We start from the raw sequence: 142,053 nt of genomic DNA on the forward strand, positions 1-142,053 counted from the left end.
CCACATGAGCTTCCCAAACAGTGGGGCTAGATACTGACAATGAGTATCCACTTCCACTTTTTCCTTATCTTCCCAGTGTCAAGACTTTTTCTGGGCACTGTGGCCTTAACCTTAGACATGAGACATGAGATCAGAAGTGACAATGTCTCCAAAGAACAAGCAAGCAAACAAACAAAAAGCTAAACAGGGCCAGGATGTGAGATGTTCTTGTAAACCTCAGTCAGAGCCATGCCTTCTCCTGTCTTAGTGGCCCTGTGGAGCTGACTGTGGGGGACAGTGAAGGAGGGGAGCCCCACTCACCAGCTCTGCAGCTCTAGGAACTGAGACAGTCCCAGCCTTGGAGGAGCATACAGCTAGCTGCACACGCTAAGGGAACAAGTGGCTGGCTTGTCTGGGTTGGCATTTATTCCAAGGAACATGTTGTTATCCTTAGTTTTTAGCTGGAACCTTGAAAGTTAAAATTGATTAGATAGAAAGAAAAATCCCCTTTGCATAACTGTAAAATTTTCTCTTTATTTAAAAACAGCCAGGTGTAAACATACAATTCAAAGCCAAGCACAAACTTTAGCACAAGCATCGGGTAAACAGGGTAAAACCACTAAGCACAACAGACATTTGTTTAAACAAGTGTGATGCTCACATCCATGTCATGTCAAATACAAATGTGAAACAAAGCTTTGGAAAAAACACAATTCATGGGATACTTGTGTTTGATTTTATATTAGTACCATACAGAGACAGTGAGAACAGGAGCACTCACTTTACCACGTTAGCCAAATGCAGACCTGGGCTGAAAACATCACAACACCGTCAATACCACTTCTTATGCTGTACAACTTAACCAGTTTTGGTTTTCTGAGGCAGGTTCTCTCCATACAGCTAAGACTAACCTTCAACCTGACCCTCCTGCCTCAGCTTCCTGAGCATGTGCCACCATCCCTTACCCAATTTATTGTATCTTTCTTTATGAAAACAGAACTTAGGCACTGTTGGTGTACCACACCATCGAGCTCTAAATAAACTCATGACTAGAATCCTGACTGCATCAGTCTCTCTTCTCTATATAAGCATGGCCTTGAATTATAAAATCCACGAACACTGCCTTCTGCCTGCTACTCGGGCAAAGCTGCCATGTCTGTAGGCAGCTAGAAGCAATTTTACCTATTGTGCACTGAGCTAGACACAAAGCAGATTTAACTTCAAGAATGTCTCAGCTTCAAGAAAGAGCAGTTTAGGGTCTCATAACATGAGAGTCTGAGGCACAGTCTAAAGTGTATGAGGGGCACTGATGCTTCCCAGGAACTAAAGCCAGACAATTCACTTCATGAGACCCTGCAGGGTTGACATTCTAACCCAATACCTCAAGGGGAAGGTAAGGTTGCTTTGACTCTCTACCAGGACATACCATGAGAGGCTGCCAAACCTGGCTGTGACTCCTGAAGTCCAAGGTGTGCTATGGTGAAAGAGCTTTGAGTATCTGACTGACTGTTGGGGGTCAATGCTGACTTGGAATGCACTCATTCAGCTCAACATGAACAGGAACACCGTGGTGGAAAGGAGCCCCAAGTCAGCCCTTTAAGCACATATGCCCATTGTTTCTTCTAGGAAGACCTACAATATGGCTTAGTCTTTAGAAACTTTATCACTATACATCTTTCTGGCCTGAAGTGCATCCTAATGCTGAGAGCTGCCTCTTGGGGAAGGTAAAGCAAGAAGGGGATGACCAGAACCCAAATCTGGTCCATTTCAGGAACTACAGCCACTCAACAATCCAGGCCACTTAGCTGCCGCCAGAGGTGCAGGGCTCCCTGCGCAGGGTCATGTTCTAACATCTGCATCTTATCTGATACTAAAATAGCCAAGCAAATGATTAAACTTTCCAAATATAGGAGCCAGAGGCAGGCAGATCTGTGAGTTCAAGATCTACAAAGGGAATTCCAGGATAGCTAGGGCTATAGCATAGTGAAACCATGTCTCAAAAAACAGAACAAAACAAACAGAACATAAGACTTTCCCAATCCAATTAACTTGCTAAGTTTGTTGCTAGGTCTAGCCTACATACTTCTACATAGATGTTCTTAAAAACTCGCTAGATCCTAGAAGGGACAAGCAGGAAAATGTTACATCTGACCACAGACTACGCTGGTGCTCACAATAGCTTTGGCAGATCTTGTGGTGGGTAAAGACAGCTCCAAGTCCAGGGATGAATATACCAAGACTTCAGCATGAATACCAACCAGAACAAGTTACCCATTTCCTACCTAGAATAATAGAAACCAATAACCCCAGGCAGAGAAGATCAGATACATAGCAGTGTTGTAGCTTGTGGGGTCTCTGTAGTGTGCTTCAGCATTCTAAATACAGGGCAGCCATTCAATGGCTGCTCTTCCTCCCATGCTAAAACAGCTACAACAGCTGCAATCGAAACTGCCTCAAGTCTTCCATAAAGCAGCACAAGCATGTTCAAGCTGGAAGAGGCACAAGACTAATGTCACTACCATTTTTCCAAGGTCCCTCCAATCAACCCTCCAGGGTTCTATACAGTAACCCTTAGAGAAGAATTCAGAAGTGCCCTATGCAGGAGGCTGCCATCAATCCTAAATTCTCTCGTTCACCCAACTCTGAAGATTAACATCGGTGTGTGGTGGGAGTGGGGGGGGTGGGTGTTAGAGAGGAGGGAGGCATCCCTACTAGCTGTGGAGACAATTGGCTGTGGCTGGATTTCAGAGTCCTAAGAATGCCCCTTATTGAGAACTTGTGTTCCAGTTGCCATGTTTCTTCCTGTACATAAGTACAGATCCTAGAAATTCTTCCATGACTCCTAATTGTTAAAAATTGTCAAAAACTGAGCAACTGCTTAAAGCAATCAGTTAGGTTCAGACGGGGCTCTTTGCTGCCCCTCAGGTCTGCATAGATACTGTTCTTGAAACAACCCCAAGTCAGGACATTAAAAACTCCAGCAAACAATTCATTAAACAGACGGCACAGGGCAACAATCTTAACAGAACATTTTAGAGTATCTTCTGGCAGTGCTTCTTCCTTAGGGTCTGTCACCAGTGTGGAGCTATTTTTCAAGACAGAAAGTGTGGCAGGATGGCATGTGGTCTGTCTCTCACTGTGGCACCCAAGTACCAAGACAATATTTCTGAAGGGAGGACAGAATGTCTTTCACCATGGATGTAAAATCAAAGCAGGAGAGAATGTTAAAATAAAAGTATAAAGGATGATAAAGGAGCAAAGCATTTCATGTTCTGTGCTTTCTACCCCACTTTCCAAAACGTACAATTTCCAAACGTGTGCACCAAAGTCCAGTTCATTAGCACCAATCCTAGGAAACTTACTTTAAAAACACAAGACTGTGATTCCAGAATGCTTCAGGTCTGGTTAAGAGCTAGCCGTCAACCAATAGTGTATGTCTCCTCTTTAAGCCCACAGAAAAATACCTGTATTCCAATTATTAAGGACCTTTGGCAGGAGAAGAAATTCACATGTTTGTCCACTTGAGCTGCACATACTTGCAGTACAGAGCTCAAGGACCTCCAACTCCATGCTGCCATCTCTCTCCAAAAGTCCCTACACCAACTTTCCCCCCAGATACTCAGTGAAAGGTCTGGATAAGTCAATGTTAAAAATACTGAAGCTTCAATTTAATACTAAAAGAAGAAATACTTCCCCTTTATGTACCAGTATCTTGGCCACACAGTTGGATATGAAGTGGGGCTGTGATGAGGGAAGGGGTACTCACTCTCTTCTGACATACTAAGGAGCTGAGTCACAGGAGATAAAAATAAATGAAAATTATTAACTTCTAATAGTCACCTGATCATTTGATACATCAAGATTGATTTTATTCTTGGCTTCAAAAATATAGTTTTAGGAAAATGTCTTCCATATTCATGGAAACAAGTCAATGGGCAAATGAGTCTGCTGAGCAAACACCAGCCACACACAGCTTTAGAGACTTTAAGATGTATTGGCACAGGGGGTGTCATGTACCAACCAACTTGAGTCCTCTGGAGCCACAGGCAGTTCCAGACCAAAGCAAAGATGAAAACCAAACTCACAGTGAGATCCTCAGGTTCTCTAGAAGAGCCCAATATGTCTCAAGGGGCAGAAGCTTCCGCTCAAACTGCTTTAGGCAAGATGCTTGAAAAGTAAGTGGTTCTCATTGGGTGAGGAGCTGGGGGTGGCTAATGTTCACCTCAAAATGACTCAAACTCTTTGCATTTAGTCATTGAAAAGATATCCTTCAATTCCTGAAGATAGCGAGTGTGCTGGCGAAATGAGCTCAGGGATGACCTTCCTCCTTCCAGTCAGAAGAGTCTCTCCACTGTCCCACACCAGGCTTCCTCCAGTACACCTGCTCTTCAGGCTCCAGGGCACTTTCTACAGCCGAGTCCATGTTCCTCCATCCTCCTCACTGACACTCAGAAGACAGGAGAATCACAGAAAGGGCAAGGGCTCTGCAGCAACCTCTTAATCCAGTCGGGATCTGCAAAAGACAGTGGGACCAAGGGTCAGCCTCAGAAAAGGTGACAGGACAGGATGAGCACAGCACTGTAGTGCAGGGGCATGAGGCTCAAGGGCCCAAGCAGTCCAGTCTTTCTGGTCTCAGTTTCCAACATTCTAATGAGGCTGAGCTGAAGTGAATGAGTGGTTCCCAAAGCTTGGCCTGTGATGAGATGAAGGCCATGGCAATGAGTGAGTGCTTCAGAAAGCCACCTGTGCTGGGCATGGTGCACTCAGGAGGCAGAGAGGACCATCTCTGTGAGTTTGAGGTCCAGTCCGGTTTACACAACAATTTCCAGGACAGCCAGGAGTACATACAGAGAGACCATGTCTCAAGAAACCAACCAATCAAACCCTTAAACAAACAAAAGAGCCACAAGTGTTCAAGTTAAACAAGAACTGTATTCATATGTTATTTTTGTTTTTGAAAAGGGTCTCACTATGTAGTACAGGCTGGCCTTGAACACCACTCCATCCTCCTGCCCTAGTCTCCCTGGTGCTGGCATTACAGCTAAGTATTACTATGTCCAATTTATATATTGTGAATAGTATTCTTTCATAAAGTAACAGTAATAGCAACTTTTCAGAAATGCTATCACAGCAGAAAAGTAAACATGTGGTGACAACAGAGAACCCTCCCTCCTGCTTCTGGCCTGTGAAATCTCTGCTCTATTCCAGTTTGTTCAGATCCATTCTCAGAGCAAGTGTAGGGGGTCTTGTTTTTAAACTCCTACCATGCCTAAACATCAAGTCTCAACTGTAGTATCTGCTTAAATTCTCTCCAAATGTTTTAAAGTAGGATGGAGGTACAGCCTCAGATGGAGAATTGAGGTCAACTAAAAGCAGATATAGAACCCAAGCTGCCAATATGCAACCTTGAAAGAATTAATGAACAAAAATCAGTATGGACTGAGTTTTAGGTACTCTTGTTTTTTATTTACCAAAGCATGTCTTTACAAGCCTGTCTTGCTGGCCTGTTCAGCTGGAGTGTAGGGTTAGTGAAGCTAACATCAACAACTGACATTCTGTAACTACTGGACACCTGATCTTTTGCTTTTGGATTTTTGAGACTGGTTTCTTTGAGTAGCCTGGCTACACTGGAACTCACTCTGTAGGCCAGGCTGGCCTGGAACTCTTAAGAGATCTGCTTGCCTCTGCCTCCCAAGTGCTGAGATTAAAGGTACATGCCACCAAAGCATTTTCTAGCTAGCACTATCAGAAACAGAAATGTTTGAAAAAACACACACACCAATCAGGAAGTAGCCCTCAATGGCTTCTAGAAGAGCAATACCCATACCAGGTTCAGCAACAACAATGTTTCTATATATAGCATACTCTGCAGAACTGTCACCCAAATATAGCCCCTACATACTCCCTTGAGTTAGGCCCTTACACTGGTCCTGGGACCATTTGTTAACTGGTTCCAGCTTCACAGTTACTGCAGAGAGCAGAAATGACTCTGCTCTAAACCAAGAACAAGACATTTATATGGTATGGAACCTGACCCCATCCCACCCCAAGGCTAAGCCTGAACCACCTTCTGGAGCAGGGTGCCGAGCAATGCTGTCGTGGAGCAAACACCGTCGGTATATCAAGCTCTGGCAGGACTGGTAGGTTAGAAAGCACCTGAAAGAAAACAGAGTTCAATCAGAGGAGGCTCCTTGGGCCCACCAGCACTGGAAAGCAGTTGGTGCTGAGGGAAACTCCCATAGTTATCAGGGCAATGCATTCTTAATTCTTAGTATGTAAACACTCACATGTCATGTGCAAAACCACTCATTAGTTTTTAAGATATATGAACTGCCTCAACAAGATGAGGGGACAGGTTTAGTAGACTTCCTAGGGGAAGCCTTACCTTCTCCGAGGAGCAGATGGGAAGAAGGGGGGAGTGGGAACTTGGATTGGAATGTAAAAATAAATTAACAACAACAAAAACATATGGACTATCTGTAAGAGTCCTTAGGTCTGCCGGGCATTGGTGGCTCACACCTTTAATCCCAGCACTTGGGAGGCAGAGGCAGGTCTACAGAGCTAGTTCCAGGACAGGCTCCAAAGCAATACAGAGAAACAAAACAAAACAAATCAAAAACAAAAACAAAAAATGAGTGAATATGGTTATGAGGAGAAAAACAGAAAAGCAGAAGAATACACAGCACTAAGTGTGTATGTGAGAGAGAGAGCATTAAATATCTACTGTATCCCTGCAGAAGTCCTCAAGTGGGAGGGGTACCATATAGACCTGAGCAAGGTAGCCAGTTCTCCTGGATGGAGAAATCTGGGAGCTGAGTTCAGAGAAAGGATGAATGAGGGCTTGAAGAGGCAAGAACAGATTGTGAAAGGCTGCAAGTAACTAGAGAGTTTTAGCTTTTCAATTCAGAAATGGTCAGCTCCTAGAGAGCTTTTGTTAGTTTTTGCAGGATTGTGCTTTACAAATGCTAGAGGTAGCTCTACCAGGGACCCATATCCTCAGCCCTAGCGGAGAGTACTGACGTGACAAGAGCTGACAAAGACTGAATATCATGAGCACAACTGCAGAGAACAGACGGAAGGTTAAAGTATGGGAGCAGCAGGCCCAGATGGAAGATAGCCTACCATCATGTGCATGAACAATGGCAGTGTCTGGGCCAGGGCTATAGCAGCAGAAATGATGAGGGGGCTGGATTCTTTGAGAAGTGCTGAGGTAACACCTAAGTAAGGACACCAGGCAGGCAGGAAGTTAATTTACAAGTCTGAACTGAAGCAGACACAGACCAATAAGAGAATGCTTTAGGAATGGTGGATGACCAAAATGACAGGCCTAAGGATGGGCACTGAGGAGATGAGGAAGTCAGAGGTTGGAGGAAAACTAGAAAGTATAGTGTCTTGGGAGAAGGTAATAAAGTATCTCGTGGAGGAGGGGTGACTGGAAATGAGAACCCACCAAAGTCACTTCTTTGGCGTTGGCTAGGCTAAGGGGACAGGAAGAGGAAGGATTTTTTTTTCATTACAAAAGCTGTTTATTGCTTCTGCTGTCTGACAACTTCATACATGTATATAATATATTCTGATTATCCTCTCCAATGCCCTCTTATCTCCTTTCCCATGTCTGTTACACACCCCTCTCCCCATTATGAAACTTAACCAAAAGAGTACACAAAAACCATGACTTCTAGGCAAACAGCAACCCAAGTAAACAGACAGTTCTATTCGTCAAGCAGATGAGCTCTGTGCTACACAAAACTAAGACAGGAACAGCTTTGGGGGCTTACCGGAGCCAAATGTGCCCATTGGAACAAACTGCCTGCTTGCGATCCGTGAATGGCAAGATCTCCTTACACAGACTGCAGTGCTCAGGGAAGGTCTGCTTATTCATCTTCTTGGAAATATGTCCAATCAGGACCTGGTGAGACACCATGGGTGGCAGAATGAGGGGTGGATGGGTTTCTGGGAGCAAAGGGTACTCACAGCCAATACAGGATTGTGTCAGGGACAGGAGAGGTGTATATCTACAGGCTAAACTGCTATCCAAAGAGCTCAAAACCTGTACCTTCAACCAGTGTCAACAGCAAAGTAAAATAAATAGATACAGTGACCCTGACCTGTAGGGTGAACTCTAACCTTAAGGGAGAAATCTCTGAAATCCAAGCTCTGTTTTGTTTCAGTCGCTTTACAAGTAGTTATAGTTTTTACTTAAAGTGCTTTAAGAAGGAAAGTCATTAATTTCCCTGTGAAAAAATGTGGACTATTGTGACCGTTGTAGAAATAAATAACTACACTGTCTTAAAAAAAAAGGATTCCTTGAAGCTGGAGCTACAGTGGCTGTGAATTGCCATGTGGGTGCTGGAAACAACCTGGGTCCTCTAGAAGAGCAGTAGGGGTTTTCCCAGGCCACAAATGTTTAGTCTTTTAACACAGATTTATAAAATAAAAAGATAATCAGGGTTTAAAAAAAAAATAACTTCCCCTTCTGATGGCCCAAAGGGGACTGATCTAGTAGCTCCTGCATCTGAGATAACCTGAGGGACCCAGCATGGGAGAAGGTATTTTCCTTGGCCCTACTGAGAGTAGCTTTGTTTTGGTGGTGTTGGTGGTCTTGGGATTGAATGTGGGGCCTTGCACATTCTAGATAGACACTACCACCAAGTTCCAAACCTGTCTCTTTCAATTTTTCATTCTTTGACAGGGTCTCAGTAAGCTGTCCAGACAGTCTTGAACTTGCTATATATACTCCTGCCTCAGCCTCTGGAGTAGCTGCATTATATTACAGACCTGTGCTTCTATACCTGGTTTAAATTTTTTACTGAAAAACATACATCTATTTTATTATTTTGTTGGAAAACACCCACACACCCACACCCTTCACGGCCTCAGAGGCATGGGATATACCAAACTTAAGCCTCTTACTAATAACTCCTACCCTCCCCAGATCTGAATGTATTTATGCTTTATCTCTTCTGGTAGTCTACAAGATTTTGTACTCTGGGTTAATTAGGTCAACCAGATTTCAAAGGGTATCTTAATTACTGATTTGAGCTAGCCATTTCAACTCTTGAAATTTTACAAATTTTTGTGGGTTTTTTTTTTTTTGCTTTTTTAAAATTTGTTTGGTTGATTTTTTTTTTTTTGAGACAGGATCTCCCTATGTAGTTCTGGCTGTCCTTGAACTCACTATGTAGACCAAGTTAGCCTCCAACTCACAGAGAACCTCTGCCCCCCTTGTACTGGGATAGATGCACGTACACCAGGCTTAATTTACAAATTTAAGTTATTTTGGTCTTGTTTTTTGGTCTTCAAAATCCTAATTTACAGTCCTTCACATTAGGACAGACACCCTCACTCCTTCCAGGTAAGCTTAACATCCCAGCAGTGGTGTAGTTGTAAAGATGGCCCAGTGTTCTACTGCAGAGCTAGGCCTAAGCTCTGCTTCTATTTACTCTTTGTGGCCTCAATCACAGAGGCCAACTGTGCATTCTCTATAAAAATCCTTCTCAAGAAATTCTGGTTCCTGGAGAAAAAAAAAAAAAATCCTAATCCTTTTAATGTAGCACAGGTAGACTTTTTGAGTCAAAAACAAATACACAATAAGTCTGTGGTATTAACTATTAAGAAATCCCGAGCAGGAGCTAGAAGAGGTGAAAGTGGGGCACTTGGGAATGAAAAGCAGGTTGAGAAATGTATGTCCAATAGTCACAGAACATTTAAAACTACAGTAAAATCAACACTATAGGCTGAAAGGTCTTTGTATGAAGCAGGTCTAGATTCTTAGAACACAGAAGTCATTCTTTAATCAGAACTCAGATGCTACAGCAAAGCAGGGTACAGTCTTCCCAACGGCTTAGCCAGAACCACATAACCATGTTAGACATGGGTCTGCAAGCACAGCATCTAATCAACAATCCTAAAGGAAAGAATGAAACCTATTACTTTCCACAAATGCTTTTGCTAGCATTCACAGATTTATAAAAATTCTAACCAGTCCCATGATAGTGAAAAACAGAATATTCTTCCAGACAGTTTAAACGACAGAAAACAGGGTTTAAATGTTGACGTTTTAAAGAAAAGTCACGAACATGACCAGTACCTTTTACTGTGTTTTAAAACCACTGCAATTGTCCTGTGGGTAGCAGTTTCAGGGGCAGACAAATGCACTGTGAATTGAGTTGGGAAGGACAGCTATCTGGACCTCTCAATCTCATTGAGACTTAAGGTAGTGTCCATATCCAGAGTGTACAGCCTGTTCCTTAGTGGTGTACTCTTTAGGATTCCACAACTCTAATGGTGTCCCCCGCCCCCATCCCCAACTAAGCCTGGGAAGCTGGGTAATAGTTTTTTTTCTGCAAGAACCTTCAGAATCCACAGGATGATAACCTGCACCAGGAACCTTACTTGAGAAGCACATCCTACCATATTCCATAAGCTCGAAGCCATCCCATTCCTGGGGGAAACTTGAAGTCTGTGGAATACACTGTAGACAAGACTACTACATTGTTCCAATACCCAAATAAACAAAACAGCCCAGTTTTAAAAAAAAAATAAATTGGAGTTAACAATTGTTTTCTTTACAATACCCAACCTCAAGCCTTTCAAATAGAAAACATACACCCACAATGAACCTTTTTAAAACACGATGGAAGAGAGAACAGGTGGGCATCTCCACTGCTGTGACTGACTATCTGTCATATACCACTTGCCACCGCAGCCTCCTTGTCTCATCCACAGCCTGGAAATGTCATCTGGAAAACCCTGCACATCAGTCAAAGGCACATAAAAGGAAGAAAGTGTATCCTTAGCTTCAATCCATATTTCCCATTTCATCTATTTCTCTGTACCTCATGGCAATCAGTTACCTCAATAATGTCAATGCAAAAGCCAACCCATGACCCTTTTACCTAGTGAGAAGAGCAGATGGTTCACAGGGCTAGTAGTTTCGATAGACACCTACCCGAGCTGTTCTGTCATCATACTCCTCATCAGACATCAAAAAGTTACAGAGTCCCCTGGTAGGTATGCTGGTGTTCTCTGTGATCCAGGTGTGCAGGTACACTTCTCCTAGGACCCGCTTCATGTGCTCCCTGGTCAGGTGCATCTCCACAGCCTCAATCTTCCCTTGGATCTCAAGGAGCTTCTCCTCTATGGGTTCACGGCCTCCGGTGTCTCCCATGGCAGTGAGTGAGTCTTCGGGGGGCTCCTCTGTGTCACCCTCTTTGCTCTTCTCCTGCAGGCCAGCCTTAGTCCCCTGCTTGGAAGTGCCTTCTTCTTGCTGTTCATCCTCACCATCACCCATTCCAGGTGAGTCAACTAGTAAGATCTTTGAGTCCTCGTGGGTAGGTTTCCATAAGGCCTCTGAAGGAGATTTTTGCATTGACTGGTACAAAATCCTTAGGAGAAAAAGCTTAAAACGCCAAAAATAGGTGACCCCACTGCTTTCAATCTTTTTTTCCAAAGCTTCATGTAAAAACTGAGGGATATGTTTATCTTTTAAAATTTTCCAGCGGACTAGGTCAATCAAGTCCACCTGCTTAAAGAGATTTTGAACTGAGGACTCCAAGAGCTGAGCAGCTGCCTCTTCAAAAGTCTTGAGAGTAACAAACTGGACCTGGTAGTTCTTGTTCACAGGATGGAGGCCATTGATCATGCCCTCAGTGGTGATGATGGCCAGATAAGCACCACAGGGGCTCACTGCAATGCCATGAGTCCTCACTGAGCCAAATACATCTGAGAGTTTAATCAGCTGGTGTTCGAACTTCAATGCAACATCTGTGAAAATGGGAATCAACTGCCTCACCTTCCCATCACTAGAACAGGTATACACTGTTCCATTCTGCTTGTCTGCAGTCATAGAGACGATGGGCAGTGAGTGAAGGCCTGTGACATGGGAATTGTGAACATTCAGACCTGCCTTTGAGATTAGAAGAAGACACCAGAACACATAGGAGCCTCTTGCAGCTACCACTAAACTACAGCTACACTTCTGGTAAGGATGATAAAGTGGTACACATTTGATGCTATGTACAGGCAATTGGTCCATTTCCTTCCACAAGACAACAGGCTGTCTTAAAGTGAAGTAGCCTTTGACTGCTTTGAGATTGACAGGGAGAATTTTTACAGGTCCAAAAGCACTGCCCACAATGAGGCCACTCATTTTCCGATTATTGTGCTCATATTCCCACCAAAACAAAACACTGGGGGAGCTGATTCCTGACTCAATGGTGTTGCATGAAGAGATGGACTCCTTCCCCACAAATGGCAGCTGAAATTGCCACACAGCTATATTCCCATTCTCAAAGAGGACAGCCAGGAGCACACTGCCCACATCTCGGCACTCATTGTTGTGCTTAACTTGCTGAGTAGTACAGATGCCTGACCATTCCATTCTGACTGGGGTCTGCATGCTGTGTCTCCTCTGAAACTCGGCAAAATCCCCCAGGTTTCCCCCAGGACCCTCATTTTTTGAGAGCCTATAACTGGTCTCATAAAGACGTTCTCCATAAATCTCAGTCAGATCAACCAGCTGAACCCACTGGAGTCTGTTGAGGTTCACTTGCACAGTCAAGCGATTGTCCATGGTCAGTGCTGCCAAAAGGCACCTGCCATTTGCATCACAACCCATGGGAGACCAGCTAGTATATTTGAAGCCCCGCATTGGGGGCAATGCCTTCCCCTCAGGGTTGAACATCCTGTCCAACATGAAAGTCTGGCTGATGGTGGGGTCTTTAGAGGAAGCAAACTTCTCCTTGCACTCAGCAACTTCTGTTTTTGAGCCAACCTGAAAATAAGAAATACAGAAGCTGTCAGATATTTACCCATGTAACTCATTTCCATTAAGATACAGAACAATTTTGTATTAATTCTGCTAATTTTGACATTATATGCATTTAAAAGATCAAACAGCCAGGTGTGGTTATGCACACTTGTTAATACAAGCACACTGGAAGCTGAGGCAGGAAGATCATCGCATGTTCAGCCAGCCAAAGTTGAGGTAGAACAATTCTATCTCAAAACAAAACAAACAAAAATAACAACAAAAAAATGGATTATGTAAAGGTTTTTACATAATTTATTCAAGGAAATGTCCTTTTTTGTTTTTTTAAAGACTCAATAAATGTGACTGACTTCATTGCTGGGTTTTCAGATTCTTCTTAGAATTGGCCTATGGAATAGTGTTGAGCCACAAGAGCAAAGGGAACACTTAGCTCTGAGCCAGTCACAAAACAACAGCAGTTTTAAAAGTTAAGGAAGTATGTACATATATTCGTTTTTGCTATATTACATAGCTAGATTTTCATAATAGCTTTGTGACACAGGCTAAAGATCAAACCAAAGGCCTCATGCATGCTAAATAAATGATCTACCACTGAGTTACATTTCCAGCCCAACCTCAACCTTTTTATTTTTATTCTCCTTTTTCTCACTCCACCTTCTAGAGGCAAGGTCTCTTGTTTCTGCTGTGCTTGTGTTCTCTAGGTTAGCTAGCTGGTCAGCTTCCCCATGATGCTTCCATCTCTGCCTTCCATCTCACTATAGGAATGTTGGGATTTACAGAGGCAAGCCATCATGTAAGCACATTGGACTTTTTCCAGGGATTGAACTAAAGTCAACAGGTTTGTGCCTTCTGCCCACTAAACTTCTTCATTAACCAACTCCAGGCCCTTTAATCTGCAGTTTCTTTAGCAAATCACACACATTTAACACCAATTGCCCTGTTTACTCTTGCTACAAGCTGGCTCCTATAAGACTTCTTTATTCCACCTACTCCTTTTCCTGGCTTCCGTGCCTAACTTGCTCCTTCCCATCTATCCTACCAGGGCTAGTCCTATGCGGCCTCAGATCATTCTAGCTTTGCTTCATCACTCCCTTGTCTAGGTCTGTAAGATGTATCAAGTGCTCAACCAAATGATGAAAATTCTGTAAGATTTTAAAGGGACAGTAAAGATAGAGGAAGTTAAAAATGACTAAAATTATAGCCAAGAAGGCTAAAGCCAAAACAAAACAACAAAGGTTGATCTTAAAGATATCCTCAATATACTCAAAGGTGGAAGAACTCCATCTATTGTTTTCAGAAAAAATGGATAAAAGGCATGGTAGTACACATCTGTAATCACAGCAGTTGGGACACAGAGCCAGGAATATCACCCTAGCAAGTTCCAGGCCAGTCAGGGATTATGTAGCCAGACTTATTTTAAAAAGCCAAAGGGCTGGGCAGTGGTGGCGCACGCCTTTAGCTCTATCTCTCTGGAGGTAGAGGCAGGCCCATCTTTGTGAGTTCGAAGCCAGCCTGTTCTACAAAGCAAGTTCCAGGTGTTAAAGAAACCCTGACTCAAGCAAACAAACAAAACTAAACAAACCAGAATCTTCTATCCTCAATCTTTCTTCACAGATTTAAAAACAAAAGCAAAACCAAACAAACAAAAAAGCCAAAGAAACAAAGGAGAAAAAAAAAAAAAAAAAAGCAAAACAAAAAAACTTTCCATTTTGATTTTAGTGCCAATCTTTTTAAGAAATTTAATCTGGAAATGGAAAAGATAGGACATGATTAGAAGGGAGTTCAAGTCCTTTTAATATATGAATTTACTAAGCGATTTGATATAAGTTCCCAAGCACTGAAGTTAAACTCTAGAACACAAACCTTGGAAAATATTCACTAAGGACCAGTTTAAGTACTGTCTTAAAAAGCTCTTTCAAATGTTAAGCATACATAAGCTGTTAAGCCTAATTAATAACAAAATTCTTCAACATAACAGCAGTGAACACTACAGTGTGCAATAACAACAGAGCTGTGGTCATCGCTCAGTCAGCTCACTTGCCCTGCAAGCGAAGTAACGGAATTTAAACCCAGAACTCGTGTAAAAATCTAGGTACAGTACAAGCCTGTAAACTTGGTGAGGCAGAGATAGCAGATTCCTAGATCTCACTTAGCCAACTTTTCCTAAAATGCTCCTAGAAAAGATGTCTATGGACAGATAAGGAAATGCTCAATATTACCCTCCATCCCTCCTAGAAGTAATGGGGAGCATATAAAATGCATTGGCCAGGGAACCACTGTAGAAACACATTTAATCAGAACTGGGCAAACTTTTAATTTAAAAGTAGATCCTTCCAGGTTTTGAAACAGAACTGTAGCCAAAATATCTCAATTTTACAGCATCTAGAGATGAGGGACAGCACTGATCTTGACCAGCAAGATAATTTCTAACACATAATTAAATTTGAATTTCTTTAGTTGATTACATTTCCCTTCCCAACTTTTTCCATCACAAAACCAGTTAGCAAATGTAAACAAGCACTCAGATGTCCAAGGACCTAACCACTTGAAAGTTGAGTTTCCAGAACCTGCCAGAGCCCATGACTCAATCATTTACTGGTCAGTGGTCAGTTTCAAGCTAACCACTACTAATATAAAAGGAAGCCCCATCTGAAACGTCAAGTAGCAAGGAGCTACTTGAAGACAAAGGATGTGTGATTCCCAAACACAGACAATAGTTCGTTTCACGTAGTAGGCATGGATATTTTTTCTATAAGCAACTGATACACAATAAAACTAGGTCATAAATAACATTAGGATTTGGAAATGTACCAGTAGTCTAATGGGAGAAAACAGACTTATTCTTTTTTTTTTAATGTGCACGAGTGTTTGCCTACATGTATGTATTTGTCCTATATGTGCATGCCTGGTGCTCACAGGCCAGAAGATGGTGTAAAATACTCTAGAACTGGAATTACAGTTGTAAGCTGTCCAATGTGGACTGGGAACTGAGCCCAGGTCCTTAGCAAAAGCAGCAAAATGCTTTTAACTGCTGAGCCATCTTAAGTCACTATTTTCTTGTTTTTAATTACTTTTATCATTCAACTTCCTATCATATAATTTCAGTACCAAGACAGAAACTTACAAATAACTGAAATGTCTGAGCTGTGATCTAACAGAATCATAGAGCAATAGCTTCAAAAAAGGGTTAGTAGTGCTTTAGCTGTGCTGCATTCTAAAATCACCCCCTAGGTTAAAAATTACCTGTTATTTGAGTTGAAACAGAAGCTAGCTGGACAACATTGAATAGATTTAAACACTGACTAGAGACCATATCTATGTAGGGCAGAGAAGAACCGACAGATTTCTTTATATTCATATTGTAACAACAAAGGCCTCTTCATGTACACTCTATCATTTAGAGGGCTATATAAAGATTTTCTGCTACTATTTAAACAGTGTGACAAAAGTAGCAATAAGTTGGTCAATTTATCAGAATGTTAGTATTAGCTTCAACCCACACTACATTAACACAGCTTTTTCCTTCATTTTTGTTTTGGGCACTAACATGTACTCAGTGCCAGATATTACGTGACAATGCTGTTAAATTTAATTCACCATAAAGCCTAGACAAGGTAAATTGTACTATTTCTGTCTTATAGATAGGTCTATCTTATGCCAAAGCCCAATCAGCGCCTCTCTCTCTCTTCTGTGTAGGCTTGGATCTCACTTTGTAGATCAGGCTGGCCTTGAACTCACAGAGATCAGCCTGTCTTTGCCTTCTGAGTGCTGGGATTAAAGGTGTGTGCCACTACTGCCAGGATAAAGCCCAGTCTCTTACCCTCTTCTTTTAATCAGCCTAGCAATCACTTGCTTACTTCTAGCTCAGGCAGTCTCACACTCCTAAAGTATACCTAAACTATACTCCTAAACTATATCCTCATAAAATTGAAACAGCACTCAAGAAACTTCCTGTTTCCTAAACTGTCATTTTCTCTGACTCTAGAAGAAATACTTCAGCTCCAGGTGATCCATCAATACTCAAACAACAGTTATACTCATGACTTAAAGATCTATGTGCATGAGCTAGATGTCAAGTGGATGGACTTTCTGAGCTTCTTTAAGATCTTACATGGCTCAGACAGTCAAGTTGACCCCTAATTCAATCTGTAAACCTGTAATCCCAGGCAGGATTATCAAACTCACAATACTATTTAAGAAGAAAACAAGATGTATTATCCAATTCAACATTGTGTTTGAAATTTGAATTAAGTGTGCTAAAAAGAGCTCATGAGGGCTACTCAAACTGTATCCGTGACTAATGGCCCAGATTTGGAATGGCTGTCTAGAAGAATGTGGAAAAACTTTGCTTTCAAATAAACATACTGCTATATGGGTATGTAGCTTTATAGCAAGCACTCTTTGCTTTTTAGACTACATTGTGTGTTCATGATCTGTCAAAGAATGTAAGTTCCTTTGAGGATTGTTCTCTACCCTGATTTATCCCAGAACCTCGGTAGGCACGCACTCATTCACTTTGACAGACTACATACTGTAACTACATACAGAGCTATACGGGAAATAAGTAAGCTTTTATATTTCTAGGCTACAAAAAAGGAACAAACATCATTGCTCACTATTTAAAATACACCGTGTTTGAAAATGGTGACATTAACACAATAAAACTTTAGAACTCTAAAGTTTAGGGGCAAACTTGGGTTATGTGGAGTTGTTGAAGGCACTGAATTTACAGAGACTTTGGACTTGGAAGTCTAAGCACTGGATGCTCCCCGAGGTTTTATTTTTTTTGTTCCACTTGAAAAGATTTTAAGAGTATAAACCACAACGAAATAGACCAGTTTCTCTTCTCAAAGCAAAAGTGGTGCAGAGGGTGCAATACAGTATAAAAAAAAAAAAAAAAACAAAACAATGCCAGCCTAGGGCCTCTTGGAGTTGACCTAGACAATAAAGGCAGGTCTGGGGCTGGGTCAAGCACTGGTGGGGGCGGTGGGGGAGTGGAGTCTCAGAAAGCACCTGAGCAATGGTAATCAGTGCTCAATGCCCATCACAAAAAGAGAAACGGATATTGGAACCTGGAAGGGGGACAGGGGTTGGGGGGGACCACCGTGTATTGGTAGAGGGGTGTCTGGTAACAGCATAACAGCTTTCAAGGCTTTTTAGAAGCTGTGGCGATATTTGCCCCTTGAGATTCTTAAGAGTTGGATGAGCAGGGATGTTGGGGGCCTATAAAGATGGCTCTGATTCATCTTGCCTCAAGGTCAGAGAGTTCAAAACTGTCCTTAATAAGTCAAGAGACCTAAAGGTCTAAGGCTTGGCTACTGCAGGATGTTTTGGTCTTGGTGGCGGATGTCTTATCTAAATAACAACACTTGGGCTGAGCTGTGACCCTCAAGGTAGGATAACAGGTGTGGTTACCAAACACTGGAGGATTAAGGGAAGACTGTTCCTTATACATGATAAAAAAAAAAAAAAAAAAAAAAAAAAAAGTCTTCTGCTATGTCCCCCTTTTGGTTGGGGTACTTAAGAACGTTGAAGATTAAACTTGGGGTGTTCAGTATTCACTGGGTTGCCCTTCTGACTCCATCCTGTGTCTCTTTCTTAGCGTCTTTACCGGCCGTTTCTCTATCCACACTCCCCCTGTCAGGTACAAACCGGGCGAGGCGGCTGGATCCGACTGAAGCCCCACAAAGACGAGTTACTGTCGCAACGTGGAGCTACTACAGGCGCTCACAACACAGAACCCTAGATCCAGGTGCATGCCTGACTTCCCTTGGGTTCGGTGACGCGTCCGTGGGAGAACCACAGGCGGTGAACCCGAGGTTGAGCCACGGAGGTGACTTACTTTGAGGAGGCAGCTGTTGAGAGGTGCGGGCACCGAGGTGCGGTGGATCACCAGGTCCTGGCCTGGGTTGTGCACATCGCAGATAAGCTCCAGGACGGCGATGCTGCGGGCCGTGGACACTGACACGCGGTGGTCCTCAGACCAGGCCAGTGGCTCCAAGCCGCTCACCGCGTACTGCAGCTTCACGGCCGGCTCCCGCCGAGTAACCATGAGGCGGAACGCGGCGCTGGGCCCGGGGGCCGCTTCGGTCGCGGGCTCCTTCCCGCCCCCTTCGCCCTCCTCCTCTGGGGAGGGGGAGGGCTCTTCAGCCGTGGGCCCCACCCGAGCCTGGTCCGCCTCGCTCATCTTTCTTGGGGTGCAGAGGTCGGGTTCCAGGGCACACAGAGCCCTTGCCACTGTTCCCCGGCAGCCCCCTGCACCTCGGCGCCGCCCCCAGCACCCTTCGCGGCCGTTTGCTCCCCTCAGGCCCGGAGCGCCACCGAGCCAGAAAGGACCCCGCCGTTGCTAGGCAACACCACCCTGCTAGGTGGCCGCGGAGCTGCCTGTCTGGAAAGTGCGCTCCAGGCGGGCTGACCCGTGGCGCGCCTGTGACTGAGAGTAGAAGGTGGGAAGTCGCTTTGCTAGATACTGGGTGCTAGAACTGACGAAGAACCCACGGAAGAGTGAGTCTCGTGTGGGTGTTAGAGATGCTAAGAAGACCAGCGTGGCGGCTGACGGAGACCCCGCCAGGTGGGCGGCGCGCGGCCTCTTCCGGTTTCTGAGGCATTCGGGTCCTCTTGGCTTCGGCCGGTGCGCGCCCTACCGCGACTCCCGGACCCGGAAGGGGCGGCGGCGCCCCGGCAATAGCTGCCAAGTTCTTCATCCACGTGCCGCTCGGACTTCTGGCTAGCTCCGCAGCCACGCGTCCGGGCCATGGCTACCGCCTGCAGCTCGCTCCCGGGCCGACCTTCCAGGACATACTTCGGACTCCCCCAGGCCCAGACGAGGCGGGTGAGTTTCAACCCCGGTCCGGGAGCGGCGGCGCTCATCAGATCGGGTTGAGTTCTTCAGGCTGACTAGAGGAACCGGCGGGAGGCGCTCAAAAACACGCGTCAGCCGGGAACCTCGCCTTGGGGACGAGAGCTGGACGGGCTCCTAAAAGTAGTAGAAGAACTAGTTAGATAGGGTTAGGATTGAAGGCTGTAGGAACCGGTCAAGTTCCTGAGACTAGTCTCATAGGGTCAGGATTGGAGGCTGGAATGTATCCAAGCTGGAAAACAGCCCCCAAGACATGACCGCCGTGCAGATCTTGATTCCTGAGCTGGTCCTTCTCCTGTAAGGAAGGTTAAGTTCTGTTAGGAATGGGGATTGGACTAATTTCTTTGAAGAGCTTTTAAAGCGGAGGTTTTCATCCAAGTAGCCGGGAAAGAATATACAGTCATTATTATCTGTTGCCTAGAGTGGAAAAAGATGGCTTAAAACGAACCATACAGGAGCAAATAGATCATTTTAGGGCTGTTGGTTTATCTTCTAGAAAGTCTCCTGTCTAGTAGTCTGTTGGAAAATCAAATGTGATTGAAGGTTTCACCCCCACACACACATACACACATACACACCCAAAAGATAATGCATAATTCCATGGAAATTGAAAAACAATTTTCGAGTGAGTTCAGAACAACCAATGTTTTGAAGATAAACTTTGATTATCTAACTCTCACTGCCTAGTTTCACTTTGGTAGAAGGAAGGAGGGACCTTAATCTTAGGTGCTTAGGAGTAAGGAGTCTATAGCAAGCCATTGGTATAGCTGAAACTATGTTTGAGGAGAAATACACAGATAAGCCTTGAGGGTAGTGGAAGAGGGGGCATAGGATTTACAGTACGATATAGACCTGGGCTCTTAGATGCCAGCTTTGTAACACACTAGCCTATGATAGTTTCTCCTATCCATAAATAGGAACATTTATTTGTGTCTTGGATTGTTGTGAGGTTCCAATGGGATAATCCTTGGGATGACTTTGTATTGTCTGGCCCTTAGAGGCAGTTGCTGAGTGCCAATAATAAAAAAACAAAAACAATGTTTGCATTTGGGGTAGTAGATGGCTGCATTAGGTCATCAGCATTGGATCAGAGTGGTGCTTGTGTCATGTGAAGAGCCCAGGAGAAGGATGTGCCTTGCTCACCTAGTATATGGAGGCTTTTGAATTCCATCCTCAACTATACAAAAAGAAAGAAAATTCCAAAATTTTATTGAGTGAACAGAGTAAATAAGCAGATTATCTAGTTTTTGATTACTTCAACTGGTGTTTCTAAAGTGGTTGATCAAGAGGTAACTCGGGCTGGGTGTGGTGCACACACCTTTGATCCCAGCACTCAGGGAGGCCGAGGCCATTGGATCTCAGAGTTTGAAACCATTCTGGTCAACATAATGAGTTTCAGGACAGCTAGGGCTACATAGTGAGAGACCTCCCCCCCCAGAAAAGGAAAGGTAATACAGGCTAGTGAGATGTCTTGGTAGGTAAAGGTGCTTGCTGCCAAGCCTGATCACCCGAGTTTAATCTCCAGGACTCTGGTAAAGATGGGAGGAGAGAAAGAACTCTTCATAGTTGTCCTGTGACTTCTACATGCTGCTCATGACTTATGTTTATACACACAAAACCAAGAAAAAAGATGCTGCAGGTATCCATGGAGGGCTAACTACATCTCTGATTTGGTTTATGTATCCAAATGGGAGTGGAAGATGTGTAGATTTGCTCATAGTGGAAGTTCAGGGTGGGTAGCTAATACATGGAGTTTGGAAGGACCTACACAGCTTAAATTGGGCTGCTCTGTCTTCATACTATGCAAAATACTTTATTTTTTTCTTAAGGATGTTTTCTGATTATTAAAATAATACATAATGCAAACCCACCTATAGTTGTCATACCCAGAAATAATTTTTAATATTTTAATGTATAGCCTTCAAAAAACCATAACTATGATATTTTCTAATCAAATAGGATATAGTTAATCAGGCATCTCAGCATTATCTTCAAGGAAGAACATGGTATATTCTGGAAATTTAAGAAAGATTGGTGAAGCTGAGGATATGGGTAGAGGTTGTATTCTGAAGCTTCCTAGATCTCGTTGCAGATATTTCAGGGTTAGCCTAACAGCACTGGAGAACCTGCTTCAATCCACTCCAAGCACTTGTTTTGTTTGTTTGTGACAGGCTCTTACTCTGTAGCCTGGTGGCCTGGAACTCACTTTGTAGCCCAGGCTGGTCTAAAACCAGCAGTCCTCCTGCCTAAGTCATGACTGCTGGACTTGTCATGCTACCATGCTAGCTTCTGGGTGCTTGCTTTTAGAGAGACCTTGACATATCTGTAAAGGGTGAGTAGGATGCTGTGGTGTCTAAAATCTGTGTACTACCTGCTATGTTTAGTCCAAAAGGAAAGGTGTACAAAGGAGGCTGTAAGCTCACTCTTTTTTTTTTTTTTTTTTTTTTTTTTTGCAACAGCATTCTTCAGACTGGTACCTGGTGCTCAAGGAGTCAGGTCTTGTCTTGATTGGTAGAAAAGCTTCCTGAACCTGAGATTGGCCTGTAGCAGAATAGGTTGTATCCTGAAGTGGTGGAGGTATATGGGCAGAGGCCCAGGAAACCTGTAGTGGCTGGCCTTCAGACCTTTGTGACTATCAGTGAGGCTTTCGAATTGCATGCTCTCTGGCAAATGATCCAGCAGATCTGAGAGCTGACTTCATTTTTTATTTAACTGGAAAATTTATAAACTTGGAACTTTGCAAAAACAAATTTTAAGGTGAAATAGGCTAGTGCTCATTCTATTGATAATCAGTACTTGAAATTGTGTTTATTGAATTCCTTAAAGGAATTCTTAAGATTGCCAGGAAAAGAGACTTGTCCTTTTTCATTGGTAGGTTGATCTGAAACTGGTAAAAGTCAGTGTGTAAACCCAAGTTTATGTTTCAAGTGAAGAGGAAAACAATGCATTCTAAAACTCAGAATTAAAAGCACTGGCTATCATATGTCCTTGTGTAGCTTGGAAGAAAAGGCCAAAAAAAAAAAAAAAAAAAAAAAAAATAGAAGAATCTGATGCTTCTTACAGGGCAGTGTTTTCTCAACCTTCCTAATGTTGTGGTCCTTTAATACAGTTCCTCATATCGTGGTGACCCCCAACCATAAAGTTACTTTTGCTGCTATTTCATAACCATAATTTTGCTACTGTTATGAATCTTAATGTAATATCCAATATACAGGATATCTGATATGTGACCCCTGTGAAAAGGTTGTTTGTCCCCAGGGTTGCTACCCAGAGGTTGAGAACCGCTGTTCTTGGGAAAGTTTGGGCACCATGCATTTAATTACATTCCTGTCATGAGAATAAGCAACAGGCAAGAAGTGCCTAATGTTGTATGTCTATGATCAGCAATCAGGCAGTGACTTTGAAGGTGAGAAAGGTTGGAAACAATATGATGGAAGTGATGAATGGAGTGGCACTCTCATTTGGAGTGGGGACTGCAAGTAGGAACTGACTCCAGACCATCTGAATCTGAGCAGCTTTAGGGGAGAGGATGACAGATCCAAACCCTAGGGAAGGACAGTAATGATAGTTTCCGCTTCCTGGGCATGAGCTAGGATTCAACACCCATTCACCCCTTCAGTCTCTTCTGAACATGCTTTATTAGTAAAAAAGAACAGATTTCATTCCCCTCTATTCTCACATAAAATGTATTCCTAGGAGTGTGGTTTAACTTAGTAAACATTTATGCTTCACAAGGTAGGTTCTTGCTTCCTTAGAACAGACTGAATTGGTTAATGTCAGCTGGCAGGACACTTCTTTCTGTCTTCATGATCCCCACTCTCATCTTTGGTGACTTATAAGTTTAGATGGATGGAGGTCTTATAGATGAATGGACTGAGATTGTGCGTCTCTCCCCTCCTCCACTTCATTTCAGATGAAGCCAAAGAATCTGGTTGTAAACCCTAAACTGATGGTTGGCATATGGGGCATAATGATCTCTGCAGGAAGAGATACATTTTGTGGGCAGTCAGGCTTCACTCTGAGGATTGTCTTCATGGACTAATGCACCTCTTCTTGATCTTTCCTTTTGGGAACAACGCAGCAAGCAGAGGCTACCAAGAGAAAGCACCAAGTGTCCAGTGGTGCTCCACCAGCAAAACGGAGGAATGAAATATCCTCTCTTTTGGCCAAGAAAACCAATGATAAAGAAACTCCAAGGACATTTAAGGGGAGTGCACACAAAACGCTTCCTCCAAAGAAGTACTTGGATAGTACAGGCAGTGGAAGACAAGAGAAGCCATGCATTAAGACTTCGTCACTGTTTAAAAACAATCCTGAGATCCCAGAACTCCACAGGTGCGTTCTGCTGTGCAGGTGTGCCTTGGGTGTGAGCAGTCACGGATGCCGCCTTTTCCTTTGCCACCTTGGCACTCATGCACACTTTGTCTTTACTCTGCAGAGCTGTAGTAAAGCAAGCTCGAGAGCAAGTGTTCTCTCCAGAGGCTTTCCAGGAGCTGGACCTCCACCCACACCTAGTAAGTGTCCCACCCTGCTCTGCAGGTGCTGTGGTCTGTGTTCTTGTTCAGTCTGTTTCTGCTCTTGGCTACCCAAGTGAACTTAGGTGATGGGGCATTCCCTTAGGGCATCCTGGATAGTTGTTCTTGCTGTCCTATCCAGTGATTTTTTTTTTTTTTTTAAGAAGTGCTGACTTTCCCCACTCAATTTAGTTTCTGTTCTGGACTTCATTTATTGGGCTTAAAGCAGCTTTCTAATTACTGGTGGATGTGGTGAAACTGGTGGTAGATGTCTCTGTGGCCTTGGGAAGGGAGCTAAGCTGGCTTCTCACTGCCAAGAGACATGCACTTTTTTTGGAGAGTGATGGCAGAAGAGGCTGTTTAAAGTGTGTTTTCTACCAGCAAATGGATACTTTCTTTCCCCTTTTATTTAATACCATGAGTGAGTTTTCTAGTTACTGTGAAAAAGGAGAGAAAAACACATACCCTTTGAAGCCTAGATTCTCTTTTTGGTAGGCTGTGAAGGATTGCTTCTCAGCCTGTGTGTTAGATGGTTAGGTGATGAGTTGTGAGGGTTGCCTTGTACATTGTCAGTTTGTAATAGCATCATAATTCTACAAACTAGGAACCCACCTATAAAAACCAAAAGTCCTCCAGGTTCTATAGGGTTGAGGGCAGAACCCCACAACCCCCCTCCCATTGCAAATACTGGAATTTAATATCATAAATATCAAGTGCTGTTGTCACCCCACTGTTTTTGTTTTTATGTTATTTAATACATTTGCATTAAATCGATATACTTATTTTTCTGTTCTCTTTTAGATTTCCACAATAAATACAGTCTTAAAAATGACGAGTATGACCAGGTAAGAGGCAGAGGCTATTCTAGTTTTTACTTAGGATTTCATGAATACAACCAGATAAAATTCCAGTTGTTCATGGAGGGCAGAACACATTTGTGTCTTGGTGCTGGGAATAACACAGGCTGCTAAAGGACATGACATGACACTTAGTCTATGGGGCTTCCCACCTGCTTGCAGGCAGACCAGGTTTCTTTCCATTTCTGCATTCAGCTCCCTACTGCAAGAGAGCTGGGACATCTGACATTAGGGCTTCTCTGAAAATGATTTGGGCCAAAATACAGCATTTGATCATGTTATTTCTTAGCAGTAAAAATGAGGTCAGTCAAGAAATGGGGGTAAATATTTGCTCGGATGCAGTGGGATACTGAAAAGGTATTCTAAATGCCTGCTGCTCAGAGACACTTATAAGAGAGAAATTCAGAGTTAAAGTATAAAGAGTAAAGTGAGTTGTAGAGTCATAGTTCACTTTGCATAAGTAAAAAGCACTAAAGAACCACCAGCTTTTTCCATTTTGCTTTGCCTTTGTTTTTGAGATAGTCTCATAGCCTAGCCCAGCTCAGTTGGCCTCAAACTTCTTTTCCTCTTACCTCAGCTTCCCAAATGTTAGAATTAAAGGCACATGCACCTTGCCTGGCTTGGTTTGTTTGTTGGTTGAACCAAATTTAAATGAATTCTCTATCCATTTTGGTCTTGGGAGTCAATGTACATATTGATAGTGTTCTCAGTATGTGTGGCCATTTTACGGAGGGAGCTGCTGCTGCTGCTACTTGGATGGCCTGCAAGCTTTCTTTTGTTTTTCTGTGTGGAAGTCTTAATCTGTGTTACATGTTCCCAATCCCATGTTGAACAGCGGGCAGGAGGGTGTATAGTATACTCTGATTTGTTATGCCTATCCTATTTCTTTTTTTGCAAAAAGATAGCTTTTCTCTGTGTAGCCCTGGCTGTCCTGGAACTCAACTTTGTAGATCAGGCTGGCCTCAAACTCACAGTAGTGAATCTACTGCTTCTGGTGGGATTAAAGGCATGCACCACCATGCCCCACCAGTTTTTTTGTTTTGTTTTAATTTTTAATATTTCAGCCTACAGTCTCTAGCTTACTTCCCCTCTTTCAGCCAAGTTCCAGAAGTTTAAGTTCATTCTGGTCACTGGAATGTTCTCAGCACTTTCTCTCAATGAAATAACTTTGGGCAGTAAGTAGACAGAGCCAAACACCAGGTATTTGCAAGTCGAGTAACATGTGTATCTGCCTGCATGCGTGACTGAGCCATGTGGTAAAGAAGAGGTTTGTTCTCTCTTTTGGGTGCCCCAGTGTTCAGAAGCAGAGTATCCCAGTGCTGCTGGAAGGCAGAGATGCCCTTGTGCGGTCCCAGACAGGCTCAGGTCAGTTGCTTTTTACTCTGCCCCTTATCCCAAGGCACCTAGCCCATGATTATGTGCTAGGCTCTTTAGGAAGGTGTCTGTGGTCACATAGTCTGTTTTGTCTTTTCTGGGGAGGGTGGCCTTTCTTGCTTTTGATAGAAGGCCCAAAGTTGTAACTGAAGGTTACTCCCTCATTAATAGTGATGAGGGAGTATTCATAGTTGAGCTCTGCTGTTTCTGTGTGCCTACTGCCATCCACAGTGGCCAGGTTGGTTTTCACTATGGATAGAGTGACTATTTATGGCTTGAAAGCAGTCTGGCCTGAGCACAGTCGATGTCAGGGATAGACAGACCGCTTTCTGCCTGTTCTGTCATTCTGATCCATTTTTACTTTCTTGCCAGCTCAGCCATGTTGAAGAGAAGCCCACAGCTTCCTTTAATCTTTCTGTCTTCAGAGGCTGGCTTGGGTTCATACTTGGCACACCAGCACTACCACAGAAACTGTTTAACAGAGGAAGAACCTAGCTTCCATGGACGACTGTGAGGTTGAGCTTTTGTCTAATTTGAAAAACATCATTACACCTCCCTTGTAGATAACCTAAGGAGATGAAGCTTCAGGGTGTTACAAAACAAAGTTAGGTGTCTTGGCAGACAGGTGAAGTGCCTCTTAGATGTAGAACACACAGTTTACCTTCTCCCAGATTTAGCATTATTTATAGAAAGCAGAGACTATTTGCATCCCCACTGATGCCACTTTTTTTTTTTTTAAAGGTAAAACTCTTGCCTATTGCATCCCTGTGGTCCAGTCTCTTCAAGCACTGACATCAAAAATACAGGTGAGCAGAAAATGTGTTTCTCTGCTGTGGTCTGTTGTGCTCATGCTGCTGCCCAGTTAGACCCTAGAGTTGTAGGGTCTGTCTGTACTTACCATTGTTTTCTCTCTTCCTATCAAACTAAGTGTGAGTGTGCCAAGAGTGGAGTATAATAAAGATATCACAATCACCACTGTCTATGTATAGAGCATGTGGGTAGAATGCTTCTAGTGTGCCAGATGTGCCAAGTGCTGTCTGCATATCATTTGCTTGACTCCCATCTTCTACCCATCAAATTGTGGTGGTTACTATGACCCTAGTGGTGTAGGCAAGTAAAATAACTAAGGCCACATAGAAGAACCAGTGGGCTTAGATCCACATCTCATTTCTGTGTGACTCCAGAGAGCAAGCTCTGTCATCTGGGCCATGATTTGTGGTGAAGCTTTGTTGATAGCTCCTGCCTTGTTAGGGGGCCTTGACTTTTTCTTGTACAGTACATGGCATTGGTCCTCCTGCAGAATTACTGCAGAGGCCCCATCCATATAGTCTCATATCTTGGGTATCTGTTGTACATCATGTGGAGTTAAATGACAGCCATACAGACTCCAGTCTGTTTCCTTTTGAGTGAGGATAGCTGTGCTTTGTATTTAACATGGTGGTTTATCAGTACTGAGTGGAACTGAATGCCTATTAGTGGGTTTATCAGTCGGGATGCTATATAGTCAACATTATCTAAAATTTGTTCTTAATTGTGAAACACGGGTAATGCCTGGACCAGACTAGCTATAGTTGGATTAAGAAGCCCAGTTGGCTAATGTAAGCACAGACTTCATCTTAAATCCCAAACTTTCTCACAGGTGCAATGCCATTACTCACAGGTGCAATGATGAGATCAGAGATAGGATGTTGGGTGAGTGCATACTGACAGAGGACTCACTTCAGACATGTAGATGTGGACGTGCCTCAGATTTAAATGATCAGAATGTAGTAGTGTGCTGTTGCATTGTAGAGCACATTCTTGGATCAATAGAAGAGAAGATAAATAAGGAGCTGAAATAGCCAGCGCTTGGTTAGCTGTTTTTGGCATGGATCATCAGGGACTGATGTGAGTAATTGACAGTGAGATGAGAAATGGTATCTCCGTGGCCTTCAAGTGGCCATCCTTGGGTTTCTGAACAGATGGCAAAGATGGTAACTGTAACAGGAAGCACCGGCTGCCACTCCTTAGCCAGTCTTAAGAAGGACATGTTACTTGCATAGTTTGTTTTTGTTGTTGTTGCTGTTTGCCTAAAACTAGTTTAATCTCGAGGGAACAAGAGACAAATTCTTGGCCCGAAGTCTTTGAGAGTGTTAAGGACATAAAAGAAAAATACTGAATAATTGTCACAGAGCATGACAGGAAGCATGGCAGTGACACTCATGGGGCCTGGGGGATACAGACACCTAGAAGTCAGTTGATGAGATTGAATGAGGTCTGTAGTGCTCATTTTCTGGTTTTGGTAATTACTGTAGTTAAATGATAACAAATAGAAGTTGAGAATATCAGAGTTAGTTGTATAACTTGTCCATTTTTACTTTTTTTTTTTTTTTGTAAAAACCTGAGCTTTTAAAATGAATAGGTTAAAATGTGTCTAAAAGGGGAGTTTCTTTATAACTTTGTAGACTTTAACAAGTGTTCCTGCTTTGTTAGCTGAAGAAATGCAGGCCACAGAGCTGCATACTGTGACTGTGGTTTCGCAAATGATAGTTTGTCTTGTGACTCATAGCAAACTAGAATGACACTAGTAAATTGTGGGCTTTTTCTTTTTTTGTCATTTGAGAAAGGGTCTTATGTAGCTAAGCTTGAGCTCTTGATCTTCTTGCCTCTGCCTTCCAAGTACTACGATTGTGGATATGTGCCACCATGTCTTTCTCAGGAATTTTTAAAATTAAATATTTTATCTAATATATCATATATGCATATAATATGTTTGGCTCTGGTTCCTCCTCTGTGCCCCCTACTTTTTCCTTCCAACCCCTGCTCCCCTCAAATCTAATGTCCATTTAGTGCTTTGTGTGTGCACGTACGTATGCTCACTTGTGTCAACTTGACACAAACTTAGACATACTGGGAAAGAAGGAATCTCAGAGGAATTGCCTCCATCAGATTAGCCTGTAGCCAAGTCTGTGGGGGCGTTGTGTCGATTAATAATTGACATGGGTTGACCCAACCCACTGAGAGTGGTGTCAATCCTAGGCAGGTATGCTGAGCAAACCACGAGGACCAACCCAGTGAGCAATATTTTTCTGTGGCCTCTGCATCAACTCCTGCTTCCAGGTTGATCCCTTGACTTCATTTCATGATGGATTATAAACTAAGCCAACTTGTTTTTGGTCGGTATTTTATCATAGCAGTAGAAAGGAGACTAAGACAGTATATGATTGTAGGTCAGTAAATTGTTAAACCACCCCCCTCCCACCCCCCTATCTCCCCCCCCCCCCAGCCCTCTGGTAAGAAAGAAGTGAGGAATTCTATTTTCCAAGGGTAAATGACTTTCCTCCATTAAGAACTTTATGGAGAGCTGATTCATGTACAGTGCATATAGCCTTGTCCCTAGCATACAGTCAGAGAAGAATGAATGTAACTTCCTAATGTTTGTGGCCAAATCTCACCCTTAAGATTCTTGGATAACTTTCTAGTAAAAGATATTTGTTTGCTTGTTTGTTGTTTTCTTTTTCTTTCTTTCTTTCCTTCCTTCCTTCCTTCCTTCTTTCTTTTTTTATTTTACATGTCGATCCCAGTTCCCCTTCCCTCCCTCCTTTCCTCTCTCCCTCTTAACCTCTCTGCCCCCTCACGTGCACCCTGACCACCCCTCCCTCCTGTCTCCCCACCCCAATTCCACATGTAGGGCAATGCCATCCAGGTGGGGTCATGTAAATCTGTCAAGTCATTTGGAGTAGGGACTAGGACTTCTCTCCTGTCTCTAGGTTAAGGCAATATCCCTCCGTGGGGGATGTGTCCACAAGGTCTTTTTGTGCACCAGGAATACATCCTGGTTCCACTGTCTGAGGTCCCTTAGACTGCTCAGGTCTTCTGGCTGAGACCCATATTCAGGGGGGCCTGAGTCAGTCCCATGCTGGATTCCCAGCTATCAGTCTGGGGGCCCATTGGCTCCTCCTTGTTCAGGTCAGCTGTCTCTATGTGTTTCTGCAGCCTGGTCTTGTCCTCTCCCTCTGCATCTGGATTCTAGTTTGACTCAGTGTTTAGGTATGGGTGTTTGCTTCTGTTTCCAACAGGTACTAGATGAGGGCTCCATGATGGTGGATAAGTTAATTGTTGATCTCACTATCTGGGAAGGGCATTTATGGTAGTCTTTCCACGGTTGCTCACATTGTTAGTTGGCGGCAGTCTTGTAGGTCTCTAGACCTTTTTTTAGGTTCAGTTTTCTCTTCAAACCAATAATGGCTCCCTCTTTTATGGTCTCTCTCTCTCTCTCTCTCTCTCTCTTCTGTCTTCTATTCCTACCCTGACTCAAACTTCCTAGTCGCACGTGCTTTCCTCTCCTCCCTTTCTCTTTCTCCTACTTCTCTCTCCAGTCATTGCCCCCCCCACACACTTCCCATGTGCTCTGGGGGACTTGTCCCTTTCCCCTTCTGTGAGGGACTTTATATGAATCTCTTAAAATATACCTTGTATCCTAGTTCCTCTGGTGATCCTTTGCTCTAGGTCTAAAATCCATACATAAGTGAGTACATACCATGTTCCTCTTTTTGTGACTGGGTTACCTCATTCAGGATGATTTCTTCAAGTGCCATCCACTTGTCTGCGAATTTCAAGATTCCATTTTTTTTTTTTTTCTGCAGAGTAGTATTCCATTGTGTAAATGTGCCACATCTTCTTTATCCATTCTTCAGTTAAGCGGCATCTAGGTTGCTTCCAGGTTCTTGCTATAAAAATAATGCTGCTATGAACATAGTTGAGCACATGTCTTTGTTGCATGGATGTGGATCATTTGGGTATATGTCTAAGGGGAATTGCTGGGTCCTGTGGTAAACTAATTCCCATTTTCCTGAGGAACTGCCATACTGATCTCCAAAATGGCTGTACGAGTTTGCACTCCCACTAACAGTGGAGGAGTGTTCGTCTTTCTCCACATCCTTTCCAGCATAAGTTGTCATTGGTGTTTCTAATTTTAGCCATTCTGGCAGGTATCTCAGAGTTTGATTTGCATTTCCCTGATAGCTAAGGATGTTGAGCACTTTCTTAAGTGTCTTTCAGCCTTTTTGATTTCCTCTATTGAGAATTCTTTCTTCAGTCTTGTACCCCATTTTTAATAGGGTTATTTGGTGTTTTGTTGACTAGTTTCTTGAGTTCTTTGTATATTTTGGAGATCAGCCCTTTGTCGGATGTAGGATTGGTGAAAATCTTTTCCCAGTCTGTGGGCTGCCGTTTGGTCTTGTCCACTGTGTCCTTTGCCTTACAGAAGCTTCTAAGTTTGAGGAGTTCCCATTTATTAGTTGTTGATCTCAGTGTCTGTGCTGCTGGAGTTATGTTCAGGAGGTGATCTCCTATACCAATTTGTTCAAGGGTACCTCCTACTTTCTCTTTTAAGAGGTTCAGTGTGGCTGGATTGATGTTGAGGTCTTTGATCCATTTAGACTTGAGTTTTATGCATGGCGACAGACATGAGTCTATCTGCAGTCTTCTACACACTATCATCCAATTGTGCCAGCACCATTTGTTGAAGATGCTTTCCTCTCCCCATTGTATAATTTTAGTTGTTTTGTCGGAAATCAGGTATTCATAGGTGTGTGGGTTTATATCAGGATTTTCAATTCAATTCCATTGGTGTACCTGTCTATTTTTGTGCCAGTACCAGGCTGTTTTCAGAACTATAGCTCTGAGATTAGATGACATACACATCTGACAGGTGGGAGGTTCTGCTCACACCCTAGCCTAAGCGGTGGTTTTATTTTTATTTCAAATGCTGAGACTGAGCCGAGGGCCTGTGCGCATTCAATTAATTCTCTGTCATGACATTCTCTCCTGCCCCAAATATAACTGGGCAGATACTTGTATGCTTTGTTTCCAGGGTTATGACAAGACAGAGTGAGCTGCTCATGTGAAGTGTTGAGATCTAGCATCTGGATTTGGTCCCTAGATATTACCTGTCATCAACACTGTCATGTGACTATTTCAAACAACAGTGATTGGATCTGCTATATTCATAGGTATTAATAGGCCGTGTGGTTGTATATTTGCTCAAGATTACTAAGACCAAAGATCAAAATGTTCTGTAAAAATTATTTTCTGATCTGGGCACAGTAGTGAACTCCTTTAATCCCGTGCTTCTGGAGGTAATAGTAATAGCAGGCTAGCCTGGTCTACAGAGTGAATTTCAGGATAGCTAGGACTACTACACAGAGGACCCTTGTCCCAAAAAACCAACTGAACAAACAAACCACAAACAAAAAATGATTTTCCAAACTAAACATGGTGACACATTGGAAGGATGGTGGTTTAAAAAACAGCTTGACCTATACAATCAAGACCCTGTCTTAAAAAAAAGCATAAATGTTTTTATAAGTTCCAATTTGAATATTTATGTTTTATTGTATATGTATGGGTGTTTTGTCTGTATGTATGTTCAAAATGCCTGGTTCCTGTGGAGGTCAGAAGAAGGTATCAGATTCCTAGAACTAGAAATACAGTGAGCCACCGTGTGTGTGTGTGTGTGTGTGTGTGTGTGTGTGTGTGTGTGTGTGAATGAAAGAGCAACAAGCCTCTTATGTGCAGAGCCATCTATCCCCTGTAAACCTCAGCTTATTTCACTTTTTCTAGTTGTATTTAGTAAAGTCCCTTGTAATTCATCATAAAATGCTGTGACCTGGAAGCCGTAAGCAGCTAGTCCTAGACCCTGGCCTGAGCCCTGCCAAGGGACTGGCATGGTGTAGACATCTTCAGTGTCTGCTTTCTCCCAGTTTTTTTTTGGCTTTGGCCCTGATTTTTTAACATCACATCCATTCTGTTTCCATGTACTCGTTCCCTGTAAGGAATTGATGTTTCTATCTTCTTGTTTGTGTAGTAACACCTTTTGAAATGTCAGAATCTCCTATCATCACATGGTGACACATTAATCCTGTTGTACTAGCATGTTTACTGTTCCTTGCTGGGGCTCCAGTGCAGTCTCACAAAGTTGGTATTGAGTATAGACTACTCAGGTTTGAATTCTAAATCCTCCTCTCCTGAGTAAATGTTTCCAATGCAGAACATGAAAGCCAAACTCTAATTGGATTTGCTGCTGAGCCCATCCTTCATTCTCACAAGTTGATCATGCTCTCTGAGCCCTTGATGAGAAAGGCACCAATGGCATAGTACCTTCTTTACATTGCTTTGGATTTTTATTATTGTTGTTTAGATACACCATGTCCAAAAAGTTAAAATGCTCAAAGAATTCCAAGGATCTATATGGTGGAAACAGAGGCTCAGTATGCCTCCTATGCAGGGTGTCTCTTCCTAGGGACAGCCTGTCACATCCATCAAATGTGACTGACAGCACACTTCCTCTTTGCCTTTTTATGTGGAGTCATTTGATTCTGGATTGTTCTGAACACACAGATGTTTACATATGATGTCACTTTTGATACAGGGTGTGGTCCAGGCCACCCTCACTCAGTCTTCCTGGGATGGCAGCTGTGCTATCCTTGTCATGCCTTGGGTGGTTTCTCACTGTGCCACATTGACCTGACCTGTCCTTGTTGTTGCTTGCTTGCTTGTGTTGCTGCTTTGTGACAGGATCTCTCCCAGCTTAGATCCCTGCTCCTCCCTCTGCCTCCCATTATGTGTGTGTCATAAATACTAAGCCATGCTTATATTGGCAAGTGGTATTTATACATCATGTCCAAAAAACAACAGTTAAAATTCTGGACACCTGGGAAGTATTCTCCAGCTCCTTTACACACATGTAGACATGTAGGGATAATTCCTGGAAGTGAGATTTGTAGTTTTGTTTTAATAGCTAAAGCCAAAGTTGATCTGTTACAGAGTTTAGCAGTGTGTGCCACCAGCGCTGTGGTGTTTGGTTGACTATACCCATTAGGCCCTTGGCCACTTTATAAGTCTTTCTATATTTGATTCTATCCCAGACCCAGTTTCTGTTGTGACCTCAACATGCCAGTACTACTTTGTGACTGCTATAGCTTTCATGGAGATATGTTTCCCACAAATCTCTTAGTGACTTTTGTACTTTTAAAGGTAACTTACTTTGGAATTGTGGGAGGCTCTACTGCCCACATTCCCTGTGGCATTTGTTAGGACTCCATTAGAGTCTTTAACTCATTTAGGGAGTACTCACTGTGATATTGAATCTTCTCTAAGGAGAGGATACATCTTTCCTTTAAAAAAAAAAAAAATGCCCCTCAGGTATGTTCTAATTGTTCTTCAAATAGATTTGATACTTTTCTCTTTTTTTTTGAAAGTTTCTCATTTTGTGGTCCAGGCCAACCATAGGCTCAGGTCTCCCTCCTCAGCCTCCTAGGTGTTAAGATTGTAAACATTAAGACATCATGCCTCATAGATTTCACACATAATATTTGTATCTTTTGTTGTTATTGTTGCCATTTTGTGAAGTTGTCCTTTCATTGCAGTTTCTAATTTTTTTTTTAATATGTGGAAGACCATTGAATTTTGGTTGGTTTAGTGCTTAGAATTCACTCTTACTCACTGTACTGCCCTGGTTTCCTGAACACTGTGAATGAATGTAGATATATGTTACTACACGTGACCTGGCTTCTTGTTGGTTTTGGAGACAGATCTTGCTATACTATAGCCCTGGCTGACTTAGAATTTACTATAGTAACCAGACTGGCCTCAAACTCACAGAGATCCGCCTGCCTCTGCCTCCCAAATGCAGAGATTAAAGGTATGTACCACCGTGCTTCACTTGGCTTTTTTTTTTTTTTTTAAGTATGTTTTATCTGCATATATGCTTATCTGTAGAGGCCAGAAGAATTTCTTGGATCCCCTGGAACTAGAGTTACAGACAGTTGCGAACCATTATGTGGGTGTAGAAAACTGGATCCTAGTCCTGAAAGAGCAGTCAATGCTCATAACCATTGGGTTATCTTTCCAGCCCCATATTAGCTATTGATTTATAAAAGTTTGCATTCAGCTACTTGACTGAAATATTTTATTGATTCTGTTATAGTTTCTAAGATAACATCATCTCCTTGTGATTATAATTTTGTTTTAATTTTCCATATTTCTTCTTCCTGTTTGGTTGAATGGGGTAGGAGTGTTGGCACACACTATCATAGGTGTAATGGGCATTCTTGTCTCTTCTAAAGAAGTGTTTCTGATGTTTTTAGCTGGCCACCCATAAATCTCATCTGTCTCAATCTGACCTTCATTGGTCCTCCTCATGGGATCTCTTCTTTTTTCTTTTCTTTTAAGGCAGGCACTTACATAGCTAATGCCGGCTTCAAACTAATTACTTTTGACTGACCTACCGTAGCCTAGATGTGGTACTGTACTCATTGGCATGTCTTTTCTTTCTTTCTTTTTTTTTTTTAATCAACAGCGCAGTGATGGCCCCTATGCTTTGGTCCTAGTGCCCACCAGAGAGGTAAGCAGTTTTCTGTTAGGTAAGGTTTGTGCCTACTTTATAATGGCCTGTTGACTTGAAGCGCTTTCTCCACTTTCTGCCCTGTTTGTTAAACAAGTCACTTTGCATGCTTTCCTTCACATTTCTTTCTGGGAACCATTCTGTTCATGTTTGAGTGCTCTTTGAAAACCCTGAGCTAGGCATGAGAAAACATTTCCTCATTGTCAAAAAAGTGTAAGGATACTCAAATTAAAGATCCTCCAAAAGAGATGAAAAGAATTGCATTTTTTTTTCCTTTGTTTTTCCAGATAGGCTTTTTCAGTATAATAGCTCCGGCTGTCCTGAAACTCACTTTGTAGATCAGGCTGAACTTGAGCTCGCAGAGATCTGCCTACTTGTGTCCCCAATACTGAGATGGCATGTGCCATCACCACCCGGTTCAGAATTGCACTTTTGTACTTTAAGTATTTTAAAGAATACTTTAAATATTTTTTTTAAAAATTAACTGATTTATATATAAATTGAACCTTTTTTTAAAATGAAGCTATTGCTGCTGTCAATTTTTCCTTTTTCATGAACATTAAGTAGAAATCACCTCTGTCAGACCTGCAAGATGTGTCCACAGGGGCAACTTAGATGTCTTCAGGAAAATGGAAATTTCCAGATAGCTCTTCCTTCTTCCCTCCCTTTCTTTCCTTTCCTTTCTTTTCCTTCCAAGATTTATATATTTTTTTATATGTATTAGTGTTTTGTCTGTGAACCACATGGGTACAGAGCCCATGGAGGTCAGAACAGGATGTTAATCCCTGAAACAGAAGTTAGAGATGGTTTTGAGCCACTGTTTGAGTGTTGGGAACTGAACCTGGATACTTTGCAAGATCAGCCAGTGCTCTTAAATGCGGAACCCTCTCTTCAGCCCCTCTGGTCAGCCTGTCATACAGTGACCTCTGTATTTTATCCCAGGAAGGAGCACATGAAATGATTTTAGCAGCAAACCTGTCACTTCCCTAGAATGCTACGCACACTGAACATGTGGGGATAACACATAACCTTGAAAAAGATTGTGTCTGAACAAGATTCTGTCTGGGCTATTTGATGCCTTTTAATGACTGTTACCTACATTAATTTTTACTTGTCCTATATCCATTGGATTCACTAGTTTTTGTTTTGTATACTTAGGAATGACTACCTACATCTTCAGATTGCCTGCCAAGTTCCCCAAGTGCCTGTCAGGCCACCGTTGTCTTTCACTTGAACTATTCTATATGGCACTTTGGGAATTTGAGCCAGCAGAGGGAGCACAAAACACTAGTTTTTGTATATCTAAGAAATATATGTGATGTCTTCACCCTCATTCCCTAAATTGACAGATTCCAGTGCTTGTTTAAAAAGAGAACATTTTCAGGGCGATTCTCTATGTGCCATACAGGGTTGCACCCTGATTAGTTTAGATTGTCTTGTCTTTAAAAGTATAAAAAGGAAGCAAGGGCCCTGCTCACTGTCTCCAACTTTTAATACTTACAGCTTGCTCTGCAGAGCTTTGACACTGTCCAGAAGCTGCTCAAGGTAAGATAAGCCATGAGGCAGTGTTATCTTCCTTTTTGACGTTGTGAGTGAAGAGCCATGTGGCACAGTCTGTTATGGGAAAGTGAGGACGGCTCCTGTCTCATCTTCCCAATGTGCATGTGCCTTTGGCCTCCCTAAAAACAGTTGGTAGGTTTTACTGGTAGACCTCAATAACTTTTTTTTGAGACAGGATTTCTCTGTGTAGCTCTGGAAGTCAGTCTATAAACCAGGCTGGCCTCAAACTCAGAGATTCAACTGCCTCTGCTTCCCGGGTACTGGGACAAAAGGCCCGCACCATCACCACTCATCTAATAACTCTTGCTAGTAGATGCTAAAGGTTCTTATTGTTGGCTCACTTGACTTGAAGTGACTTACAGGACCAGACCTCAGGTAACCCAGTGGAAAGTAGCAAGAACCTGTAAGGGCATTCAGGAGAGAGAAGACGGCAGAACCAATGTTCAACACTCAAAAGTTGACCAGGAGTCTATTTTTCCATTCTGTGTTCTAGTAGTGAATTGGGAGTATATTGCTTAGGTTTTTACTCTCCTACCCCACCTGCTAGACAGTGGAATATATTTTCTGTTTTGACACCATAAGGAAAAAAGTGGGGTTTGGGGGAGTGTCAGCTACTTGGATCATTTTACAAGTTCACATTTGCCTGACAGTACTTTTGCTCTAGTATTGCAGCTAATAACCCCAGGTACCTCAGTGTCACCAGGCTGCTTCTGCACAGAAACTCCTTACACACTACAAAGGCCAAGTGCTCCCTGCTATGCACTGGCACATGCTAGGAATTTAGGACCAGCTCTACTTCTAGAGAAGGGCCTTTGTGTTGATTGTGGTCTGGTATTTTTATGTAGCCATTCACCTGGATTGTTCCTGGAGTGTTGATGGGCGGAGAGAAGAGGAAGTCGGAAAAAGCTAGGTAGGAAGTGGGTTTGTTTACTCCTCTTGGAGTTTTGTCTGCTCTGTCTTGTTTAGTAACTTGGTTCTTTAGCATGCAAGAGAGCCTCCTCTGCTTCTGTACCTCCTGGTCCCCACATGCAAAAACAGGCCAGGTCAGCTGTCACCTCTAGACAGTGCTGTTTATCACTGATCCCTTCTGATACAGTTAGTGACAGTGCTGTGACCTGTTTAACCCACCCACTGGGTGCCCCACGGGCCCCCTTTTTTAATGCACTCCTGCATGTGACTCCCTTTGGTGCATATTGAGAATTTGGTGTTGTTATTTAGATTTATAAAAACAAGAAAATAGGTAGGTCTTGTGGCCTGCATCTGTAATCCTAACACTTGGGTAGGCTGAGGCAGGAGATCAGGAGTTTCAAGGCTAGCCTTAGCTAAATGCTGGGTTCAGGACTAGCCTGGGCTACGTGAGATTCTGTCTTCAAAATCAACAGCAACAACAAACAGAATGATAATTTCCTTAACGCTTAGCAAGGTCTTAGTGGATTGATTCCTGGTTCTGCATTGGAGCTTGCAATGGAAAGTTGTTAGATGGGTAAATGGCACTGTAGCAGTTACACCAGTTCTTTGAATTGTCTGTAACTTGAGAATGAATGTAAAGTTTGACACTTAAAAACAGTGATCAGATTAGATTCAGCTATACACAACAGCAGTGGGCTCCAGGTGTGGCTTCTACATCTTTCTGTGTCCTTGTGGAAGCTTCCATTTGCAAGATTACCTCATAGCCTTGGATAATTGCCAGAGCTTCAGCCATTGAACTTTACTTTCATGCTTGAAATGACAAAAATTGTCATAGACCCTCTGTCCAGAGGTGTATGTGTGATTGCACACAAAGCATAAATGTGGCGTGTTGCCATACTTGACTGAAAACAAGAAGACCTAGCCAAGTAAGATTGTATTCTGTCTTCTGCTACAGAATAATGTGATTATGATTGGGGAACAGGAAAATTAATGATTTTTTTTTTTTTCTAAAGGATGTGAAGAATATGCTAAGGAAAGTTCGGAGGGGAGAGAGAATAGAGAGTGGGGGGTAGTAGGTATGACTAAGATACATTGTTTATCTTCTTAATCTATCCAAGAATAAGTTTAAAAAGACGTAAGCTTTAGTCTACATCATCTTTGAGGCAAAGATCAGACCCATTTTATGGCAGCTATCCAGAGGGTGCAAATATGAGAAAAACATTCTAACAGAGTGTGTGTCCTTAACAGTTAAAACGTGTGTCCTACAGTCAGAACATGTATCCTAACAGTCAGTCCCAGCACTCGGGAGGCAGAGGCAGGCAGATCTCTGTGAGTTGGAGGCCAGCCTGGTCTACAGAGCGAGTTCCAGGATAGGCTCCAAAGCAATACAAAAAAACCCTGTCTCAAGAAAAAAAAAAAAAGAAAAGAAAAAGAAAAAAAAGAAACCACAACCAAATAAACAGTCAGAATTTTGTCCTAACAAATCCACACAGAAGGCTTAAAGAACTGGCCTGGGAGCTGGAAAGATTGCTTAGAAATTAAGAGTACTTACTGCAAACTTTGGATTCCAGCACCCACAGCAGGTGGCTCACAGACACCTGTGACTTCAGGTTGAAGGGATCCACCATTCCTCTGGGATCCATTGGCACCCAAGTGAACATAAACACAAAACAAAGGACTGCAGAGTGGTCAAGAGCACTTGGTCTTCCAGAGGACCAGAGTTCAGTCCCCAGTGCCATGTTGGGTGGCTTATAGGCTGCCTATAACTGCAGTCTTCTGGTCTATGGTATATACTCACATACACTACATAAAAAATTATAATGTATATAAATCTTTAAAAAGTAGATCTTGCTGGGCAGTGTTGGCACTCTCCTTTAATCTCAGCATGCGAGAGGCAGGTAGACCTGTGAGTCTGAGGCCAGCCTGGTCTACAGAGTGAGTTCTAGGACAGCTAGGGCTACACAGAGAAACCCTGTCTCAAAAATAATCAAAAAGGAAAAAAAAGTAGATACTTTAAAAAGGATTGGCTAGATAGATGCCCATCTATCCAGGATATTCTAGAAGGATCTGTGAATCAGATGAAAAGCATTGGGCATTGGGTCATATGCTTAAACTTTTCTTAAAGTTTGTATGATTCAGTGTAAGTGAATCTTAGCAGTTCTATATACAGAAGAATGCAATCTCACCTGTGGTTTTCACTTGAGGCTTCAGCATTTGTGTTGGACACCGAATGAATGACTGTCTCCTTTGCCTGTTACTTGTATTTTGGCTGCTGTACTGTTTGACATACTTTCTTTTATGGTACTTGATTTAAACAGACTTCGTAAAGGCATAAATATCCTTATCTCAACTCCTGGGCGTCTCGTGGATCATATAAGATCCACAAAGAACATTCACTTTAGCCGATTACAGTGGCTGGTTGTGGATGAAGCAGATAGGTAAGTCTAGTCTAGGAAGCAGGGAAGGTGGGAGAACGGGGCTGTTTTGTCCTACCATCTCGGGGACAATTCTGTAGCCTGGTAGTGTCAGGTTTCCTCCTTGCCTGGGTTAAAGTACTAAGTACTTCTCTTACATCTTCAGGATTTTGGATTTGGGTTTTGAGAAGGACATCACAGTGATTCTGAATGCTGTAAATGCTGAGTGTCAGAAACGGCAGAATGTTTTGCTGTCAGCAACACTCACAGAAGGTGAGTTGAGAAGGAGCTGTGGGGTGATGCCAGTGGCTGCCCCTCTTATGGAGGAGAAGGAACAGCCATTTCTGTCCTGTATGCCCAGCACCTGGGGTCTGGGAGGCAGGCTGGCCCACCATTTGGCTTTGCTTGATGGTGGAACTCAAGCAGGTCCCACTGTGATGCTCTCTCCTCAGCACTAGTTTTAGAGTAACCTTCCTCCTATTTCATTACGAGACCACATTCCCTAGCTCCTTGACTGCTCTACCCTTGTAAGAAATTATTGGCTGATTTGCATATGGGAAACTAAGGCTTTGAAAATAGAACCACTTCACCAGTTTCACCCTGCGTAAAGAATCAGTGTGTAGACATAACCAGAGCTCTCATGACCATGTGTGGTTTCGTTGATCTTCTAGGCCACAATATGATACGTATGAGTTAGGGGCCATTTGTGTGTGACTTTGAAAGTGTTACGAAGGAACAATAGCCTTTAGAGATAATCTTCAGAAAAGGGATTCTGTAATCAAATAAATTTGGGGAATGTAGACATTAGTTCAGTAAAGACCCTAAGAAGACCTATAGCCAAGAATCTGTGGAACTATTTTAATCTAAGGTTTTGTGGTGACCAAAGAATTTTTGGTAAAGTGAGGTACAGATATCTGATGAGAGCATTAGAAGTGCTAGCATAGATGGGCATTAGGCTGTGGATTACCCCACCAACATGGCAATAGAGTAGGTCATGGCTGTACTTTCCTGAAAAACCTGGGTGGGTGCTCTGGGGATGAATATGTGACCACCCTGTTTTGTTCTTTTCACTGTATCCAAGGTGTAACACGGCTAGCTGATATCAGTTTGCACAATCCAGTCAGTATCTCTGTCCTGGACAAAATCTGGGACCAGCCCAATCCTAAGGAAGATGCTAGTGCCCAACTGGACAGCTTTGCCATACCAGAGAGTCTTGACCAGCATGTAGTGTTGGTTCCCAGCAAGCTGCGCCTTGTATGCCTTGCAGCCTTCATCCTGCAGAAGTGCAAGGTAGGACTGTGGTTTAGATCTGGTCATATCTAGGGAAATAATACATATTTCATTTGTGCAGTGAGGAAAGGCCCCCAAAAAAAAGAAAGGAAAGGGGCTGTTAACTTTGTTCTGAGTGTGTGTGTGTGTGCGCGCACACATTAGACAGTGGGAAAGAACCCAAGTTAAGGGTGGTGGGGGTTATCACATTAAATTTGAATATACCTTGTTGGGACTAACATTAGGGGAAAGTCATAGATGACAGAGGCATTCAGGAGTGAGGTGTTACTAGCAGACTCTTAGGCCAGGTGTATTTACTTACCAGATTCATGGGGTGACTCTGGGATATGAGTTAGTAGTTTTAGGAGTCACTGAGCATTGGGACTGTGGCCAGGAGTTACTGATTGTTGACAGGCCTAAAGTATAAGGGACAGCTTACTCTAAAGTACATTTGTCTTTCTCTTTGAGGTTGGAGCTCTTATCTTTTTCCTTTCTGTTGTCTTTGTGGAGTGGAATATCAATGTTGGTATTTTTTAATAATTGAAGGCTGTGTTGCTGTGTTTCCAAATCAGAGCCTGGTGGGAACATGTACCTTAGAGACATTCTTATTTTAGGGTAGTCTATGCTTTACAGACATGTGCTTGCTTTCCCCTTGTGTTTGTGTAGTTTGAAAAGGACCAGAAGATGATTGTCTTTTTCTCAAGTTGTGAGCTGGTAGAGTTCCACTACAGCATCTTCGTTCACACCCTGTCTTGCCGCTCAGGGGCTCCCACTTCAGAGCAGCTACCATCTGCTTCCTGGCCACTGAAATTCCATCGGCTGCACGGCAACATGGAGCAGGAGGTGAGCCCTCTTTTCCCCACCCCACATGCCATGAGCCTAGTAGATAGAGAGTCCTGGTGTACTTATGTCCTTTTCAGGCTCTCTTGGGCCAGGGGGAAAAAAAAACAGCTAAAAATGGAGGAGCTGCTGGTAGATGCTGGTGAGGGAGCCTATTGTTCTTTGGGCTCCTGCTCTGGAGTTGCCTCTTCCACCTGAGAGAGCTCATAGCCCCGCTTGGCCTGTGTCTACCTCAGCCAGCTGTTACAGCAACTGAGTAGCACTAAGTAGCTGGCACCAGGGAAGGCTTTTGCCTTTTTAGTACCCAGTGTGTAATTAGGGCTTGATGTCTTCAAATTAAGAGCATTAATGGAGCTAAATTGTGGATCCCATATGGTACCGCTGAGCACGGCGGCTGTCATTGTCAACAAGACACAGCGCTGCACTCTGTGAGCACTTTGGGCTGGGAGAGGGTACTGCGTACCAAAAGGCTTTGGACTCTCTTCTTCCCTGTAGAGTGAGCTTCCTGAAGAATACTCTCTCCTGCCTTTAGTTGTTCTGTGTAAGCCTCACTCCTAGGCTCTTAACAAGGTCATCCTTTGAGAGTTGAGTGGTTTATGGGATGGGCATCTTCTTCCTAGATGGTACATAGATTTGAAATAAGAGCCATCTTGTGATGAGGTTTCGGGCATCTTAGAAAATTAGAAAGCTGAAAGTCAGGATAGCATAGACCCGTTAATGTTGAGAGCTAAAAGAGGTGGTGGAGGTCTGAGGTGATTGGAAACAAGTCCATACCCTCATGGTTTTGTTCTTGGGCTTTAACAATTAAGGAAATGGGGCCCAGATAAATGACCTTCCTGAAGGTCACTCATGGACACATCTTCTTTGCCTGTAGATATATAGAAGTCACAGAATATTCTAGCCTTTGTTAGTTTTCTATTATGCCTTCTGCTCCCTGATTGGTTGAGTCAGTTGGTTTTATTCTTGGGTACCATGTGTGGTTTTGGGTTTTGTTTTAAACTTGGTTTTTAATACTCTGGGTGCTTGCCAGTCTCAGAGCCATTCTGCAGGAGGTGGCTGAGGATGCTGAGTAACTTACACGGACCTGAAAATTCTTGGGGTTTCCAGTAGATCAGGAAAGATCCCTAGGCAAATGATCTCAGACTATCCATCTCATGGGTGTTATAGTAGTCCTGCATGGTATGCCTTCTGGGACAGACTGTTTGTGCTCTGATTCTGCCTATGTTGTTTACTCTCTGACTTGAGATTTAAATCCTGTGTGCCTGTCTCCAGCTCTTCAGAGTCAGGCAATGGTGGTGTTTCTTTCATAGGGTTGATTTACCGCCTAGTTCATGCAGATGAGCTTGGCATGTAGTGAGTGCTCAGCAATCATCTGTTGATGGTATTTATTTTTCTTAGGGATAGTTCAACATTCCTTGAAACTTAATAATTGTTAGTATTCAGTCTTCACAGACTTCCCATAAGCTACAAAGAAGGCAGAAGGTAGTATCCCTGCCTCTTGTCCTATATCCATCAGAGTTAATTGTCTTTTTCTAGACTAATTCCAAACAGTTCCAGTTGCATCTTCCTAGTGTGATATCGGGGACTACTCCAAGACCTGGGAGTGGCCATCCTAGAAGACTAGAGACTTGCTGTGTGTAGATGTGTTACAGTAGTAATGAAAGCCCAAGTGTTTGGTAGGCATTTTTTCTTATCCCATATATGAATGCATCACATCTAGTCTCTAAAACATTTCACACTTTTACTTTTTCTGGTTTTGTGTCAATGATACAGTAATAAGTATTACAGAGACCATGTACCATATGTCCATTCCATCCAGCTTGGACCCTGCTACACACCCTGTTCTCCTGCAACTATGAGCCTATCCTACAGGCGAATTCCTTAACCTCTCCTACTTACATTGAGACTTGAAAAGCCTCTACTGCTGTGTTGCTTGATGGTTCCCTGAGTGTGGTGTGCCCTGGGTTTGCAGCCACGGGATAGAGTACACACCCACGTATGATCAGAACTGTTGACCATGGTGCAGTGGAGCTATGCCACAGGGAGCCATCCTTTCAGCATTGTTAGTAGATTTTGTATTTTATCTGTTAATGGCAGTTGTTAAGAGCCAGATCTCAACAGTGTGTTGCACTGCAACCTAGAGGCACACTTGTTGTTTGCTCTATTCATGCTGAAGCCTCAGGATTCATTCACCTTTGCCCCCATGGATCTCTTGTTTAAAAATTAACTTGAGCCATTGATGAGCACAGAAACTTATTTAAAAGAGGCTCGCTCACCTGGTAACAAAACACTGGTCATGTAATACAATTGTCTCTGATTGGCTGAATCATATTTGAGTGCATGAGATGTTATGGTCTTTGGATTTTTATCGGCTAAGGTGCTTACATTCAATTGGTGCATGATTAAAGCACATTACAATATTGTGAAGCAGCATGTTTATAAATCACATGTTTGACTTTGTTGGCCATAGAGAAGGAAATATTGAGGTGTTACTGGTGCTGATGGTATTTTTCAGTGCACGCTGACTTTTATTTTCTTCCTTTAATATAAAGTATATATTTTCTACAATTATAACATAATATTAGCTTATAATTATTATCAGTATTTTTGTCCTTTTGAGACAGGGTCTTACTCTGTAGCCTAGGCTTGCCTAGATTTCAAATTGTGTCCCAAACTGCCTTTAAACTCAGAGAAGTCTTCCTGCCTTAACCTCCCAAGTACTGGGATTACAAGTGTAAGTGAACCTTGGCTTGGTAATTTTAGAATTTGATGTGAGTGTTGTTCCTGTAAGTATAGGTGCAGCTATCTATACATGTATTTGTGCAGTCCAGAGGTCACCTTGGGTGTGGTTCCTCAGGAGACTTTCATCTTACCTTTTGATTAGGGTCTTTCATTGGAACTCAGGGCTCAGCAGTTAGGCTATACTGTCTGCCCTGCAAATCCCAGGCATCTGTCTGCCTGTCTCAGCAGTGTTGGGGTTGCAAGTAACTTTGGACATGGATATCAGGCACCAAACCCAGGTCATCATTCATGTAAAGACCTGTAGGAAAAAAGTTTGTATTCTTTATTCCTCTGAAGCACAGCTTCCTAAACAGCATATAGGAGGCTGTGAAAACACAGTGACACAAAAGGTTCAAGAACATTGGTTTTGAACATGCAGTGTGTGTACTTTGTACTTACTGCACATGCTACACAACACAAATGAAAGCTGCCCCAAAACTTCAGCTCAGGCTGCTCTGTGTGGAATTGCAGTGTTTGTGCTGTACAGACAAAACCATATTCTCTTATAGAAAACAATGGTCTAATTATGGAAAACAACCCTTTATAATATTTTGCTATCTTAATTTTTAGCATGTAAGTATCAAATTAATATATCTTTAAATTGCATTGTTTAAAAATGTTAGGTTTTAGAAATTGATGTTTAAGTTGTTAGCTTGGGTTTCATATAAAATCAATCATTAAGTGAATTTTGGCTTGAAATAGGACATAATTTTCAGCAATTTCATGTGTGTAGGTATGTTATAGTATATGAGGGTAAGGGGCTGTTCCTCAGAAACTCTCTGCCCTTTAAAAGGCCAGTCTCTACTTCTTTGGCATTGGGATTACAAGTGTGTGCCACTATGCCCAGCTTTTGTTGAAAGACATGATGAAGTTTCTGGGGCCTGAACTCAGGTCTTCAGATTTGTAGGCAAGAAAACACTTCTAAACTAAGATTGAGCATGTGTTCACCATTTCATGCAGTTGGTGTTCTCAGCTCTGAAAAATAACTGCTGATGTTTTTTGTTCTGTAATCAGGTACTCAGCATGTAAGCAAACACATACGACTCAATAGTACACATATTTCTTTTAGTTTTGAATAAATGGTGAAGTTGCATCCCTAGCAAAGATTCAGGGGTTTATTTTTTGGTTTGGTTTCTCTGTCATACTTTTTAGGTACACTTTCAGTTCCAGTGTTGCTTGGAACTCTGGTATGTAGACTAGGCTAGCCTCAGGCTTGTAGTGTTCCGCCTGCCTCTGTCTCCTAAGTACTGGGATTATATATATTATATATATTCTTTAACATGCCTGGCTCAAGAGATTATTTTTTAAATTAACTTTTTCAATTCAGCATAGGGGTGTCCATCTTTAATGTCAGCACTCCTGAGGCAGTGGCAGGCCTAATCTACAGTGAATTCCAAGACAGCCAGGGCTACATAGTGAGACCCTACTTCTAAATAAATCAATAAATATTTGTGTGGTACACTAGCAATAAATGTTTAACTTGTGTGCCTAATTTATTCACCCACATTGCGTAATTTCTAGATAAAAACTGGACTTGATTGAGGAAAGTTTTAAGCCCTGCATTAGAATATTTTAAATGGGGGCCTTATTTGCTGGTGCTAATGAATGACATTTGAGGCAGTGCCCCATTTTACTAGCTTGTTGAGATGGGCTGTTCACAAGGCTCTACTGCTTTGCTTGGTCTCAGAGATTTCAGTCAATGCAAGTACATCTCATAAGATGTGAAGAAGGTACTTCCTCTTTGCTGCTAAACTTCTCTGAGCCCAGGGGGGAAAAAATTAGAACAAAGAAAATTGATTTAAACCCACATGTTAGCATATATCTCAAGAGTTTATCTGGCTTTTCCTGTTCCTGCAGGAAAGGACCTCTGTGTTTCACGAGTTCTCACATTCCGGAACAGGAATCTTACTCTGCACGGTAAGTGTCACTCTTCTCTGTATTAGGGTCAATTCCTGTTTTTGTTGCTGTTATTTGAGACAGGGTTTTACTCTGTAGTTCTTGCTGACCTCACAGAGATCGTCCTGCCTCTGCCTTTGCCCCTTGAGTCCTGGGATTAAAGGTGTACAGTACCATGCCTGAAGGTGTCTGTGACAGTTTGTCCTGTGTCCAACTTCTTAGACAGCTGGCACACCTGGACCTCTGCATTGCCACCTGGCTGTGCCACATGGTACTGGCTGCCACTGTTGAGAAAACTTGGTGATTTGCTCACTAATAGTGGCAGCTATAATCTGAAAAGGTGACTTTATCAACCAAAAACTTGTAAATAACAGCTATTGGGGGTATTTGGAACTGAGAAAGTTTTTGCACAACAAGGTGCCTATACTCACTCACCTTAAAAAAAAGTCAAAGCACCTGGCAGGGTCTGTCTGCTCTTGTCTGAGGCTATCATGCTCATAGGAGCTTCAGGCCAGTTCATTTGCCTCAGTCTGCCAACCTGTCTTGTAGCCAGCCTCCAGCACATACCTCACCTTTTCACTGGGCATCTCTAATGCTGTTTTGAGATCGAAAATTCATGCCTTCCCTGTTCCCCACCTCTCTAGGGATCCACTTTTCCTTAGCTGTTACTCCCTCCCAAGATTAAAATACCTCCTCTTCCTATGCCATTCAGGTGACATAACTTACAAATGGCTCTTGGAGAAATTCCTGTATATACAGTAAAGAAACTGCACAGTGAACTTAGTAAGTCTTGCAAGCTAGTGCTAGGTGGAAACTGACATTTAGCTATCTGCATGCCTCATTTACTGCAGTTACTTTTTAAGGAATTCCAATTTCGTGTTCAATTCAAAAGTAATAGAGTCTGTTTTCTTTTAGAATTCTGTTTGTGGGTCTCGGTGTGTATTTTCCCATCTACTGTAAGGCCTATGCAGAAACCTCACCTGGATGCCATCATTTCCCAGTGTCCATAGCAGAGTGGCCCTGCTCACATTGTTCAGACATTTTAATTTCTCTTAAACAGGTCTCCCAAGGAGACCTGTGTCAAAGCAAATAACGCTTCTCTTTATAGTCAGATACTCATGCTTGTTCTAAAAGTGTCTTTAAATCTGAAGCAAAGAGGGAATCCAAATGTGGTACTAGGTAAGGAAATGGCCAGTAGTCCTTACTGCCAGCAGGAATGTTCTGCAGTTCTCAACACACTTCTTTTTTTTCACTGTTCAGGCCCATCTTTCAGTTCTCTGACTGTCATTCTGACCTCTGGGCTGGGGCCTTTCTGTTCTTTCTGCCTGAAACAGACTAGCTGGCTCCCACTTACAGCCCTGGTTCCTTCACCCTCTGATGGTCACACCTACTAAAGGTGTCATTTTGAAGGATCCTAAGCTCCGTGAAGACAGTTCTGTCCCAGTAACAACACACCAGGAGCATAGTAGGCACATGGTGTTTATGCAGGAGTTGGATGGGTAGATATGCCTCAGAGACTCATTGGTGGGACTCGCCTGTTTTCAGACAGACAGGTGCAGTTCAGTGTATTTGCTCTTGAAGAATAAGCTCTGAAAGTTGAACTTAAACATTGTGTTAAAACACAAAATAGAATCTTTTGTGATGGAATGAGAGTTAGGAGCCTTAAGATCCCGTATTTACCATGGGACATGTTGAGGCCTCCCATATGTAAAATATCCTTTCCAGACACTGGGGAGCTGTAAGTCTTCAAAAGAAAAAGTCCAGATATCTCAAGTTCAGTGTTTTAGAGGCTCTACGTGAAGGTGAATCTTGCTGGGGTCAAAAACATGTGCTCACTTTCTGTTCTATCTGGCTGCTACCTGCAGGCAGTTGATATCAGCTAGCCATGGTCACTGAGCCTTCAGCTCCTGCCCACTATGAGTGAAGCAACTCTTGTCCACATCTAATTACCCAAACTTCTTGGTCATAGTGGTTGGCTTGTCTGGGTTGATTCCAGCATGCATACTCCAGTCTCAGCTTTCCTCAGCTCTGCAAAGACTGTGGAACTGGGTGGGGTTTACCGCTAAGCTAAGATGCGGCTCATCTTCCATGGTAGGTGGTGTGCTCCTGTTCTTGCTGTTACTGTTGTATTTGTTTGCTTTCTCTAAACACTGTTGTCTGTGAGCCACAGTGTATATGAGCCACACTGGCATAGATAATGCTTGGGCTGGGGAAATAATGTCATTCTGCCACCTTATAAGCAGCCTGTTGCTTGCCAGGCTATCTGAACACTCCAGGAGCCTCTGTGGTGTTAATGAGGAATGAGGGCCATGTCAGGACGAGGCAGATGGAGAACTGGTTTCTCTTGATAAAAGGAATCATGATAATTGTTGTGTGGAGATTTTCCCCTTTATACCAAGCTTTTTAGTTTTTTTTTTTTTAATATATTTTTTAAATGTTCATTGGTATTTTTCATTCATGTATGTCCTTGTGACAGTGTCAGAAGCCCTGGAACTAGATTTGCAGACAGGCAAGATAACCCAGTGCTCTTAACCATTGAGCCATATCTACAGCCTGCCTTTTTTAAAATTTATCACCCTAAGATCCTTTTAATAAGACCAGAGAAGAATGAGTGTATATCTTTATGAAAATATTGAAGCTTTGGTATAACTACATTGTGTTCTTTATTGTTTGCAAATTTCTCTACTCCATTTTTTTTCTTTCAGCTAGTAGTAGTTATGGGTATGTAGGGTTTATGTTCCCCTTAATTATACTTGTCTTACAAGCTAGGACCTTTGTAATTTCATACAGCTTTCCCAGGACCTGAAACATACATGACTCTTGTAGACTGGCTATTTGGTACGGTAGTGCTATGGTAAGGGGGTGGGTTGGCAGAATTAAAGGAGAATTGGGACAGAAGCATTTTGTGTGCAAAAGAAGTCTTAATTGAAGAGGGATGGACTGAGGGTGGTACACATCTCCCTGTGGAAGCAAGACGATCCAAGCCACGGCCTCAAAACACCATGTCTCAAGTAAAACATAAATGAAGCAAAGGAATAAGTACGAGAAAGGATACTGAAAACTAAAAGCCTGTTTTTCTAAATAGGAGCCAAAGAATTTAGGCTCAGGACTTCGTTTTATCTATAGACTATTCTTTTCTGCTGGTTCATTGTTATGACTTGCCCAGAATCAAGGCAGGGAATACTCTCTTTAGTTCCATGTATGAAAATGCCACTGGGTGACCACAAAATGAAATTTCAGAGTTCCTCTCTGGTTTTAAGGTCAGCACCAGGGCTTTTCCTGGTGTGTTTGCTCTCCTTGTTTGTTCCTGGATGAATGGAATGCAGTGCCAAGCTCAGAAAGGAGAGGCCTCTGATGCTTGACATGTCAGCTACAAACACCTATGTGTGTAGATGGACCATGGGTGTCCACTAGGTAGGTTTCCTACATAAGAGCTACATACAGTCACCTGTGCTGCCCCACTACTAGCTCATTACTTTTGTTTTCTCTGATTGAAACACACTGTTGTCTGCAGTTCTTAATTTCCTCTCCTCCTGGGAAATAAGTTTACTGTGCCAGTGGCCAAGAGACAAAGGAGCAAGGGCTGCACATGTCCCTAGACTGGGTTCAGTGCCCTGCATGCGTGTGGCTCTTATGCTTCTCTGGTTGTGCTTTTCAGGGGAAGTTTATCCTTAGCACTTTGTTTCTGCACTGCTAATGGAAGGATCATTTGGAGATTGTTTGCTGTTTACTCAGTCACGCTAACTCATGTTGCCAGTTTTTTGGCGGCTCCAGCCAAGATCTCTCGCCTCTGACAGCTTCTGCACTCTCCCCTTCCTCCTCTGATTACGCAGCCCAATCTGTCACCCGGACAACGGGGGCCTGTACCCTGCTGATGGCTTTCCACACATGGCAATAATGACTTTTGGCAGGCCAGGAAGGCGTCAGAGGCGAGTTTGTACGTCCCTTCTCAGAGAGATGGCAGGCTCCCTCTCCCTGTTAGTAAAAGCACTTTGTGAGGTTCTTGGGTAAATAAATGAGTCATTTTAATCCAACTGACAGGCTGGCACCTGAGCAAGCTGCCTTCCATCTGTACTCCTGGGTCTCATGGAGGCTGCCAGTTGTCAAGCCCAGGGCCTTCAAGGCTTGTTGGTGAATGCCTTTCAGAGCTGACTTTAGTGATTCTTTTGCCCTAATTAGGTTAAAGGAATAAAATGAGGCTGTGATCATGCTTAAGTTTTGAGAACTGAGAGGACAGAACTGAAACCTTTCCTGTGGATCTGGTATGGGTATCTAACACCTTCCTAGAAGATGGGGCCATTGTTGGCCTCTCTCATGCCTGCTCAGAGGGCCAAGTAAGATGTGGTGAGGGAGAGTGAAGTCTAGTGTTGTCACCATTTCTTCATTATGAAGCAGCACACTTTAGTTGCAGTTGCTAGGTTGGTTCCTGTATACTCTCTCATTTGTCTTTCATTAACAAGGCACTTCTTAGCTACAGTACAGGTAGGTGGCTTGGTGCAACAGACTGACCGGCCACCCCAGCCTGACTGGCTCCCAGTGCTGCCAAGCTGGTGCCAGTGCTCCCTGCTGTGGACCAGGTCTGATTCCTTCCCTTAGCCTCTAGTACCTGGGAGGGGGATGCAGAAAGTGTCTGGTTTAAACCTAGGTAAAGAATACCTGGTTGTTACCAATTTTTGCACAATGGAAGGAACAGCAGAATCCAGCAGGGTGGTATATGCCTGCAATCCTAGCTTGAGAGGCTGAACTGGGAGGAATGGAGCTCACGTTCAGCTTGGGCTCCCTAACAGGACTGTCAGAGAATTTGGGGGTGAGTGACTGAGTGGAGTTGCCAGCCTGCTTGTGCCCTTAAGCTCTCATTATTTCAGCACATGTGGGTTCAATAAATTTCAATTGTTGTATTAGGTTCTAGGTTGTTCTGTACTGCTGGGGAACTCACCCAAGGCCTCACAAATCAGGCAAATGCCACACCACTAAGCTGTATCTTCAGCCCTTTTGTAGAATTTAATCTTCCCCGGTTGAATTTGCTAAGCTTGCTGTGTGGGGTGGAGCTTGTGATGTCCAGGCATAGGCTCTCCAGGCTCAGTCTCATCTAGATGTTACCATCTTTGTCTATGTCTAACTCAGGTGAGCATTAAGCTTTTTACAAAGTCTATGGAAAGCTTGGGTAGCCCCAATTCTGTGTCCTGCAGCAGAACACTGAGCGCTAATCATTATTCAGCAAGAGTTTAGCAGACTAGAAAACCATCAGTTTTCTCGGTGTTGGCATTGGTTAGTGCTGAGAGCTTCTACTCCCCTGTGCTTGAAGAACATTCTAGATTACATTCTCACACATATTCTAGATTGTGAGCTTCACAGCACCAGCTTTAGGCTCTTGGAGGATGCTGGGCTGACAGACAGTATTAACTTCCATTTGCACAACCTGATACTGCTCAAGCATTTCCTTCAGTCCTATCCTTCTTATAGAAACTTAGCCTGTTTGTCCAAATTCTTACAGGTGTTTTGATTTGTTCTTTTAAACTGTTTCATTATATAGCCCTGGCTGATCTGGGACTTTATTTAGACCAGGCTGGCCTCAAACTCACAGAGATCTGCCTGCCTCTGCCTCATAAGTGCTGGATTTAAAGGTCACACACTTGGCAAAATCCTTACTTTTAAAAAGTGGAAGGGAAAGCTATTTTTAGTGCAGACATTTTCAGTAGTGAAATTAAGGAAAACATGGTGGACTTAGAAATTCATCCTTTATATCTTCAAAGTAGCAGTTGATAAAAACAAGGGGTATCCATAGAATCAAGATCTCTGGTGAAATGTTGAATGGAAGGATACTCCTATGACTTTGAATCTGACTCTGCTGTTCTGTCCCTTCTCAGTGGAGAGAGCTGGTAGACACCACTTACCCTGCTGATTAAGTGCAGCATTTCCCATGTTCAGCCAGCAGGCCTCCCTACGTCATAGAGCCAAAGGTACCATCCTGCCATAATGCCTGCCTGAACCCTACCATGTGGAACCAAGTAGGTATACTTAGAGTATGTTCTTGTGACAACATCAAAAAAATAAACAAGGAGCTGGAGAGATGGTTCAGCCATTAAGAGAGCTGTTCTTGCAAAGGACCTAGGTCTGGTTCTTATTACCCATATCAGTGGTTCATAACTGCCTGTAACTCCAGTTCCAGGGGATCCTACACCCTCATCTGAACTCTTCTACACCTGTATGCACATGGTGCACATAAACATACATTCAGGCCCATACACATACACATTAAAAAAAATTTAAAACCCTAAAGTCAGTGCAAAGCAGGAGCACTGTCATAGTCATTGCACTACTGCTGTAGAGATACTATGGCCATGCAGTTCTTACAAAGAAAACAATTGGGACTGGCTCACAGTTCAGGGGTTTAGTCCATTATCATCATGGACCATCAGGAAGCATGGGGTGTGCAGGCAGTCATGGATCTGGATCAGCAGGTAGCAGGAAGATAAAGAGCCACTGGGCCTGACTTGATTGAGCTTCTGAAACCTCAGAGCCCACTCCCCCCCCCCCCCAGGTCGTACCTTCAGTAATACCACTCCCTAGGAATATATGGGCCTCGTTTTCATTCATACTACCACTGTTTCCAGATTAAGGCTATCTAGAGCTTTTAAGCAGGGATTGTGTTCATTGCTTGCTTCTGGACTGGAAAGAAAAGCATCCATAGGAGTCATCTCAAGTAGAGTGGAGAAATTTGACACTGATGGTTGATGAGGAAATAAATGGTGTTTCTCAGATTTCCCTCAGAGTTTCTCATATGGTGGTCAGTAGAAGAGCACTCTGAATTAGAGCCCTTGCTGAGGTATCAAAGACTGAGCTGTCACTACATTTGTAAGTGGGTTTAGGCAATTAAAAAGTGTGTGTGTGTGTGTTTCCTGTGTCTGTGTGCTCAGATGGAAGGAAAAAACAGATGTGTTAAGGTTAGGGAAAAAAAATGGACCAACAACTCTTCTGAAGGTTTAAATTAAGGATTTCTATATCAAAATTTTGGGGGAAATGATAACACCTATTGTTTAAAACAAAGCAAATACCTTAGGGAGATAACCAAAAGAAGAACCATCTCAAATTTCTCTGTCCAGAGAGGTTACTTTTTGTTAATTGTGTGAGACAAAATTTCACCATGTGGCCCTGGATGGCCTTGAACTTGCTGTACACATGAGTTTGGCCTTTACCTCAATGTCACACTCCTGCATCTTGACTCTGAACACTGGGATTATGGGATTATAGGTGTGAACCACCACATATAGCTGTTGGCAGTTTTGAGCCTCCTTTGGGATATTCATCCATCTAGTTAATGATTTTTGTTTTTATTATTTCTCACACTACCTACCCCTGGATTTTGGGGAGCTATGGAAATCAGATAATTTGTTTTTTAATTAATTTTCCTGTGTGTTTTCAAGTGTAGGCATGACTATACCCATGTATGGGGTTAGAAGACAACTTCAGTCTGTCTTCTACCTTATTTGAGATAAATTGTCTTTGTTGTTTGCCACTGTGTATGCCAGGCTGACTGGCCCATGAACTTCCAAGGATTTGTCTGTCTCATTAACCAATCCAACTGTAATAATTGAACTTATAGACGTGCACTACTGTGCCTGGTTTTTCATGGTTTCTGGGCATTCAAATTCGGGTCCTCATGCTTATTTCCTGAGCACTTTACCTACTGTCTCTTTAGCTTTCAGTTTTTTATGGTCTGGTTCTAAAGTGTATCTTTTTTTGAGTTGGTTACCATGTCCCTGTAAATTAGTGACTGGTTCTAGACAGTTGATTAGATTTGGCTTCTAGGCTTTAGTCTTAAGCAAGAGTTAATTGTAAGCCACACTGATTTATTTTGCATAAGAGCTGATCACTTTCCTTCCCAGCAAATACTCTAGTGTCCACTATGTGTCTTTGACCCATCTTCCTCCTGGTCTCTTCTTTCCCCTAAAGGTAACTATTTTTCTAAACGTAGAACACTGTTCCCATGATTTTTTAAAAAACAAGTATGTTTGTTTTTCTTACACAAAAGCATATTGCACATATACTAAGGTCTCTTAGAAACTCTCCTAGTAGACTTTTCTTCTCTCTTCATCTTTTATCCAGTCTGATTCTTCATAGACAGTACTGAATAGCCTCTGCTTACATGGTATTGTCTTTTGCCAGCTTCTCTCTAGAAGTGAGGCTACTTTGGTGGGGGGGGGGTAGATGTGTTCTGTAATGGGACTGTGTACAGTTCTGCATTCCTACATCTGCACATGAGGGATTCAGCATCTCTTGCATGGTAGAATGTTCTATTGGCAAATAAGGCCTTGCAAAAGTGAAGCAGGCCTGCATCTAAGGGTTAAGCCTGCTCCACATGGTTGTGTCCTAGGCTTGAAACCTTGTTTGTTTGTTTTCCCCCTCTGACAAATGGGGGTGATAACTGCTTTTAAGATTGGTTAAAGTAGGTTAATTAAAGATTATTGAAGTATTGTGGGTAAAATGCTGAGGTCCACTTGGTGCTTTGAATGCTGGACTCTTGCTGTGGCTGCTGGGTTTGAATGTGAAAGCTAAGTGCACATTATTGCTATAGACTGGGTAATTTCATCTAGTCTCTGCCAGAATGGCAGAAGGATAGAGAGCTAAGAACTTTGGCTCTTTGGGTGGTGACCAGTTGAAAGGGAAGATAAATCTCCATCCTTTTTATGATTTCTCAGCTGTCCAATCAAGTCTTTGAAGTGGTGGGCAGGTTTGGAGTGTATCCTAATCTTAACTCCCAGAAGTGACTGCAAACTACTCAATCCTTCCTGCTCTGAACCCAACAGGCAGCATCCTCAGTAAACACTACAGCTCACTCCTTTCACAAACAAGTGCCTTGAGAGATGTTCCAGAAGTATACCAGAGAGCTGTGTGACTGCTGTTACTAGTAATGTAGGGCTAGGATAATGGTCTGTCGATACATTTATGCTAAATGGCCCTTTCCTTTACTTGAGGGATAGCTGTTTATTTGAAACATGCTCTCCCATAGCCCATGCTAGTCTTAACATTTGCTGTATAATTGAAGATGACCTTCAATTCCTGATATTCCTCCCGACAATCTCCCTAGTAGTTGAGATTACAGATGTGTGTGCTATCAAAGCTATCCAGGATTTCAGAATTCTTACATGGCACATTGACAGCTCTAATTTAAGGTCTTGGGGCTGACCTGCACATTGTGTTGAGTTATGAAAGTTGTCTAACTCACCACAGGTCAGAGTTTTGTTTTTTCACATTTACTTATTGGGCTTGGGTGGGTTGCAGGGCCTGGTACATGTGTGGAAGTCAGAGGGCAACATGTGGGAAGTAATACTGTCTTCCCATTATGTAGGTTTTAAGGATCAAATTCAGGTTGTCAAGCTTGGTGGTAGGATCTTTTATCCTCTGAGCCATCTTGCTGACCCCTGATACAGAATTTTTAATGATAAATGGGTTTCAATGGGCCCTTAAGCCACCTGAAATATTCAGAATTGTGTGTGTGTGTGTGTGTCTTCAGAATTTGTATTACCAAGTATTACAAGTTTAGAAACTCAGTAAGGCATGGTAATACCTTAGTAAGGCTGAGCTAGGAAAATTGTCTTAATTTGAAGGCCAGCCTGGGCTATAAATTTCTAGTGCCATAGAACAGTAATCTGTCTCAAAAAAGGGGGGGGAGTGGGGTGGGCTAGAGAAACTTAGTTTTAAACCATAAACTATATTCTCTTTTTTGAAGGATGTTGCAGCTCGAGGCTTAGATCTCCCACAAGTCACTTGGATTGTTCAGGTAATCTTCTAGTCATTAAGGTGTGAGTGTATAAGCATGAGAAGATGCATTGAATGATCATTATTAACCTCTTGGGTGTTGCTCTGGTAACCTGGCAGCAGCCAGCCCTATCTTGTACAATTCTGACATCTTTCCTTAGCTCAGCCCTCTCTGCAACACTGCAGCAGAGCAGCCAGGGTGGCAGTCTCAGGAGAGGGTAGCAGACTCCTGCTTCTGGACTAATTCATGTAACAAACTAAAGTTTCAAGAGTCTGAACATAACAGGAGATACCCAGGCCCTTGGGAGGCTTCATTGTGTCCAGAAGGAGGTGGCTCAGCTGTCATAAGAGCTGTGTCCATGTACATTGACCTGCAGGGAGCAATTAAGGTCCTGACAGCATCTTACACACACCTTCTGCCTTAGACGCTTTGCCGGAGGGTACAGGTGTTAGTGCTATAGTCTGGTGGGTCTGGTTTGGTTTTTTTCTTTTCTTTTCATTAGTCTGCAGATTGGTATTTTTAAGCACATGTCTGGGCCAAGGGACATGTGCCCTGTTTACATGACTCTTGGTTTATTCACATTTTGTGGCTTGTGTTAGACAGAAATCTGATCTGTTTGTCATAAGTTACCATGTTGGGACTAGAAGCATTGTGTCTTTTTCCTGCTGGCCATAGAGCCAATGGGAGATGGGTAGACAGGGGTGATTTTAGTGTGCTGGGTTAAGACTCTGATTTGATTATGAGAAGCCTTGTACTGTAAATATTGACAAGTTTAAAATGGCTGGCCTTTCATGTAGTTTATTCACTTTGGTCTGCTGATCTCCCATATTTATGTATCAGCAAAGAAAGTGTGATCATTTAGCAGAATTATTGCTAGGGATAGCAGGATGTCTGCCTGATGGTTCTAGTGAGTGGGAACTGCCCTTCCTTTGAGTCAGAAGCCTGCCCTGTCTGATCTTGATTATCTATCTACTTCCCCACCCAACTGGGAGTAGGGTTGCAGCAAGGTGGTTGGCCTGCCTTTGGGGCCAAAGCAGTGATGGACTCTGCCAGCACAGTGGTTGGTGCCCTTCATCCTTACGCCTCTTGTCCGCTGTTGCTGCCTCTCAGCTGCGATGTCTACCAAGGAAATAGGCCAAGGTCATGTGGTCATCCTGGAGAAATTTTCTCCACCTGCTTTCATTCACCTTGCACAGTCAAGTCACTTCAGTGAAAAGATGCAAATAGGACAATGAAGAAACCTGTAGAGCAGTGAAATTAAAAAGAAGATGCTGGGTGAGATGTGTCTTCTTCATCAGAAACTTGGCCACAATTCACATTTTTATGTCAGAGCCTTGTTCCTGGGAACCCAGAAGCTTCAGGGTTGTGAGAGTAGCTGTAGCCAGGGTACCTGGAGGCAGGGAGGGGTATTGTAGTTCCAGTTAGTGGCAGTCCCTGATCTATGAATGCCTTCATATGTGTTGTCCTTTTCAGTACAGTGCTCCATCTTCACCTGCAGAATACATTCACCGGATTGGAAGAACTGCCCGGATTGGCTGTCATGGGAGCAGCTTGCTCATTTTGGCTCCTTCAGAGGCAGAATATGTCAACTCGTTGGCTTCTCACAAAATCAAGTGAGTCAGAAACCTGAATGGGGTTTCAGCTGATCTCACATAATTAACTTTCTGTCACTTTTTGAGTGGATAGGCCTTGTAAGCTGCTGAAGAGCCATTAACCCCTGTGATCTCTAAAAGAGTTCTAGAATAGCCAATGGCAAAAACTGAAAGCTTCGGTACCACCTGCACCCGGCCGTTCCCATTTCAGTGCCAGTAAGTTACAGAATGGTCTGTGCCCCTGGCTTTTCAGCTCTTCCATAGGAGGTGTGCCTTATATCCAGCTTCTCAGGGGCCTCTTCATGCTCAGTTTTCATCCTTATGCTTAGCATCTTACAGCTCCTCAGAGCACTTGGAACAAGGAAACTAGCTTCGTATCTGCCTCTGTCTTGTATGTGGTATTTTCAAGTATTGGCCTCATGCCCCTGTGGGAAGCTTACATGGAAATGATTGGCCTAGACCACTTAAAGGAACTTGTCCAACCTTCCGTAAATTCTCTTGACACCTGAAGTCATAGGTTCTAACAGTGAGTTTGTAAAGTCATGAAGTATTTGACCCAGATCTACTTTTAAGAATTTCTTCTACTCCGACATGACAGACTCGGACATGATTCGGACAAGTCTATTTAGAAGCCCTGGAAGAGCCATGTGTCTGCCCAAGGTGGTGGGATGTGATGCATGCCAAGCCCAGAAGCCCCATTGGCTGCTCTGGTGCTGCTGAGAATCGATGCTGTGTTTTTTGCGTGTCTCTGTGTCTCTGTGGCCTGCTGCATGTGGTGATTCTAGTCTTTTCCTCTTTGACCAGCCATACATTTTATGTAAAAGTGAAACTCCCAAGACACTTTCTCGCCTGTACAAAGTTGTAAACACTGGTGGGGATCTGGTCTGAGGATGCCAATAGGAGTGACTACAGACTTGCGGAGCTGTGTATGGCTGTCCCACCAATTCTTGCCACATTTCCCGGCAGGCAGGACTCTGTTTAGTGATATTTCTTGGAACTTTCAAGATTGTTGGTGTGGGCATTTGTGGGCTGAGACAGTGCACTAGCTACTTCTGGTGTGTACAGGTGGGTACCTGTTCCGGGTGGTTATTATTCAAGTGGGCCAAAATTAAGATTGCTTGGGTTTCCCTTCTGTTTCCCTTGTTCCTCATCTTAACAACCTGTCAAGTGAAAGAATGATTTTCTTCCATGAAAGTGCACACATTTGATCTCACCCATGAGAGTCCCCATGATGTTCATGTAGATAATCTCTCTTCTGGTGTTGTTTCTGCTTGAATTCAGAGTCCTCCAGTCTGGGGCTGCTTGGTGCTCCTCGTGGCCTTCAGCATCTGGGCTGCCCTTTTGCTGGGCTGGTGCTTTCTGGAAGTTGTGTAGAAGTGAACTGGAAGACCATTGATGTAGCTGGGTCTTGGTTTTCCCGCTGTTGAGAGGGAGCAACAAAGCACTGTAGTGCTCTCCTGTCTGCAGTCCGCCCGTGGAGAGAGCATCTTCAGTGTCCTGTGCCGAGGGCCAGAGCAGTGCAGTCACAGGAAAGGATACCAGTATGCACCACAGCAGCAATGTGTGCATGGCTCCCTCCTTTCACTCCTTCCAGTCTAGACCCGCAGGGTCCATTCACTCAGCTCTTCCTGTTGCCTGCCCAGGGCATTCCCTAGGCCTATGCACTCTGTCACAGTCTTCAGACCATGAAGGACCAGTTACAAGTGGCATATGTCAAACACCAGAGCTCACAGCATAGGTGCTCCTGTCTTTTATCCTGATTTTTCTTTAATAAACACATTCAAGTTGATTTCTGTGAAGGGTTCAGAAATGAGCCTAAAATTGAAAAGAGACAGTGACTGTTTCAGATAGGAATTATTAGTGAGGCAAATTATTTTAAAGATGTAGTGATTACTGTCCTCTTCAGTGTCAGCACTTCTGTGCTGTTCACATGAAAGAAGAGACGCAGGGAGGCCAGACTGACAGGAGCCTTGAGAAAGGTGATTATAGGGAGTGTCAGAAGGAAAGGAGCTGGGCCTTTTGGGGGTGACTGCAAAGCAATGTAAAAACTGTCACATAGGATGAGGGTCCCTCCTTGCTGCCACCTGTCTCGTGGCTAGACCTTGGGTCACTAGGGAGCAGCAGGCACCACAATTCTGTTGATATCTATATATAGGCTGTTGCTTTGACTTAATGCAAACTAAAATAAACTCTGATAAGAGAGTAAATTGTTAGAGCTGGAGTTGGTTAGAGTGCTTGCTAATATGCATGAATCTCTGGGTTCCAAGCTAAGTATGGTGAAAACAGTGTAGTGGTACAGGCCTGTAATCACAGAACTTGGGAGGATCAGAAGTTCAAAGTCATCAGCCACTTAGTGAGTTCAAGGCCAGCCTGGTTTACATGACACACTGTCTCCAAAAAAAAAAAAAAAAAAAAAAAAAATTTTTTTTTTTAAAAGAAAATCTGTATGTAACAGAAATATCCCAACATCAACATCTTTAAAATTTAAAAGGTACATTAATCATTAAAAAGGAGGCAGGAGGTGGGGGGCTGCTATATGCGTGTTTTGTGCTTGAGAACCCAAGAACTAGGCAATAGGGTTTGGGTAGCTGCTGAATTGCTGCCTGCCTTGTGTGGGGCTGCAGTACTCTCCTCACTGTAATATACTGGACAAGGGACAAGTACCCTGGGCTGTTGCCACCTCCACCTGAGTGCTCAAACTTTGTTTCTCCATCCTTCCCATTTGTTTATGGTGCTAGTTCCTCCCTGCTTAAGTATGTTGAAAGTCATTCCTGGTTTATTAAAATGTAAATGCTTCATCAGAATATGTGTATCTTAGCTCAAACAGATGATTTGGTTTTGGTTTGCTTTTTGGGGGGGGGGTTTGTTTGTCTTGTTTTGAGACAGGATCTCTCTGTGAAACAGACTTACTCTGTAGACCAGTCTGGCCTCAGACTCACAAAGATCCATCTGCCTCTGGCTCCTGAGTGCTGGATTAAAGACATGAGCCCCCACTGCTCAGCATAGACATGTTTTGCTGGACGTATTATTCCTGTCTTCAGGTCTGTCCATAGGACTGAAATAATCATAGTAGATCCACTTTGTTCCTCAGAGGCAGGTTAGGAGGAAGTCTTTTAAACTTGGTAGCTGCAGTTCCTTGCTGTTTCTGTTTGCTCATGCCCTGGCCTGACTGGGTAGTGTCACCTTCTACAAGCAAGAACATCTTTCCCTTCTGTGGCTGAATTGGCTTTGTGGTTGGGTGTTTTGTTTTGTTTTGTTTTGTTTTGTTTTGTTTTGAGACAGGGTTTCTCTGTGTAGTACTCACTGTCCTAGAACTTGCTTTTGAACCAGCCTGGCCTCAACTCACAGAGATCCACCTGCCTCTGCCTCTGCCTCCCAAGTACTGGGATAAAAGGCATAAGTCACCACCATTTTTTGTTTGTTTTGTTTTGTTTTGTCTCATTTTCCTTTTTGAGACAGGATCCTACTATGTAGCCCAGGCTGGCCTTGAACTCACCACATGGCCCAAGATAGTCTTGGGCTTTTATCAGTCCTCCTGCCTTAGCTTCCCACATGCTATAATTGTAGCTGTGAGCCACCAAAGCCCATTTTACTCCAAGTTCTTATATTTATTTTCCACTTGTATCTGTCTCTGCCCCTCTCCCAAAGGTAACAATAGGAGTCAGGTGGGGTAGAGGAAAGCACATGTATGTCTGTCCCACTGTTAGGTTTTCAGGTGTGGGAGGCAAACTCAGCTACTGTATGTCTCTGTCCTTCACAGGTTGGAGGGCAGGTCAAAATGCTCCTGGGGGAAGGGGTACCTTGGCCTTGCCTCCCATCTTCCCAACCCTGCACTTCCTGAAAACCTGCACTCCTGCAGCTACCTTTCCCTGCTGTAGAGACATCTCTCCTCCACAGGTCTGTGTGATACTGAGGGTGGGGGCTGGGGCTTGGGGCCCTGGAGGAGTTGACACATCTCAAGTTTGTGGCTGTCAGATGTGGCATTTTCATTCATAGCTCTGTCAGAGTAACCGTTGGGGAAAGGGAGGGAATTGTGTTTGCTGGTAAGAGGTTGCCATTCGTGTTTTAATTTGCTGTTACATTTTCCAAAAGAAGGAAAAAAGACATACAACAAAATCATTTATCTTCTCATGATCTGTTTCTCTGCCTTACAGCTCCTCCTTTCCTCTCCTCTGGGAGATGAGCTCAGCAGCTCACATTTCCTATCTCTGGTTGTTTTTCCATGTTGCTCCTGGTTCTAGAGCCATGGCCTTGGAGTTGCTGTGTGCATTGCCAGACTTTCTTTGGTGGCCGGTTGTGGTCTCTTGTTTTGACTACTGGTTTCAGTGGTCCAGGTTATTCCTCAGCCCTGAGTGATGAAGAGACAAAAGTATCAAAGATTCTCTAGAGTAGAGAAAGAACAGAAGAACTGTGCATAAAGCTGGGCCATCCACCACCATCACTGTGGTCTTTTCCCAGTAGTTAAGGAAACAGCCTGTGAGATATGATTATTTCCTCGTCTGCTCGAGTCCAAGTTATTATGTTAAGAAGCAAGCCTACTGTGTTAGTAACCAAGCTTTAGTAAGAAGTAATGGCAGAGGGCTAGTAAGGCAGCTGACCTGAGTTCCATCCCCAGGACCCATGTGGTAGAACTGAATTCTGCAGTTGCTCTCTGACCCCCAACACATAGGCCATGTTGTATGTATGGGTCCATGTACATACACAAGCACATACAAATAAAGGTGCTAGAGGCCTAGTATGGTGATACTTGTTTGCAACCCCAGCACTCAGTAGAGGCAGGAAGATTGAGGCCAGTTTAAGTTTCAGAGTGAGTCAAGGCCAGCAACCTAGGGTACATGAGACCTTGGCCCAAAAAAGTGGACCAAGAAAAGAAAGCAAGATGGTTGGGTGGATAGAAGGAAGAACTCCCATGTAACGTAAACTGCTTTAGACCCATCAGGGAAAGGGGAGTGTGGAGTACACTGGCTGACTTGGTCCTGTTGCTAACTCTCCTTGTGTCAGATATCTGAAGGCCTAAAAATATTATCCTCCTGGGTGTTGATGGTGCACACTTTTAATCCCAGCACTTAGGTGGCAAAGGCAGGTGGATCTCTGTGAGTTCAATGCCAGCCTGGTTGGTCTACAGTTCTAGGACAGGCTCCAAAGCTACAGAGAGAAATCCTGTCTCAGAAAAGGCGGGGGGGGGGGGGAATTTCAGTTTTTATTAACATGTATTTATGTTGTGTGTCAGGAGGAGTGATAAACTCTAGAATTCTGTTCTCTCCTCCTACTGTGTAGGTTCTAGTGGCAAAAGTCAGGTTGTGGACTTGGTAGCAAGCTCCTGTACTAGCAAAGGTACTAGCTGGCCTGCTGTCTTTTCTCAGGTGTTGTTTGTGCTTGAAGTCAGGGTTCAGAATTGGCCGGTTTTATACATCAGAATTTGGGCTATCTCTGGGAAAGTACAAAGCTGACTTCCATGTGATCTTCTTACAGTGTTTCTGAGATTAAGATGGAAGATATTTTGGCTGTCCTGACAAAGGATGATGGCTTTAAAAGGAGACAGAGAGGAGGCCAGGTAAGTGACTCATTTCTTGATCTGGGGTGATGGGGACTTCATGTATGGACTATTTCTTCTGCCAAACAGAATGTACATTTTAAGGACCATGAGTATTAGATTAAGTCAGATCATGATTGTGGGTTTTTTTTCCCCTTCTCTTCCTTCTGGATGTGTTTGCTAGTCTCATCCAGTAATGGGTGTCAGTCCATTCTGGAGGACTGCCAGGCAGCAGCAGGCTCTGAAGAAAGGAGATTGAGGGCATTGAGTCTGGAGCCAGTATTGTAAGTTCACCCAGGTCATGGCCCCTCTCCAGATCATCAGCAAGGACCACTTACTAGACCTGTCCATCCATAGCAGAATGGCAGAAAAAATATCTCTGTGTCTTTTTCAGACACACTTAAGCTATCCATTTTTTAATGTGAGTGCACTGTCTACAGAGGAAGAATAAAGTTGAGCTCATTAAGAAGAAAAATGTTTACTATCCAAGTAGCTCCATATGGAGACAGTGAGCTGTGCCCGCAGACCTGAGCATCCTCTCCCTGCTTCCTCTCGGCCTCACCCCTCTAGTCCATTGCTCAGTGTAGTGTATGCACATGTGTGTTGCTCTATGTGACTTGGCTAATTACTTGAATATTTTACATTTATTTTCTTAGGCCCCATGATGCAGTGGGAAAATCAGAGTCACTTAGATCAAGCTGAGATATTCCTCTCATGCATCAGGTGCCTTTATTTGGACTAATACGGCCTTTGAGGCAGGGCTAGATGTGCCTGGTCCTGACTTAAGCTCTCCTCTTCCAGGGCATGCCTAAGGGAGTTTACCAAGTACTTTCAGGTGGGGCCCCATCAAATCTTTCCAGTAACCCTGTGAGGTAGATAGTACCTGGCTGCTAGGCCAGGAGAGTGGTACTTAGAGTGAAGCAGCTTCACAGACCATGAAAGCAGCCATCTAGCCTTAGAGCATTCCTTGTATTAAGCTCGCACCCTGTGTCTCCACTCATGCTGACTAACCACAGTACAGGAGAACTGTGCTGTGTTTCTCTGTTTGTGAGACAGGGTCTTACCGTGTAACCCAGACTGGCTTTGAACCCAGGGTCCTACTGGCTCAACCTCATCAGTGCTGAGTATCCAGGTATGCGCCACGTGACCAACTAGAAATGCTCTTTTCCAGTGGCACTGACCATCCACCCAAGGCCTTGGTGTATACTGCATTTCACAACAGAGCAGCACTCTGAACTCCACACTGAATTGTTTTTTAGTAGATGTTAATTTCCACAGAGGTGAAGTTTGGTCAGCAAATGACACCATACATATCACAGATCCTTGTGACTAGAAAAGGCTGTTAAAGATGCAGTTGATCAACAAGTTATTTTAAGTGACTTTCCATGTTAAACATCACAGCCATACCAGAGTGAGCTTATGGGTCTACTTTTAAGGGACTGGGTACCTGTTACACAGATGCACTGTGGTCTTTGCTCATTTCTGCTATTCTGTAACTATTGTGCTTAGAGTTTTATGTTTTAATGTTCCTGTAGCTACTTCAAGCTACTTCTTGAGGTTCTAGTTCAGCTCCGTAGTGTCAGTAGGGAGCGTGGGAGCTATGGAAGATGTGTGTTGAGAGTGGGTCAGCTTCTCTGCTGGTGCCCCTGGGAAGCTCTGGCGAAGTCCTGAGCCTTTGCAAGCCTCATGAACTCTTCTAAGGAGAGTAGAGGGCAGTGTCTTAAAGTACCAAACATACTATGAAGTAGGGAAGGCTACACAGTGTAGTTGCCATACTTTCCTGGCAGTGCTGCATAAATAAATAAGCATCTGCCTGCCGTTCAGAAATGAGAACTGACTGGAAAGTTACAAAATGAGATCCTAAAAGTTGGATCAAACTTAAGCTTCAGTAGACTGGTAGCAGCTTTGGTTTGGGTCTTTGTTCCTGAACACAGGTTTTTCTCTCTAGGGAGGTCATGATTATATCTGTCTGAACAGTGTGTCGTCCTCTCCACTACCCCCAGCAGGACATGTCTCTAGGGAAGGGACAGAGCAGCTGGCTGTGACATTTTTAACATCTGCCCTTCTGTGATCTGCAGCATCAGTTCTTCTCCTTAAGTCTCTCCTGGCTGAGAACCAGCCTCAAAGACATCCTGAGCCCCAGAGTCATTGTCAAGGCCTGGGCAAGAGTCAAGCCAGCCTGAACTCTATCCTTGCCTTGCAGCTGGTACCTCTGTGGCATTGGGCAGATTTTCTTCCTTCTGAACTCAGTCTTCCTGTGTGTAGGAGAATAAGAGTGCCCATATTTGAGGGTTGCCTGGGGGCTTAATGAACTGAGGCAGAAAGAGCTTATTGTGCTTCCAAACCACGTGAGTTCCGCATCTTTCCAGATTACCCAGGCTCCCATCTTTTGGTAGGAATGAGATGGTTGCTTTTGTAGTTTTATAGTTTGCTGCTGTTTGTTTGAGGGGGAGTGCTAAGGAAGATCTGGTTTTCACTGATGTTGCCAGATTAATTTGGACAACTAAATTTATCTCACTGGATTTCCTGCTGATTGAGATTATTAGGACCAAGTTTCATTTTAACTCCCAAAAAAAAAAAAAAAAAAAATGCTTGGTCTAAGTTGCTGTATTGTTAATCACATAGATACCTGGTCTGGAAGGATGCAGTGGGTGCTGGGTCTAGCTTTTGTTCTGTTTCTCATGAAAAGTATACCTGTCATGGCTACCCCCTCCCTGCAGTGCAGACAGCTCTGCAGCAGGTGCACAAGTGGCCAGCATACAGATGGTGCACCTCCTTACCATGCCCTCTTCTTCACCAGCTCCACTCAAGCCCATGGTAAATGTCTCTTTGGCACACACATTTTTTGGGCTTCTGTGAACAGAAAGAAAGCGAGTGAAGCATCTGTAAAATGTATATTTCATATTTAGGTGTATGAAATATATATACAGCTACGTTTGGGTGTGAGTGTTCACCTTCCTACAAAGAGAATAAATTTGATGTTTCAACTTGACTGGGAGGCATTCAGAAGGTTCTGGGGGCCATAGGGTAAAGCTTAGCTTGGCAGAAAAGTGATTAAAACAAAATTCTTCCATTTAGTTAAATACATCTTGGAAGTTGGCTGTATGCCTCCCCCGCCTCCTGCTGTCATCACCTAAAACTTTTCACAGACAGAGTGGTCCCGCCTAGTTTTCTCTGAGACAACTGTCTCTTGGCTGCTGGGTATTATGAAGTTTTCATGTACAGTGTGCACCCTCCCTGCATGTTTTCCTCCAAGTTTTTCAAATTTTGTTTTTGTTTTTTTGTTTTTGTTTTGTTTTGTTTTGTTTTTTGGTCCTGTGAGTTCTGCTTGTAAAATTCTCCAAACTGTCACTGGCATTGGGAAGTGTTAAAATCAGATCAGAGCCCCTAGCTCATCCTTTCTCATGGTCTTTTGTCTCCAGGATCAATGGGGTATTACAGACAGAGACACACCAAGAGCCAGTAGAGGGCCGGAAGCATGTTTTTCTCAACTGCCCGTGGTCGGCTAGCTGTAGGTTGGCTTCATTAACCAGTAGCCAGCTTGTGTGTGAGGGTGGCAGAGGCAGTGCTGCCTGCTCAGGAGCCTCGGGGCTCTGACCCACTCTCATTACAGGAGCATTTACCTGTCTAGGGCTGAGGTGGCTCTGCCCTACTCTGCCCCATTCTGTCTTCAGTTTAAATTTAGACTGTCCTCCCCACAACCAAAATTACTGCATTCATTCTCAGGAGGGGCAATCTGAAAATATTTCTGGAATTGGGGGTAAGACATGCTTTTTCCTAAATGTGTTGTTTTCTGTCATTAATTTCTTCTTATGTTTCTCTAAAACTGACCTCATCATTTTAACTGTGTAAGCTGATTTTATCATTTTTCTACACATTTCACTTGTATATCCACTCACATTATATATATATGTAATTTTTTTTTTTGGTTGGGAAGAAAAGATGCCTCATTTTGAAACCTAAAGGGGGGAATAAGAAAAGCCCTTTGTAATATATTGCCATATTATCACTAAATCCCCTGACAGTTGTGACACAGAAGCAAGTCACCTGTCACTTAAGCTTGAGGTCTCTTTAATTTTCTCCTGGAATTCGCACCAGGCTGTCTTTAATTTGAGGCCTTTATTGGAATTCTGAAACCTCTCTGCCTCCCTGGCTCTCAGATCTATTCTGAGAGCTGTTACAGAATGTATACAATAACCAACAGAGGGATTCAGAGAGGGCTGCAGCTCTGTTTATTTAACACTCTAGAGGGATTTTTGTGCTTATTCGGTCCTGGCTGCCCGGCTTTCAATATCGCTTTGACAACCATTCTGCCCTTCTCATTAATTTTAAACAGTTAAAACACAGGAAAAAGAGGGAAAAGTTTTCATTATTAAAGTGCTTTACTTTTTAATAACAGAGGATTCTGTCCGCCAGGGGAAAGGGCATCCTCACTAATTTCACATTCATATTAAAAAAAAAAATGCAGGCAAGGTGACAGTTGTGCTGCTGAGGTGGCTTAATGAAAGGAGGGCAGCGGGAAAGTTTGCATTTCACATCAGTTAAGAGGTGAAAAAAATCCTTGCTAATGACAACAGCAAATGTCCACTTTGGTAACACTGCTTCTCAGTGGCGCTTCTGCTGACATTGTAGTGGATAAAACCCTTAGGGGGACCATGTACTGTGAAATCAGCTAGACTGTCATCAGCCAAACAGGTAGCAGGATGATGTGACTACACCAAAAAACATTTTCATGTTGTTAGGTCTCTATTAATGCAGAGAAGAGTGTCTAGCCAAAAAGAGCTTTTCTCTCCTCTCCCTTTTGTGTTTCTTCTTCCAGCCTTAAAAGTAAAGGAGGGTATTTATACCTGTCCTCTGTGGGCGGGCAGAGAGGAGGCCTGAGTTCTACATGGGAGGGTGGAGTCTGTGGCTCAGTAGCCCCTTTACATGAGTAGCTACACTCAGGTGACCCTCCTCCCTAGGCTACAGAGTCTCTTCATTCTGTGTTCGTTGTGAGATAAAGGAAATAAAAATCACTACTTTCTAGAAGGAATTTTTAAAAGACATCTTTTCTCTGGGACTTTTAAAAGATGAAAATGGTCTTATATATTATTAATAGTTTTCGGTGGCTACAGTGGTTGTTCTGGCTGCAGGGACTCAGGCAGCCTTTGAATGTGGCTTACTGAAAAGCCTCCTTCTTAATAGGCCTCAGAACTCAGCTTGGTGGCTACAGGCTTCTGGAGCAAACCTGAAACACTGGCAACCAACTTCTGGGAAAGGGAAGCAAGCTCAAGACTCAGGGACAGACATAAAGCCTTGTAAGGCTGAATTTTAGACAGATCACTGGAATGGTCTTAAGGAAAAAAAATGCCTTTTTCCACTGAGAGCGGGGATAAGGGAGAAAAGTCTAAGGGAGAAGAGTTATTTAAAAACAGCGTATGTTCTCTGTTTAAAATGCCAGAATTAGGCTTGGAAAACTCCAGAGTACCTCTAAAGGTCTTTCACTTTGAACATGAGTGATAAGAGGTCATGAAGGAAAGTAGGCAAACAAATAAATAGACTCGGTCTGCTCCCTCTTCATGCTGTCCTCATCTTTGCTTGACTTTAACATCTTTATAGCTCCCTTCTTTCCCTAGTAATATTGAAAGGATTACCCTCGTTGGCCCCTGGGTGGTTACCGTGTGATTTTACTGTTATTAAATCTATTATAAACTGCTTCATTATTCCTGACTTCAACTTTGTCTCTCCTTTAATCCTTCCATCACCCTCCCAGAAATCCCATGCCACTGGCTCCCAGGAAATCCGAGAACGAGCCACAGTATTGCAGACAGTATTTGAAGATTATGTGCACTCCAGTGAGAGGATGGTCTCCTGGGCAAAGAAAGGTCAGTGGAATTCTCAAGAGATTGGGGGTGGGGTAGCCCCACAAGGTGTTGACTTCACCCCTCACCACACACTTCCATGGTTAAGAGGACATCCGGGGACCTCTGTGTACCAGTCAAAGCCTTCATTCTGCAATAATTCTGCAGGGTTTGGAATCAGGCTCGGAAGGATTTAAAGTGATATTAAATGCTAATTTCACACATCTTCATCTTTTGCACAAATGAGGCTTTATCTTGGCTTATATCAGGACTAGAGCTCTGGCCTAACAGCTTGGATCTTGGGAATCTGTTTTTCTCTGTCTTTGAACACCCAGGCAGCAGAGATGATATGTGGGCAGAAATAGTTGTAAGGATGGAAATTGGAGATGAATGGAAGGACTGAAAGCAGTAGCTCTAAGGAGTCCCTGTTTGAAGGTACAAGTGAAGATTAGAATGGTTGTGAGGACAGGCCATAGACCATGAACCTGGGTGGTTCATAGAAGTGATGTTGATATAGTTCTCAGACCCTTTGTAAAGTAAATTAGCCCTTGGGATTCTGGTGTTAAGGGTGGAATTAACAGTTCATCTTGAACAGCAGGAGTGGTTATAATCACCAACTCTTTTTCCTAGTGGAATGTTCCTGCTGCTAATTTGTGCTAATAAGACCTAAGTTGGAACGAGGCAGTGGTGGTACATTGCCTTTAATCCCAGCACCAGAAGCATAGACAGACAGATTTCTGAGTTCAAGGCCAGCCAGGTCTATAGAGTGAGTTCCAGGATAGCCAGGACTCATGTGTTACATAGAGAAACCCTGAATCAAAACCAAATAAACAAAAGGACCTACATTGGAGGAGTACATAATGCTTTCTGGAAGTTCCTTGAGATTTTTTTGAGAAAAAAAATGAAGTTTTTTTTTTTTTTTTTTTTTAAAGACAGGAAGTCCTTCTGGAGAGCAGGTTTGGCCTCAAACTCTTAAGTAATCTGCCTGCCTGCTGAGTGCTGGGATTGAAGGTGTTACCAAGTCTGGCTATCATTTTTTTAAAATAGTTTTCATTTAGTTTTGAGACAGGATTGTGCTATAAGCAGGTCTTAAACTTGGGATCATTTTACCATAGTCTCCCAAGTCCTGGGACTACAAATATGTACCACCACTCCCAGCTAGAAGTATCTCTTAAAAAAATAATTTTCTTGGCAGTGTCATTAGAATGGCGTTGTGCATGCTTCAATGCATGAGGAGGTAGATGGAAAGCATCCTCTGCTTTGTAAACTAATGTATTAAAAGGAGCAGCTGGGAGATAAGGAACACAGTAAATAAATGTTATCGCGGTAAATAAGGATCAGGATAAACAAATAGGCCGAATAGATGTTTATTCAGGGAGAAATAACTTACAACCTAGACAGATGAACACCAGGAAATTCAACCCGATCCTCTCCTGTCCGAGTCACGCCAGAAAGAGAGCGCCTTTCCTGGCCCCCTCCGACCTCCTTCCACAGGTCACTCCGCCCATGGCTCCACACCCCAATGGGTGTGGTCAGTGCCAGAGAAGGACTATCTCACTACAAAATGTTTTATTAGATAGTGGTACAGACTATACAGAAAGGACAACAGGTAAGGGGGAGGCAGGTGTGATGGCTGGGATGTGGTTGGTAAGAGGTCAGAGTAAGCCCCACTGAGAAGGTGATACTTAAGCAAAACCAAATGGGATAAGTGTTTATATTCTGAAGGAAGGAAGGTGGTGTAGACACGAGAGTGGTTAGTTAGGGCAGAATCCTGTAGGGCTTGGAGACTGCTCTGAGATCTGTAGAGTTATCCTGAGTAGGCTTGGAACTAAGGTACGGGGGCTCAATGGGCCAAAGGGGTTTGGCTATTTAGTTGTTTTTTTTGGGGGGGGGCAGGGGTAAGTTGAGGCAGGGTTTCTCTGTGTAGTCCTGGCTGTCCTGGAACTCACTCAGTAGAATAGGCTGGTCTCGCTCCACCTGCCTTTGTCTCCCATGTGCTGGAATAAAAGGCGTGTGCTGCCACGCCTAGTTTGGCCGTAGGTTTTAAAAGATCACCTGACTGCTGTGTGAGAATTGACCCTGGAGTAAGAGTGAAAGCTGGAGAGTGGGCTCCACTAAGTAGTCATCAAGCAGTAGATGAGGAAAATAGCAGCAGGACTGGAGATGCAGCTCAGGAGTTGAGCATTTACCAGAGAGCACAAGGCCCCCAAGTTCTGTCCCCAGCACTAATGGCAGCAAAAACAACAACAGCAACAACAAAACCATCTGTTTTCAGATAGCCATTATTAACCCTCAACCCTCAGCACAGGGTTTGGTTGTCAAAACACTTGAAACAGAGCTACATATAATGGAAGTCTCATTGACAGCTATATATAACTGGAGTGTGTCCTTCTCTAACCATTTTTCAAGTAATAACCCTGTCTTCAGCATTTTCTGAAAGTGAATTCAGCAGTCCCCCATAGTTCCCAAGAACCTCCCTGTAGAGGAGCCAGAGACTGCCACTATGATTGTGACCTTTGGAGGAAGGTGGCTGACGCAGCTGAATTTGAGTTGATACTGACATGCAGTGAAAAGAAAGATGCTTGCCCACACCATCCACTTTGGCTGTGTCAGTGGTGTTCTCTTAAAGTTAACAACAAGCAGTTGTCAAGAGATTGTGATTGGGGGTGTTGTCTGTCATCAACAGTCTGTTGAAGCTGTAGGAGCAGAGCTGCTTCCCATGTTGGTGATATTTCCATACAGAAGAAAATATGTAGATTATTTCTCTGATTTGCCAACTGATTTTCACTCCAGGTTTGTAAGAGCTAGAACCACCTGACCTCACCCCTTAGATCTTAGCCACCTACCTGGGGACACAAAGACCTTCACTAATTTCTCCTGCTACTTAGGATTGTGACTGGGGGGGGGTTTGGGAGAATGTATCTACATCTACCGCTCTAAAGAAACTGACCCATGACATGTGAAAAGCCATTGTACCCTTAAATTGACACTACCTTTTGCATTTCAGTTTACATAGACAAATTCCTCGACCAGCTTACTTCTCTTTTGTGACATTGCAGAACCTGCCTCATGAATAATTAACAGTGCAGCTGGCCTTGCCTTTGTGGTAAAAAAAAAACTAGGTAGAAACTGGGCCAAATATGCATTTATTGCCTTTTGCAATTTTTTTAAAATCCTATCATTAATAGTCAGTTAATTGTTGCCAGTCTCTATATAACAGTCACTTCTTTTCCTCCTCAATGTGTCATTTAGCTAGGGACTCAGGCTGCAGAAGTAGCTGCAATGTATTCTCAATCTAGACTCTGAAGGAAAGTTTTGGAGAACAGAGTGCTCTGCCTACACATGCACTGTTCCCTGTTGTCTGTCATCTCCATCTTCTGGCCTGCCTACAGAGTAGGGATCATGTGTGGCCCTTACACCTCGGAAGGGACACTTATTAGTGATAATATATTTACCTCCTCACTTCAGTGGGATGGCATTGGCTGGGCATGTTGCCAAGTGCTTTGTCTTTTAAGAGAACCATGTCAAGGCATTTCTTTTCTCACATACTTTGGATAATGTGTCTGTTGGTAAAGGTATAGGCCTTTATGGTGGACCAGATGGGGCTTGTGATATGAGGCAGGAGTGTCCCCAGCCTTCTTATCCTAGGAGTCATCTGTATGACATTCCCATTCCTGATCCATATGCCCAGGGTGTCCAAGTGGATTATTTTAGACAGATTCCCTCTAATTCATACACCTTAAATAGCTCCTGGAAATAAGAGCTGGCAACTAAAATGCTCAACTTTCATTGCCTGTAGCTCCATCCGTCACACCAAATAAATGTCTCCTTCTAGTTCTCCACTTTCTGCTGTGCTGGTCCCACAGCCCTGTTCATTCTGTACATTCTAGACATGGCCAGTATGAACCATTCCCCTACCCCTGCTGTCTCAGAGTTAGCCAAACATGGAAGTCCATGCACGTGTGCAAGGACAGCCAGCTATCTCTGTCCCCGATGACACTAGAACACAGAGGACGCAAAGGTTTAATTAAAATGTGCAGTGTGAAATGGTGCCTGGGCTAATGTCTGGGTATAAGCATTTCCTGCCATTGCTCAGCAACTTGTTATCCCTGTAAAACTTCTAGATGGCCACCTCCATCTCTTGGGACAGATATTTATCTGTGTTGTTGCTTCCTGGAAGTGTGTGCTATGGAGGAGAAGGGTTGTGAGCTAGACAAAGACCCAAGGCTCAGCTGCTTATGTGAAAGAGTAGCAGGAAGTGAAATATGGGCTGCCTTTGGAGTGGCCCAGGCTCTTGGCTTGGCTTGGCTTGGCTTCGTAGGATGTTTTAGATCAGAGGTAAGTGTTGGGATTGGAGGAAGAAAGGGAAATAAAGGAGTCAGGTCTTGGTCACTGCAGTGCCAGCGAGTTGCTCTCTGAGAATGTAACTGTGGGTGGGGCCAGTGTGGGAGCCCTCCAGACATTGCAGACCATTTGAAGTGTCAAAGATACTCTTTGAGAAAGCTGGGCTCTGGGTATTGGAAGGGGAGTGAACACAGATTTAAGAGAGAGGTGCAGAGGAGTTGCCGTGCTTATTATTTCTCATCGATTGGGAAAAGGAGTTCACTTTGCTCAGTAAATAGAGCTTTGATGGATTCCCAGGATCCTTCCAGGAGATGATCTGCTAAAATGACACTTTTTATTACTGTTCATAAACGGCAATCTCCAGGTGCTGCTGGGATATTACACTTAAGCTGTGGGCAAACTTGCCAGTCCAGTGGCTCAACCACCCAGGTGAGGGAGGCTGATGCTTGATGATTCTTTGATCATTGGTACAGGGCTGGTTCCAACCCTCCTAGTAGAGGAGCTGGGTGTGAAAGTAAAGAAGCAGTGATGGGCAGAGTACATTGGAGGCCGTCCCTCTGCTGGAGAGAGGGGAGGCAAGATGTTCATTTTCTCTTGTTGAAAGCTATTCAAGGAGTCAGATACAGGAAAGTTTGTCCTCAAGTGGGATGTCTAGTTAAGGCACAGGGGCCCTGCCAAAGCTCGAGCACCCAGATCTTCTCTAGCCAAAGCTGGGATCTAGAACAAGGAACCCCTTCCTCCTAACTTTGAAGTGGGGCTGCAGCTTTGCAGCTGGGCTGTCCAGACTGGAAGCAGGTACCCAGGTCAACTGTTACCTGCTCTATTTTAGCTTTTTTATTTCCTTTTTCCTTGGCATGGTTGTGTGTATTAACTATTCAAAAATAACTGGTTTTCCCTAATATAAGTGTCTAAGAATTTTCATCAGGAAATGTTGATCACTTAGTTTGTACATTCATTCTACTATATTTAAGGAACAGGTATCAAGAATATGCTACTTGCCAGGCATTGTGATAGGCCTTGAGACTGTGTGACAAAAGAGAAAACAGGACCTGCCCTGTTGGACTGTTGCAAACTCTTCAGCAAAGGCAAATTTAATAGGATTTATTTGAGTATTAATTTTGGCTATAATTTTTTTGTTTAGGGATTTTTATTGTTTTAATATGTGTATGGATGTGTTGTATCTGTACATGGTATGCATAGGTGAGTGCATTTGCCTAGGGAGGTATCAGATTCCTTCAGAGCTGGAGTTACAGGCTGCTAAGAACTGTCCAATCTGGATGTTGGGACCCAAACTCTGCAGGAACAGTGAGCATCTGCCTCCCCAGCCCTTTAGATATTTTAAGAACATACACAAGTATGACTTCAGGTTGCCTGTGTGGTTGTTTTGGTTCTGTTCTTATTCTTGGCAAGGTAGAGTAGAGTAACCTAGGGGTTAGGTAGCTCTGAGGCTTCAGAACCCCATCCTAACTTTCTCCTCCCCCTTTCTTGTAGCTCTGCAGTCCTTCATCCGAGCCTATGCGACCTACCCCAGGGAGCTGAAGCCCATTTTCCATGTCAGATCCCTACACCTTGGGCATGTGGCTAAGAGCTTTGGACTAAGAGATGCGCCTAGAAACCTCAGTGTCTCCACTGTGAAGAAGAAGGCAAGCTTGAAAAGGTAAGATGGGAATTAAACTATGTGCAGAGCTCTGTTTATATTAGCAGGTAAGGTCATCTGGAAGGCTGATGCCAGTGTGTGTGTGTGAGAGAGAGAGAGAGAGAGAGAGAGAGAGAGAGAGAGAGAGAGAGATCACTAGAGAACTTGAGAGTGCTCTATAGGGGCCCTTGAATTAGGGGGTACCTCTGTTGGGTGACCTGTATGGGGAAAACACAGTGAATAAGTAAGTCTTGCCCAGGTTTTGGTGTAGACTCCTTGAATGCTCTGGGTACTTACTGCATTGTCTTAGGTACAAATGTTACATATTTCTGCCCTGACTTGGAGGTTAGGCAGCCTCGTGCTTTGCTGCTGTTCCCACACAGTCTGTACGTCCATCTCTTTTCATCAGAGAGCACTCATTGCCTCACTAGCTTGTTTAGCACCTGGCTTCAGAGGGAAGAGGGGCTGCCCAGTGTAGGACAGTGATCTTGGGGGACTAAGACTTCACTGCCAGCTCTGTTCTCATGGGATCCTGGGAAGCAAATAACTTAGTGGCAGTGTTGTCCTTACCTTGAGAAGCCACAGGGGAGAGAGCGACTGCCACCTCGTGTCTCAGTTGACCCTAGCTAGCAGATGGGCACCAAGACCACTATACCCCTGTGAGCAGCTGATTGAACAGAGCTTTATTCAGGGAAGAATGGGCTGATTAGCTGCTAAAGAGCATGTAAGATAGTATGGGGCAGCCTTTGATGTCTGGCTGGCGCAGCAGGGAGCCAGGCAGTGAGTGACAGCAGTGTGTCACAGGATTACTCTGAGTGGCTATGCCGCTCTCTGTTCTTACCATGTCACCACTCTGTAACAGCCCTTTTCTGTTGTTGGGCCCTTCTTTTGAAGGTCTTTCTCACCATGCACCCTGCCCCTGACTTTGTAACACAGACGGGCACCAAAGAGACAGTAGGTACCTTTTTGTATTTGGGAAAAATATTGTCACTCCTGGAAGAGGAAATGACTTTGCAGCTAATCTGCACATGAACCATATAATTGTGGCCAGGATAAGTGGCAGAGAGAACCTGACAGATTGTCCACACTTCTCCATCAAGACTCAAGCAAATGCCAGTTGCTGCTTTTTTGAGGACTGGAAAGAAAAGTCCATTAAACCCCACAAGGTGCAAAGAATTGGGCCTGCTGTGGCCATGATTATTGTTCTGAGATGAAGGTCTTCTGAAATCTGCCTGTCAAGAAAGAGAACGGGTTCCTTCTGTCACATGCAGATGAGTGCAATAGTGGCACTAAGTCCTCAAGTGCTCTGCTTTCCAGCTTCGATGTTCACTGCCACAGAGAATAATTACATGCTATGCACATACCCACGATGTCTGCTAGCAAAGTCCAGCCAGCTGTGAACCTATCATCCATCCTCAAACAGGAAACTTGGGTGCTGGTCAAGTGTGAATCGAGAGCAAGGCAGGTCAGGGAACTAAATCCCATGCAATGGCAAAGGGATTTTGTCTTTCATATACATGACCTTTCCCTCTCCGTGTCTACTTTTCAGAACAAGAAAGTAAATAACATCTCCAATGAGATCTCAATATTCAGGCCTGTCAGTTTCCCCACCCTCAGTTCTAAAAGGGAACAGTAAATATCTCTCTGCACATGGGAATACAGTCATAATCACCAAACCTTTCCTGGCACCTACACACAAACCTGTCAAAACAGCCCCCACCCCAAACATCTACATATACGTGTACACAGGTGCTGTTGGTAAAATATTGAATGGCCCCTTAGCAACATTCCTCACAAAAACAGCAGTTCCCAGGAAGCAAAAGTGGTAACCTAGTCCTCTAAAATTGCCAGCTTCCCTGGAGACGAGGAGACCCGGACCTATCTGCTGTGCAAGAACAGTTGGACTATTGGCACATGTGAGTGAGCTGAGTCCAGGGACATGCTTTGTTAGGGCCATGATTCATTCTCACAATAACAAAGCTGGTGTCACCGACAGTGTGGAAAGGTGAATATGAAGTTTCTAAGTCATCCACCTTGGTGAATTATTCCATAGTCCCAGCACCACTTTCCCACAACAGTTCTCCCAGCTTCTGCTGTCACCTCCAGTATGGTCAGCAGCAATAGCGTCATCATCAGAGTCCAATCTCTGTCCCGGCTCTTGGCTCATCTCCTTTAAAATTAGTAGAGGAATGGCAGTTTCAACATTAACTGTTCTTAAATAATTTTATTTTACTTGTGTCAGTTCTCTCAATCCATCCTAGCCAAGGTGTTACCTTGTAGTTCCCATTTTATCAAACAAGGTGAGTGTTCTAAAACCTTTTTGGTCCTCCTAGATGTGGCTGTGCTTGGTCAGGGAGGAGAGCTTGCTGAGGGTTGGCTCTACCAGGCCAGCTCAGCGCAGCTAAGCATTTCCTTAACCTCCACACTTCTAAAGCCCTGTCAATCTTTCGTGTCTCAAGTAAACATCCTTATGGAAATTGCACATGACAGGCAATTCCTTGTAGAGAGACTTGCCCCTACCCAAATTAGCACAAATGCCTCATCTTTGGAGCCCACACTGAACAATTCAAAAGCTTTGGTGTGTGGCACTATTCATATTGACAGCCTTCACTGTGCCAGTGTGTCATTGTAAGCAACCGGTAAGTGCAACTGTACATGAACTTGACACATTGGTTCTGTTTGTTCTCCATTAGCTGTTTCCCTTGCCCTCCCCTTGCTTCTAAGTCTATCAGTGTCCCTTACAGGTTGGCTAAGTCATGTGTGTGCGCGCGTGCACGCGCACACGGGCGTGTCCTTGGGCAAGCAACAGCTCCTCCGTACCTGTTCATTTCCCTCTTTGCTTCAATGTCTGTGTAAAAAACAAGCATTTGGCCATTATGGCGATGCTGTGACTGTCTAGCCCTTCTGCTGGCCTCCAGTATCGGAGTATTCCAAGAACTGAGGATCAGTGTATGTGTGGAAGTAGCTACAACCTTCCAGCACTCTGGAACAACCTTGAAATCAGAATCAGGTCCCCTGAAGATGAGCACTAAGAAGCTGCAGCTGCATCACCCTGGGAAGCAATCCTCATCATTAGGAGCAGCTTGCTGCCAATTTTTATGTGGCATTTACAACCTCCCTAATATCACTTAATTAGCTGAAGGAAAACCTGGAATGCTGCCCATTGTGAAATTTTTCTCAATTTCTTTGAGCCAGTTATTCTGCAAAAAACAGATTGGCCAAATTTGAGATGAGAGGCTGGGCACAGCCACACTTGGAAGCACAAGGCTTTCTCCATGTATGTCTACTACACCTGAGTTGGGGCTCTCCTGGTCCATCCTGCTGCACACAGCTTTGGTCCCTTGGGCCTCTTCTTGACTTCCAAAACTGTGTTCATGAAGATCAGCTTTTGGTTGCTGACTTCTGAATACCTGGATAGAATCTTTACATGCCCCTGTGCCACTGCTGTGCAAGCAGCCCACTCATACCCTTAAACCTGCCCAGCCCTGGCTTAGAACCTTTTGGTTACATCCTGTTGCTTAGCACCTGCTTCCCTGATGGTCCCTGGTGGCCTCTCAGCCTCAACTGATACCCTGCTGTCACGTTTGAGACCTGGGCCTGGACTGGGCTCTCCTCTTAGACAGATGTCCTCACTTGTTCTGACACAATGATGCTGTCATAACTTTGTGTGAGATGTGTGTATGGTGAATGTCTCTTGAAGTACCTCAGAAGAATCCTCATCAGGTTCATGCTCACTGTATGCCCAACACAGTCCTGTCACATGGTAGGTACAAAGGATATCCTTTGGATTTAATGAATGGAATTATTCTAGAACTCTGAGGGAAGAAAACAGGAATTGTTCTACTGTGAAGGGAGGTGAGCTCAGTTATTATTTCGTGAACTGTGAAGATGACAGTCCCTGCTTGGAGAAGCAATTTTTCAGAGCTCTGTGTGTTGGGTGGCAACCCTTCTGTGTGGAGAAGAGTAGGGCTAGACACCTCTGCTTTGCAGAAAGTCTCCAGGAAGAATAGCCTGGTCCAGCTTCCCCTTTGTCTCTGGCTTCCCTCCTGGGTGAAAGTGTGGAAGAGAGCAGGCTTACCATCACTGTCTTCTAACCACTCATCCAAGGGCTGAACTCAGTCTCAATTGGGGACCAGAGAGAAATAAGACCACCAGCAAGAGCTGTGGAGACAGATGGACATGGATAGGAAAACAAAATCTATTCCTAAAGTCTGCTGAGGAGCATTGTGAAAAACCAGGATCCTAGGTCCCATGTGACTACATACAGACTTGACTTGGGGACTGGAAAAGGTGTCCTTAACAACGTAACAAAAAGAGCTATGCAAAGGGCCTTTGACCAGGCAGTAAACTTGGAAGTGCAGGCTGGGTGCTCTAGAGCCCTTGTTCTGAGGTCATTAAGAAGGTGGCTGAAGTACTAGAAAGATGGTTCAGCAGTTTACAAACACTAACTGCTCTTCCAGAGAACCCAGGTTCAATTCCCAGCACCCACATGGCAGCTCACAAGCATCTGTAACTCCATTTCCAGGGGACCTGAAACCTAAAGCAAAGTACTAATGCACATAAAATGTAAAAAAGAAGAAGGTAGCTGAATGAGCGACTCGGCTCTTCTAGACAGAGAACTATAAATGCACAGGGCACTGAATCTACCTGTCAGAAGCTCACAGTATGTTCACAGGCTCATCCAAGTGACCGGCCTCATTGGGCCCTCTTCTCTGCAGCTCTGGTAATTGTATACCCTGCTGCCCTGGACTCTGGGGGTAATTACGGTTCTGTACACACAACCTTTACATCTGCCCTTTTGTTTCTACCACTCCCCCCCTCCCCAAATCTGGCATTGTGCGATTACCAGCTTTCTGCCTCCTTGTGGAACAAACACACCCTCATCCCCACCCGGCTAATGAGGCCATTAGAGGGAATTCACAGTGACCTTGAGCTTCCTTCTACACCTGAGTCACCTGCAGACAACAGGAGCCATAGGGTATGCTTTCTGTCATACAGTCAGGGCTGACAACAAAGAGCAGGAGCCCAGTCAGCTTGTCCTAGGAGGATGTTGGAGATGGCGATGTTTGCTGCTAGAGTCATCCAAGCACTGGAATTAGAAGCTGCAAACTGGCCACACCAGACAAAGCAGCATGCTGCAGGAGAGTAGTTCTCATTAAACTGCCTGCTCTGGCCTACCTAGTCAAGAGAGGACATGGTAGACCCCAGCTTTTCCCTGCTACCCACAGTTTATTTTTCCTCACCCTAAAAACTGCTGTGAGAACTGGTTTCTTTAAGCCAGCCCTACTCCTGTTGTGCTACCTCTGTAGTGGGAGGGAGCATGCTCCAGCCTCCTCTCAATCTATTCTCTAGAAACCAAGGCCTTCTCTGGTTTTGACCTATATGAAATATCTCCAAGTCTTTTGCAGATGTCACCTTTATTGTGGCCTATAAGTAGCAATCAAAAAAATAAAATTAACTTGTTAAACATCAAGAAGAGGAGGACTGCTGGGTTCAGGGGAGATTGCCTGCCTTTAATTCTAGCAGAGGGTGATGGATCTCTTGAGTTCTAGAATAGCCAGGGCTATGCAGAGAGACCCTGTTATGAAGGGGAAGAAGGGCATTGAGAACCGGCCTCCCAGATCACCAGTGGGCTGCACCCAACATGTGGTGTGAGTTCTTTTGACAACAGCAGGGTTCTTTCTCCTGAGGACTCATGCTTTCTGCTAAGCTTATTCTTTGTTGTGTACATTATCCTATGGAGACCCCACCAGACAACTGTGACCAAATGAGAAACTGGAGCCCAGGCCGAGCTACTCCCCTCTCTGTATTTTTGCATGTTCTGCTGGAGTGCCTATTTCTTCTAGAGTCATTCTTGTAACAAATGTGTAGCCCTGTAAAAGGGACTATATGTTTTTTCTCTTTTACTGTGTGCATGTGCTGCAATATGCATGTGGGGGTCAGAAGACATATGTGTGGTGTCAATTCTCCAACCACTGTGTGCGGGTTCAGGGCAGTGATTCAGACTCAGGTCAGCACAGCAAGCACCTTTACCCAGGAAGCCATCTTTCCAACCCAAGGAGATGTTTATTTTATGTGAGATCATTTTTTGTGTAACCAAAGAAATGGACTTAGAGCAGGGACAAGGTTGTATATAGAAAAATGGAGTTTCACACTAAGCATTGAACCCTAGGGTGGGCTTCACGGCTCTGCTTGTGGGAAAGCCGACAGTAGGCTTGTAACGAAATACTTGTGAATGAGTTCTGGCTCTGAAGTGGTGTCAGTTTCTCTGGGTGCAGAGGTAGTATGGTACCATAGAAAGGGCCTGGTTCTGGGGTTGTCCCTTTCTGACTAGTCCCAACTTGGTGACAACTTCTGTAAAGTAGGAAGGGCAGAAGATTGTCACTTAGTGTGGGAGGATTTGTGAATGCCTGGCTTTTCTAGTACTGTGCAAAGTGGCCAGGAGATACTTTGTTCTCTTCCCCCATCCTACTTCCTGACTCCACCCTAGCCTAGTCTTCCTCTCTTTCTTCTGATGACTGATATGGCCTATACTACACTAAGCCCTGTCTCCATGGCTTGCCACTTTCAGGGATGCCCCCTCCCTAGTGGCCCCAGCACACCATTAGAGCCTCACCAATATCCACTGGTGGAAATCCTGGCCTAAATGCTGTGTTTGCACCATTTGCATGTGGAAACATGAGGTGCTGGTGTCACTAATCATCCAGTCCCAGGTCCACATGAGACCAGAGATCAGATGATGGCCCCTTATCTCCTCCCCTTCCTACTTTCCCATATTATTCTCACTAATAATAGTCAATACTAACTCATCTGGTTCATGAAAACCATTCACACATAGAGTAGAGGCTGCCTAGCACAAGTGCCCAGGTGGTATTTCTGATGATATAGTTCATGGTAAATGTCTGCAGGAACTGTGTCTCAGTGTCTACCACAGCCAGGCACTGGCCCTCTGCCACAAGTCATCTGTTTTCACCCTCTTGTGGTTGCAGATGAGGCTGCCTGGAGCTGCACTGCTATCAGCATGGTAGAGCCGGATCCCATCCTAGGCCTTGCAAGTCCAGGTCAGATCTGACCAGCTCAGCTAGATGATTGCACACATAAGAGTTCCTTCACCCACAACAGGTGGTGGTGGCACACACTTTAATCCCAGCACTCAGGAGGCAGAGGCAGGTGGATCTCTATGAGTTCGAGGACAGGCAGGGCTACAAAGAGAAACTGTCTCAGAAAGGGGGGAAAAACGTTCTTCTCCCCCTCTGTTTTCAGGGTCAGGCCCTCATAACTGACCTAATTGAAGATCACTTTCTGAACCCATCCTTTTGGCCCAGTAGAGAACTGTGGGTCTGCTGTCCTTTCTGTAGATGTGATTAGACTGAGAGTATCACTCAAATCACAGAAGTATTAGACAGGAGAGACCCAGAGCCCTGGATTTGGGCCCAAGATGCTGTCCTAAACTGCTTAATCTTGGTATTCCCAGAATCTCACCATAGCAATTTAAATATGCTTATTTTCCAGGACTGCCTACTACTTCTCCATCTTAACAATAATCCTTAATATTTTTATGAAGAACTGAAATAAAACCAATATTCTTCCATGCTCCTGCTGTTTGCTCTCTATGCTCAGGCCCTTTCTGAACTTATGGTTGACTTGAGGTCATCAGCTAGGTGAGTGCCAGAGCTGGGTTCCAACCACTGCCAGCAGGTTCTGTTCCTCTACCCACCTCAGTTGGATCCTGAGAATCAAAGATGCAACCTTGGGTGGGTAGCCTGCCAGTCAACAACTCTGCCCAAACAGCCCAAAGCTGGACCCAGATATGTCGCCTTTCCTTAACCATCAGGTCGGATGTTAGATGGCTCCCCTCTAAGAGGCAAGGTGATCCTCCTACATTGGCTGCTGCTCCACCTGAGCTTTATGCTGTCCTAGGGGGAAGGTGCTCCCTTCTCTTTCTGTCATCTGAAAGCCAACAGAACCCTTGATGTGTTAGGATCACTTACCCGCCAGCCTGGTCCCACAGCCACGTCAGTCCCAAATAATACACAGAGATGCTGTATTAGTTATGAAACTGTTGGCCTGTTACTAGCATTTATTAGCTAACTCTGTCTTAAATATTAACTTATTTCTATCTAAGTGTTTCCATGTGTTCTTAGCTTACCAGAGAAAGGGTCCTGACCTCTTACTCCTCTCGACTACATCTCCCAGAATCCCCCTTGTCTCCTAGTCCCTCCTATCTTGTCCCCTATAGGCCAACAGTGCTTTATTCATTAACCAACAAGAGAAACATATTTACAGAATGACCTCTCCCATTATTGATCATAAACTCTCATTTCCTCCTCAGTTTAGCCAGGCACATTGGAGAAACTTGCAGTCAGCCTGAGGTCACCTGAGGTCATCACTGCTTTCTGGATTGTATACTTACACTCGGAATCTTCCAAATTAGAAAGCAGTTGAAAAGGAAGAATTGATCCTTTGAGCTATCTTAATTACAGTGCAATAGAACAAAGCTTGAGAAACCAAAGCCAGAAGGCAGTGAAGTTTTCATAAATAGAAAACCAAATACTTTTGAAATTTGAGCATAGGACAAACTACAGTTTGTTTCCTGTAAAGAGAATATACTGATTTTTTTTCCCCTCGTTATATTAAAAAAAAAAAAATACCCATTTTAAAAACTAAAAAGTAGAAGCCAGAAGTTACTCAAAAACTCAGTCTAAGATTAGCTTGGATTTACTCTTGAGTGTCATGGATGACTCTTGGGAAGAAATAGTTGTATTCATGCCTTAAGGCAGCATAAAACCAAGATGGAGTTCAAGCATTATCCATCAAGGAGAAGGTATATTGGATGGTTTTGAAATCTTAAAAGACTTTGCTGTTCATGGTCCTAAAGGTATTTAAAGATAGTGATGATAATAATAATAAAAAAATAGTTGTAGATTTAAAGCACATCTTTTCCTGTCCCAAGCCAGATATGGTAGTGCATGACCTTAATCCCAGCACTCAGGAGGCAGAGGTAGATGGAGTTTGAAGCCATGCTGATCTATAGAGCGAGTTTCGGGGCAGCCAGGGCTACACAGAGAAACCTTGTGTCTCAAAAAATAAAAGAATTAATTAATAAATGAAAGCAGTAATAAATCCTGTCCTGCAAAAGAGTGCTGTGAGCAAAGCCCTGGGTTAAATTGCTTTTTAGGTAGGAAACTGCCTGTTGAGTTTGCAGGTGATGTGAAGAGAGTGTTCTGCAGTCCCCCTTCAAGATCTTGGTGCAGTGGGGTGGTTACTGGTTAGGTTGACTACCTTACTAGCAGTGTAAGGTGGCATCTGCTTGTCCTGCTGAGTAATCCAGCATGGAGACAAGGTCTTCAGCCTTCACTGTGAGAGAGTCCCCTGCAGTTAGAGAAACTGACCTGTTGCTTGGTAACCACAAGATTTCCACAGTGGATGCTCAGGAAGCCTGAGTCAGAGGGTCCAGGTATTTGGAGGGCTAGAAGTTGGCAGGATCCTGGAAGAATGGCAGCTTGTCAGAAGGCATGAATGCTGGATGCATGCTTGGGTTTAGAGGGGTTCACCTTCCCGTCTATGGTGCACGTTCTCGGCTAAGAACAAATAAGGGAATTGGGAGATGATTGTGGGAGAAGTGCATCTTGTTGGCATGGCTTTTGTGACAGCATTGAGGCCCTGCAGGATTGCCTGCCTACAAGTGGCCTGAGTTGGAATGTGTAGGCACCTGCTTGTTTGCTGTATGAGTCGGCTGCTGGGTTTGCAAGAGATAGCCAGAAGTATGACCAGGATACATGAAGGTAAGCGCAATAACCTCTACCTGTTAAGCATGCACTGCCACTGAGTCTACCCAACCCCGAGACACACTTTCTAGAGTTGGTCTGTCATTGTAGTTCCAGAGCTTACCTCCTGCTGCCCCACCCAGCTCTCTGCCTGTGAACAGACAGTTCTGGGACATTGCAGAGGATCGTTGAGTGTGTTGTCTATGGAGGTATCACATCAGGCAGCTGAAGACATAGGTATGATGCTCTGAGCTGCTTCCTACAGCCTTCACTTGCTCTGTAGGCAGTTCATGTTTCAGTCACCAGATGAGACTCTGGTTACTATTGTTTTCAGTGATGGCAAGAGCAAGGTTTCGTTTTGTTTTTGTTTTTTTTTTTTTTTTTTTTTTTTTTTTTTTTTTTGCTGGGGAGGATATTTTGAAATTTTGCATATCTTGAAACTCAGGTTATTACATTCAAAATTATACACATTGTGAGCAGCTGCTTCAAATAAGAGGGAAGAAAAAGTGTCCCGTCCTGTCAACCTTTTGCTGTCTGTCATGTAACCTGACTAAAAAATAAATTACGAGTACAGAAAGTTGCAGCCTTTGCTGTGGAGCAAGTCAATGCCCCACCACCACAGCCTGTCCACCTGCACAGGCCTGGAAGCTCAGCCCTGGCCAGGAACATGGCAATCCGTGTGAGAGGTCAGCATCAACAGTACTGCTCATTGTGGGGAGGGGGCTATAAGTAGAATTTGTCTCCACCCCAAGCTGACCTGGCAGTGGTTTTCAGTCTACAGGTCTTGTTTCCCCTATATAATTCTGATTGTGATCCCCACAATAGTCTCTGGCTGGCTGGCACTTCCCTGTGTGATGCTAGTGGTCTTGAGCCCTGCCCCAGCACACTTACTGAATAGACTTCCAGCCCTAAATATCATTGCTAACATACCTTTCCCACAAATCTTTTTCCCTAGCAGGGTTGACTCTTCCTCTTTCAGGAAATAATAAAAAAAAAAAAAGCAGGATCTTAACAACTGCAGCCCTACATACACTCTGGATGGGGGGGATTATAAATGGCTTCACCTTCGTTATAGTAGCATCTCCACCCTTCCTAATAAGGCTAATAGCACCAGTGCAGGCTGTGTCCAGTCTCTGACTACCACAGTACAGAACATAATGTCATGTTAGAGAGCAACCAGAGGCCTTTCTGGAGTTCCTTACACTGAGTTTTCCTGGGTCTCTGTCATGTAGGGTGCTGAAGTACTTGCTGGAAAGCCAGTATGGACTTACTGGTCATTGCCTCCAAGTTGGTGCATTTTATTCTTATGGTTCCATTCTTACTCTTCAGTGCATGAATGACTTTCTGCAAGTTTCCTCTTCTGACCAAGTGGTGAGACTGCTGTCTTTCTGAAGTTTCTGGGCTTCTGTACTAAAGCTGATGTCAGGCTTTGGCATTTTGTGGGTCAGGACAGGTCTGCATTCCTTCCAGCCCAGGTCTGTGCAGTGGCTGTGCTCACATGGCTCTCAGGCTTGGAATTTGAAGGATCAGGGTGGTTTCTGCTATCTAGTGAGTGCTGCGGAGTCTGTGTGGATGCCCTGCCTTTCAGGCTGGCCTAGCAGCAGTGTGCCTACAGTCTCCTAGACCTCAAGGGTTCACCCCTGACGCCCTGAACATGTAAGCATTGCAGCTGTTTTACGCTGTGGAGTTTCTGTGGGTTTTCCCATCCACCTGCAAACTGCTGTCTCATACACCTCATTTGCCATCAGAGTGTGAGAGTGTACATTTCTTCTCTCCCTCCACCCCTCATGAAAACAACACAGAACAAAGCCTCACTTTTAAAAATGCCATGATATTTTGCCACCGTTATGAAAATCTGTCAGCACCGTATCTAATCTTCTGGTGCATAGAATATCAAAACAAGTGCTACTGAAGAGATTGCTCTTCTGCTAATACAAAAATGTCAGCCTCCTGGTCTCTCAGCCAGCTGCTGTCAGCCTCTTTCCAAATGGAAGAGAAAAACACTAAAGTCTTCCCCTCTTCTGTTACTGTTCCTTAGGCCTGACCCTCGGAGGAAGACCCAGAATAAGCACCACTTTGTGCTCGCTGAAGTCCTGCACTCAGAATACTCGAGTGGTCTGGAGGCCAGCGGCATGAAGAGTGGAAAGCAAGGCAAACCTCGGGGCTTTCAGGTGGCACCCAGCAAGCCAGGGCCATGGAGAGAATGAAGCTGCTCCTACGACCAGAAGGCTCACCACCAGCCAGCAAGCTTCTTTTGGTTGTTTTTAATCTCTACAGGTCAGGGTGGATCGTCAGACCCCACCCCCCACCCCCCCCACCCCCCGCCTTTAGATTGGTGTCTTGTTCTTATCAGGGAAGCTTCTGCATCTTTCCCTGAACACAGACCCTCACCTGTTAGAGGAGGAGCCCTGGTGGAAACCAGTAAGCAGGGGCTAGTGCTAGACAGTCACCTACCTTGCTCAAGCCTCTTGCAAGATTGTGCATAGGGACAGCAAAGAATCCTGTGTGTCAGCCTGGAAGAGTGTGGCTCCTGGCAAGCTTGCCAGATGAAGCTGCCACACATGTATTGCTTGAGTTTGTAAGAAGGGATGTTAAAAAAAATTGTACAAAAGGATAAAGTCTTTGTTGAATAGCCTTTTTCTTAGTATCCATATACTCTGTCAGGAAGGGCCAAGAACATTTTTGCTTTGGGTCAAAAACCCAAATGTGTTGGCAGCAACACTTTTTTCTTCCATAAGCACAGCATAGCACCATGTGCATTGCCTCCCCTTTCATGTCCACAGAAGACTCCCTGTCTCTGGGCTAATTGACTTACTGTTGCCTTTTTATTATTGCCTTTGAAGTCAAAAGGCACCAGCACCCGAGCTTGTCTTTTCCCATCAGAGCCTGTCTTCGAGGTCTGAGGTCTTTGTGTTATGACCTAGACCCAGAACCCCCACATGCCTTTGTGTTTCTGGGAGGTTTGAAAGAGGACCCCTGGAGTGTATTGATTTCTCAATAAATGTAAGATTTGGACATTACAGAGGACTCACGAGAGAAAGGGTTATAAAGCTCAATGTGCTCTGTTTGAGCACCATTCTGTGCCTGCTTTCCTCCAGGTTCCTGTGTGCCCAAGCCCTCTGAAGGGCCTAAGACAAGTGTAGTACCACTTTTCCCTTCTTCTGAAGGCAGGCAGGGTGGAGGCTGTTTCAGGGAAGAAGATCCGTTGACACCCACACTAGGAAAAAACCCTGTGCCGGGGGAGCACTGCCTTACCAGGACTGGACGTCACAGACTTGGAGCCTGTGGGTGACATTTGTAAGGATACTCTGACGCTGCAGCAGGTGTGGAACTGACTGGACAAATCGGCCACCTTTCTTTGGATTTGTAATGACTCACATGCTTTTGATGGGAAATGAGGGATCAGACTGAAGAGTCAACCAGCTGTGTGAAAACAGGATTAGTGCCTGTAATCAGGGATGGCCACCTAACAATCTGTGTCTGCCTCCCAGCAACAGGCCCCTAAGGGCTCAGCTGCAGGGCAGTGAGGCGTGCTGGGACCTTACTGAAGTAGCAATAACTCTAACCCTAAATTTGGAATTCATACATGCAGTTTTCCAACTAGTAGTGGTGTCTTCACAGATGTTGGCGACGTCTGCTTAGGTAGTCTTCCTGCTTAGTTAACAGTACCCAGTCATCAGGAGACAGACTCAGTGAACTTAGGGTTAGTGTTCTCTAATTTAAACAACCTTAAAATGAGTCTCTTATGGATCTTTATAGGATGTGCATCCCAGGTATCATTGGACACAATGTTAGCCTAATTCCAGTGTATATAGTCTGATTTTGTGTGTATTTTTTATCGTACCTTTTTCTAAGGCCCCAGACTTGACATTTTTCTCATATCTGTTACCATATTAAAGTCCCAGGAGATTCAGACACCAAAAGGGAGTACTATGGCTGTAAAGTGCTTGTTTTGGGGTCCAAGCCTTCCCCATTTCCAGCCAGCTGCTGTGCATCTGTGAAGGGACACCACTGGAGGGCAGCGAGCCCTTGAGCAGCTGTCTGCAATGGGACATCATGGGTATCCTCCATTCCCACAGAAGCTGGGGCCAAGCAGAGAGCCCCGCTGAGAACTGTTCTAATAGAGGACTGCTTTGATTTCTCTACTCACTGGCACAGGAGAGAAGAGGGGTGTGAGCCCCTCAGTGCAAGTGAGTCTAAGCTGCCAGTGGCTGGGTCCAGCACTTCACACAGCCAGCAGAAGCCAGCCCCAGAGATGGGAACTAGTTTCCCTATTGAGAAGTGATTAAAGGGCCTTTCCACTTTGCCTCCACGACCATCAAACTTTCTCAGTCTGCTAGACCATAGAAAAATGTAGAGCCAAGTTGTCCGGGTAGTGCCCCTAATAATAAAAAAAAAAAAAAAAAAAAAGGCAGCCCAAGTTCCAGAAGCCTTGCAGCTGAGGGTCAGCTGGAAAAGCTAACCTCTTAAACTTGGTTGCCCCTTTGTAGTTCAGATTTAGAAGGGACTTCATTTCAGAGCTGCCTATTGTTTGGTCCACTGGGGGCCTCTCATGGTCATTCTTTTTTGTTTTAAATGAGGGCACCCAGCCCATGGGTTAGGAACAGAGAAACCAATTTAGCCTTCTAAATGGATGGGAAGCGCAAGCCCACCTCACTGCAGAGGTTGTGGAGTTATTATTGCAGATGGGATGTGCAGGACAATTTAAAATATTGTAATTATAAACTTGTAGGGAAGCCTTGTTCTTCATTAATGTAAGATATGAAATCGCCTCCGCGGTACAAGGACAATTACATAGTCAGAATGTGTCTGTGGTTTACACTGCACTGTGTAAATGTGAGGGTGGCTGCTCCAGCCTGCCTCCTCCACTCTCACAAAATGAAAAGCACACCACCGCAAGTTGTCCTTTGATAGATTTTTAATATGATTTTAAAGAGTTTTGTTTGGTCTCATTCTTATTCAATGAGATTAATTTAAAGCACTTATCCCCTGGGTTTAAGTCAATCCATGTAGGATTTGGGCAGGGTTTGTTGCTTGGGGGGTTTTGTTTGCAGGAGGCTATGAGAGACTCCTTTCCCACTTCATTAACCCTGAGTTGGGGACAGTCCCCCCTCACACCCTACCACAGCCAGATCGAGGGATTTACCAACCCGCATTCACATGCAAAAGAACTTGAAAGCCGAGGGGCTCCTTGACTTAATTAGCTGCTGTGCATTTTGCAAAATTAGAATAATACCCCCACCATCGCAGAAAAGCAAAGCCTGGGTGCGAGGATCCTGGGAGGTGGGGAGGAAACAGTAGCCGAACTGGCTGTGGTTGGGGCAGAGGGGGGGGGGATGCTTTCTGAATACGCCCCCTCCCTCCACTGCCAGATTCTCTCCCAGAACAGTTGGGCCAGGAATGCTGGAAGGGTACTTTGCTTGCAAGCTTCCAAACCCCCGCAAGTCCATCTTGTAGGTCAGTGTGCTGCAGGTGGTGTGGGGGAGGGCAGCACCTGCGCCCACATCCCGGGAGACCGAACGGTGTCAGGAGATGACCTTGGCCCTTTGAACGTGATCTGGCGTCTGACTCCCATGAGAAGTCAGAGCAAAGGCGGGTGATGCATATGCCCCCTTTCTACCCCCGCTCCTATTTCTCCCAGGGCAAGGGGTGGGGGTGGTTAGAGAATGGAGAGCAAAGGGTTGACCGAAGGACTCTCGAAGGCCCGTGGGGTCCTATCAGGCATTAGAGACTAGGAGCTGCGGGTAGCTAGAGCGGAGGGCGCGGGGCCGAGGAGGGTGGGGCAACAGGGAACAGCCTCGGTGTCCATCTGTCTGCCCCGCGCCTGTGCGCCTGCAGGGCCGGTCACCAGCTGCCGGCGCCCTGGTCTGAACCAGATGAGCCGGCTCAATGAGTGCTTCGTGGCCTGACACGCAGCAAAGGGAGGCCAGGCTCTAGCCTCGCCCGTGGTCCTCGTATGGAAGCGGGACGAATCAGATGGGAAGGCTGAGAGCTACAGGCTCCCCTCGATGTGGAAACGGGGAGACTCCTGAAAGTCCAGTCAGGGTCTCCTGCCCATGACCACCGGGGAGCGGGGGCAGGAAAAAGACAAAATTTTTTGCGAATGGAAGGAAATGTAGTGTAAGATGCCGAAGTTGCTTATGAAGGAAGGGGTGGGAGAGGGCCTGGGCGGGAACCAACGGACGGTAGCGCGGACAGGCGCCTGGTCATTTGTAAGAAGTTTATTTCCACATTTAAAAAAGAACCCAAGAGGCCTGGCTGCCCCGGGACCTGGGTGGAGGGATGGGGCTGGGGGCCCGGATGCATGGGCAAGCCCTCTCGACCACTTCCTGCCCTACCAGGGAGTGGGAGGACACAGGCCACAGACTCAACTGATTTACGGACACTGTCACGGGCTCATGGGTCACGAATAAATAACTTCATATACACTTTGCACACTGTATGTACAGCTCTGTCGCTAGCCCGGGGCTCGGAGAATAAAGGAGTCGGGAGGGAAGCCCCGTACAGCACTCCCACCCTGTTCCGCAGAGGTGCGGGCACGGGAGAGAGCCAGTCGCTGGCGTCCCCTTACCTGCTGCTGAGGGGACAGGGGGCACTTAGGGAAGCCCGCACGGACTTGGGGTTGGGTGGGAGAAGGGCAGGGGCGCGTATGTACATCCGGCAGGTGGAAGTGGCTCTGGGGTGGAGCAGCCGGGAGAGAGGTCGCAGCGGAGGGGAAGCCTCAGTGGATTTATCCCCCTCGGGAACACTGGGCTGCGGCGCTGCGGAGAGCCGGGCAGCCCTGCCCCGGGGCGACGGGAGGGATCCGCGCCCAGCCTGAGCTGGGGGTCCCGGAGCACGGCTGGGGGCGTGAGGGCGCCTCACCGAGGCTGCGCGGCGCGCGGGAGGACGCCGGGCAGCGGGGGCAGCGGCGGTGGAGGCTCGTTGGCGCCCTGGAGTCCGTGGATGAGGATTCGGGGCACCAGAGGTCTCTGCAGGGCAGGCGGCGGTGCGCTGGGACCGCGGTACAGATAGAGCGCTGCGCCCGGGTCCAGGTTGGAAACGAGACTCTGTGGGTAGAAATAAGGCGACGGGAACATTCTCTGGAGCGCCGAGTAATTGCCTGCCTCCGCCAGCAGCTCCAGCCCCACGGCTGTCTGTCGCTTCCATTTAGTCCTGGGAACCAAAATCAAGGCACCAAAAGGAAAAGAAGAGCATCAGGATTAGGACACTCCACAACCCTTGCCCCTTCCTAGTGACTGATACAGAGAAGCCATAGGGTGTCCAATAGGGAGCATGCTAATTTGTTAATAAATAACGGAGTGCCCGAGGTAAATGCATCATGCCTCATCCCCTCTTCCACTGGCTTTCCATTACCGTTGTCCCCATTTTACAGATTAAAACCTTGATGTGTGAGCCAGTTTTCATGCAAGTGGCAGACAGAGCCTCTGCTCCAAGCCAGATTGTCTGACTCCAAGATGCACATACAAACTCACAGGTCGGGGTACCCTCTGGATATGCTTCCCCTGGGGAGGCCTAATGGAAGTGGAGTAACAGAGAGGGTGGTGGAGCTGGCTACTGGGTGGACACCTCCCTGCCCAGGGGGTAGCCCCAGAAGCCTGGGGGACTCCAAGCAGAGATTTCTCTCCAAGAATGCACATACTTTCTTTCCCAGCTCTGTGTACACTGGCCACCTAGATTTGAGGCCTGGGCTAGCTAGTCCCAAATCCCTCTGGGCCAGAAGTTGGGAGGCCTAGGGCAAGGCAGATGTGAGGTGAGAGTTAGGGTTAGGGGTGTGGTTAGGGTTAGGGAGGCCTAGGGCAAGGCAGATGTGAGGTGAGGGTTAGGGTTAGGGGTGTGGTTGGGCATGCCTGTCTGGGTTCCATGAAGTGGGCTCAGTCACACTAGCCCTGTTTTCCTCTCTGAATAATTCTTCATCGTCATAATTGTGTAATTACTGCAACGAGCCTTAATTATTGATGCCTGAAGCCTTAATCGGTATTTATTATTAATGGGGCTGTGTGTTCTGAGGCTTGTTTATGGAAGGCACCATTCCTGCCTCTGCTAAGTATGTGGGAGAGTGTGTCACTATGCAGGCTGACATGTCTGTGCATGTGTACATTTAAGTCTTGGATGCCAGTCTAGTTCTTTCTGTCCCTCACCATGGGACTTAGGGCAAGGTCTTTTCTCAAAGCCTCAGTTTTCCTACTTTTATAGAATGGAAGAGACTCAAGGTTCCAGAAGAAGCCCCCCACTCCCCGCAGTGAAACCTCACCTGCGGTTCTGGTACCAGGTCTTGACCTGCGTGTCAGTGAGGTTGAGCGAGGCAGCTAGCTCCATGCGGTCTTGCACACTCAGGTATTTCTGCCGCTCGAAGCTACGCTCCAGTTGCGCCAGCTGATGGTCGGTGAAGGCCGTGCGAGCTTTTCGTGGCTTTTTCAGGCGCACAGGGGGACTGTCCCTAGAGCTGGAGATCTCGCGATCTCCCTCCTCCTTCACTGCGGAGACACAGAGGGCACGTCAGGGTTTGGTAGTGCTTGCGCCCCAACGTCCCACTCCCTACAAGGCGCAGACTTCTGGGGTCCCGAAGCACCTAGAGCACAGAGACGCCATCGGTGCCAGGATTCCCTACCCTCAAAAGGGTGTGAACTGTGAATGAGGAGGAGGAAATGGTGTTAAGGAAGTGCCTGGGGGCAGAGCCGCTGGCAGCTCCCTGAAGAAACTTAACCGTCCCCCACCCCCTCACCCACACACACAACAGGAGCAAGAAAGCCAATTTGGGCAGACTGGCCTAGCCTGCCACTGGCCGAGAACGGGTTTCTGGGTATTTGCCTCCACGTTTGTGAGCAAAACCCGCACGGAGAAATAAAACCCTGTTCGCTCCTCAGCACCCCATCGTCCGGAAGAGCGGATAATTGTGTCCATGTCTCTCCGACCCCGGTTTAGCCAGAAACTATAGCGGTGGATTCCCAAGCCACTTCCGAAGTATGCAGGTGGAAGGCCGGCAGGGTACGGGCATCTGTGAGCGCCAAGAGCTAGGAGAAATAATCATCGGCTGCGTGTATCACAGAGGTCGAGGCTTCGTTCGTGCCTGCTGTGGCTCCCACCCCACCAGTGTGGACAGTCCTCAATCAGGCAAATGGTCATCTGTTCCTCACTACTGAGGTCCACCGTGGACAAGACAGAACTGGATTAATTCGTTTTCCTCTCCTTTCGTTGGGGTTGACTTAACAGTAAACACATTCAATCGAAATAGTCTGGCATATCGCCTTCTCTTTAGGCAAGATTGGAACGGAATAGCCCACTTCTCCCAAAATAAGCTTTTAGGTTGGGGCTCCTGCCCACCCTACCCCCTGCTTTCCTTATTTTCTTTTATAGTGAGTTTCATTGTGCGTGGCGTTTGTCATGACAGGGTTCAGTTGAATGTGAGGTGATTTCTCTCGGTAGGAAACAATAATCCGGTTAATTGAGCCACTAGGGAGGGAGGCTTTTCAGCCAGAGAGGCTGGGCTTCCAGGCAGGGAGGGAGCCTGGAGCCCGAGCATCCATGCATTTCGGAGTCCTGGAATAACTCTGCCCCAGTCTGCCTTTGGCCTTCTGCTTGCGCTGGAAGGCTTCCGAACCCTCAAGAACAAAGATGACTTTTCTCCCCAGAAAGCCCAAAGCTTATTCTTATTCAAACCTCAAACTTGATATCGAAGAAATCTTACTTTACCTCCCTCCACCCCCCCCCCCTTAATTACTTGGACAATCCCTCATGCCAGTGGCATGGCCAGCCACTTTTTATTTCCTTTTAACTTTAGTCCTTTCCTGGCTCTGCTGGAGCCTTTGGGACTCAAGAGTTCAGTCTGTCTCTGTCTAGCTACCTTGTGTCCATTTCTCAGACTGACTTGCATCCCATCGGTCTACAGCCTGAGAGCTAGAGAGCTTTCCAGTGTGGAGTGAAGCCCTGGTTTGCTTTCTCCCAGAACCTGGGCTTCAGCCAGTATACTGCTGCCTTACTTCCAAAGCCCCATCCAACTTCAGTAAATACTGTTTAAGAAACCTTTCATGACAGAAACTTGTGATGGGACTGGCCTGTTCCCGACCTCTGCCTCATTTCGTCCTTAGAGGAAGTGACTCAGAGTAGTCTGTGGCTAGATAAATGCATCTACCTGGCTCCTGGCTCCTGTGTGTCTCTCAAACCAGCTTCCTAACTCTGCAAAAGTCACTCCTGTTTGAGAAATGTGCTAGGCCTGGCTTTGCTCAGCCAATGTACCCCCCCACACACACATACACTTCACTTCACCGGAGTTTTAAGTAAGTACAAAAGCAGCAGCCTGTGCCTAGAGGTGGCTGCAACTTTCTGCAGCAGCATCCTGTGCTTCAAACCTATTTAAGTGAAAGTAGACAGCCGGCTCTAGGCTCTCTCTCGTCATCTCCCTGCTCAGATATCATCAGGGACAGGAGAAGAAAATTGATATTCCAATTATCTTAAACGAAATGGAATCTCTCCTCAAAATCCTGCTTGGGGCAAAAGTATAAAAGGAGGCAACTCTTCATAAAGGCAGGGCTGGACCCAATTGCTCTTTAACCATGAAGCTAGGTAGAGCTGGTTAAAAATTGTACAAATTGTAAGGGATAAAACACACACACACACACACACACACACACACACACACACACACACACTGCTTCTCAAAACAGGTGTGTGTGTGGCTTCTGGGGTCAAGTTTCCCAAATACCTCTAGACCTCTTCTTGAGTGCTGTGGTTGAAACTGCCAATTTTCTAGAGATGATGGGTCCATGGCCTGGTTGAAAGAAACCTAGTTATTTCCACTGGGGGAAGAAGAGAGAAATGTGTGGACCAGAATCCATGAGGGGCTTCAGTTTGGAGTCTATCCTCAAAGTGTTGGGAGGAAGAATTAAGCAACTCTACCTAAATAGTTGTAAAATTTAGCACAAATGGGTACCAGGAAATGCAAGCAGAAATGAAGCTGACTTTATAACAAAGTATTGTTTTGGGTATTAATTGTTGCAAAGCCAGGAGCAGTTTCTACCAGGTCCTAGTTTTCTGCTAGTTGGCATAGAGCTCCATCCCCTGCTCCCTCCGACACTCAGGGCCTCTGCTACTTAACTTCTTCCTGGAAAGAAAATTATGCCCCTGGACCTTATAAACAGCTAAAGTCAGAATGGAGCCCAAATATAAGAAATAAAACTAAAGAATGTTCTCTTTCTTTCCTCCCTCCCTCCCTCTCTTCATGTTTTCTTTCTTCTCATCTTTCCTCCTTTCTGTTTAATCCCATCTCTCAGCTCCGTCATTAAAACAGAATGAAAATATCCGCAAAGTGATAATGGAAGTAACTGGACCTGTCACTCAGGCATCTCTAGGTCTGAATGCAGCCTGGTGATCACTACTTAAGACCCAATTCAGAGAGAGCTGCTGTGTAGAAAGATGTGGGGACCTTCCCCCTCAGAACCAGCCAGCTGGCCAGGCTGCCCATTACTTCTTCAAACTAATCTCTTCATTTGCAGGTTCACAGGCCTTAGACTACACTCTCCAATGGGTGGGGAGGCCCACTTTCTCCTCTTGTTGGGAAATTCAGATTAAGGGCCAGAAGATTGTTACTGTACTAAGGGCTCTGGCAGTAATTTTCTGCCAGGCTTTCACTCCAACAAACAACATCCTCCAATTCTTGTTGCACTGTTGCAAGCTCTCCTCCCCGGGAACCTTAGAGGTGAGGTTCTTGTCCACCAGCACAACTAACTGGTAGAGGGGTTGTGGTCTCAACTGGGAACTTAGAAAGTTTGCTTTGTACTTCTGGTTAGGCTTGCTGTCCCCTATACACAATACCCCCCTCAGCTTCTCCCTGCCACGCACACTGAACTCCAGGGTCCAACCCTGGGGCTGGCAGATCAGTGGAGACTAGACCAACTCTCAGCCTGGACCTGGGGAATCCCTGAGGTGGCCATGTGCCTGTCTCCAAGTGTGTGCTCTCAAGTTCTAAGTGTCACTTTTTAGAAACACTCATCTCCCATTTTCATCTTGCTTTCTTACCTTTGTACTCAGAGTCCGATGAGGCACTGCTGACACTTTTGTCCAGCTTGTCGCGAAAGTCCTCCCCGGCCTTGGCTGCAAGGCGGCCCCCAGGCTCAGGGGCTGCAGGCTGCCCGCTGCTAGAATAGGGTGCACACGCCGCAAGAGGTTTGCAGTCGGCAAGGATGTCCCTGATCAGAAAGGAGGAGGTGACGGTTCTCGACTGGGCTGGGGCTGAAAGCTGCCCTGGCTGCAGGTGAGAGTCCAAACCTGGGCCAGATGCCGCACTGGGCCTCGAGGTACTGGTCTCCAGACAGTCTCTTCCGGGCGAAGCTGGAGAAGAGCAGTCGCTGCTGCTCTCTGAGCGTGGACTCAGCTCCAAGGGTGAACGGCAGTCCCCAAGCAAGGGGTCCCCCTTGGGAAGGGCGGGGCTGCTCGCTCGGTGGGAGAGAATGGAGTCAATCCCAAAGCCATTGGAGCCTTCCATAGCCAAACTGCGACCTGTCCTCCCCAAAAGCTCCCCACCCACCCCCAACCCCAGCCGCCGCTGCCCCCTGCCCCTAGCTGCGGGCTGGCATGGGGAAGGCGGGCAGGGAGCCTGTGGGCACCTTGGATGGAGTTCAGCCTTGGGGAAGCCCGGGAGCTCTGGGCCAACCTCCTTTGCGCATTACATCCAAAAGGGTTCAACGCGTCTTCTGCAGCACCGCGTCTAGCAGCCGAGCCGAGGGGGGTGGTGGTGGGAGTGTCAGGGAGGAATGGGAGGAGGGCGCACCAAGTTGGGAAGAGCCAAAAGGTAGAAGAACGGCCTGAGGGCCCCTTTGGCACAGAAGAAATGCGAAGCTGTTGGAATCTGAATCAAGATCGCCTTTTTTAAAAAGCAAAATCCAAACGGCTCGTTTCCTCAAGGCAAACAGTAGCCTAGGGCAGGGGTCAGCAGGGCGTCTAGCAAGCGGCCCGGGCCACGCTACTGGCAGGCAGAACAGAGAGCACCTGGAGGCCTCAGCACCGCGGACAGCGGCAGCGGCCGGCCGATCATGAAGACACCTGGCCCCGGAGATCTTGCGTGCACGCTCGGCCCCTCCAGGACCCGTCAGCACCGTGGACAGCGCCCCGCGGCTCCTACTGCAGCTCTCACCTGTCCTCGGCGCGCGCTTTCGCCGCCTCCCTTTGCTTAAAAAAAAAAAATCGAACTTGTGTCACTTTTACTTTGGGGCTGGCTTTTTTTGTTGTTGTTGTTTCTCTCTCTCTCTCTCTCTCTTTTTTTTTTTCGTTGTGTTGTGTTTTTTTTTTTTAAAGGGAACTCACCCACGTGTCCCCGGAGTGATGACGCTGATTGGTTCCGGCCGATTTTGGGGGTGATGTCACGGCTCCACAAGCCACGGCCCGATTCTTTTCCAGTTTGATTAAAAGAGACACTGAATTAATTACAGCACAGACCTAACTGTTTACCGGCGATTTCCACACAGTTTGCTTTCATTAGGTCGGCGATGACGCCCCTAATGAAGATGATTAGCCCAGGGAGGGGGGCAGGGACCGGTGGGAAGGAGGGCCAGCCGGCTGCGTGGCCTTTAGTTAGGATGCACGGCCTTGAAAGCCTTCTCCCGAGCCTGTTCATAATTATTCAAGCTACTCGACCGAACCGCGGTGGGTCAGAGATCCTACCTCCCATTTTTCTTCCTCATCCCACAGAAAGGCAGCAAAGCCAGATGGAGAAAAGACCTGTGTGTGTAGGGAATCCCTTTCCTAGTAAGAGAAAGAATTTAAAATTTTGTTTTTGGGGGGGGTGTTTTGCTTGGGTTCTAGATCTCTCTCTCTGTCTTACACACACACACACACACACACACACACACACACACACACACACACACACACATTCAAGATCTGGGTCTGCTGTCCTGGAGCAGAAGGTTAAGCCTAATGTCTCTCAGAGAAGAGCACTGCCTTACTGGGAGGCAAGAATTGAGAGGTGGGAAAGATAAAATTTAGACTGTTAAGGGGACCCACGGATATGACTGTGGCCCGAAGAAACAAAGAACACAGTGACCTCTTCATCCCTAGTCAGTGGCCTCCCAGGGGCTCATGTCCTGAGAAGCTAGTAGGTTTTGTATATGCGCGCGCTTGTGTGTGTGTGTGTGTGTGTGTGTGTGTGTGTGTGTGTGTTACCTCTAGACACGACAATGCAAGTTTTGAACTGGCACGAACATGATGAAGATGTCTAAGGCCAGCTTGGTAGTCAGCACCCAGACGTGGGTAGCCTGCGTTCTGTTTTCAAGGCAGTGCTACAAATGAAATTATGGCCGGCCTTTCCCAGACTCCGCTACTGCGCTCTCATTCCACGCCTTTCTGGGGCCAGCCTCTGGTAGTGCCGGGGCCTAAGACCCCAAAGCAGCTGCAACGGGTGGGGGGCCTGAATTCTCTGCGCTCAGCCTCAGGATCCAGGATCTTCGAGGAAGCAGAGCTGCACACCTGTGCAGCGGGGGCCCAGCAGCCAGAGTGACCTGCCCAGCAGCTAGCGAGGAGCCCAGACTTGCCCCTTAGGCGCACTCCTATCCCCTCGCCCTGGGCCCCTGGGAAACTATTCGAGGCCGGTGTCCGGCTCCGGGCGTCCGAGGCTGCCATGGAATCGTGGAATCGTTAAGTGCCGCATCCTGCAAAAGCGGTCTTAGGCCGGGAGTGGCCCTTCGCAGCGCGCAGAACGGAAACTTTGTCCTCTCCCGGGCTGGGCCGGCGGTGGCCTCGTGCCTCGCTCCTGCGCATTCCCTCTGCTCCTGCCGGCAGATTGGAAGCGGCCTCGCCGTGGGCCGGGATGGGAGCGAGGACCCGCTGCTCCCGGGGGACTGCGGAGGGCCAGGCTCGGCTGCAAGCTGTCGGGGAGGCAGGAGGGCGGGGGCCCCTGCGCTGGGTGCCTCCGGTCGGGCCTTGCTTGTCGTCTTTCTTTTCAATTTGGTGGATGGGGGTGAGAGTCATAAATCACCGTGAGCCGGGTGTCTGAAGGCCTTCCTTGCCAGCCTCCAGCTTGGGCTTCTCTCCTGCTGCAAGCGGGTCCCTCCTCAGTCGCTGGTCGCCTACACCTCCACTGCTTCTCCCGTCAGGAAAACCCTCATCTTTTGTAGCACCTTAAGTTCACTTGAGTCGCGGACATCCCTCCCTTTCATAGTATGGAAACATTGCTGACGTGGCCAGCAAAGAGCCACGGTTTCTTAGCTATCTATCATGTCTCCAGCCTCTTCTGCCTCAAGGGCTCCTAGCAGCTCCTGCCCTGGCCAGCCTTCTAAGTCTTAGACTTGTGCAGAGATCTCTGACCCAGCAAAAGTGAAACCTAGAGCTCACAGATCAGAGTCCAAGCATGCAGAGAGGAAAGTCAGATCCTCTTAGGGCAAGGGGAAAAATAAACCAGGCCAAGACTCAAGCTCTTGCAGCCCTAGCTGGCTTCTCTATGCTTCTCAGAGGCCCAAGAACATTTAGTAGTCAGTTAACATAACATCATCAGTATTGAATTATTGTAACCTATAGCAATATAAAATATGCTGCGTGGAATGTTTCATTTGGAATTTAGGGTCTAGCCCTATTTTACATGCCTGCTTCTTTCTAACTTAAGGTGTTGATGAGAGAGGTACTCCTCCTCCAGCCTCCATCTACCTGAGAGGCTCTTGATCTCAGCCTCTCTGAAGCAGTCTGAAGGAAATAGGGGAAATTTTTACCAAGAGGTCCAGAGAGCCTGGATCCAATGCACTCTCAAACAAGGGATGAGTGTCTGGACTTTGAGTCCTAAGTGGTTGGTGTATGCCTCAGGAAGTTTCCTGGCCTCTCTGAGCTACCCCTCTACCTACAGACACTTAAGTAGAGTACACAGTAGGAGGTGTCCTCCAGCAGTTCTTGGCCCCCTCCTTAAGACTCTGGGGCCTCAAAGGAAGGCCCCCTGCCTGCCTCTGAACTTGTCTCTCTTGCTAGGGGCTCCTGTTTCCTTTTATAAGAGGATGGGAGAGGCCTGTGGGTGTTATGAGGCACCCGACTGTAGATTCCACAGCCTTTTCCATCAAGGGCCTCAGACCTAGGCTTGGCTTTGGGTCAGGCAGAGACCTGAATGCTTCCCTCCCTCTCCTCCCTCCCACCCTCCCTTCCTCCTTCCCTCCCTCCCTCCCTCTCTCTCTCTCTCTCTCTCTCTCTCTCTCTCTCTCTCTCTGTCTGTCTATCTCTCTGTCTCTCTCTCTCTCTCTCTTCCTCTTTCCCCAGCACCATTTGTCCCTGGGACTGGACACAGGATTGTTTCTACTCTTTTTGCTTACCTGGCTCTGCAGACTGAGCCATACAGAGATGTTTCCTGTGTCTTCCGAATGCCCCTGAGGGTTGTGCTACTATATATAAACAGCCATCATTCAAGCTTTAGAATTGCCAAAGAAAGGGGCCAGATGATTTTGAATACTGACTCAAGAATGGGCCAGAGGGATTGGAATCCTAGCTCCAAATCTCACACTGGGACCTAGTAACCCAGACAAATCCTCATTAAGGTGTTTATTTTATCCATCCTGACTTTTAAATTTTATTTTAAGTTATTGCACTGTAACTATTGTCTTGGTTGCTGAATTATTTTGATATTCCCTAAAATCTGTACGGGTTCTATCCTGGGACCCTGAGAAAAGTTACAAAAAAAAAAAAAAAAAAAAAAAAAAAGGCAGATTGCTTCCTGAGCCTCATTTGTTTGTTTGGTTTTCTGTCTTTCCTTTCATTTTGTTTAGTTTTTCATCTATAAAATGAGGCTGAGGACACCCTACTTTCTAGGGTTCTTCTGAAGCAGCTTTGCACTTCCTGCTGATCCATTCATAGTTTCGCAACTAATAATAGCAGGAGCTGCTCTTACGGGTAGACTAGGAACCCAGGTTCAGCTCCCCGGCCCCAGGAGACATCAATTCACTCATTTACCCAGGACTTTCCTACCAAATCAAGTTCTTAGGGCGGAGGATTGGAGGTGTACTCCACCCATGACCCATGAGGATGTCTCTCAGGCAGATGAGTCTGAAAGGCTGTGGACAAACAGCAGCCTTGAAGCCAGAGTGTCCTTAACCATTTGTGTTTGTTTAGGTCAAAGCCATGGGAGCATCTGAAGGCAGAAGAACACATTCCTGCCTTTCTCCCTCCCTTCCTTCCCACCAAGTCTATGCTTCAGGCCAGATGCCAGTGAGTCACAGAAGGATCCATTCTTGTATGGCCTATCTAAATCCCCTTCATAACACTGAGCTGGGGTTCTGAGGAAGTGAATTTGCCCAATATGTGTGAGGCCCTGGATTCCAATCCTAGCACTAAAAAGAAAAAAGAAAAAAAAAAGTGTTTTGCAGATTTCCCACCTATAGGTTCAAGTTCGTCACTGCACTGCACCCAATGGGAGGAACCAGAATCAAAATCCAACTTGGGGCTAGGGACACAGCTCAGTGGTAGAACACTTGCCTTTTATGGGCAAGCCTCTGGGTGGGATTTTCAGGGAGCTAGCTTAGGTTTCCTGTTTGTCCCCACACACATACACACACCATGTGTGTTTTCTTTCCCTTTAATGATAAGCCCAAACATGAAAGGATTTTCCCGGGGAAAGGAAGTGAAGAAAATAGAATATTTTGGTCCACAAGGGTAAGTGAAAGAGAAAATGCTAGGCTAACAACACAGAGCGAGCGGTATGGTCACAGTGCAGGCCATCTCAGCATCAGAGCAGGGTTTGCTTGCTACTGTGGGGGCAGGGTCTGTCTATATCCCTCTGTCTGTTTTTGAAGACAGATCTTAGTTGGAGTGATAGAATAAGCAGACTAAGGGCTGTGTGGAGAGGTACATTCCTATTGTCTCAGTGTGTCGGGGAGAGAGGACAGTGAATCCAAGAACAGCAGCCTGGACTTCTCAGGAAAACCTTGTCTAGGCAAAAAATACCAAGTGGCTTTTGAGACAGAATGAGCTACTTAGACCAGGCTGGCCTTGAACTCAGGGAGATCCACCTGCATCTGCCTCCTGGGTTTGGGATTAAAGGTATGGCATGCTCGGCTTTCAAGTTGTGTGTTTTAAAATGTATTATACCTGGGATTGAACCCAGGATCTCAGGAATGTCAGGTCAGGCAAGTGCTTTTCTGCTGAGCTACATCCTAGCTTGGAGAAAGGACAGCTCTCTTTGGACCTAGGGACCTCTCTAGGAACTGGAATTGGATCCAGGACTATGAAATGTCTCCGGCAAGTGGCAGGCTTCCCTAGAAGCAACTTCCTTTCTTCTGGCCAAGAAAATTATTGTCTGTGGAATGAGGGCTGTAGTTCAGTTTGGTAGAGTGCTTGCCGAGTGTGCTTGAAACCCTGGGTTTGATCTGCAGCACTGGGTAAAACTGAGTAAATATGGTGGCTCATGTCTGTAATCCCAGCACTTGGGAAGTAGAGACTGGAGGATACAGAGTTCAGAGTTACTCCTGGCTAAATAGAGGGGTCAAGGCCAGCCTGGGCTAAATGAGACCATGTGTCAAAGTTACTCCAGAAGGGGAGAATATGAATGATACTAGTTTGGAATCTGTAGGCATGGGGGGGAATCAGCATAAGAGGAAATTGTGGGGGGACCCCCACACTAGAAGCTTGCTCTGGTCTTGCTGCTGAGTGACACTCTAACCCCCAACATGTCTCTTATGTCTTTAGGTGTTCTTCATGAGATGGAGCTCTTTTTCCAGGTGCTTCATCTCAAAACTCCTGTCCTACAGGCCCACACCTTCTGGCCCTTCCTGCTAAGTGCACATCTGCTTGGTACTACCTGCCCCCACCTCAGAAAGCAAGCCAAAAAATTCTAAGCAGTCCAGGTTGGATTCAGACCTCATGCCTCCCTGTGGCTCCTAGAGACAGTGTACACACACCAGGACCACAAAGCCAAACTGGGAGGAAGAACTGATGATGCTGGGAGATGGCCAAAACAGGGGCTCAAGGCATATCTTCATGACACCCACCCTCACACAGAATTGTTGAAGGACCTGGGATGGAAAGTTAAGTTCTCCCCATCTCATACATCCCCAGTTGAGAAGTCATTTTAGAGGCAAATTCTAGGATGATATATAGCCCTCCCTTATTAAGTGAATTCTAGTTTCTATTTTTTTGTGTGTAGGTGTATGTATGTAGAGGTGTGTGTGTGTGTGTGTGTGTGTGTGTGTGTAGGTATAGGGGTGTGTAAGTGCAGGTGTAGGGGTGTGTGTGTAGGCGTGTATATAGGTGTGTGTGTGTTTATGTGCAGGTGTGTGTGTGTAGGTGTATGTACCTGTGTGCTGGGAGGGAATAGGTCAGAGATTAACCTTGGATGTCATTCTTTGGGAGCTACCCACTTTGTTTTTTGAGATCAAGTATTTCACTGAACTGGTGAGAGCTGGCCGAGTAGCTGTTTGGCCTTCAAGTTCTAGGATTCCATTTGGATTCACCTTCTCAATACTGGGATTAGAAGATAGCAGGCTTCTGGGTTGGGGGTGGTGGCACACACACGTTTAATTCCAGCACTTGGGAGTCAAAGGTCAGATCTCTGTGTGAGGCCAGCCTGGTCTACATATCAAGTTCAGGACAGCTACGTAGTGAGACTGTTGAAGAGGAGGAGGACAGGATGCAGGTCCTTATGCTTTTAAGGCAAACAATTTTCTGACTATGCCATCTTCCTGGCCCTGAGTTCTAGTGTCTTTTGATCATGAATTTGCCATGTGTGAGGTTGTTGGAGGGATTGTGGTAGAGAGAGGCTAATGAAGTCAACAAAATGAATTTCCAGTCCCTGCAGGATAGAGCCTGGGGTTGGGGTTGGGGGCTCTTTCCTAGATCAACAGGGGGCAGGCAGCTGCATCCCGACCCCTAGCCAGGCTCAAGTGGGGACAGGGCTTTGGCTAGTGTGGCAGGATACTTGAAGCAGTGGAATCAGACCAAACCCACACACGGAGCTCTGTACAGGCTTAAATAATTGATGAGGTCTGAAAGAATCAAGCCCTCACTCGGAGCCCATGAAAGTGGCCCAGGAATCTGCACAGACTCTGCCTCTGGCTTTCCAGTGGGTGGTGCTGTAGGACAAGGAGCTGAGGGTCTTCACTGAGTTCCCTGAGATCCAGCCTTGATCCTGAGCATGGCCCATGAGGACAGCACCCAGGCATTGGCACAGGCCCCACAAGTGGCACAGTGTGCCAGGCAAGCAATAGCTGAGTAAAAGAAACACTTCAACACTTCAGTGTGTGTGCTGGCCTAGTCCAACCACCACCTCAGCGGGGTCCTGGGAAAAGCCAGCCTGGCACTGCCAGCTGCTCCCTCAATGCCACAGTAAGGCTAACCCCACCCTTAGTAGCCCAAGGCCCAATTTTTCTTTTGGTGGGGAGAGTGCTTTGGAAAATTATCTAGCTTCCAATACAGCTGTTTCTCTTGTTGGAAGCCGAAGTATCTTTTCCCTTTCTTTTGAATATGGGCTTATCCTACATCCTAGGACTTATCCCAGCGTGTTTTAGTGCAAGAAAACAAAAACTCACGTTTATCCACAGTTTATCGTGTTATCACATCCTACATATTCTTCAGGGCCCACTCTCTAACTTGGGTGGGGGTGGAGCAGCATCCTGCCTCACACTCATGCTCAGAGGTTAGGATACTGGCTCCAGATCATGCTGGCTTTGTGCTCTTAGCCAGTGGCCCAGTTTGCTGGCTCCATGGCTGACCCCATCTCTGGTTCACTTTTGCATCTCCACCCAGCTCAGAGACTCAGGATGGCTTTAATCGAATGCTTCAGGAGATTTGTTTCCCTCTGGAGTGAGAACAGGGTTCGAGCTCATAGGTGGGCTAGGGTTATTCACAGCCTTACCATGATCCCAAGGCATCAGTATGTGGTTGCTAGTGAGCTGCAGCGTGTGTGTGTGTGTGTGTGTGTGTGTGTGTGTGTGTGTTGCATGTAAGTATATGTGTGTATGCATATGTCCTGCATGTGTATATGTGTGTGTGGTGTGTGTACCAATGTGGAAACCTGCTCTGATTGTTGTACAGAACCCTCCAGGCCCAGCGGGATCTCCAGTCAGTGGCAACTGTGCAGACAGCCCTGAACACCTACCTACCAGGTACCTGGCCCACGACCCAAAGGGATTTGCCTCTGGCACCTGAGATCCCTGATGGCAGTGGTGGGATCCCTCTGGAGGGAGGGCAGCAGTGAGCCAGTAAAGAAACTGGAGTGGGGTTGTGTGCTGCAGACAACTCACATAGGCTAGTGTGAATTTACCTGGGGCTGTGGGAGGAGGAACTCAGTGAGATCTGCAAGAGGCAGGTGACAGTGTGGACCTCAGGTGCAGCAGGCAGAGAAGAAAACAAGCATTAAGCCTGAGGCAGAAGTGAGCAGGTCCAGGGGAGACGGAGGAGGGGCTAGAGATGGGAGGTGACTGAGGGAAGGGCTCATGTAGAAAGTGACCCAGTGATGGGCCTGGGGACATCCCAGCTGGACCTTAGCTTTGCCTTCAGAAGCCACAGAACTTGAAAGCCTGCTCTAGAGCAAGGCTTCTGAGGAGCTGGGGAGCGGGGATGGGGGAGGCACAGCTAGGAGCTTTCTGAACTTTTCTGGGATGCAACTCAGAGAGAAGGCTGCTGAGATCCAGGTGAACCAGTCACATGGTTTTCTTTCCTTTCTTCCTCTCTTTTTCTTGTATTTGTTATTTTATTTTATCTATCTATCTATCTATCTATCTATCTATTTTGAGACAGGGTTTCTCTGTTTAACAGTCCTGGCTGACCAGACTGAGATCTGTCTGCTTCTGCCTCCCTAGTACTGGGATTAAAGGTGTGCACCAAGATGCCCAGCTTTTCTGTCTTGTGGGGAAGGTGTAATTTAAAAAGCTGCTTGAGACAGACATCATGCAACAGAGTTCACATGGAGAAGTTTTTTATTAGGGGAAAGGGAATGGGAAAGGTGGAGGGGAGGGGGATACTGGCCTCTGGGGACAGGAGCAGCAGAAGAGAAAAGGGAGGGATGATAGAGGCAGAGAAAGGAACAGAGAGAGAGAGAGATTGAGAAAGGGGGGCCTTTTAAAAGGGAACATAGTGAATGTGCACAGGTGGTGCTCTTAGTGGCTGCAGCTGAGTGTGTCTCCTGTCAGAACATCAAGGGCAGGCCAGTACAGATGCCTGAATACTAACAGGGAGTGTTTTCGTTTTGAGACAGAGTTTCTCTGTGTAGCCCCAGCTGTCCTGGAACTCTGTAGACTGGCCTCGAACTCACAGAGATTCACCTGCCTCTGCCTCCCAAGTGCTGGGGTTAAAGCCGTGCACCATCACCACCTAATTTCTTCTCTTTTTCTAAGACCATGTTCCAAATAGTCCAGGCTGACTTTGAATCTCATGCCTCTATGTCTCAAGAGCTGGGATCATAGGTGTATACTTCTATATCCATTTTATGCCATGCCGGGAATGGATTTCAGGGCTTTCTACAAACTAAGCAAGCACTCTACCAACTGACCTACACTCCAGAAGCTTGCAGTGGATCAGATGTGAGAGATGAAGGGATCTGAGCAAAGGAAAGTCTGAGCTTTAGCAGCTGGGTGCCTGGTGTCACTTATGATGTGTGAAGACAGAGGAGGAAGCAGGTTTGGGGGAAACAGAGTGTTCTGTATATTTGGGTTTGTTAGAGGTGAACAAATGTCAGACTCCCAATATAGGCATCAGGCAGGGGCCTAGGTGAGTCCTGAGAACTCAGTTGCCTGGGGCTCTGGCGGGGTGAGGGGGGAGTTTGAGTAGGAATGGCCCCCACAGGCTCATAGATTAGAATGCTTGGACCTTAAGGAGTGGTGCTACTTGGCAGGCATTAGGAGGTATGGCCTTATTGGAGGAAATGTGTCACTGAGGGTGGGTTTTGGGCTTTCTAGTACTCAAGCCACACTCTGTCTTTTTCCTCCTGCTGCCTGCAGATCTCGATGTAGAACTCTCAGCTCCTCTCCAGCACCATGTCTGCCTGCATGCCACCATGCTTCCCGCCATGTCCTCAATGGACTAAACCTCTGAACTGCAAGCCAGCTCTAATTAAATATTTTCCTTTATAAGAGTTGTCCTGGTCGGTAGTGGCACATGCCTTTAATCCCAGCACTCGGGAGACAGAGACAGGCAGATCTCTGTGAATTCAAAGCCAGCCTGGTCTACAGAGGAAGTTCCAAGACAGATCACGGTGTCTCTTCCCAGCAATAGAACTCTGACTAGAACAGGCTCTTACAGCCTCAAAACCTGGCCTGTCTGAGGGAGGGATCTGTGGGCTCGGTGTAGAGGTTGGCATAGCTTGAAAGTTTCTGTGTAACAACATCCATATCTGAAGTTAGTTCCCTTCCCTTCACAGTTTGCTTTCAAATAAAGACTCAGGCAAAGAAGGCAAGTCATCTTTTATATTTAAAATAAATCCATTTGTAATTTGTGGGGAGAAGCCAAAGACATTGGGGAAAGATGGAATTCGGATACCAAGATATTTTACCCCTGGAGGTTCCCCCCCACACACAACACACACACAAGGTGCTCTCCTTTGGAGGGATGAGCAACATCCAGGTAGTCTTAAGACCATGCTGGTCTGTGTGATTGACAGGTCCACAACACTGAGGGCGGGGCCGGCCCTGAGTAATGAACCGCAGGCTCTTCCTGCTGTCAGGGGTCCCAGAGAGAGAATCCCTCCATGTCGAGACCCCAGACATCCCCAGAAGGGCAATTAAGAGTCATGTTTGGAATATGAAATGAGGGCTTTCAAAGCCTGCGGGGTTCCACTTTCTGTAGGAAACACACAGGTCCTTCTTGGTGCCTGCTAGACAGGGCTGTGAAATTGACTCATAGCCTGGATTGATCGATTTATTTTAATACTTCCTTGTAATTTTGGTTTATCTTGTAAAGTAAGGCTTGCAAAGAGGCAGAGGGGGTCTCCTGGAAAAGGACGAGGAGGCGAAGATGGAAGGAGACACGGAAGAGAGAGAGGGGAAAGAGGAAAGGAAGAAGTGGAGGGGAGTGAGGAGGATGGTGGCTCCCTAGGCAGAGGGAAATTGGGGCTAAGACAAGACAGAAGCGGGGCTTGGGTTCTTATAAAAAATAAGTAGCCTAAGAATCTGAGGTCCCTGTGGGAAAGAGCTGTGTCAAAATGTGGGAGTGTCTTCCTGGGGTTTGGGAGTAAAATATGAATTCTTTGGGGATTTTTCTACTGCATCAAGAAGGCTCCCTCTGTGGGGCAGGGTTAAGGGTGAGTATAGTTGCCCATCCTCAGGGTGCCCTGGCGCACAGCGTACTCTTCCTGGTGGGCCTTAAGAGCTTGCTGTCGATCAGCCTCAGTGGGGAATGTAGCAAGATGGGGCCCCACCTGTGGACAGAGGGAAATGACAGGTGCTTCAGGCTCAGTCAATTGAGATGGCCCTGTGCTTCCACATCCCTCCCCAAGCCTCAGTCCCAGAGCAATAATGAAAGTACCTGTGACTAGGGAGGCAGGACAGTGCCAGCCCTAGCTCTGGGCCTGAAGGAGACAGGGCAAAGGCACCAGGGACAGTGCCTGCCAGGTGGTGGCTTCTAGGTTCTTTCCAGCTCATGGTTATATATGTCTGGTAGATGCCCCCCAACAGTGACTGGAGGCGACATTAACTATGACCTGGCAACCTTCACATGGTGACTTTCTACCATTTAAAAATCCACTCCAAAAAGGGCCAGAGCAGCTCTGGGAGTAAAGACACTTGCTGCCAAGCAAGCCTGAGTTCCACTCCCAGGGATCCACAAGATGGGAGATGAGAATTGGTTCCATGGAGCTCCTTCACAGGTGCACTACACACTCACTCTCAAACACACACACACAGAGAGAGAGAGAGAGAGAGACAGAGACAGAGACAGACAGAGAGAGAGAGAGAGAGAGAGAGAACGAACATTCTTTCCCCAAGAGGAGAGCAATCTACTTTCTTCTCTCCTATGTGGATAAGACTCCCAAGAGTACCAGAGCCAGAGTGCAGGGACATGTTGCCTTACAGTGCAGGAAAGCAACAAACAGATGCATGAGGGAGGGCTGGGCATGTGACTCAGTGCTTGCCTAGTATTGGAGATGCTCTGGATTTCATTCCTGGCACCAAATAAAACTCAGCCTGTAATCCTAGTACTTAAGAGGCAAAGGCAGAGAAATCAGAAATTCAAGATTACCCTCAGTTCCACAATGAGTTTAAAGCTAGCCTGGGCTACATGAGATGGTGTCTGGTCTCAAAGCAAAACAATACAAAATGTAGGAGAGAGACACATTCCCGAAGTGACACTTTCTATACTTAGGACCCTGTCATGGGACACTGGGGAGTCGCTCAGGCAGAGACTGTTGGCTCATGCCAGGCCCTGGATTCATAACCAGCACCACAAAGTGACAAACCCTAAAAGGGGAGGGGACATGCAGAGAGGACTCAGCAGTTAAGAGCACTGGCAGCTCTTGCAGAGGTCCTGAGTTTGGTTCCCAGCACCACATGTTGGCTCACAATGACCTGTAACTCCAGTCTCAGGGATCCAACACCCTCTTCCGGCCTTCTTGGATTCCAGGCACACACACACATGGTATATAGGCACACGTGCAGGCAGAACACTCATACACATAAAAATAAAAAATTTAGCCAGTTAGTGGTGGTGCTCGCCTTCAATCCCAGCACTCAGGAGGCAGAGGCTGGTGGATCTCTGTGAGTTTGAGGCCAGCCTGGTCTACAGAGCGAGTGCCAGGACAGCCAGTTCCACACAGAGAAACCCTGTCTTGAAAACCAACCAACCAAACAAACAAACAAAAAAACCAAAAAAACAAAAACATACAAAACAAACAAAAATAATAATAAATTAAAATAAAAAATAAATTTAAATCTAAAACCAAAAAGAGGCAGGATTTTATGCCATCAGCTGCTCAGCTTGCTCTTCCCTCCCCAGAAGCAGTGGCAGCTGAGAACTTGTCTCTTCTTACAGCTGCCCCTGGACTATTAGTTCCAAGTGCAGGGAGACCCCACCCAACAGTGCAACATCCCCAACACGGTATTCCTCTTTGGGATACCCTCAGGGCAGGAAGAGTGCAGGCTCTAGCTGCCCACTGAATCCTTCTTTGTGTTTTCTCCCTCTCTCACACATCCATAGCTGTTGAACACAGCTCTGGGGCAGACACAGGAGAATTGCTGTGATCAAGGAAGACTCAGATCTGCCCTTCCAGAACTCACAGCCCTGCAGGAGAGCAAGTGTCTCCCAACAACTTCCAGGCTCCCTGCTCACAGTTAGCAGCGAGGGCAGGTGAGTACAGTGTAACAGCTGAACCCATGGCTTGGTGGGCTCAGAGGAGAGGGCCTGGAGAGAAGGTTTGGGGAGAGCTGGAAGAATGTGCAGGGCTTTCCTAGGCAAAGCTCAATTACAATCAAGTTCAAGATGGGGTGGAGTGTCTGGAGTAGAAGGACAACACAGCTTTGTACTGTCAGGGGCACAGTTGATGTCAGGCTAATGCAGGGCCTCAGACATGAGGTCCTTGTCAAGAACCCAGGGCAGTGTCAGCCTTGTAGGTGTGTGTCTGGGTTAGAAGCCCCTCCCCACCACCTCCCCGTGTGTGTGTGTGTGTGTGTGTGTGTGTGTGTGTGTGTGTGTGTGTCTGTGTCTGTGTCTGTGTGTGTGTATTCCACTGCAGGTTGGTGCTTGTAGAAGCCAGAAGAGTTTGTCAGATCCCCTGGATCTAGAGTTACAGGTGGCTGTGAGTCCCTGGGAACTGAACTTGGATCCTCTCAAAGAACAGCAAGCTCTCTTAACTGCTGAGTCATATCCTCCCCCCACCCCCGCCACCTTGTTTTTTGTGCCAAGGTCTCCCACTGCACCTAGAGCTCACCAATTAGCTAGAGCAGGGGTCTGCCTGCTTCTGAAGCCTCTCCTGCCCGGGGCTGGGGTGACAGACTTGCACCACCACAACTGGCTTCTATACAGTGGTTCTGGTTCTCATGCTTGGCGACAGGCACTTTACCCACTGAGCCATGTCCTGGCATCATCTCACAGCCTTTTGTGCAGCAAAAGGTGAGGGAAGCAGATTAAGCATTAGATAGAGAGGAGAGGAAAGAATGTAGTGGGAGCCTCTGGCTTGGTGCCCAACATGCAAGGAAACCAGTCCTCAGAGCAGAGCTGGGGCCAGGGCTGGCCCCACAGGGACCTGATGGCAGAGAAACCCTTTGCTTCCAAAAGACAGCTGAAACATCTCAGGAGAGTAGGAAGAAGCCTCTGAGCTTTGGGCACCCAGTTGAAAGGTCATCTCGTGGCTCATTCTCAGGTCCCCCAGGAGGCATTGTGACCATAGGAGTTCTGTCCCTAGTGACTGGTTATCAGTCCATTTTGCCTTTTAAAATAAAAGCATTTTATTCGTAAGCGTGTTTCCATAATAGTAATAACTTATGCATAGTTTTATAAAATGCTTAACATTATGCAAAATAACTTTCCATGTTGTTATAATGTCACTATAAAAATAATTTCCCTTCTCCCAAGAAGAGTGTTCTGTGGGGCTTGGATAGGTTGAACTAGAAGAAGTACAGACCTGAGGCCAGCTGGGAAAATTAATGAAATCTTGTTTAATTATTATTGATGTTAACTATTTATTTACCTTTGTTTTATGTGTATGAGTGCCTTGCTTCACGTATGTGCATTATGTACATGTAGTACCTATGGAGCCAGGAGAGGGTGTCACATCCCCTTGAACTCAGGTAAAGGCAGCTATAAGCTGCCATGTGGGTGCTGGGAATTGAAAGCTGGTCTTCCGCAAGAGCAGCATGTACTTTTAAATTTTTAAACTATTACTTGTTTATGTGTGTGTGGGGGGGTTGCCTACACGTATGTCTGTGTACCACATGCATGTGCCTGGTGCCCTTAGCAGTCAGAAGAGGACGTTGGATTCCCCTGGAACTGGAGTTACAGAACTGCCATGTGGATTCTGGGAATTGACCTTGGGTCCTCTGGAAGAGCCATCTCTCCAGCCCTGTAGCTATTGCTCTCACCTGCTCAGCCATCTCTCCAACACCTAAACCTTGTTTTAAAATAAATACATATGGATGACAAGATGGGTAAGGGGTAGAGGGACTTGCTGCCAAGCCTGATGACCTGAGTTCCAACCTGGATCCATGCGAAAGGTAAAAGTAGAGAACCAACCTCACAAAGTTGACCTCCATACACATCTCCATCACACACACATACACACAAAAATAAAATTTTAAACTACATGTGTCTTTATAACACCAAAAAATAAAAGATAATTTTGAAAGAAAAAAAAAAGATGTAGGCATGGCTGGGTACATCTGATCCCAGCACTCAGGTGGCAGTGGCAGGAGGGTAGAGTTCAAAGCCAGCAGGGACAGAAGATGGCTTCCTCAATTGCACTCCACTGCAGTCTTTGAGACAGGTCTCTCACTGGCCCTGGAGCTCACCATTTCGGCTAGGCTGGCTGGCTAGGGAACTCTGGGGATCCACCTGTCTCCACTTCCTCAGGAATGGGATGTCAAGTACCTGTTACCACACTTGGCTTCTTCACATGTGTCCTGGGATTCAAACGTGGTACTCAGGCTTGTTCAGCAAGTGCTTTAGCCACTGAGACATCTATCTCCCAGCCCAGAATAGTATTTTTGTTTGTTGATTTTTACATTAAGTGTGTGTGTGTGTGTGTACAGGTGCACGTGTGGTGTGAAGGTGGAAACGACAGGACAGCCTGAACATGGGTTCTTAGGTGCTTTCCACACTCTGTTCGATGCAGGGTATCACTGCCCTGAAACTTCCCCCACAGAGGCCAGGCCAGCTGACTCCAGCTTCCAAGGGTCTACTTGTCTCTACCTATCTTACTATCACCTGGATTTTATACACAGGTTATGGAGGTCTGAGGTAAATTGTCTACTAGCTGAGCCATTTCCTCATCCCTGACAAGAAGACACAGAGGCCATGAAATGACAGAGTAGAGTTTCTAATGCTGGACTTGTCCAAGAAATGGTAGGAGACACCAGAACCTAGAGGAAGAGGTAGGATGGGCTAGCCCCTAGAATCTCTGGAAGAAGTCCATAGCTTGCCTTTGGATTTCTCTTCTCCAGAACTGGGAGAGAATACATTTCTATGGTCTAACCCCTGAGCTTGGGTTGGTTTGTTATAGGAGCCTCAGTAGATGAGCATAGGCCCTGAGGCAGTCCTAGGCACACACTCCTGCAGGAGATGGAAGCCCCATGGAGCTGTTCAGTTGACTCACACATACTATAGTGAAGCCTTGTTAGAAATGTTCTTTTGTGGGGCTGAAGGAGATAGCACAGAATCAAGAAATAGCCCAGAAGAGAGACTCTCAGAAGGGGTTGTCTATGTCTGTTTGGCCTGGGAGATTACTTGATGTGGGAAGACCCAACCCATGGTGTGCGTCATTATCCCCTAGGCAGGGGATCTTAAACTCTTTACATGTAGCGAGGGAGCTAAGCTCTAACACGAATGTGATGTTCTCTCTCTGCTCTTGGCTGTGATGTAACCAGCTATGTCAGGTTCTTGCCTTAATTTCCCAGCAATGATGGACTGTCTCCTGGAATTGTGAGCTACAATTATTTCTCCCTTAAAATTACTTTTGTCAGTGAATATTTTTGAGAGAGGGTTTCTCTGTGTAGTTATGGCTGTCCTGGAACTCACTCTGTAGACCAGGCTGGCCTCAAACTCACTGAGATCTGCCTGCCTCTGCCTCCCAGGTGCTAGGATTAAAGGTGTGCACCACCACCTCCCAGCTTTTTTTTTCTTTTCTTGTAAGGCAAACAGTTTACCAAGTATGGAGTTTCAATTCTGTTTCTGTGATAAAATACATGGACAAACTAGCAATATACATATATTTATATATAATAAATTGAAACTTGAAAGACACAGACACCAACACACAGACATGTTTTTGCAAACTCCATTTACCAAGCAATCCCACTAATGCAGAAACATGCGTCCATCCATCCATCTAGAATACTGTCTACTGTCATAGTTAAGTTTATATCGCTTCATTGTTGTTGTTTTTCTTTTTGCCTGTTCTAGAATTTACTATGTAGACCAGACTGCCCTCAAACTAATAGAGATCCACCTGCCTCTGCCTCCTGAGTGCTGGGATTAAAGGTGTGTGCCACCATACCCAGCTAAACTCAAGTGTCTTACCTGTCATCAATCCAAGCTCTATTTCCCCTGGATTTGCTGGCTGGGTGTGCTGGGTATGGGCAGTCCTTTTTAGAGTCTGGCTACAGGCTTTCCTCACCTGCTCTGTCCTCAGTAGCACCAAGCTAACTCTGGAGCAAGTCACAGCACTGTAGGCCATTCACTGCACTGGACTCACCCACAATGGGAGCTTGGGCGTGTGCGCACATGAAGCCCAGGGTTCCTCAAGGTGTGACCTTCTTTCAGCATGAGGCCTGGTCCTGGAGAAATGTTTAAACAGGGTTGACCCAATAAAGAGGGGAATGTGTGGATAAAAAGAATATAATTCATGTGACCTCCTGTGGTCAGTGAAGGTGAACCTAGGATTATTAGGATGGGAAGGTAGGCTCTAGAAGGAAAGTAGTGTCAGCAGAAGGAAAAGTTAATGTATACCTCCTGGCCTTGGAACCACCTGAGGAGTGAGGCTCAAGGAACCTGCTTAGTGGTCAGCCTGGTGGCTTGGAAACCAACTCAAGTAAATAGGTCTCTAGAAAGAGAAGGGGACTAAGGGTGTGGCTTAGCTGGTAGAGTGCTTGCCTAGCATGCATGAGTTTCCCCCTAACATTGCATACACTGGGTATGGTGGCACACTCATATAAATCCTAGCACTGGGAAGCAGAGACAGGAGGATCAGAGGCTCAAGATAGACTTCAGGGTTAAGCTCATGTCTTTTTCAATGTCATCTCTTACATAGGAACCACTTGCCTCCCTAGAGGATCCCATTAAGCAGCAGCCTGAGAACCCCTGCATGGTCATGACCCTGAGGCCCCATGGAGTCAATGATGAAGAGCAGTGGAGTAAGGAATTCCTTCTGAGATGCTTCTAAATTAAGCCATCTGCAGTCTGTCTCTGCCTGGAGCTAAAAAACTGTAATGGCTTTGGCAGGAGTCAGCTTTGCTGAGTGGAGCTCTGAGCCACTCTGAGGTCAGTGCAGGTAAATAAGAGGCATTGACACGGTTCGCTAGCAGCATGGGAACCAGCAAACTGGTAACCCTACCCCAGGTCAAAAAGGTGTGGCCCTGTTGAAAGGCAGGGTACTACACAAATGTAAACATTTGTTCAAAGATGGACCTGAGAGTCTGCGGCACAGTGCCCGTAGAGGAAGACAGGATGAGCCTTGTCTACGCTGCCCAGTGACACAGTTGCTAAGCACACAATTGCTGAATTACAGTTTACTCCAGATCTGGGACAGGAGAATCTGATTTTATGGGGATAGGCAGGGTCTCTAGAGAGGATGACAGACATTGGCCAGGGGAAGGAAGAAGAGAAATGTCCCAGACAGGAGGGGTTAACTCAAGGTCTGAGGTGGAAGGAATTTGGGTAAATTAAAGAAAATGAAAGCAAACAAGTGTGGCCTGGGTCAGTGAGCCTAAGCAGGGAGCTGATGGCAGATGCCAGGGTAGATTTGTCCCCAGTGTGTGTAGGGTCACCACCCCCTCACAGGCAATGCCTTTGTTCTCTGCAGCTGAATCAAATAGAAGATTCTCAGAAATTTGGGGCTGGCAGAGACTTGGGGACTACAATACACTGCAGGTTGAGAACTCCTGGCCCAGAAGCAGAAAGCAGATTTCTGAGTCTCCATTGAGCCTGGGTAGGGCTGGGGCCAGAGCCAGCCTGCCCTGTGCCCTCTGTTTTCCACCATGCCCTGCTTCCTCTGAGCCCCACCTAAAGGCAGCAGTATTCTTCTCATAGGCTGTGGAGAACAGATTCCACGCTGGGTACCTGCCCTTCCTGTGCTGTTGATGTTTCCATAATTTGCCCTGGGCTTCTCTGATCTCATCTTGCCTGCTTCTGCAAGTAAGCAGTTGTTCTTACCCAAGTTCCTACAGTTGTCTGCTTGGGCAATTACCCTTTCATCTGAATGATTTTCTACTATCAACACTCCGCCAACAACATCAGTAATTTCTATCTAAATCTCTTTCAGCTCCTCTTGTAAAATTTGACTATTTTTACCATTCATTCCTTTGTTTGTTTTGTTTTCACATCCCTACCACAGTTTCCCCTCTCTCCCCTCCTCCCAGCTGCTTCCATCCACTTCTCCCTTTTTCTTCAGAAGAAGGCAGGCCTCCTTCCATGGTATACTGAGTTGCAGTGAAACTAGGCACCTCCTCTCTTATTAAGCCTGGATGAGGCAACTTGGTAGGAGGAAAGTGTTCCAGAAGCAGGCAACACAGTCAAAGATAGCCCCTGCTCCCACTGTTAGGAGCCACAAGAAGACCAAACTATGCAACTATAGCAAATATATCATTCACCTTTAAGAAAAACATTTTTTTGAAAATATAATTGCATCCTCTCCCCCTTGTCATTCTTTTTTAAATCCTTCCCCCAATATCTAGCCCATATGATCTTCCTAACTCTGCTTTTCAAGTTTAAGTACAGGTGTACACCACCACACCTCATTCCAAACATTTCCCCCCCTGGGCCAAGTTTATTCTGGAGAGAGTGTGTATTACAGACATGCTGACTGAGATGGCGGGGCCAGCAGAAGAGACTTGTGTGTAGAGCCACATAGATGAGTTAGAGCTGGCCAGGAAAAGGGATGTGTTCCCTGTGGTTATGGAAGAACAGGTGGGAGAAATGAGCAGGTGGCTGTCAGAGTAGAAGTCTCCATGGCCAGCAGACCTAGGGACACGGGATCTGGAAGTGACATATAGCAAGGGGAACATGCCACTGCAGGCCACCAGATCAGCAATAACAATGCCTGATATTAAACAGGGATGTTTGCTGGTTGGTTGCAGTGAGAAACGCCTGCAATTCTAGTAATTGGGAAGCAGAGAAGTACTAAAGATTTGAGACCAGCCCATGCTATTTAGTGAGACCAGCCCATGCTATTTAGTGAAACCTCATCACAGCAAAATTGGGAGGTTGACCAGATGGTGCAGTCAGTAGAGTGCTTACTGCCCAATCATGAGGACCTGGATGCAGGTTCCCAACAGCCACATAAAAGCCAGGTGTGAGGGTGCTCATTGGCCAATCAGTCTAGTTAAAATGGTGAGCTCTGGGTTCAGGGAGAGTCATCTCAAAAATAAGGTGAAAGCAACAGAAATTGATCTCCGCCTTTCATACAATTACACACACAAACACAGGAGAGTATTCTCCCTCCCCATACAACACAAACACACACACACACACACACACACACACACACACACACACACTGCTAGTGGTTAGTGAGGGTGTTAATTGGGGCCACTTTGGGAGGTGTTGGGACTCTAAGGTAGGACTTGTTCACACCTGGTGAATCAGGGGTTCATGTCACATGGGAACCTAGACAGACTCTTCAGAGTGTCCACTAAGAGTTATATATGAGGCAGCTTCATAGTAACATGGAATGAACACTGGAACCCAGAGCACAGCCCCTTGATGGGGACCAGGTCAATGGAGCCTGACAGACTGAGGCAGTGGATACCCTGTCTGCCTAAATGAATGCTGCAGAGGGTCCCTCCAGCATGGCAGTCCTTCACCCCATACAGTTCCTTAAATCCCAGTGAAAAGAAACCCATGCATTCAACTCACCAGGGGCCCTGTCCACACTGTACAGGCCGGGTGCCCACGTGGCCAGTAGCCACTGCAGTAGATAGGACTCTACAGAACAGCCTGCTCCTGATTTATCAGGTTCAGAGCCACAACGTAGTATGAAAACCATCACAGAAAATGGCTACAGACTAGAACACAAGCATGATGCCATTTAAAGATCTATTTTTATTTTATGGGTATGGGTTTTTTGCTTACATGTGTCTCTGTGCATGCAGGGCTGGCAGAGGCCAGAAGAAAGTATCAGATCACTGGAATTAGAATTGTTAGCCACCATGTAGGTGCTGGGAATTGAACCCAGGTTCTCTGGAAGAGCAGCCAGTGCTCTTAAAGGCTGAGCCATCTCTCCAGTCTCACTTTTGTATGAAAAATGGAAGACATATAAAGACATGCAGAGCCAGTCAAGTGCATATGACCTTTGGCTGCCTGCATGCACCTGCTCAAGGTCAAGGGTACACAGCATTTTGCTGTCTCCTCTCTTGCCTTCTTCATATTTTTTTTTTTAGCTTAAGCCTCTGCTATAGATGGGGAGTTTAAGCAATCACAGCAGGGTTCCTCTGGGGACCAGGGCAAGCAGGATTGGCCATAAGCACCAAAATGGTGTCTTACAGCTGCCTATACGACTATGCTTGAGACGAAGTGGGGCTGTGGTGGGTTTGTGGTGGTGGTGTTTTGTGTGTGTGTGTGTGTGTATATGTGTGTGTGTGTGTGTGTGTGTGTGTGTGTGTGTGTGTGTGTGCATCTGCCCCTCCTATGTTTGCAATAGCCAGGAAAACTCAAGCCCACAGCATTCACACTCCTAGGCCAAGCATCATTTCAACTGAGCCCACTAGACTCCCAGGCCCTGACCCATACCCACTGTTGGGCCCCCCCTGACAATAGCCAGACACAGTCTCTCCATAGCCAGACACAGTCTTCAACTGGATACCAAGCTTTCTAGGGATAGGTCTGAAGCCTGATAAGGCAAACAGAGGCTTGAAGGAAACATAGCCAGAGTAAGAAAAGAGAGAGGAAAAGAATCTACTGAAGAAATCAGGAGTGGGGGGTGGGAAGTGGGTGACAGCCACCAAGGTTTAGTTGAGTTTTTGAAGTGACAACTGCTCAGGTGACTGGGAGAGAGATCCTGCTGTAAAGATTGAGGGGCTGTCTGCTCTAATGAGAGGCACTTGAAAATTATGGATCAGTCCCAGGCCAGTAATTTCTGTCAAGTTCAGGGCAGCTGGAGGTCAGAGGCCCCAACAGAACACTAGTCTGGACAAGACCTCTGTGTCGAGCAGGCTAGAGCCTCCCCTGTGATGTAGCAGGTTGTGGTTTAAGTAATTAATGAGGAGAACAATCTCTCCTGAGACATCTGGTCCCCTAAATTGTTATTCTGCTACTGGCTCCAAAAATAGATGGAGCAAGGACACAGAATCCGACCCTCCCTGCTGACACATGCTGAGGCTTCAAAGAACATCCGCCCGGGCTGTGCAAGCAAACTTCCTGCCTCCCGACAAGGGCTCTGCTCAGTCAGTTCTGAAACACACTAGTCTTGACTCACAAGTGGAGATGGGTGGGGAGAGGACCACCCTCACTCCACAGGAGAGGGGACTGAAGTGCAAGAGAGACAGACACCAGCCTGCAGAGGTCCCAATACTAAGTGGCAAAGTCAGAACAGAAAGGCAGGTCTGTCTCTGTGTCTGTTGACTCGTCAGGGCAGGAGAAATCATGGCCAATTGTATCTTTGAAAATGAGACTCTGGGGCCAAGGGTGCGATTCAGTCACTAAAGTGCTTGCAAATGAGACTTGAATTCGATCCCCAGCACCCACATGTGAGTTGGGTGTGGCAACATTCCCCTGTAATCCCAGCACTGGGGAGGCAGAAATAGGCAGATCCCTGGAGTTCACCGGCTAGACTATCTGGCAAAATCAGTGAGCTCCAGGCACAGTGACAGATGCTGCCTCAAATAAGGTGGAGGGTGGTGAGATTCCTCTGCAGGAGAATGAGTTTGATCCCTGGAACCCACATAAAGATGTAAGAAGAGAACTAACTCCACAAAGTTGTCCTCTGACCTCCACAATTGTGTCACGGCCCTCCCACCCACACAGGTACATCACACATGCACAATAAGAGAATAAAATAATTTTAAAAGAGCAGAGTTGGAAAACAGAGAGAGAAGATGAAGGGCGATCAAGGAAGACATTGATGTTGACTTCTAGCTTTCACATTAGTGCACACATACACACACACACATGTCACACACACAAATGAGAGTCTACCAGGCTCTCTCCATCATGCCATAGGATTGTCTAAGGCAAGTCTACAATAGATGAAAACAAAAATGCACAACAAAGGCATTTGCTGTTGTTGGCAGATAAATACTTTAGCATCCTCAGCCACAAGTAGCAGACTGTGTCTAGACTTGCCACAGACTTTCAGGTCAGGTCCCGATGCCAGTCTGGCACATGAGGCCTGCTATGTAAGTATACCCTGAGGGTACACCAGACTCCTGTAATCAGAGATAAACCAGCATCCTGCTCTGGCCTCCACAGGACAGGGTCTGCTCTTCAAACTCAAGGGAACTGTTCATTTGTTTCAAGAGGCTTGAAGGGCTTGGAAAATAGCTTAGATTCCAGTTCTCTCTGCCAAACCCATGTTTTTTCCTTTAGGGTTTTGTTTTGTTTTTGTTGCACTTGTTTTTGTTTGCTTTTTAAGAGAGTGGCATGCATTCTTATAATCTCAGGAATGGAGAAATGGACAGGTATATTCCTGGAGCTTGCTTGCAAATCTAGCCAAATCTGCAAGTTCTAGACCAGTGAGAGATGCTGCTTTGAAACAATGAGAAAAAAAAAAAAGAAAGAAAGAAAGGTGGACAGTACCCGAGGAACAATACCACAGCCATCCTCTGTCCTCTGCAGGCACCTGTGCACACATGTGTGCATAACCCCTCACAGACGTGTACACACACATAAGAGGGGAGACTGGAGACCTGACTAGTTTCTTAGCAGCTCAAATGTAGAAATCAACTATTTGGGCCTATTTATAGGTTATGAACCAGTGTCTTACTCTCTCCCCACCCCCAAAGACACAACTGGCCCATTAATAGTCATCCCCAGCCTCTGCAGTTACCATCAGCTTCTTGTCCTTGTGGACTGGTGTGGTTTAAAGTTTATATGCCTGTGGTTCTTAGTGATGGAGGTTTTTTTTGTTTGTTTTGTTGTTGTTTTTGTTTTTTTTATCTCTTGGCATGATGTTTTCAATCATGCCAGGTTGGAGGATGGACATATCTCATTTCTCATGACTGAGTCACTTTTTGCATGGACAGGCCATGTTTCCTTTACTTGTGTGTTAACAGATGGATGCTTGAGTTATTTCCATTATCCACTGATTTATTTATTTACTGTCATGGATGCTGTTAGGAATGTCTGTGTACAAGTCTTTGTGTGGCTGTATTTTTTCATACCTCTTGGGTATACATAAGAAGAGAACTGATGTGCCCTATGGGACTCTGTTTAAGGGTCTAGCAAACTGCCAAGGTATTTTTGCAAGGTGGGGCAGGTCATTTTTTATTTCCACTGGCAACCCATGGGTGCTCTGCTTCTTCCCAGTCTTGTCAACATTAATATTGTCTCATTCATTAAAGCCATGTTTATGGGTGCAAGGGCAGCTCATTGAGGCTTTGACTCACATTTCCCTAATGCCCAGGGATGCTGGGCATCTTGTGTGCTGATTGGCAGTCTGAATGGCATCTTTAGACAGTGTTTGTTCAGGTCATGTTGAATTTGGGGCATTTGTATCTTTATTATTGAGTCGCCATAAAGCCTCATAGATCTATAGGTCCAAGTGTCAGAAACAACATGATTTACTGGCCCATAACTCACCACATAGCCAAGGATGACCTTGAACTTCTGATCTCCAGTGTGGATTCACAGGTGTGTCATACCAAGCCCAATTATCTTGATAGTAGTATTGGAGTGATAACATTTTATTTTTTCAATTTTGGCAAAGTTCAGTATATATATATATATATATATATATGTGTGTGTGTGTGTGTGTGTGTGTGTGTATTATTTGTGGATTTTTTTTTTTGCTTTTTGTTTTCTTTTGCTATTCTCAAGACAGGGTTTTTCCGTGTAGTCTTGGTTGTCCTGGAACTTGCCCTGTAGCCTAGGCTGGCCTCAAACTCTCAGAGATCTGCCCAAGTGCTGAAATTAAAGGTATGCACCACTACTACCTGGTATAGTGAGTTCTATTTTATTTCCTTTTGCATGAAGAATCATCTTGATGGGACATTAAAGAATTTAGGAATACAACTAGTTAAGCAATGTATTTAAATGGCTCCTCACAGCACCCTCCAAGGCAACAAAGATGGATGTAGACCCTTCCTCCTTAAGTAGCTTCAAGTCACCTGGTCCTGGGACAACTAGTATGTGTGTGTGTGTATGTGTGTGTGGGTACTCATCTGCCCCTGGCAGGGTGGAACGTAATGATTCAAGAGGCAGCAGGAGGCCAGCAGGGCTTGGCAAAGGCATGAATGTGGACTCCCCACAGAACAGTCTTAGTTGGTATGAATGCCAGAATAAAATCAGGCATCCATGCTTCAGTAAGTGTCTTAAAGGAGAGTGTTGTGAGCCATTAAAAAACAAAAACAAAAACAAAAACATACCTTTAAAACTGTCACAGTTTTGAGCAGACTTTGGAGCAGGAGTGGAGGAGCTGTGGCCATGTGCTTGTGAGAAAACACTGAGGTCCCCTCACAAGGAGGTCTTGAGTACAGCCCCCACCATCCTCATGGTCTTTGCCCCCAGCAACTGCTCTAGCACGGCTTTCTCTGGTGCCACCACTATGGTCTCCCTTAACCGGAACCCCAGAAACATCCATCATCTTGGCCTTGCATCTTGTCTGCTCCTTGAAACACCTCAGGCCAGGAAGAATGTCATATTGGAAGATGCTACTTGAGTGGGGGATAAACATGACACACAGAGAGACCCTTTTGTCCCCATCTCTGTCTCTACCTCAAGCTCCCCATCTAACACACTCATGTACACATGCACACACACACACACACACTAGCATACATGCTTGCACACACACCCTGGGATGCAAATGATAACCACCCACCCATCACTGTGAAGCTTGACAGAAAATAATGAGAAACACTAAATCTTTTATAAGGTCAACACTCGCCTTAGCCGAGCAGCTGTCAAACAAGAAAAGAATTTAGCGCTGGAGCCACGAAACTTCCATCGGCTCATTAAACCCAACAGGGCCCGGGCCTGGCGTGGCGGAGCAGACGAGGGGCCTTCCGTTTTGTGTCAGTAATTTGCGGTGGAGGAGGCAGAAGAAACAGCTAGCGCCAAAGGGGCCTGGGGGGCGACTGGGGAATCGTTAGCGCGCCAGGATCGGCCGCAGCTCCTAATTGGAAGCATTGGGCATTATCAACGGAGGATTTGCCTCAGCTCCCTGACAGCTCGTGGGCCCAAAATGATCGCCCACTTGTCAGCGTAAAAGACCATTAAAAACAAACCGTTTTGATTTAATTGGAGGCGGTGCACTGTGGGACCAGGTGAGGAGGCTCAGCAATCCGCTCACCCGGGTTGCACCCCTTCTCCCTCTGTGAGCTGGGCCAGGCCCAGGAGCCAATATGGGGTGTGTGTATGTGTGTGTGTGTGTGTGTGTGTGTGTGCGCACGCGCGTGCACGTGCGTGCAGACTTTTCGTCTTTCAAAAACTCTGAGAAAGGAGTGAATGGGAGAAAGGGAGAACTTCACAGCAGCAGGGAGGTCTCTTTTCAATGGGCCTGTCAATAACACAGTGACAAGCTGAGTCGCTGAAGTGGGGGGGGGCTTTTCAGAGGCTGCATGGAAGGAGTCTTATTGATTGTATTCTTTTGCCCATGCCTCCAGACACACGGGCTTAGGCAACCAACAAGCAGTGGGATATTCCAGTGGATACCCCAAATTCAGTTGTAGCTTGCCCATCCCTTCAGAATATCAGAACATAGTATGTTCGCTTATCAGTGGACAGCAAGGCTTTCTTTCTCTGTCAGCTCAAGAAAGCTAGGGAGTTAGGAGAAGAGATGTCCTAGAAAAGACCTTTCTGAGGACCCTCTGTAAATGGGACAGCCCCAGGGAACTGGGCTGTCTCAGCACTGTCCCCTTGGAAAAGAGCATGGTCATCTGGTCAACAATCTTACATGGTCCCTGAAGCAGCCACTCATAGAAATATTGCCTAAGCACCGCTTGGCTTCTCTGACCAATGAAAGTACCTCCAAGCACACAGATCATTTGTTAGGATAGAATCTGGGAGAGGAGTCACCCGAAGTCAGAGCCCATGGGCATGGTATGTTGCCTCTCAAAACCACTCACACCACAGGTACTCCATAAACACCACTCACACCACAGATGCTCCATAAACACTAACTGGTTCATGTCAGTCCTCGAAGAGGAGAGGGGCATTCATCTCACTCCATCTCACAAAGTACTCATCTCATTTACTGCCTATAGCTTCTTTGACAATGCATGCAGGCCCATGCAGTGCTGGAGTGCTAGGGAGAGCCAAGGATGCTCACTGCCGATCCCTTCCCAGACAACTGTTCATTCTGATAAATAATCAAATGGGAGGAGACACTGGATCCCTGGTGAGCTTCAAACTCCAGAGCTCCAAATTTTGCTGCTGAATTTGGCCAATGGGGATTCCTTAATTACTTTCTCTGGAAATTTCCCTGGTAGCGCTTTCTCAGGTGGTTCTCTGAGCGCACGGAGCCTCGGTTGACAGAGTCTTTGATTTTGTACTGTAAATTAAGTCCTTTGCTGTCCCGCTCATTTGGCGCCTCCCTGCACCTTATTGCGTATTCATATAGGCTCTTGAGCAGCTCCTGCAATACTGTTAGGGCAGCCACGGCCACACTCAGACGGTCAATGCCTCAGCTTGCGGATATTGGGCTTGATGTCATTATGTTTCTTGCTTGAATAATGATCAGGAAGACATTCTTCCAGTGTCTTTTAAGAAGAATAGAACTTTTCCATGGTCAATGATGCTAACAAAGTCAGTTGTAAGGAGGAACATTAGAGCAAGTGTGTTCAGCTAGACAGGAAGAAGGTAAACAACATGTCCTGGACAGTGTCCTGAGGAAATGTCAGCAGGTGGGGCTCTGCAGAGGATAATTCTACCATTAAGTGTGTTCAGTAGACATTTAACTAATATTTGCTATATAAACAAAAGGATGAGTGATGCATGAAAGGATACATGGGCAAATGGTTGGAAAGATGGATGTATGGGAAGATGAATGGATATATGTATGCATGGGTGAATGGATTCCTGGGCTCATGCATGCATGGATGGATGGATGAATGGATGCATGGATACATGGACAGATGAATGGATTAGGAACCTGCAGTGAGACAGCGGAGCCCTTAGAAATTCATCTGCTTGCACTGAAGAGATGGCTCAGCTGTTAAGAACACTGGCTGTTCTTCCTTGGGACCAAGGTTCAAATCCCAGCACCCACATGGCTGCTTACAACTGTCTGTAACTTACAGTTCCACCCTCTTTCTGGTCTTCCTGGGCACCAGATGTGCATGAGGTACACAGCCGTACATGCTGATAAAACACCTACACACATCCCACACCCATACACATAGGAAAAACTCATCTGCTTTCCTCAATTTAAATTCTAAGTTCAAGAAGCATTTCATTTTCTCCAATATCTGCACCCTGTCTCTTTCCCCGTGATTTGACGGTACCCAGTGGGTTGCATATGAGGGGAAATAAGATATTACAGGATTGTGCAAAGCAGAGCCAGCCCGGAGTAGAATTCAGATGCTCTGGGGTCCCTGAATTGAACACTTTATAACTCTTGTCTCGGGGTCTGCTTCATGTCAGCCGCACTTCCACAGCAGGAGACACAGTGCTGGCATCCATGGGGAGGAATGTAGGTATGTAGGTAGGTCTGGGCCCTATCACTATCCAGCCGTGTGACCAGGAGTCTCACATACAAAGTGTCGCGTGGTCCATCCATCCTGAGGGGTCACTGTTAAGCTCACGACTTGGTACCCGGTACTGACATCGAAGGCAGGGTGGCTGCTACTGTCATGACTATGAAGTGATACACAAATCCAGCAGCCTCTCCTGAGTGTGCTCCAGCGGGAGCTTTCCCCACAGGGAAGTTGGGCCATGTGACAAGCATCTGCAACCACAGCATGTTCAGAAATGTGTAGAAGTTCAGTTCCAATTGACAAAGCACAGCAAGGGGTAAAGGCAGAGAAGACATTGCTGAAGGCCAGAGGTCACAGTCTGGGTGGTCCTCTATTATTCCAAGGCAGGACTCTCTACTTTCCACACTCAGAGCTCTGCCCCCAAGAGCAGCAGTCAAGAACCTGGCAGCTGTGGAAACGTAACTGCCTTGGGAAATTTGCAAAGCTGTCATGTTCAAGGGGGAGCCAGGGATTCAGGGGGCTTCAGAAGCCAGAAATATAACCAGGAGGTGGGAGGCAGAGGGAGACAGATTTTCACTGAACTTGAGAAAGGAGTTGCCAAGGACTGATGGGTCCCTTCAAGTCCCAGAGAAAGAGAAAGCACCAGTGGGGTGGCATTGGAGGCAGGGCCTCTGGGAGGTGATTAGGGTTAGATGAGGTCATGAACAGGAGCGCCAATGATGACATGGGTGGCCATCTAAGGGCCCTCCACTTCTCCCCCCCTTACCATATTTCTCATATTTGGGCACAGTAAGAAGGTGTGTTTGTTGAAATCTGCCTGTGCTGCAGACTGAATTTTTAGCCTCCAGTGCCAGGCGGCTACAACTGCTGCTGTGGCTGCCCAGTCTGGGGTACTCTGTGATTGCATCCCTGACTTCTCAGGTCCTTAGGGCCTATCACTAGCAGGTCTGGTTCCCTTTGGAGGTCCCAGCTTACTGCATGCCACACCCACCCATCCTAGTGAATACATAGCTCAAACTACTGAGCTACTGACCTTGACTAAGGGTGCTTTGGACTGCTTGCCAAAAGTACAAGTCTGAAGGTTGTCCCACATCTGCCAGATCAGGTCCTGGAATATTTATTTGAGCCCAGGTGTAGCTATGCTAGAGAGCTATGGGAGGAGATGACCAGAGGATGTACTTTTGTGTGACCATCCTCTAGCCAAGCTTTTTGTGGACCCATTCCTCCTGATGGCTCTACTCACATTGCAGTGAGGCTGGCAGCCATGAGGCAAGCTGGACTATAGAGCCAACTTGTGGTTCTCAGCCTGAAAATTTAGCCATTTCCCACAGTTGGTCTGCTTCCCACTTGTAACAAAGCATCCTAAGTCTGGCATCGATGGCCTCTTTCCTCTTTAGCCTTGGGGCCAAGCTGCAATTTAAAAGATGTCAAAGGTTTTTGTTTTTGTTTTATCAAAGTTTATGGATTTCAGGGCAGTGGAAAGTATGGTTTACAGCAAGGGCTTACATCAGCCAAAAGAGGGCTGGCCACGACCCTCTGGACACCCATCAAAGCCTTACTGCTGTGCCTTTCCCTCCCTGCCTCCCATGCCCTGCAGTTAACACTGCTGACCCCTGACCTCAGCTTCAGGCCTTCAGCCCTCCTCAGCTCTTGCAGAGCCTGACCCAGGAGGCTGCCAGTCAAAGTCCAAGTCTCTGCTGGTACCTTGCTTACTATTAACTTGGGCATGTGATCATAAGCCTGTGAGCCTTGGGTTCCCCATCACTAAGGCGTGGGACTCTTTCATGCCACAGGGTAACTGAGAGAAGGCCATGAAATGGGACAATTCACAGAAGCATCCAGGCTAGTTGGTACGTAGGTGGGCCAAGGACACGGCTGTCACTGCATCCATCGGGGAACTTGATCTTCACTTCCTTTTTCCCACTTTGCTTCCACCCACAAGTCTGCTTAAACCTCCCACAATTGTTTGTGTTGCTCTAAAACACCATTTCCTAGGATGTCTTTGAGTAGAGCAAGAGAGGAGGCCATGATGTTCTCTTCTTCTCCACAGGAAGCCAGTGAAGGTATGTTTGCTCTTGTAACCGTTGTGTACATCCCACCAATTTATCCACAACACCAGGTTTGTCCCCCTAAATCATGGAACACCATTTATCTGCTAGAACCCACCATGGATGTCAGGCAGCTTTAGGGTCCATTTAACCAACCATTTTGGTGCTCCCTGACAGGAGATGACATGTGGGACACAGAGGAAGACATTTCAGAAAAGGCAAGCTCCTCCCTGCATCATAGGGTCCTCCCCGAGTCCTCCTTAGCTTAAGGAAGGTTTATTCCTTTGGAGATGAGCTAAATGAAGACATTGAGAAACTCAAAAAAACTTCCTCACTCCAAAAAGTCAGCATGAGATTCTCAATGTCTTTGGCAGTTAGAGATCTGCAGCTTGGCTGAATGGGATGTTCAGCTTGCCTGGCACAAATGAAGTCATGGGTTCAAGCCCCAGCAGTGCATTCCAGGCAGGGTGGGGCAAACCTATAATTGAAGGGCTCAAGAGGTGGAGGCAGGAGGATCAAGAGTTCAAGCCCAGGGGCCAGAGAGACATTTCAGCAGCTAAGAGCACATACTGCTCTTGTGGAAAACCCCAGTCCAGTTCTCAGTACCCACATCTGGCTCACACCTGCTTGAAACTCCAGCTACAGGGGATCCAGTGTCTTTAGTTCCTGCAGGCACGAACTCACATGTACATACATAATCACACAGACATGCGAATAATTAAAAATAAACATATGAGGCCTGACTTGGCTATATAGTGAGTCTGAGGCCAACCTGGGATATATGAGTCCTTGTCTCAAAAAAAGAAACATAAACATATATTAATAATGTTAAACAAGTATTTTGGTTTGGTTTTCTTTCTCTTCTTCTTTCTTTTTTTCTAAGACAGGATATCACTAATAGTTGTAGCTGTCTTGGAACTCAGTCTGTGGACCAGGCTGGCCTTGAACTCCCAGAGAGATTTTTCCTGCCTCTGCTTCCTGAGCACTGGCCACCATGCACAGCTTCAGGTTTGTTTTCAACATAAAATGTTTTCACACCCAGTAGAGAAGAAGAACCTTAATCCAGAAGGATTAAGCTGGAATCCCCCAGGCTCTGGCATGATTCAGGGGGCTGGGCCCTCAAGTGGCAGGGCAGGACCTGTGGGATGCCAGCCTCAGCTCCCTCTTGGAGTCGTTTTCTCCAGCACACTTGTGCAGGCACTCCAAACATCTCTGCTGCTCCAGGTACCTGCCCCCCACTCCCTCCTCTGCCCCAGCCCAGCTCTGTCCTTCCTTTCCTGTCCCAGATCATAGCTCTGGCTTTTGGTGAACATCAATGTCACCCCCTGAGCAGGAACCCCAAAAAGTGTCAGATTATGTAAAGTCCCACTCCTGTCCCCTCCCAGGCGGCTTTTCTGCCTGGATCAGTTTATAACGGGACAGCTGTTTGTAGGGAGGGTGGTCAGCGCACCAGGGTTCCAAGTCACTCTCTGTTCTACTGATTCCACCTGTAAATGTCCCCTTCCTGCCCTTAGTGCCCTTCTAGATGACACTGGATGATTCCTACTCCAACTTGAGAGTGACAGGACTCTTAAAATATGTGTGTGAGGCTCCGGAGGGGCTAGAGGCCTGGCTTCTGGCCTTCCTGCTTGGGTCTGGGAAATGGGATGCCTGGGTTGGACTCCACTGTCAGGGAGTGGTCCCTCTTTGTGTTAAGTTCTTTGAAGAAGTGGAGGTGGTAGGGTGGACTAGGTTGGAGATGCTCTGGGGTTTAACAGAGAGTTAACTTTGCAGCCAGCTATGATTTGTAGGAGAGCTTAAGGTGGCAGAGAAAATCCTTTTCTTACATTCAGCAGCTTCTCCTAATCGGCTGCTTCTCCGGGTGGCCCTGCTTGGCTGACTGCAGATGTATTTTCTTCCCTCCATCCAGAGACCCAGGAGACCCAAGACAGGGTTAGTCTTCCACAGAAAAAGGAGACTGATCCCAGCGTCCAGAGCACAGGAGCTTGTAAATCAAACTGTTAGCTTAATGGCTTGGGCCATTATTCTAAAGCAGTGGGGCTGAAACCAAAAGCCAAATGAAAATATAGTCAATTTGTTCACACTTTAGTGACTGAAAGACTATGTAATGTTGGTGGGGATCGGCACTGCAGACAGGCAAGGGCAAGTGGGGAGGATGGAGTGTCTGGCCAGGGGGGCTGCGATGCACCTTGAGCAAAGCCCCCTTTCTTATGTGTGTAGGGGGGAGTGTAGGTGTGTGTGTGATGTGTGTGGTGAGGTGTATGTATGTAGTTGCTTGGATGATGCAATTGTCATAGGAATTGTCATCACCTCCCGAATATGGGACTACTGACTAAGTGAACACTGTGTAACTGGGGATAATGCCTCTCCAAACCTCCTCCTGCTTGTCTGTGTATCTTCCCATTTGTCAGTCTTGTCACCTCTCTGCCCTTCTTGTGCCAATTTAATGGCTGGTAACTCCACGGCAGCAGCAGTGGCTAAAGTTATTTTGGCTCAGTTACCATCATGTCCTTAGATTCTGACCAGGACCTGGCATGAAGGTATTCAAGGGAGAAATCTGTGAGTAAATGAGTGAATGTGTGGATGAGTAAATGAACTGATGGGAGAGTGAGTGAGTGAGTGTATGGATGAACAAATGAATAGATGAATGAATGAATGAGTGAATGAATGAATGAATGAACCATCACCTCTGTCCTCAGGGCATGTATTGCTAGCTTACTGTGAGCCAGGAACTCTGCTTAAGGCCACAGCATGTCCTGCCAGAGAAGTTCCTTAGCACAGTTTACAGAAAAGAACATAAGTCTTAGACAGGCAAAGCTATGTGACAGAACATTTGACTGCCGGACACTGGACACTCTCTTGCACACAGATACCATACCAGGCCATCCTCACCCTCCTGCCACTGGCCTCCATCCTCCCTTGCTGTCCCAGCACACGCAGCAGACAGCACAGGCGTCTCCATGGCACTGGGAACAGAAAGCATCAGCCCAGTGGATTTTCCTTAATGGGGGTGGAGGGAGTGATGACTCCATGTCCTTCATAGGAACTCAAGAGTCTGAGAGCTATTCTCCTAGTGGTCTGGGGTCTTTCACCTCCAAAAGTCTTCACTCCGCCTCCCACAAGGCTCCATGGCCAGGTAAGAGGAAACCATGGAGTCCTGAACAGGCCTCCCAGGCCTGAGCCTACTTTCTCCTTTTTCTGTGTGGAAATTGAGGCTCCAAACTCCCAGGCTCTCAATTGGGCCCTCACAATGTGAACATCCCCAGCTGGAAGGATCCAAGCCAAGCCTCCACCACGGCACTGCTACCTCCTGCCAATTGAAGGACACAGGCGCCAGAAAGAAGCCAGGGCCACCAGAGGCCCCGCCTGCCTGGCCCACTCCAGGGATGTGCCACTGCCTCGCTTGTGGTCCAGAGGTCTTCACAACTTCCCTCGGGGCTGGCTGAGAGGGAGCAGAAAGCAGCCTGTCTGACTCGGTGACCCAGCCGCGGAGTGGCTGCCCCACCCTGCCTGCTGCTTTTCCATGTGAAAGGTGTTTAATTATTTCTGACAGAGTTCAGCCTCGACATCTGTTCATGAGCGGGGAGGGTCCATTTAGGTTATCCATCACCGTGACAGGTTCAACTTTTTTGGAAGTGCATTTTCCCATCATAATGGAGCCAGGGTGGGGGCAGCAGATCAGCGGTGACATGCGACCCAGACAAAGACCCTCCTGGGGCTTCATGTACCATGAAACGACAGCAGCCTGACCTGGCCCCAGCGTGCTTTCTGAGTACAGGCCCTGTGTTGGCAGCAGGGACGTGGCAGTGCTGGGCATCTGTGTGGGTAGGAGGGTGTCATTGTGCCTGTGGGGGGCTTGGGGAAATCTTTGGTCATTCTGGGCTGGTTACTCATTCATTCATTCCAAGGGTTACTCACCACCTCATCTGTGTCAGGCGCTCTGCTTAGCTCTGGGGACATGACTAGGGCCTTGAAGCCTAGTTCTTGTGGACTTACACATTGTGAAGGAAGATGAAAGTCTATCTAGTTAGTCACCTGACTGCCAAGTTGCTAAGTTCTTCAAAGGGAAGCAGCGAGGCCTGAGGTGCCCCTTGGTGATGAGGGGGGACCTGGTGGTGTTGCCACAGAGGCAGGAAGGAGTCTCTGGAGCCCCAGGATGAAGACAGCTCTATCCTCAGCATCCACACTGATGCACTGGCACCTACAAAATTGTGCTCGCCCAACACTATGCTCAGTCAATATTGCTATTGGCCTATGTTCTATAATAGCAGCTTTCAGGGGTTTAAGAGTCTCTACTGGGCAGATAATGTACCTGAGAAGTCCTACTCAAAGAACCTGGCACATATGCTATGTTCCAGGGCCTCATGATGGGTGACTGGAGCACTAACTTGCAGGATCCCAGGGATGTCCTTGGAAGATACAGAAAGAAGACTTGGGGCTCACTGCCTTTCTGTCTCAACTAGTTAGTGTGTTACCAGCATGGGCACAAAGGCACAATCCAAGGATCCAGGCTAGCCAAACTAGAGAGTCTAGAGATGCACTGGACCCACTTCATCTGCAAGGCACAGTTGGGGTATTTGTTCTGAGCATAAATGACATCATCTACACCACATTTGCCACACATGTCATCTGCCACCAGAAAGAGTTGTCATTGCTGGGTCACTACTTCTCCTAACAGTACCTCAGAAGTCCTAATGAGCAGCAGAGCTCCCCAGACCCCGAGACAAACCCCCTCTCATGCAAACAGAAACACTGAATTATTTCTACCTTGGAGCTCCTGTCAGGGCCAGCTACTGTAAAAATAAAGGCCACCTGGAGGGCATCTTGTGCCTTTGGGAGCTGGGGGTCCTGGTGCCCCTCTGGCAATGTCACCCAGATGCCTACATGTATTTGGTCACTGGCATAATAGGGGGGAAAGGCCAATGAGGAAATGAAGCAGAGGAGGGTCCCAGGAGGAGGTTGTGAACAACTGAGTGCAGTACCAAGAGCTGTATGGGACACTCAGAGAGATGGAGAAATGGGAGAGAGGGAGGCCTTGCTGACAGGTGCTAAGAAGTGGCAGTGTGTCCGTGACTCCAACTACCTCCTGATCAGTGTTTGGTCATGTTCTTTCGATGACATTTGCTGTGATCTCAGTAGAGGCCTGGGCTGATGGGCAGGGGGCCGCATGGTCACTGACATATGTTGATGGGGGCCACTTGGGCAGGACGTGAGAGGCCGCATCCAGCAGGCCAAAGCAGCTTCCCTGTAGAAGCTCAGCAGCTTGTTCAAGTGCATTAGGCTCAGGAAGGCAGCAGCCCCTGCACTGTCTAACTTGCAGTTTTAGGCAGCACAGCCGGGCCGGCTGGCTGGCTGGGAATATTGCATGTGCAGCTGTCTTGATGGGGCCAGGGATGTCCCTCTTGACCTTCAGGAAAGACTCCTTCTGTCTGGGTTGGGTACACACAGCCTATGCAGCCTCCTTCTTGTCCTGGACCCAGCATTTTCAGCCCTTCTATTTCCCTTAGTCTATACAATGCTACTTCCCCCACCCTCCACATACCCACTGTCCTTGTCCTGCTGAAAATCGCTGAATGTGCATCTCTGTCTGGGTATTACAAGACCACATGGGTGAAAAAACACAAAGTCAGCTCTAAAGCCAGAGCATAGCCTAGCCCCTATATCACGATTCATCTTCACTCAGCACCTGCCTGGGGGGTGGGAACCTGAGGTCATTGCCTATCAACAGGGTGCCATCATTCAGGTGGATTAGCAGTGAGGACACAAGCTTGTTTCCCATCTGGGAACATCTCTCCCTTACAAGATACATTAGGACCCTGTCACTAGAACTATGCTTCTACCCAAGACAGCCTCTGCTTCTGGGTAGCCAGCCATCCCACGCTGAGATGACCTGAGATCTCCCAAGACTCTGCCTCTTCCCAGCATTCTCCATGTTCCCTGTCTATAAAACAGGTCAATATCAGCAGGTTACCCATGGGAGCTTATCAAGTGCCTTAGCTGAGGGCTAATGGGGTGGGAGAAGCAGAGACAGGAGGATACCCAAAAGCTGTGAGCCAGTTAGCCTTCTGTACAACCAACATGAGAGTCCAACTGGCTGCAGGTAAAAGACAAGGAGTGATACGCAAGGCTGTCTTCATCGTAGACCTGCACTCACAAACATACACACATATGCATACCACCCTATTCCTGGTCACACACTGAACACACATTTAGAAAAATAGAATCTCTGATGAGCTAAGTGGGCCTGAACCTGGATGGAGGAAAAGCTCACAGATGTCAGGTACCACCTGCTGTTGTGTTCTGAGCATCAATGGTCGGAAGCTTACAGAACTCTATGACAAGTGAGCATCAGCTAGCCCAGCTTGGTACAGAAGAAAGTGGATGAAAGGGCCACTGACCTTCTGGAAGTGAGGCATGTGCCAGAGAGCATCCAACTTCACGGGCGGCTTGTACTTCCTCAACTGACTGCTCCTTGTCTCATACAGCTTTCCCAGGATCACCTGCAGGCCAGAAAGGCAGGGGTGAGATGCCTGCCATGCTTCCTGGAGGCTTTAGAACCTCCATGGATACAAACCCTCTGAACATGACTGTGGAGTAGTGTCTAGATTGGGCTAATCGAGGAGAGAAGACTCACACTAATGTGAGCACTACCATTACACAGCCTGAGGTCCTGGACCGAATGGAAAAAAAGAAAGTGAGCTGAGCAAAGACATCCATCTCTCCCTGTTTGCTGGTTGATGGAATGTAGCTTCACCTCCATGCCCTCTCCACCATGATGTATAGACATATCTTCAAACAGTGAGCCAAAAGAAACCCTTCCCACTTTAAGTCATGTTTTTGTCATGCACATCATAGCAACAATACAATTAAAACACCAGGGCAATGACCAAGGAGCTCTGTGGCAGCAGCTGTGATTTTTGGGTGACAGGCTTGAGGGTCACTTTCCTCCAGGCTTTTCTCCTAGGCCACTTCACAGCCCAGTCCCACTGGCCCTGCCCCTGTGCACAGTTCATTGTTGCTTTGATTTCTGGTTCCCTTGAGCAGTAGCTGTGAGGATTGCCCTTACACCCCCCTAAAACTAACACAGTCCCTGTGGTTCACACAGAACCCTAGTATCTGTGTGAAGACATGTTTGACTCAACAGGGTGACACTGTCCCATGGAGCAGGTCCATATGATGGCCTGCCCAGGAGGAAGAAGGACAGTGAGTGTCTTGAGGAGGGCATGGGCTCCTCTAGAGCCTGGGCAGTCTTTCTCTAGGGGCTTTCAGAAGTGGGGGAAGCCCATCCCTTCTAAACCCACTAACAGGTATCAGCAGGTCCTGTGGCTCATGGTGTCTGTCCAGAACTGAGGTGTGTCCCTTTTAAGCTCAGATGGTGCAGTTGGTCCTAACCTTTCTGTGACTCTGTGTGGAGATGAAACTCATGAAGGACGGCTTTCAACCCAACACAATTAGAGCTCTTAGAACAAGAACTGTTTTGTTTGTTGTTTTTGAGACAGGATTTCTCTATGTTGCTCTGGCTGTCCTGGAACTCACTCTGTAGATCAGGCTGGCCTCGAACTCACGAGATCCACCTGCTTCTGCCTCCTGGGTGCTGGGATAAAGGTGTGCACCACCACTGCCCAGGCTTTAACTAGATACCTTAGGACAAGAGTGTGGGTGATCACTCAGGACACGGTGGCCACCTGTAGCCAAGCAGTGAGTCCTCAGCAGAGCACCTTGAACTTGAGTCACAGAGCTGGGAGATGTTAGAGCCTGGAGTACTGAGGTGGGGGATGGGAAGGCACAGACACCCCATGGGGTTCCCAGCCTCTCTAGAGGGGCCTCCTTGGCCTGCCCCTCTGCCTCCTTCCTGTAGTCTTTGCTGTGGGACAGGCCATGGAGTAGGCTAAGGGTTGGAGCTTGGCAGACCTACATCTGAATTCTACATGTTTCTATAAATGTTGCGGCACTATGTGTGGCATATGAGCCTAAGCTGTAAAAGGGCCTTCTCCCTGTTCCTAGAACTCTTCCAGCTGTTTTAGCCCAAAAGTATAGAACCCTAGGCCATGGCTTAAAGTGATCTAGGTAGAAGCAAATGTCTGTGACAACTAGAGAACTAGAGGAAGGGAAATAGGCTTTGTCTCCTCAGATTCATATGGTAGAGCTGTACTGTTAATGTAATGCCCACTAGTAATTTCCAAGCCTTTGGTTGGATATTCACTCTGCGTTCTAGAACAAGAGTGAGACTTTAAGTCAAGGCAGAGAAGCTATCTAGTCAGGTGGCCAAGATGGGCTTAAGAATACAACAGATAGCCCTGTGGTCTTCCCAATGCTCCGTTTCCCTGACTAGAAGGGGTGTACCAGTGTCTGATTAGCACAGTTCTTATAGGAGCTGCCCAAGGTTCATTAGATGTCAGTTGTCACCAAGAACTTCATTAGGGAGTCATTGCTGTCTAAGATCCAGGGTCCCCTCAGCAGCATGCGGGCTTATGGCAGAACCAGACTTCCTCTGGGATGTGGGTGGTTTGGCCTTGAAAACAGATCAAGCTTGGTAAATTGTGATCAGCTCAGACAGTGGCCCCAGAACCTGGCAGCTTCACGGAATATGCAAGACAACAAGATACCTACAAAGACTTAGAGCAGGGTTCTGGGGAGACAGTTCAGTGGGTAAAGCACTTGCCAGGCAAATTCGAGGATCTGAGTTCAGATCCCTGGTACTCACATAAAAAGCTAGGTGTGGTGTATGTGTCTATAACCTCAGCTTTGGGGAGGTAGAGATAGGCAGATGCAGGGGCTTGCTGGGCAGATAGTCTATATAAACCAGTGAGCTCCAAATTTAGTTAGAGACTGTCTTAAAAGACAAGGTGAGACCAGTTGAGGAAGCCAGTGTTGACCTGTGGCCTCTATGTATGTCTGTACACCTGAATGCATGTGCAACACACACACACACACACACACATACACACACACACGAAGAGAATTCTGAGGCTGGCTTTCTGTTTTCTGTGTGCCTGCTGTGTGCTAGAGCATAGGTCTCGGGACATTATACCCCAAACTACTACATCAGCCTCTCGAGAAGACATCCCAGGACATTCCTCTGTCACTCTCGTGCCGCCACCCTTCATCCTTGAGGTGGGTCCTGCATCCCAGGAAAGAGGCTCTGCCCTTCTGTTACAGGGCCCTGAGACCTCTGAAGGCTTGTGTTCCTGTCTCTGAAATGCAGGGCACAGAGGAAAATCCGGACACACTTACCGTGTAGATCATATTCTGCCTACTCCTTTCCCAGGGCCACCCACCACCTCCTCAAACCCAATGCAAAAATGCACAGGCCTGTTTCTTCAGATCTTCACATCTTTGCAGATTCCTGAACCGGGGGAATTTTAATCCACATGCTTTTTTCATGCTTGTTTAATAGTTTTAAAAATATACATGTGTATAGCTGTCTGCAAAGGTCAGAGTCCTCTGGAGCTGGAGTAACAGGCCATTGTAAGACACCAGACATGGTGCTAGAAACTGAACTCAGGTCCTCTGGGAAAGCAGTATGTTTCCTTAGCTCCTGGACCATCTCTCTAGCCCCTTTGCCTCGTCTCTATTTCCACATAGGCCTCAGCTATGAACCCACAGGGTAGGAAACCACTTCTACAAGGGGTGTGTTAAAGAATTGCTGTAAGAGAGTTCATGGTGCCTCTTCAGTTGATCCAAAACTGTGACTGCCAAGTCAGATCCTGCGCTTTTTAGATTTTCCTGGAAGAACAGCCCCAGCCGGGTATGGTCTCTCAAAGTCTGTTTGGAATATTTTAAAGGAAGAGACTTAGAATACTTTAAAATGTGTGGGGCAGCATAAAGAAAAGCAGGGAGCATTTCTCTGGTAAACTCTCACCAAAGCTACTCCCTGCCCATTGCTAATGACCCACATCAGGCAGCAGGAGGATTTTGAATACAGCAGGGACCGCAGCTCCCACTTCTCTGTGCTGCCCTGGCTTCTCCACACAGCTTTCCCTGCCTAGGATATAGGATAAGGATGTCTCCTGGGAGCCGGTATGAGAAGATGTGTTCCTCATGAGAGGATTTCTCACTACTTAGCAACAAAATGCTTTTTAGGAAAACATGTTCTTTAACATACCCTTGTAGAAGTGGTTTCCTACCCTGTCATACTAGCCAGTGTGGGAAGCATGTCTGTCTAGGCTGTGGCATTAGAGCCTAGTTTCCTCTGTAGGAAGTCAGACAGGAGTTCAGGGAAAGATCTCCATGAAAGTTGATGTGACTGGGTCCTAATCCCAGCTGGGAGGTGACAGGGCCTGCTGACTGGTGTCCAGTCATATTACACAATCCAGAATTAGGTACAAGGAAGCTGACCATTGCTGAGACTGGTCCAGATCTGAATTTCCCTGGCTCATGCCCTAACTACACACACTGATGCTGACTCTTCTCTCCCCTCCCTGAGCTTCAGCCTTTCAGAAGTGGGGACAGGGCTACCTTCTGTTTCTTCTCCAGTTTGATGGCTTGCTGAGTGGCCTTCTGTTCCTGTACCCACAGCTGCTGGTACCGATGTTGTAAAAGGTCAAAGAAGGGTGTGGATGGCCTGCAGAGAGAAGGTTACATAGAGCTTGAGGCCTGGGGATGACCAGGACACCCACATACAGAACAGACCCCTCTCTCCACAGGACACAGGCCCCACTGTCACAAGCTACAAGCCATATCACCCTCCCCAGGGTCAGAAAAATCTTCCTATAGCACCCAGAAACAAAGAGACTCAGATCCCATGCACAAACTGCTCTGTCATCATGGGGAGCCTCCATGTATGAACTGGATAGGACAGAGATTCTGTTCTTGGACTGATGTTGAACAGGGTTCATAGGTTCCTTGGATCTGTTTCTGCTCTGCCTCACCCACCCTGGCTCTGCCATTAGTCTACTGAGGCTAGTCTTGCAGAAGACTCCTGCCAAGCAGGTGGACTAGCCTCAGTGTCTGATTTCCCTGAGGAATTCTTAGCCTTGGTGTCTCTTTGTTCTGGTCCACCTCACCAAGAGTGCTGCCAGGTTGGATGTGCAATATGCTCTCCACCTTTGAGGGTCTCTTCTCACTCAAATTCGATCCCTGCCCTGGAGGCTTTGTCTCCACATTTGTTAGTCCCACTGGCCTGGTGGAACTAATCTCAGCTTTGCACAAGGACCCATCTCTTTCTGAAGCAGCACTAGATGTCTTCATTGCTTGTATCTTGGAACATTGAGCCAGTCCTGAGTGCTCTGCAGGTACTGTCTGTTAGGTACTCTCTGCAGGTACCACCCTTTGTCATCTCAGCTGTAAGGAGGAGAGACTGGTCCCAGAGCAACGTAGGGCAGCGCTCCAAGTGAGGTTGCTTGATCCACAAACCTCAAAGCTAACAGATGTAAGTCCTTCCAAGATGGGCGGGGAACTGATCCCACATTGGGGCTGAGCTCTAAACATCTTGCAAGATAGAGTGTGCAGGCCCCCTGTATAACAAGGTTGTAAAGAAAGGAGACTGTGGTGCGGCCATTTCTTTTGCCTTCTGTCTCTGTGCCCCTCACAGAGCTTCCAGCAGCCCCATGTTGGGCCAGAGTATTTAGAAGTTTACCACCTCTGTGGTCTGTCCCAGCTACTATGAGAAGAGCCAGGAAAGAAATTGCCATTTTCAGTGGAAAACAAGTGATAGTTACTGGCTATGATGACTATGTACTTTGGGTGTGGATGGGCTGTTCCCTTCTTTATAGTAAGACACAGAATGAAGACTGTTTTAGAGATGTGATCTGAAAATTGGATTAAACTCTTGAACTCTTACTACTAAATAAAATTGTAAATAAACTAAAAAAAAAAAAAAAAGGTGCACAAATGTGTAGAGTAAAAGGCTCTATCAAAAGGAACCGACCCTGGCTCTGAAACCAGAGCCAGTGAAAGAAACCCACCTTAACCCTGAAACCAATGCCAAAGAAACACACTTTGCCCCTAGAATCAGAGCCAGTAAAAGAAATATGCCCTGACCCTAAAATTTGAGCCAAAAGGCTAAAAAAAAAAAAGGGCCAATGAAAGAAACACATTTGGGCCCCGAAACCAGAGCCAAATCTGCACCTAACCAACTAAGCAGAAAGCCAACCAATCCCTGAGCAAAAAAACCAACCAGTTCCTGAGCATGAGATCTAGCCAATCTGAGCTCAAAGGACTGAAATCTGACCAATTCCCACCCTGGAAATCTCCTTCCTGGAAAAACTCTGCCCCTAGAAGCGTGATATAAGCCCCACACTTGTTCAATTTGCTGCTGCCCTTTTCCACCCTGGCAGAGGCAGAGACTGAGCTGGGTGAGTGCAATTGCCTGGGAAACCTTCCCCTAGTGAGCGGAGTTGCTACGCTTCTCCTGCTGGAGCAGAGCTGGTATACTGGAGAAGTCTTTCCCTGAAGCAGGGCTGTAAGCTGCTGTTACTGTGACCTGTGGTATTCCTTGGCTCCTGAGTGCCAGAATACCTTCCCATCTGAGCTGTAAGAGTATTCCTTGACTCACGACTGCCAGGATCCCTTTCTGTCCAAGGTAC

General features: G+C 45.9%; 4 protein-coding genes across 6 annotated transcripts in view; 1 reads left to right on the top strand and 3 right to left on the bottom strand.

Annotated features, from left to right (window-relative positions):
• Positions 1–493: 493 nt before the first annotated feature.
• On the bottom strand, positions 494–19,193 carry Gtf3c4 (general transcription factor IIIC subunit 4). Of its 2 annotated transcripts, XM_051185004.1 has the most exons (5): positions 18,594–18,994; positions 10,931–12,754; positions 7,758–7,888; positions 6,047–6,135; positions 494–4,492 (listed from the first exon to the last, which is right to left on the bottom strand). In XM_051185004.1, exons 1-5 carry the CDS (start codon positions 18,936–18,938, stop codon positions 4,428–4,430), a joined length of 2,454 nt encoding a protein of 817 aa, XP_051040961.1. In that variant the 5' UTR covers positions 18,939–18,994; the 3' UTR covers positions 494–4,427. The 2 variants fall into 2 exon arrangements, with proteins under 2 accessions (XP_051040961.1, XP_051040962.1); XM_051185005.1 differs by lacking the exons at positions 6,047–6,135; positions 7,758–7,888 and having other exon boundaries at positions 18,594–19,193.
• A 274-nt stretch (positions 19,194–19,467) lies between these two features.
• Positions 19,468–88,175, top strand: Ddx31 (DEAD-box helicase 31). The gene is made up of 20 exons (XM_051185006.1): positions 19,468–19,583; positions 23,692–23,945; positions 24,049–24,124; positions 24,926–24,969; positions 26,276–26,346; positions 27,097–27,161; positions 35,696–35,740; positions 37,244–37,285; positions 38,146–38,210; positions 40,528–40,647; positions 40,790–40,896; positions 41,705–41,913; positions 42,559–42,735; positions 47,371–47,430; positions 57,140–57,190; positions 58,643–58,782; positions 64,234–64,315; positions 70,047–70,158; positions 75,970–76,135; positions 87,920–88,175. Exons 1-20 carry the CDS (start codon positions 19,506–19,508, stop codon positions 88,086–88,088), a joined length of 2,133 nt encoding a protein of 710 aa, XP_051040963.1. The 5' UTR covers positions 19,468–19,505; the 3' UTR covers positions 88,089–88,175.
• Positions 88,176–92,498: 4,323 nt separating this feature from the next.
• Barhl1 (BarH like homeobox 1) lies at positions 92,499–98,761 on the bottom strand. Its single transcript, XM_051185012.1, has 3 exons — positions 97,897–98,761; positions 94,136–94,358; positions 92,499–93,036 (listed from the first exon to the last, which is right to left on the bottom strand). The coding sequence occupies exons 1-3, from the start codon at positions 98,360–98,362 to the stop codon at positions 92,742–92,744; spliced, it is 984 nt and encodes a 327-aa protein (XP_051040969.1). The 5' UTR covers positions 98,363–98,761; the 3' UTR covers positions 92,499–92,741.
• A 154-nt stretch (positions 98,762–98,915) lies between these two features.
• Positions 98,916–142,053, bottom strand: part of Cfap77 (cilia and flagella associated protein 77) — a 138,348-nt gene continuing 95,210 nt past the window's right edge. The window contains exons 4-7 of one of the 2 annotated variants that reach the window (XM_051185015.1): positions 139,985–140,090; positions 135,925–136,026; positions 99,181–99,264; positions 98,916–99,045 (exon numbers count right to left, since the gene is read on the bottom strand). In XM_051185015.1, coding sequence (XP_051040972.1) covers positions 99,007–99,045; positions 99,181–99,264; positions 135,925–136,026; positions 139,985–140,090 — 331 coding nt within the window. In that variant the 3' untranslated portion in view covers positions 98,916–99,006. Of the gene's footprint in view, positions 99,046–99,180; positions 99,265–109,376; positions 110,189–135,924; positions 136,027–139,984; positions 140,091–142,053 lie in introns of those variants that run through there. The other variant, XM_051185013.1, reaches the window with a different exon arrangement.

Source organism: Phodopus roborovskii, unplaced genomic scaffold (assembly GCF_943737965.1).
Source record: "Phodopus roborovskii unplaced genomic scaffold, PHOROB, whole genome shotgun sequence".
Classification (NCBI taxonomy): domain Eukaryota; kingdom Metazoa; phylum Chordata; class Mammalia; order Rodentia; family Cricetidae; genus Phodopus; species Phodopus roborovskii.

Excerpts from the sequence above, each read along its gene's own strand:
- Gtf3c4 (XM_051185004.1), bottom strand. The coding sequence starts at position 18,938 with ATGAGCGAGGCGGACCAGGCTCGGGTGGGGCCCACGGCTGAAGAGCCC. Across the intron at positions 12,755-18,593 it reads TCAACAGCTGCCTCCTCAAA|GTTGGCTCAAAAACAGAAGT; the intron begins GTAAGTCACCTC and ends TCTTATTTTCAG. Across the intron at positions 4,493-6,046 it reads TCGGCACCCTGCTCCAGAAG|ATCCCGACTGGATTAAGAGG; the intron begins GTGGTTCAGGCT and ends TGTCTTTTGCAG.
- Ddx31 (XM_051185006.1), top strand. The coding sequence starts at position 19,506 with ATGGCTACCGCCTGCAGCTCGCTCCCGGGCCGACCTTCCAGGACATAC. Across the intron at positions 40,897-41,704 it reads GTCAGCAACACTCACAGAAG|GTGTAACACGGCTAGCTGAT; the intron begins GTGAGTTGAGAA and ends ACTGTATCCAAG. Across the intron at positions 57,191-58,642 it reads AAGTCACTTGGATTGTTCAG|TACAGTGCTCCATCTTCACC; the intron begins GTAATCTTCTAG and ends TGTCCTTTTCAG.
- Barhl1 (XM_051185012.1), bottom strand. The coding sequence starts at position 98,362 with ATGGAAGGCTCCAATGGCTTTGGGATTGACTCCATTCTCTCCCACCGA. Across the intron at positions 94,359-97,896 it reads ATCGGACTCTGAGTACAAAG|TGAAGGAGGAGGGAGATCGC; the intron begins GTAAGAAAGCAA and ends GTGTCTCCGCAG. Across the intron at positions 93,037-94,135 it reads ACCTGGTACCAGAACCGCAG|GACTAAATGGAAGCGACAGA; the intron begins GTGAGGTTTCAC and ends TTTGGTTCCCAG.